This window comes from Phoenix dactylifera, chromosome 4 (genome assembly GCF_051530095.1).
Source record: "Phoenix dactylifera cultivar Ajwa chromosome 4, Ajwa_hap1_PhDact_Kaust_v1.1, whole genome shotgun sequence".
Taxonomy (NCBI): Eukaryota; Viridiplantae; Streptophyta; class Magnoliopsida; order Arecales; family Arecaceae; genus Phoenix; species Phoenix dactylifera.
The window spans coordinates 47,137,549-47,279,119 of NC_143193.1; the positions used below are offsets into that span (position 1 = coordinate 47,137,549).

The window sequence follows — 141,571 nt, forward strand, 5'->3', positions numbered from 1 at the left end:
TAATTGTTGGCCCAAATAGTCTGTTTCGTATTTTTAGAGCATCCAATGTAGTCAATGAAGAGATATAACTCGATTGCTTTGAAAATTTGAAAATTATAATCATTGATCGACTTAACAATATCTTTTCTTATGCTATTTTTATAATGTAGACAAAACATTTATTGTAATTGAATGTAAGCACTTTAAAGTGCAAAATGTGCCATAAATTTCACTTCCATTTATACTCTACATATTTGACAAATATAAACAAGCAATTAAATCATTATTTGATGTATAATATACTTTATTGTTTCTTGTGTTAAAGTGTTATTGCCTATTTTAATAATTAATTGATGATTAGCAATGCTAGAAAGAAGCAGGATGCTTACATGTTGTATGCTGGCATTAAAAATAACCATTAGTTTTTCATGAGTTTGAGTTCTGGAGAGGGCATGATTTCCTTTTAAGTATCTGGGTTTGCATGGTGGTTTAGGTGAAGAGGAGCCCCTTTCTCTCCCTTTTAAATTTTTATATTAATATGCATTTTTTTGAAATATAGAGATATTGGTGGGATCTATCTGAAAAATCACTCTAAAATCTAAATCCCTTTCATTCATAAAAGTTACTCATATCAAGTGGAATATATGTCCCTTTACAGGAAGTAATGAGTTATATGTTATTTATAAGGTTTCTAAACTCATCCTTCTAGGATCTAATTCTAATAGGAGTAATACAAAAAGATACTTGTTTGGTATATACAAAAAGTGTTAAATGGCCCATGGCAGAAGAGCATTAGTGTAACCTTATAAACAAAACTTTTTAATGCAATCTGTGAGAAATTTTTATAAACAAAACTATGAAAGAAATGGTCATGAAATGCATGTTGGGGAAGATTTGGCTCCTGTCTTTGGGAGGATGTCAACAAATTTTATTAGCTAAAAATTATGTACCTCTAGACATTTTGATTGGATAGAAGAACTTGGACATATCATAGAGTTTTTCATATTTTTTTTTAAAAAAAACACTTAAAACCAACTGTCCTAACATATTTGATGTGGGCCCAAGTTGCACAATCAATAATAATTTTCAGATACCTTCATCAAAAAAATTTCAGCTCCAACACCCACCATTATTCCTCATTGCAGGTTCCTGCTTTAAGATGTTAAGTAGTAATTAATCAAGATAAACAGTGAATTTCTAGTACTTTCGAACAAATTAACATCCATTGTCATAGACTGGTTGGTAATGTTTAAAAATTGTTTAATTTAGAATCTAATTAAAATGGTTATGAGCTCTGCACCTACACACCCGTGTATGAGGCGCCGTTGTACTTAAAAAAAATAAAAAAAAGATGGTTATGAGATCAACCCAAAACCGAACTAGAGCTAGAGTTGTCACATGGATCTAACATGATTGGTTTATTCAGATGTATAATTTAACCAATTTTAGAGTATTTGCTCAAGCCTGACTCTAACTTATCAAACTCTCTCTCTTTCCCTTCTACATAGCCAACTCCCAAGTAATTGCACAATTGGACTCACACCCAACCTTTCATGGGTATATACTTCACTTTTGTTTCAAGAAAAAAAAAAAAAAAAACATTATGAAAAAAAAGTACATTTATCAAGTTGTAAATAATAATTAAAAAAATAGACGAGCGGATCACAGCCATCCATCCTTTCTCTCTCATGTTCTTTTAATTTAAGCATTAACTCAAACACTCCCCGAGTCAAATCTAGGCCCCAGCCTTAATAATGAAATTATTTTATTCCAACCCATCTTTAATGTATTGTTATCCCCACCGCGTGAATAACTTTATAGGACTAAACACAGACATGACAGTTGTGCAATATCCCCCCACCCCAATAAAAGCATAGTAACGAGCCAATTCCAACGTCTTTCTTTTAGCGTTATTCTAGGAACAACTCACCGGACCCCACGCCTCCAAATCTAATTTCTTTTGCCGCCCCCTTGACCCCCGCCGCAGAATCCCAGGGCACGGTCCAATTAAATTGTGACGCTACGAGTCCCAAACAAAACTCTAACCACAATTAATTTGGTATCAGAGTTGGGTCCCGAAGTACTCTCTTACATTAAAGAACGCGGAACCCAAATTTCCTATCCCATCAAAATGACCGAATCAAAAGATCTGCCGTCCATCCGGTGGATCCAAGCTCAGACTTGGGCACGGTCCATATTTTCTCACCACTCTCAAAGCAACGAAATTGGCTCTCCGACCGTCCGATTAGTGGAGTCCGCTTGCTGTTCCATGGTGGTAATTTGGAGTCACTTTTTTGAAGGGCATTTTGGGAAGTCGGTTCGGACAATCATTCAGATAGCCGAAATAAATTGCCGTTTGGCATCCGCTGGTATAAAAGAAAGCTAAAAGCGCGAGAGAGAGAAAGAGGGAGAGAGAGAGAGAGAGAGGGAGGGGAAGAGAGTGAGGAGTATAAAAAGGAGAAAGAATTATGGATGGAAAAGGGGAAAGTAGCGAGGAAAGGAAGAAGGGAAAGGGGTTTTAGCGGAGGCGATTCGGAATCTGCATTTCGCGATTTGTGGTGGAAAAATCGCAAAAAAAGAGGTATTTTTTGTGGTTCTCTTTGCTGCAGATTTGTCTGATTTGTTGATTTCTTCTCCTGTTCCTAACCTAAGAACTTGTTGATGAAATGTGGGAGAAAGAGTAGATGTATAGGATGCTTGGTTGTTTTATTGTACCATTTTTGTTCTAAAGTCTGGATTCCTGCATTGCATTATAAAATTCTAGCAGTTATTGAGTTTAAAAAGGGATTTTTTTTTGCAGCTGTTATATGTTTGATCTGCTGATGAGTGTGGATTCTGAGTTACTGTTCGATTGAAGTATGGAGCGTCAGATATTTAGTGGATAACAGTTTTTGTTGTGTTATTTATCTGTTTATCTGTTTCTTTTTAGCTGTCACTTTTATGTGCTTGATGTCTGTTGAAAAGTTTTGGTTTCTCTTTTTTAATTTCACTGTACATGCTATGATTAATTGATAAAGCGGTATCTGTTTAAAAAAGAATGTAGACAGATTTTGAAAGTATATGAGCAGATCAAAAATTGCATCCCTAGATTTGAGAAAACAGGCTTGATCTTTTGCAACACAAGTTTGATGATGATATCCTGAATAGGGCGATCTAATTGAAATGGGATTGTAAGCAGTGTGGGGTGATCTATGAGAAGAACATTGTTTTCTTTTCGTGAATACCTACAACCCTTGCTCATTTATTGTGATTCTTTGTGGAGATTGTTTCCACTTTCAATGCAAAAATGTGGCTGATCTTTAATATTAATGCAGAGATAGTATAGATTGTGAGAAGTGGTTTCATTTGCATCTTTTCTTTTCATAGTCAGCAAACCTGTAACCCAAGTTAGATGAAATCATCCTCATACTAGTAGTAAAGCTAAGTTTGCTATGTCTTTCACTATTCTTGTATGACTCTTTTTGAGTGGAGGTCTAACACATGTAAGATCCTTTAGAAGACTCACTTGGTTGACAGAACTGGGTAGATATTATTTGCTTGTGGCAATGTTTGAAAGTGTGAGGTAGAGGGGTAGCCAGGGGTGCACTCAAAATTACCTAGAGCGCAGAAATTACAGAAATAGGCACAAGATACTTAAAACAAATTTAGCAACAATTAACAATTGAATGTTCGAAATATTGTACCTTATTTTCATGTCTGTTTGACCATGGAGCCGTGAGAAAGCAATTGTTCAAAGTGGTGAAGAATTTCAAGAGAGAAAGTGGATAGAGAGAAGAAGAGTGCGGTTCTTTTTTTTTTTGGGGGGGGGGGGGGGGGTCTAAACAAGCTTTCATCATCTAATCCTTTACCCGGCAAAATGGGGTTGATTATGGATCATAACTCTTAGTTCACTGGTTCTTTGGAAGAGCTGAGCAAATATTTATGATTAGCTTTTGACTATAGATAAACATTTAAAAAATTCACTCTGAATTCCTTTCCAGGGAACTCTAAACACGAGAGGGGCTTGCGAAAGAACCTCGAAGCCAACTGGTTGTAAGAGGCTTTCCTTAGTAGTTGTAGTTTAAGATCACGCAACAGGGAGCAGTCCTCCACTACTTTTCTAAACTCGTGAAAATCCTAGAGGAAGAAGTATGACAAGGTTTAGTCTTTTATAAATGAATGGCCTTCATCTATAAGGCACATTTTATAAGACAGTTAAATTGAATTATAATCTTCTAATAAGTTTTGAAGCTCCAACATGCCTCTTTCTTCACTGTATTGTGCTCTTGGTTTCATCATATATGACGTGGCCATCTTTGTCATTATACCATGTATTATCATCAACCGATATACCAGTCACCAGATCTTATTGTCATGTCAAATCATTTAGCGAACTCGTTCTTGGCTTTGCTTTTCCTAGTTGTACTAGAAATACTCAACATCTTCTACTTTTCTGCCTGGGTTTTTTGCACATACACCCTCTTTATTGCCCAAATCTTTGATGCGTGCAGCATGATTGTGCTTTCTGCAATTCTAAAAATTTTTCTGTAGGGACTCATCTATCTTTAATGATCAGATCTTTCTAGAAGTGCATCTCCACATTATCCATCTTGCTTGATACTGCTTCTTGAGTCATTTTTCCTGTAAATCTGAGACATTAGAAACAATTAGCGATCAAACTGTGGTATATCATGAGAATTAATTTAATTGGAGTCTGTAATGACACATCAAGCTGCCTACACTAGACAATGTGATTAGCTAGGTCACCTTTTGAATGTAAACAATAATTTTATTGCTACCACGGGTAAATAGATTAAAGTATATTATGTTAAGAAGTACTTGCTTCTTAAAATATCTATCATTGAAGTAACCCTTCTGCATTCTCCATCCTGAAGTTTGTAGCTGCAGGTAATCTACAAGGCATTTCACTATATGCTGGAACTATGGTGTGTTGGTGAATAAATAACTGGGTGCCTTGTGGCACTTCTTCTTGCAGGCACCTATGTCATCAAAAGGTTGAGGAGATATGGAGCCTCTTAACGCTGATTTTCACCTTTGCAGTAAGTGGCTAAAAGAAAATCTCAGATTTTTTTCTGAAAATTTTCAAAAACAACATCTTAAAAAATTGTGACTTCATGACTGTCTGCAAGGCACTGCCATTTCCTATCCTTTTTCCCTTGTCATTATTTATGCTTTTGCTATATTTTCTTCATTTGTTTTACCAGTTTATCTATTTAAAGAGAATGTCTGAGTTAAATGGTTTTAATTTCTCTATTTGCTAGGATATAATGACTTTTTCAAAGATATGATAAATTGTTCTGTAGATATTTACTAACCATCGAATGAATAACACTCGAAAGGTTCTGGTCAGATGCATTTTTAACCAAAAATAAAATTGAAGCTGCATTAGAAAAGGCCATTTAACTTTTCCATAAGTATCTGACACGAGAATCTTCTAATAATCTGGCAAAGAGACATGTTTGTGTCTTATAGATATATATGTATATGTAAGTGTGTGTGTGTATATTATATTCGAATATGTATTTTTTTCTTTAAGGAGGGAGCGGGAGAGGGAAGAAGGGAGAGCACTGGGTTAGCATGGCTCACTTCCTGCGGGTTAAAAAGAGATCTTTTTTTGGTCTTGCAGGAGCGGCCCCACAAGCCCTATGCTCTTCCTTTTCCACTCTTCAGCTCCCTTCCTCCCCGACCTTGGCGCTTACTTTCTGGCTATCCCACAGGATCTTGTGTGAAGTGCGCAAATGGGCCCTTAAGGTGATCTAAGTCTCGAGTTTTATCCTTGGAGAGAAACTAGGATAAGAAAATCTTGATGGTCACCTGGTTAAGTGGCTTGAACCTATGACATCTTGCATGTAAGCAAGAGGGTGCTACCACTAAGCTAAGCTCAGTTTACATATTCAAATATGTATCCATGTATGCATATAATGAATAATGAGCTAATCCATGCTACTTAAGTTCATAATGTCTGATCAAATGACTGAGAGTTGCTATGTTAGACTCGGTAACTTTCATAAAGATGTGCCAAAAATAGACATGTAACAATGGTAGCATCATGATTTGATAATATGAAGTGTCAAGCACTGTCATGAAATGTCCCAAGTGTCCAAGTGTCTGACACATCAAAATACCCAAAATTTGAAGTGTCCAGCTAGCACTACATAAAATCATCTACGCGTTAAGCATTCATGAATATAGCAATATGACATTTCATTGGCAACGCTGGCATATTGATCAAGCAATTTATATTTGCAAAAATCCATAAATACAAGAAGGAAAAGGGTGGGATTTTGTAATGTTTATACTGGGTACACATGCCTGTAACATAGTTGAGCATGGGAATTATAAATTTTGCTTGTTAGTGTATTAAGCAATGAATGAGCTCTGTTGAAGTTCAACTGTACATATTTAACATGCAAATAACAAACTCTGACCATGATTATGGATATTACTATCATGGATTCTAAGTCCACCTTTTCAATACATGTCCCCAAGTCTTATGGGAAACCCAAAAATGTCCTTTTCCAACCATGATAGCCCAGCAGTTTGTTCTTCCTTTTTGTAGCCATCATCTCATTAAAAACATGCTTAAATTGGTAGTAGCCTGTAAAGTTATGTATACACATAGCATCACAAAAATGGATGTTAGAACATATTGCCATAAACATGGCTAACGACCTGAAAATATCTTATACTACCTTGTATGTTTGATAACATTGTCAAAAATATGTTATTTTCAAAGGTGTTCTTATATGCATAGGACATATTGGTGAAATGGCAATGCTCCTATTGATACAACTAGAAAGATCTCCTAGTTTTGCAAGGGGATTAACCTGTTTTTCTTTGGACAATCATTGTGAACACATAATTCCATTAGCTATTATCTCAGATCCTGGACAACAAACTTAAATTGGTAAAACATGCATTATTCCACGTAGATGCTAGACATAGCTACCTAAATATGACTATCAGGTTGCATGCTAAATGACCTTATATGAAAGTGATCACATTTAATATATTGCATGCAGAATATGTGTGTGTGTGTGTGTGTATAAATTTTAGACTTATTGGTACATCTTGTGGCTTGGTAATGCGAGGTGGTTTTGGTTCTGCAAAACTTGTTGGCAACAAAATGTCATTGCAGCATACTATCTATACCAGTATATAATGAAAATATGCATGATTAATCAATGCTTCTCACTGGACGTTCAACTGACCATCTCATGTGATGGCATGCGAGATGGAAAACCAGGATTCAACAGTACGTTTGAGAGTCCAACTAAGAGAAGGAAAGATGGGATTAGTGACATCATTGGGGACAGATGGGATTTCTTCTATAATTAGTAGTCTTAAAAAGGGTAAAAAAAGAAAGAAACATCAGGAATTCTAGTTGGACCAGGCTGGGAAGACACAAATGAATTGAGATTCCTGAGAAACCACATGAGCATAGGAGAAATGTGATATTTGAAAGGAAAAAAGTGAGTACTTGATGGCTGGAAGCTTGGGATTCCTGTGACCTTATGATTCACATCTCTCTCTCTCTCTCTCTCTCTCTCTCTGCTGGATAGTGTCTTTATTTAATCACAATCATCTACCCATTTTCATGTGTGGCTGTCTGGTCCACAATGTGTGCGACATGCTTTCCTGTTCCTTGCATGCAAGGTACCATGTCCTCTAATACTAATGATATTGATGCTTATAATTCAATAAATGCTGACTAGAGATATGTTTTATTGCAGGTACATTATATCGTCGATTTCTCATATTTGCAATTTGGTTATGTAGTTTCCAGCAGGTTGTGTCTCAGGAAGTAGTACTTAAACCAAAGCCCAGTGTTCCTGATAAATTTATGCTGTCTGATCCGCCTGCTGGCCTCTTTGATCCAATAGAGATCTCTCCTGCTGTCATTCCACGTAATCCGTATCCTGTAGAACCACTATCACCAATGTACCCGTCGTTTCCCAGCACATATGAGCCAGTTCTGACTGGGAAATGCCCTGTAAATTTTTCTTCAATTTCGGATATTGTGGATAAGACTGCTTCCGATTGTTCTGCACCTTTAGCAGCATTAGTTGGGAAAGTTATTTGTTGTCCCCAGGTTAATAGTTTGATGCACATTTTCCAGGCCACTTACAGCAGTGAATCTGACACGCTAGTTCTGCACCAGGCTGCTGCTAATGATTGTTTTTCAGATGTCATGAGTATATTAGCTAGCAGAGGGGCAAACAATACTATCCCTACACTTTGCTCTGTGAAACCATCAAATCTTACTGGTGGTTCGTGTCCTGTGAAAGATATTACATCATTTGAGAAAACAGTTAACACAAGCAAACTGCTAGATGCATGCAGCACTGTTGACCCACTTAAGGAGTGCTGCAGGCCAGTCTGTCAACCTGCAATCATGGAAGCTGCACTTCGCATCTCTCTAGGAGGAGCAAGTATGCTTGAGATTTCTAATCTACCTGGTGGTGGCACTGCAGTCAATGTTGTCAATGACTGCAAAGGGGTGGTGTATGCTTGGCTTTCTAGGAAGCTCTCACCAGAGGCTGCTAACACTGCTTTTCGGATATTATCTGGCTGCAAAGTTAACAAAGGTCTGTTGTATTATTATCTTGTAGTTTTGCAGCAAGCATTTTCCTTGCTTACAATAATATGACATGCTTTTCTCCTTCACCACCTCTCTCTCTCTATACGTGCATACATGCATACAAACATACATACATATATCCTGAAATCAGGCATTCCCCCCCCCCCCCCTCTTTCAAAAAGTATAATTCCAACATTACAAAATTGCTTGAATATTAGCCAAATATTGCTCCATACTGAAAAGAAAGCTGATGCCAAAGCAATGAGATAAGAAAATTATATGAGAAAAAATAGGAGAAACTACCAGACTGAATGGAAAAGTATGAGACTATATACGTATACTATTATAAATACCCATGCATGCTTCCACTCCTAAATGCTCATTTGCCTGCATGTGTACCTCTGTGCACTGATGCTGCATTAATGCTTTACCTTGCATTCATAGTCCTCTTATTGTATGCTAGCACTTGATGGTGGAACTATGTTCACAACTATAAATGCAATAATCAGGGATTCTGCTTCACACAATGTTGATACAACAACACAAGTTCATGACATGCGACTGACATTTGGTCTATTCTCTCATAGTTTGTCCCCTGACATTTGAAGAGCCTTCATCAGTTATCAAAGCATGCCATGATGCGGCTTCTCCGAGTCCTTCCTGCTGTGCTTCATTAAATACTTATATTGCAGCAATACAAAAACAAATGCTGATAACAAATAGGCAAGCCATCAACTGCGCAACACTCTTTGGGTCAATGCTACAGAAAGGAGGTGTTATGACAAATGTATATGAACTTTGTGATGTTGACTTGAAAGACTTCAGCCTTCAGGGTATATTTATGATTTCAGGCCTGTTTGGATATTTCTACAGGATTGGGCTGAAAATCCTGTAGGAATCGGGCCTTTTGGCCCTTCTAGCTTATATTTTATAAGAGCTTGTCCAAACCCATCCGAGATCCCAGTCTTTGGGCTGTGGGAAGAAAAAAAAGACCTATGGAGGTCTTATTTTTTTTTACTTCCTACAGGGTTGGGCTGGGCCATGTTTGGTTGATACATGGTCATGCTTAAATGAACAGTCCAATCCACGAATCATAAAGAATTTTCAGCCCAGACCTGTAGAAATATCCAAACAGGCTCTTATTAGCACTTTTATTCTCTACTTTAAGCCCTCTGAATTGTGACTGATCTCTAACATTATTTTACTTATGTTGATCTGTGCTATGCAATTGGGGCAGCGTATGGGCAACAAGGTTTGCTATACACTTCTTTCAATATCGAATTCATAGGTACTTTTCGCACAGTACGGCATCTTTACCTATAGAATATTTTTGAATGCAGGTTGTCTGCTTCGGAGTTTACCAGCAGACATTGTACTTGATAATGTTACCGGAGTTAGCTTTACATGTGACTTGAGTGACAATATTGCTGCACCATGGCCTTCCTCATCTTCTCTTTCATCCTTGTCCCTTTGTGCCCCTGGTGAGTAAAATACTGATTTTCTAGCTGGTTGTAATCAGGATTTAGGACAATGTTTCTTGCAATTTTGCTTTTTTGAGACATATCCCAACTTACCCAATATTATTTAAAACAATGCAAGCTTGACGTTTTTCACGATTTGAAACTAATCTTCCAATCTGGTTTCTTGAATTTACAGAGATGTCATTGCCGGCGTTACCAATACCACAGACCTCTAGAAGCTCAGGTACGTTGTATTGAATGATATCAGTATTATTTGCTATGGACATGCTCGTATACATCATGTGCTCCTCAAACTGATATCCTCTATACCAAACTTGTGCTTGCAAGGATTTTCTCTGCTGATATAGTTGCATGTAATGTATTCTATCTCATAGGAATTATTGTTGGAGGCTTTCCGTTGTGTGTGCTTACAGGATGCAGGGATTATGTGGCTAAGTATCTCTCTAAAGTCTGGTCATTTTGAGCAATCATGTTGGATACTGATGTTCTATAAAACTACCTTTCTTTGCACCTAGTATAGTTGCAAAACTTACTAATATATGATGTCAAAAATGTTCTCCTTCAATTATTTCCTGGTGCTCCTTTTCCTGCCCTAGTGTCCAAGTTCCAAATAAGGAAACTTAAAGAAACACAGAATCAGAAACCTCACCACCCATGGTGTTAAGCACAATATTGAAGTAATGACCATCAAGTTGAGATACATGCTTATGCGTAATAATAGGACATTGGCAAAGACGGCCTAGATTTGTGTAGAAAGCTAGAAAAGAAGAACAGGAGATCTGAAAAATCCTATGGTAATGAGGATCAGCCTTTATATAGGGTAGTATGGTGAAGAAGGAAGCATAACCAAACCTAGATAAATGGGTTAAAACTTGTTGGCAATGGTTCTTATCACCTCGATATGCTCTGTAAATGGCCAATGCTATTGAAACTTTTATGGAAAACGACCTCAGAAGGCTATGAACCATTTAGCTGATGCTTGAATTGTATATCATGTTCGTTTATTAGTTTTCTGCTAGGGTGACCACCTCTATAACTTCTACATTGCATGTGGATATTGAAACTTGAGTGATTTTTTTTTTCTACTTAATTGGTAGAAAAATCATAGTTTAATAAGTGCCTTTCGCATGCTAGTTTATTTTAAACTCTGGGTGGTTCGAATGGGGGAGTATTCATCAAAAAGAAAAGTTTTTCTTTTTATTATTTCCAAAGGAAAGACCGTGCCAAATAGTTAGATTCTAACAAATGTAATTCTTCTTTGTCAATCTTGATAACACATTGAACTCTACGAACCATTCTGCTTATGCCAAAAACCTGATTGTTAGTACATCGATGTTGGCAGCCAAGTTTGCTTACCGTGCATCTTTGTGAATAATTATAAACCGACTAATAACAAAATGCACAGCTTCCCCCTTACAGTCAGAGATAATGGAAGATTGTAACGAGCTCAATTGAGGTCGTATGCCTAAATTTGTTTTACTAACTGCAGTTATTTTGTTCTTTCTTTCTTACTTTTTGATTAAGTTTGGGCGCACTGCTTTTTTTTTAGAAAAAAAAATTGTATGTGGCTTTGTTGAAGTAATTGGGACCTATGTCCTCTTTGCAAGAGGAGCAGTGTCATTCAAATATGAGGTGGAAATAAAAGAGTTCAGCTGTTTTTGTAAAACTTAGACGTGTAAGGTATCAGTTTGTAGATGACAAGTTACAGCATGTCTAGGAGTTCAAAGAATCTTATCACTGAGCAGGCTCGCCTTAAGGTGATACTTAAGGTATGCGGTCAAATTCTTTGTTTTTTCTTTATCCTTGAAGTAATAGGCCTTGCTTCACATTATACATTGGAATATTATGTTGTATTATTCAAATAAGGGCAGACAAAGAAATATATTCCAAAGAGGAAAGAACTGGACTGTCTTGACCAGCAAAGAGAGCTCTAGAAGAGAGAATTGTAAACATATAATGAGTTGGATAAAGTGGTGCTATTTTTATGATTTTAAAACCTGAAGCGCTGTTGTTCCCCATGTCCATTAGCTTACCGATCAGGAGTAAAGGTTCATTTTAACTGTTGGATTATATCAAATGTCATCTTTTCTCCCTTTTCAGAAACTCTGATATAATATGAGATCTGATATTTACTTCAGATTCAATCAGAAGATCAAATTTACACAATGTTTTTAATCCAGCAACATATTTATGGGTGATGCATAAATTTGAGAGATCTCCTTCAACATGTGGGCACCTAAGAAGCTTATGAACAAAGATGGTTTTGGTGTAATTGAAGACGCTCCTTCATATCTGTATGCGTGCAAGGAAAGTTGGTTGCTGGTGGAAAAGCCATATGATGATGAGAGGCTCCAGCTGATGAGGAGATGAAAGTTTAGAAGTTGCTGCGATGAACTGAATAGGGGCAGATTCATATGGCACATAAAATAATCATAATTTACCGTTGGATGTGTCACTAAATCAAGTCAAAATTTCTGTGCAAATTATTTATATTATATCAATGGTGCACACCAAGGAGGACTTGAAGCTTCTTGAATAGGATGGTTGAGGTTGATTGTGTGGCATGATTGCTGGCTCAATGATTTTTCAGATGTTTCATATACTGCAAAATAAATGGCACTGGCCACTATGGCATTTCATGGCATCAACAAAGTTTGGATTAAGCGAGGCTGTTTGAAGTATTTTTGAAACTTGGATTAGATTATGGGATCTGAAGTTCTGAACACAGCTTTCTGTCTGGAGATTTTAGTTGTATTTGAGTTTTGCAATTACGTGTTGGACTAATATAGACTCCAGTGGTGTACGAGGAATAACCTTTGTGCTTGAAAGGACTGGCTATAGTAGCATTTGTGCCTGGTAAGGCAAGTATGGGCCATGGTTCCTCATAGATTGTAAGAGAATACTAGAGTTACAATGGACTAGCTGTGATCGGTAGGTCAGTGTAATAAGAGGGACTAATAAACTTAAATTTTCCATATGGATTCTTCCCTTCTCTCGTGAATATTTGAACCTGCAGGATTTTACAATATGCTTCTAAATAGGCAACCTAAGTTTTTGTCATTTTAAAAGCTCATTGTCACTAATTTGTACCCTTTTTTTTCCAAAAAAAAAAACTAGAGGAGAAATTAGTTAAATTTATCAGAGAACACTATATGCTTGCTTTGAAGGTGATTCATGTGTTTTCTTAAGCTATCGGTCACTGATTTTTTTTGTTTATTTATCCTTTTTATCGGCGGGCAATGTTTTTAGAGTTTTTGGATTTGAAGAATAATCAGAAGTCATGCATGCTTGCTATTGATGTTGCAAGTTGGTTCCTCCACGTACGGTTCAATATAGTCTGTGTGAATTGCTTTCTAGTTTAGCACCTAACAATTCCTTATTTTCGCTGAACAGATTTTTTTCAGTTACTTATTTAATTCACATCAAACTCAGGCTCTCTGCTACATGTTTGCTGACAATTTGATGTTCCACCTCTCTCAGGTAGCTATGGCATCGAAGTGAGAACTTCGATTCCCCTTCTGTATTTAGTGTCCAGCTTATTGTTTTGAAGCGCGCTCTTGGGTTTCAAAGTTATATCCAGCAGATATTGCAGAGGCTGGGAGATCCCTTTCCTGGGTGGTCGTTCTGTAAATCGAGCAAGCTGATCCCTTTTTTGATATGCTTTAGAACCAGAATTCTATGTGGGGATATGGCATGAAAGACCCTTCGTAGGGACACCAGTGTTCTTGAAATGAAGAAAACACCCAAATGATCCCAAGGATCTTTGTGAATAGGAAGTAAGCTGAATGGGTGCTTCTCTCCTTTGAGGCCATCTCTGCCATTTCCATTATTTTTGTTCTTCAATGGTAACTTTGCAGCCTTGAAAGCATGCACGGTTGTTGCTGGGCTTGTTGGAGTGGAAATGCTTGGCACTGATGCAGGTTTGCGATTTGCACTCTAATTGTAATATCCTGCCGATGGATTCATCTCTAACGAAACCATTTGGGCCTATCTCGTTTCTCTTACAGTGATTGGTGTGTTAGCTGTATACTGTGGCTTGCTGTTGCTTTTTCTTGGTCCTTATTCTCAAGTAACATAGATTTCCCAAGTGAATTGAGTGCCATTGGGCTGTGGGATTATCCCCTGCTTTGAAAATTGTGGTTTGATACCGGAACTCCGTGTTAAAATTACCACCATATATGATCTTATTAGTAAAAGAAAGGGAGCTTTCACTTATTTTTGTCCCTTTTTTTCCCATTCCGGATCCTAAAATGTTCAATTAGAATAATGTGGAAGCAGCTAAACCTTTCCCCTCCCCCCTTCATTTATCTTTTAGCATGTCTCTCCTCTAAGAGCATTTTAACTTAATATATGCTTGACTGTTAATAAGTTCCATTTCACTGGCCTTGTATCAACCCAAGTGTTGGCATAATTTTAGAGATCATGTAACAATTTGTATTATTCATAATATTTTTTTTATTAGTGTGATCATGAATTAATTTATATTTTTTTTTTATTAACATGATCTTTTTAGAATAATTTTAGAAATTATATGGCAACATGTATCATTTATGCTATTTTTTATTAGCGTGATTATATATCGGTTTATATATCTTTTGTCACGCCCCCACTTTCGCGGAGCACGTGAGGCACCTAGCATCCACGTGGGGGCTACATGAGGAGGGAAACACGGGGTTTTCCTGCCAGATATTGTCCGGTTCCGGAGCTTCACGCAAGCGTCCTTCATCCTTCTCCGGTTTTGTTTTCCATCCAAAACGCGTCTGCAGGATTTGCAGACATCCGCCTCATATGCCCAGGCTCTGGAACGAGTCTTTCCGATGTGGAACTATTGGGCCTCATACCCTTCCCACCATCAGACAAGAGCCGTCTTTGGCTCTGATACCAAATGTCACGCCCTCATCTCCGCGAGGCACGTGAGGCACCCAGTGCCCACGTGAGGGCCACATGAGAGGGGAACACGGGGCTCCTCTGTCAGATATTGTCTGGTTCCGAGGCTTGACGTAAGCGTTCTTCATCCCTCCCCGATTTTGTTTTCCACCCAAAACGCGTCTGCAGGATTTGGAGACACCCGCCTCATATGCCCAGGCTCTGGAACGAGTCTTTTCGATGTGGGACTATTGGACCTTACACCCTTTCCACCATCAGACAAGAGCCGTCCTCGTTCTAGAGATTACATAACAATTTATACCATTCATAATATTTTTTCTATTAGCATGATCATGTATTAACTTATATTACTTTTCTTTTGTCAACATGTTTTTGTTAGAGTAATTTTAAAAGTTACATAGCAACCTGTATCACTCATGCTATTTTTTTATTAGCGTGATTATATATCAAGTTATATTATTTTTTTATATGAAGTCTGTATATGAGTATGTATAATTTTTGAGGTGTACCAGAATAGAAAAATAAAATCAATTTTTTCTCTTTTTTTTGTTTTATCTTTTTTCTGTAAATTTTTTAACACTGAGCTAATGACTTTTTATTTAAATAAAAAAGTTGGTACATGAGGATGACATCATTTCTCAGAGCCACCTGATTCTAAGTGAGCGAGAATGCAATACTATGTGGAGTCAGTGATCATCCTTTCCAGTTTTGATGAGGCAACAATCCCCAGGAATGTTGTCACTGGCCATAAGAGAAAAAAAATCCATAATAGCAGCAAAATGACTGAATTATTGGACATAATTAATCAATGTTCATACAACACGCTGACATCTATGATATAAAAGGTATACCCCTGCTCAAATAATGCAAACTGCGAGATGGGAAGAGCCCAGCCTCGCTTGAACTCACTTCCTAAGAAGAGGACGTCCCTTTTTTTTTTTTTTTTGCTTAAAAGTACGTCCCTCTTTCAACAATGTGCAGCAGAAATGAAATTAACAGTGTCCGAGGAATATAACCAGTCTAATTAATTTAACATATAGGATTCATAAGTAATAAGTTACAAAATTACAAAGATTAAAATATAAATACAGAAAAGACACGCATTAATATGTAAATAAGAGAAATTTAAAAAAATTAATCTAGAAAACTAAAATAAAAGTGCTTAATATTTTTCTCCATAGTTTTACTAATAAATCATGCCTTAACCAAAATTTCAGAGGTTAAAGCTATTTAGAGGAGCGCCATTTCTTATTAGTGTTTTCAAACTCAACTAATAGTGGCGTTTAGTAAAAAATCAGAACGCTGTTTTGGCTTTACTAGAAAGCTAAAAGGTCTATATGGGAAAAGTTCTATTTTGGAGTTTCTTTCCAAAATGCTTTTTGACCAATGTCAGAAAACTATTTTAATTTTAATAAAATTTTTCTGATGACCAAAATGCCCACTAACAAATCTTATGATTACATCTTATGTCATACCGTATCGTAATATTTTATTATACAATAAATATACTATAATATAATAATAGAGTAAAAATATATTATGTTGTAGAAAGCTGAAAAGGTTTATCTCGGAAAAGTTCTTATTGGACCTTCTCCTCAAAAGTGCTTTATGACCAATGTCAGCAAGCTATTTTGATTTTAATAAATTTTTTCTGATAACCAAAATGCCCACCAACAAATTTTATGATTACATCTTATATCATATCATATCATAATATATTATTATACTATAAATATACTATAATATATCATATCATATAATAATATATTATTATACGTAATATATATATATATATATATATATATATTATAATATATATATATAATAGGTACATTTATATGTATATTTATATACATACATGTCCATATATGTATATATAGACATATATATTATTACAATCATAATTTTATATAATAATAATAATAATAATAATAATAATAGTATTATGATAATATATTATATTATTATTATTATATTATAATATATGATTAATAATATAAATGATAATATATTAGATTATATTACATGATATTATATTCTACTATATGATTGTATTATAATATTAGTATAATTATTATTAAGTATATATATAATAAAATTTTAATAAAATATATATATATATATATATATATATATATATTTAATCTATTATTTGATTAGACCCCGGTCATGCTTCTGGTTTCCATTCTTTCTAATTCGTTATATTATATTATATTGCCGTATTATATTACAAGACAATATCATATTATATTACAATTATAATAGTGTAATATTATATTATAGTAATATTGTTCTACTAATAATACATTACTATATCATATTATGTTATATTATTATATTGTAGTAATCAATATTATATTACACTATATTATAATAATATTATACAAAACAATAATATTTTAATATATAATAATATATAATATTATATTGTATTATATTTTACTATGTAATACTATGCAATATTTTTTATTATCATTTTATTATACCAAAAGCATTTTCTTATTTTGATTACCAAACATATATTATAGTTTTATGGTACTTTAGAAACGTAGTTACCAAACTGTAAGTAGCTTTTAATAAAATCTCTACCTTTAAAAATTTATTTCTAAAAGCTCTACTACCAATAGTAATCTCAAATAGGGCCCAAGTGAGCCCTGCAATCTATCTCACCAAGTAGGCTACCAGACGGCTCTGGTCCAAACCTGGCATTACATAAAACCTGGTTGAACCGCCGAACCCAAACGGTTCAAACTGTCAGCGGCTCAATTGACTCGGACCCGAGCCGGTGGCAATATTAGAAGAAAAGAAGGAAGCACTAATAGATTGAAGCCCTGACGAAGGCCTCGTCGGGATTGCGTTCTTCGCCTTCTTCTTCTTCGGCCGGCACCGCCCTCTCCTTCTTATTCTTCTCGATCAGCAGAGCGGTGGGGTGTTCATCGGTAAAACCCAGCGATCCCCGCCAGCCGACGCCGACCAAACGCGAATAAGAGGAGCTGTCGGATCGCGCCGCCCATCTCAGTCTCTCGCCCTGGTATGAAATGCTCCATCCCTTACGAACTTGAAAGAGAGACGCACAAACGCCTTTTTGTTTTTTTTTAAAAAAAAATTTTCTAATCAAATCCCTTTTCTATTTATTTTTTTTACAATCCTCTTAGATTCTTTCCATCTCGTTTTAGATTTCCTTATCACACGTCAAATTGTCTAGTATTTTTTGCGATCTCTCTCGCTTGGTTTCTCTATTTCGGTGTTGGGTTTCATTCAATCTAGTGGCGAGGCATTTTATCTAGTAACACCTTGATGATGTACGTAATTTGTTTTACTTTCTTGCCGTTCGCTCCACTTTTTCTCCCCTAGTTTCTTGATATGTGCTGTTCATTTTTCCGATTCTTAAAAAAAAAACAGATTAAGCGATGGAGGTATCAGTTCAAGATGCTAAAAGGTTATGGTCGCTCCTCTGGAATAAGGATGATCAGCTAGATAAGAAAAGGAGGTTTTTCGAACGCCACTCTCTTTTTTCATTGCATAAAGTTCCATCGCTTTTCCTCTAATTCACTGAAAAATTTGTGCTCTATTTATTTAATTATTTCTGTTTTTGATGATGGATGAGTTCTTTGTGGCTATGCTGAAGGTATGGTTACACTGCGCAAAGAATATGATCTCTAAATTAAACTGAGAAGCCCTAGATTTTTAAGCACTTTGCAGTCAGTAGTACATTCCCTAAAATATTGGGAGCAAAATTGGAAAACAAGAAACAGCTATTGTTGGTTGTTTGTGTTGCCAATCCAAGCTACGAAGCTTGGTAAATGCCAACCTCTTGAAAGGATATACCCCTCATAATAATATGGCATGACTCTATAATAGTGCCATAGCAGAACAATACTTGTCTGCATCATGTTTATTTTAGTCAACCAATATATTTGTTTGTGTGATGATGAATTTTGCAGCATGTTTTGGTTTATTTTTTGATTTTTAGATAGAAGTTCAGTTTACACATGCTTTGCAAACTTGAGTTTGTCGATAAAGAAACATCATATGGCAGTCTATTTTTGTTACATCATATGGCAGTCTATTTTTGTTGTGACCAGTTAGACATTAACCAAAGACACACACACACACACACAAACGTGGCTGTTAAGCATTTCTTACCATATGAGAAATGAAAACAGTGTTTGTGAAATGTTTGCCTCCAACCAATCTAAAATATTATCATCTAGCCAGGTCATTTCTGCCAATTTGTCCAATTTTTGTGCAAGCTCTTTATGATGGAGCGCCCAATGATATTAAATGATACCATATTGCATCTATTTCACAAATCAGATATCACTTAATTCATAGTGTATACCATAGAGACAGAATGAGGAATCAGAGATACAGAAGGAATATGAAATGTAATTGTGAGGAAGCATCTAATCAAAGTTATATAAGTTTTTATATATTGGCATGAATTTGAGTATTTGGGGTTTGTTTTTGAATTTATATATGAAAGATATGTTTGAAGGGTGAAAATGAAAAAAGTAAGTTAATTCAATCAGAAATGGGTTCGTGAAAAACATAGTTTCAATAGAAGAGAGTAGCAGAAGCATCTAGGAATTTGAATGTCTGAAGATTTTAACTATGAAAGAAAGGAGATGAAAATGCTAAATTGGTTGCCGTACCACCCTTGACAGTATGAAATTACAGAGGTCATAAATCTAACCTTATTTATATGTGATTTGCTTGTGGTTTAATGAGTTATCTAGAAGATGTTTTTCGGTTTGTAAAAGTTCAAAATATTTTAAATATTTCATTTAGCTGATAAGAAATAGCATATGGTCCCTGTGCAGGTGGTTGCTGCAACCTGCAATCATGTCTACATCCGAGGGCAGTCAAAAGAAGTCCAAAAGACCAAAGTTTTTGACAGATGCGTAAGTGATCATATTTTTTTCCTTCCAATCTAATAAATAGCATACTATCCTAAAATTTTTTTGATGGTGCCATCAATTTAGCCTGTCAGCCATGTTGAGACTGATTGAGATCCTGCAGCAAAACAATTTGCAGAGATTTGGGTTATAAAGGAAGCTTGTTTATTCTTGTTCAATGGACTTATGTATGATTGTTATGGGGCCTTGTTCCTTCAAACTTATTGAGTAATAGGTTTTGCACCAATATATTAATTGATACCCCTGCATTACATAATGATTTGTCACACAAATGTTGCTCCAAATTTTAGGTGCTGCTGCCTCTACAAAAGAATGCCTACGTATTTACAATTGGTTAAATGAGTTAAACTTATGCACCGCAGGCCTGGCTTTATAAAAAATTTTCTGCTTTGCTAATGGCATTTCCTCAGTGAAATGAGGACCAGCTTGTAATGCATAGAAATCTTTCCGTTCGATGCTTGGTTGTCCATAAGATGAGCTGGCGGCGGCACTTCAGATTTCTTGCCATGCTTAATGGACGGCCTCTGCTGGGTATATAGGTTGTTAAATGGTTGAGGCTGTCTGAACAATTTATGTTATTGATTTAATATTGCAAGATTTGCCTAATTTTTATCTGTAGCTTTTGTGATATATAAATCCTACATTTGATTCATCAGATTTAAATATACCACATGTGGAGAAAATTTCAAGGATGTGTCAGCTGGGTCTAGTCTGACAATCCTTATATTTCGCTGCGATATTAATTTACAGGATATTCAGAGGTTATCCTGTTGGTGCTTTTCACTTTTTATTGGTACTATGATTACAGACCTCTAATATGTAAAAGGAAAAATGGATCTTATGGTATGCAATAAAATTATAAATTGTGCTTTTTTGTCCTCTATTTATTGTATGTTTGAAATTTCATCTAAAATGCACATTTTGGACTAGTTATATCAGGTTTTGAGGATCCAAAATGCAACTAGGTGTTGACATGTAATCCTAGTTTTCCCCCTACTCAACCCAAATATACCAAATATTTCTGCTTCCCCTAAAGTTAATTGAAATCAAACCTACATAACTAACATATGATTTCAGTTTTCTTCTTTGTCATATATGAGGGTAACTACATCTAAATGTCTAGATTTACTGTTGTCTGGATGGAGATTGGAGAGCCCAGGATCTGAGGAGAGCTAGAACTTATATTTTAAAGGCATTCTGCAGACTTTCTTGCCCCTTCAGAACTAGAAACAATTGTTGTACAAATACTACAAATACTACAGGAAGGCCATATGTTGGTGGTACTGTTAGAAGCTTATATACTATATGATTTCGTGAGTTTGACCTTTAGATTGATACCAAATGATGATTTCCTTTTAAAAAATCATCATCATGTTTTTGAAGTTTGGATCTTCAAGTCCTCATAAAAGTAAATTCAGCAGGGAAGAGTTCTAGACTATGTATATAAGAAAAGGCTGTTCAGAATGGTCACCTGCAAGTTAAAATGAGGAGGTGAGATGTCAACCACCTGTATGAAACAATGTATTAATCCTACTCAATTCATACCAAGGTGAGATGCATCAATATTGTAAATATGCATCGGCAGAGGAATGCACACTCAACTGTATTCATTCACTGTGCAGATAATTTATATATGGTGCACTAGGGATGAGAATTTAGATCCTTAAGTCTATGATGCCAATATCTTTTAGAAATTAGATTTCTTCCGTCACTTAAGAGAATGGAACATTTGTTAGGAATGAAGCACAGAAATATTATCCTCTTCCTTACTAGAATTCTTCTGCTTGGTGTTGTTATTAGTATCAGGCATTTGCCATCACATATATGATTGTTAGTTCTCTTAGGATTCTACTGGAATAAAAGAATTCTAAAATCCTGCAAACCAAGTCTTAACCAATTGGGATGGTTTTTATTTGGGATCCATTTAAATTAATCTTTTGATGGATATTTTTGTAAATTGTGCTTCTTTTATGACTTAAAAGTGTGACTTTGGCTCAAATCATAGACATGTTTCATAAATTTGCCTCTTAGTATATTATTTTGTTAGAACTTAGGAACATAGCAAATCCTTTTTGTTTGTTAAATGCTCTAGTAAAACCAATAATAGACACATCCTAATACATAGGACTCTGTAAGGTATTGTACTGGTTCCTGATATGGAGACTCAAATCACGTACGATCATCAATACCAGTTTTTGTAAGCAAAATGGACATGTGATATTCTGGCAAGTTGAATAGAAAGGAGTCGCTTGGAGTTTTTAGGACCAAGGATGGCAAAACAAATACCGACAGGCGTGATGGCTGGTGCCCGGTGCGGTACAATACCAGTTCGTACCATATTGAACTGCAGTGTACCGGAACTATGGGGAGGGAGAGGGAGAGAGCTGGAGAGGAAGACAGAAAGGGAGAGGGGGGAGGAGAAGAAGGAGAGGGAGGGGGAGAGAGAGAGGGTGAGGGACTCACCTGGTTGGTCTCCCAAGTTCGGCGGCCATAGCCGGGGAAGGACGGGGAGCAAGAGAAAGGTCGGATGAAGGAGGAGGAGGGCTTTGGCAGCGGCAATTGGAGGTAGGAGAGATTCAAGGGTTTCGAAGGGCTGCACAGGGGAGTAAGAGGGAAGGGGGGAGGGGGGGTGGAGGAGGAGGTGAAGGGGCTGAGGGGATCTGCGATGGGGCAGTGACGACGGACAAGTAGGGTTTTGAAGAACTCGGGGTGGGAGTTAATCGTAAATCGAGGCTGGGGTGTGACCTATTGAATCAACGTGCTAACTGGGAGGGATTGGGTTTAGCCTGTTTAATGAAAAGGGCTAATCGGGGAGCCTTTTTAATTGGGTTCGGCTTGTTTATAGTGCCGATAGGGTTAATTGTCCTGGTTCTCTGTTGGTTCGGTTCGACACGCCTTGAATCGAATGGTTCGAGGCAGTACAATTAACGATGCTTAGGACCATAAGGATTTGATATCTGAAAGATTGTGTTAGTATATGGTTCTTTTATGATGAAATAATTGATTATTTGTGCTCAGTTCATGTGCAACTATTTCCATATTGATGTTCTAGTTAAGCTTTTATCTATCACCTTCTTACTATATTCCCTTTATGGGTACACTAAGTGGTTAATTAATGTTAGCAAAGCTGTAACTAAGCATCCACTCATACTCTTAGAGTTCTGTATACATGCTTTGTTACTTTGCTTCTCTATGATTTAGCTATTGCATGTAAGATTTGTCTTATGAGGAATATGTAAAAAAGGGAAATTATCAACCATGTATAAACTGTTTATTGAGTCTGGAAAAAGTTGTTATGTAATGTGGTTTATGATACAGAGGCTTTCAGCAACTCTACCTGACGAGTCTTTGATATGTTTGATGCATATCCCTAGGTTCATCTTGCTATTACTTTTCGTGCATGAATTTCTGTCTTGTTTGAGCTTTAGCCTTGATTAGTTTTTGACAAGATGCTTCTTCTCAGTATGAATCTTCAGCCAAAATTATTGTTTTCCGACCTCTAGGCTGGGACATGGATTAGTGTATAAGGGTCCAAAAATGGAGGAACAATGGCAGCATACTGAAACACTGATATTCTGGATGTGAGAATGGTGAACATCCATAATAGATTTAAATGAAACTGATCTGTTTAGAGTTAGCTGAAACTGTGATAGGACACAAGCCTTTTAATATGAAGACCCATATTACAAAATTTTTAAAAAACGGAAGCCCAGCCCACGAGGTTCCCTTCCATTGTAGGGTTTGGGAAGGGTTAGATGTATTATAAAATTTTTATTTAGTAGAACAGCGGTTGTAGGAAATTAATAGGGTTCATGCTCCTTTCTGTGCAGTGCAAAATTGCTCGTTATTGTTGAGTGCTAACAAATCCATTTTATCTTTGATATAGTTGGATTTTTAGTTTATTTTCTTTTGCATCATTACTGTATTTTTGAAGCCAGCCAGAATATTCAATTCCTATCCCAAAATCTTGTAGGCTCAATGAATCAGAACATATTGGACTTGTTTTCAAGATTTCCTCAATGCGTTCCTGATTGGTTGAATCGGTAGCATGGGTATCTTTTCCACCCCATATTTTTTATGTTAATATTTTAGATTTTAAAACAAATTTATCCAAAACTTATACACGCTTTATGTCTTTTGACGGCTTTATATAATATACATCAGTTCTTCTATAACAGGGAGATGATAGAAAAATATTGATCTCTTAAGAAACTGATACAGAATGGTCATCTGCAATTCCAAGATCTTGGATTTTCTCCCTTGGTTTTTGGATCAGAGTTCAAAACTAACTGAACATCTAATGGTTACCCTTTTATTGGCAAAACAGAAGAGTCCAATAGAGAGTTTTGATTACTTTCCATTATTGCTGTTTTTTTTGAGTGATGGTATCTGTTATGATTTGTTCTATCTGTTGCAAGAAGTGAGAGTCTAATCTAGAAAGATATGATAGATATTTGTGGTGTCTGTGCAGGTATTTGCTGGAATCACACATTAGGAGTCATGAGGTTAGTTGCTGACTTACTTTTCATAAATGGCTTAGCTCTAAAAATTTGAGCTCTGATTGGTGCTAATTGTATCATTCATTTGGGAAGGAGTGCAATGACATGTCTTTGTTTGAAATCTTGATGGTTGAAGTATTGATGAATGAGGCTAACAATTGTTTACTCAATTGGTTGGCACCTCTCCCGCAAGGGCTTGACCTTGGAGGAGGTATAGGTTGTAAATCCTAGGTCTTGCTCGAATAGCCACGTGCGGGGCGGGGGTGGGTGTCATGGGGAGAAATTCATGCACTTGTGTTTTAAATGTTACCAAATTTGACTTAAACAAATAACAATAGCATGGTCATTGCCATTCCATGCCTTACCAAATAATAATCTAAAAGACACAAATGTTTCTTCTACAAGAGACTGCAGTCATAGGTGAATTCATTGAGATTGTGATGCTAAGAGTTTGCATAAAATGTATGTATGTTGCATGATTAAATCCCTGATTGCTTCTATATCTATTGCCTTATGGGTGCTTCTTTTTTTGTAACAACAATTATTTAAGTGGACTTTGTTTGTTTTATATGATGAAAATATGAAAGCATGCTTTGAGCATGCAAGTGTGTGCTTTGAAGAGGACATGTTCATGCCAAGCATACCATACCATTCTTGTAGCGAACTGGTACTTTATATACCCCTTGGCGCTGTACTAACACTTGCCAAGCACTAGTTATTACATGACCATCCTTTCCATGATTGTGCTTGAAGTTTAAATGTCCTTACAACACCCAGCAACCACCCCACCCCCAACCCCCCCCCCCCCCCCCCCAAAAAAAAAAAGCTACTGTTCAAGAAAAATCAATCATATAGTATGTGAATATGTGTTATAAATCTTAAATTTTTGTAAGATTCTATAATTGGTGATTTAACAATGGGCTTTCTTTATCCCATAAAGTAAAGTAATTCAAAATGCATTATTGAATAATATTTATGATCTACAATTTAATTTCATTTGATGCTTTATTTCATCGAAGCATGCAAAAAGCGTGTCTGTGCTTGGCTATGCATCTATTCCTTGATTTATGGAGGATTCATGCCAAATGAATACCTCTGGAATTTGCCTTTTGATGCAGCAACTTCAGAAAAGGAAGTGATTGGCTGATCCTGAAGATTTGGATGGCTTGCTTATAAGGATTCTTGTCCAAATCCTTGTGGACAAACTGTCTGTATGCTGACCTTGCGTTGCCTTTTCCTTATTGTTTTCCTATTAATTCTCTCCACTTTCAATAAATACTGATCCTTTTAAGAGGTTGCAAATGGTTTGATGTCATCAGAAAAATTACAGAATCAATCCAAATTGCTACACCAACCTAAACTTGGTATTAGCATTCAAACTGGTGTTTATTCTATTGAGAAGCCCTAAAGATATTTTGAAGGAAGCTTAGGTTCTCATTTCCCACCAAACAAGCTGCATTACCTTCTAAAATCTTAAAGTATCCATGTTATTCAAAGTAACTTCGAAATTTTAGCCCAAATTGTTTGGTTATTGTTATGTTAGATAATTTTTAGCACCTGGTAGCTGACTTTGTTGTTTGTGTTGTTGAATTCTATTAGAGTTTGTGTGTGGGTGTGCTTCGGCTTTGTTTGGACAACTTTTACATATCCTGATATACAAAAAATAGTCTGTCTCAATGTTATCAGCTTATTATTCAAGCGTATGATATGTTTTATTGCTGATAATAGGTAGATTGTAATAAGAATCTGATATCATGATCTTTTAGTTTCAGTTTGTACTTGAATCTGTTTCCACTTGATTATAACTATGAAACTCAACAGGAAGACGGTCCAATGAATTGTAATAAGCAATAAAAGCAATAAGCACTGATCTGGGTTTATTTAAAAGCAATAAGCACTGTCATTATAAGGCATTATAATTAAAAATTTAACTACTGTAATTTTTTGTGATTTGTTTTATGTCAAATAAATGCTGTACATCAAATTTGACCCTTGATAAAGGTCTTGGATGTTTTTACCCATTCAGATGATCAACAATTATGTATTTGTTTTTCTATTTTTATCTCTTATACACCATTTCCTTTGTCAGGTTTCCTCCGAGATTGTAAGAGCTAATGTGGAGAGGTGCTTTGGATCAGATCATGATAGTCAAGGGACACACCATGCGGTTCAGGACTACCTGCAACACTCTGGCATGCATAACATGGAGAGTTACTCTGTAAACCCATCCAACTTAAAGACTTTTTCCTTAATAATCAACAACTTGAACAATGATGCACTCTGTGCTGTGGCTAACATTGTCAGCAACAACAATGTTAGCTTTGAGAAAACCCGTCCCAGGAGGAGAAAGGTCATAAAGAATCTTCTTCGCAGATATTTCACAGAATCAAATTGCAAACGTAACCCAACTGCACTGAAAAAGTTATCAGATATTTTGAGAAATCCATGCAATTTTCAGGAGAAACAATTGATGCTCGCCGCTCCTATCTCTCCACCTCTTCTTTCGACTATTTACAAGGTCTTGGAAAGACTTGGTGAAATGCCTCTTCGGGACCTCATTGCGATGAATAGAAGGCTCAAGGGTCGAGCGGTTGCCCCTCAATTTCCACCTGTCCATTATAGCTCTAAAAAGGACATGCTTTTAAAACGAGTGAGGAAAAGATGTGAAGATTCTCTTTCAGCAGTTAAGGAAGGGGATGACATGCCGGAACGATTAGCTAAGGCACTGTCAGTCATGCTTTTGTCTCTCAAGCTGAAATCAGGAAGTATTGAAATGCTCACATCAACATTTTACCCCTTTTCACCAGATATAGTAAGCTTGCAGCATGGAATTTTAAATGCTATATGGTCACTCCCTAAATTTAAATATGCTGATCTGAAAGCCTTGAAACCTTTAGTGGATCCAGAAGCTAAACTTCCCAAGAGGAGTTTCAGGATAGCTCTTAAAAATTATTTGAAGGAGTATTTGTTTGCATGTGATGAAATAAATATTCCAAAGGAAGTACAAAGTGCTCTTTCTTTTATCAATGAGACGCTGAAGCATCAACCCTGCATGTTTTCCAAAGAGACTAGGGAAGAGGAGGTAGAGGCTGTGTTGTCTGTGAGCAGTCAGTTTAAGCAAATTATATTGGACCTGATTCCAGACCATAGTATTGTTGAAAAATGTGGGGTTGCATGTTCAGGGGGGCTAGGAACTGATGAGAGCAGCGAGAGTGATGATTTTGAATTGTCAGCAAGTGACTATTTCTCTGGTTCTGATGACTGTGAACACAAGCAAACATATGATTCTTGTTCAAATGATGAAGCGGAGACTATTGGGGATTCAAGACCTAAATCTTCCCCTATCACTGCTAGCGGCACAGACTCTTCTCAGCTTGCTGCAGCTGCTAGAAATACAACCGACATTATCCTTAAAAAGACTAAATTGGAGCATAATAAAATGAGTGCTCTCCAGCACGATCCTGAAAAGTTGATAAAACCTAATATTCAAAATTCTTTCCAGAGGACAGCAAGCATGGGTGAAAAAGCAGTTCAGGATATCTGTGACAGGACAGCTGTAGTTTCGCATCGTCTAATTGGCTCTATGCTGGAGAAGTTTCTGCAATTCGAAGGCAGAGATGTGGATGCGATGACAAGATCTTATCTTAGAGGTGGATTATCTCCTGTAGATTCACAAGGTATTTTTAAGATCCCTCGTTAAATATTTTGTTATAATTCTGTCCATAAATATTATATCAAAGTTTATTGAGTAAACAAGTTCTAATGTGTCCTATTCTTGTGATCAGGTGCTGAAGTTCTGTTGAATACTCCAAAGAAGGATTTGAAGGCTCAGGTTCTTGTTCAAGCTGTAGAGGAGCTGCTACCTTCTTTTCCAAAGAGGTATAAATTTAAAGCATAGCTTAAGTCTTCTTATTTTACCTATTTGCATGTGGAACTAGGTTTCCAAAAGATGGTGGTGATAGAATTTCTCTTATTGATGTCACTGTTTCTGCAGTTGTATAGAAAGAGTGAAGAAGTTGATGGAGCTGCCATAACTTGTCGGACTCATAAACTTCAGTTCTTAAGGCATACTTGGGAGGTAGTGTCAATCAGGGATGACAAAATTTGGAAGTTGCCTCCCCAAATGTTGAGAACTAGATTGGCTGTTCTGGATTTTGGATCTAAGACAAGTTTTGGTTGGTATCAACACGCATCGGATAACAGAGAGAGCAGTAATTTCAGCAGAATAACAGGGCCTGGTAGCATCGGTAATGCTAATGAGGATCGCTTGGTGATTCATTCATCTTCCTTCGGGAACCTAATTCTTGAAAGCAGCACAAAGGTGCCATGGGTAGTCATGCAAAATGAAGCATGAATAGCATAATTACCATTTTTCTGGAGCAGCTCCACATTGGAACATGGGTGCAAGAAATAACACACGGTATTAGAAGTGATTAAAGGGGAAGCATCAGCAATGCTGACTAACTACTAAATATTTTCCAGCTGTACCTCGGACATACTCTTCTTACAGGCATTGGTTTGTCGTTCTAACTATCATATCCTACATTTTTTTGGAGGCAGAATTGCGGTGAAATTTATGAGAGCATTTTGTAACAAGAAAGCATGTTCTGAGCATCAACTAGCATAGTATGATAAGATGGTGCTAATTACTCTGCAGAAGAAGGTAGCAGTTGCAAGGTGTTGGGTGTGTTGATTTCCTCTTCTTGGTTGTGTAACCATCGAAGCAGCACATGGTTCCTTACATTGTTGTTGCACTAACAATTCATGTTATATTCCTCCATGGTCTCAAAATTTCCTGTGTCGAGCACATTTCCTGATCCAGCATTAGCACCATTATATTGATCGCTATGTTGTGTGAGTTAGCACCTTGACTTCTCTCCTTTTTTCATCGATGGCTTGCTTAGTTTGGAAGTTTGAATTACAGGGTTCCTAATCCAGAATATGTTTTTATTGATTAACCAGGAAGAGAGCGGAGATATCATTCAAGAGGTGTGAAGTAGTGCTGCAATTTTTGACTGACAAATTGGGCCAAGTTGTGTTCTCTGGGGATGCGATAGCGGAAAGAGATGTTCCAAATAACTCGGCACCCTTTTTGAATTGATGAGAAGCGGCTTCTCCGACTTTTCTGCACAAATGGTCAACGTTCCTCTTCTCCTTTCCTGTGCATCCAAGCAAGAGTTTGCTCTTCTTTTCAGTTCCTTTCTCTATTTCCCCTTACTTTTTTGGTTTCTTCTCCACCACAACGTAGGCAAACAGTGTAAAAGAGTCGGTTACGAAAGACCTTGGTAGTGGTTTTGTTATATAATAAAGGAGGGGTGGCAATCGGCTCGGGTCAGCTCAGAATCAACTATAAGACCAGTGGGAGTACAAGATGGTTAGTTTGTGCTATGTTGCTTATCATATTTGGTTGGGAAATGATAGATTAGTTAAGAACATTGATTAAAGCTCCCAAGTGACTCTGACGAGATTTATACTCCATGCCTCAGAATTTATACTTGCCAGGAAAGAGTCATTGATAACTAGAAAAATCTGAGATCCTAATTTTCTTAAAATCAATTTCGATAATAATATGAAAGATGGAGGACCCAATGCTGGAACGGGGTACTTCGTTTGACATTGTAGCTCATACTTGGTAGCTATAGGAAAGACTCGATTATATGACAACCATACCGAGGGTTGACAATATAATCTTGGAAAGGGATTCAAAAATAGTAATCTCCTTGATCAATAGCCGAGCAAATCGGGACACTCACCCCTTATTTGTGCATACCTAGAGGTTTTCCTCGATTCTTACCTCCTTGGTTGCCATGCATGTTTATAGGAAAGGTTAATAGTGCTGCCTGCTAGAGTCCTTAGAGAGTCCTCATCCGTCATCCCCGCGCACCTCAAGGAAATTTTGGGGAAACAGCCATATTTGCTCCACGGCTCGGCAAAACAACCATCTCGACCAAAAGAAAACGAAAAAAAAGAGAAAAGAACAGAATTTTCTACAAGCAGACTTTGTGTCGAATTTAAATGCTGATGGGCTCGCATAACCTAGACAAATGAGAAATCGGGCAAACTTTACATGAAACCTCTTGCTGTAAAAGAAAATCAGTTGCAAAAACCTATAAAACTGAGTTCTAGGGAAGGAAGGCAGAATACTTGATTAACATTAAAAAAAATAAAAATAAAAAACATATTCTATGATTATCCATTCACCTTAAATCGAAGAACAACCAAACGGTCCAGTAAATCTCCGAATCATGCTTCCAATATCCTTATCCATGTCAAACGTTTATCTATTAACGTAGTTTTTTTTTTATTTAAAAAGAAATACACCGCAGTACAACCTTGTGCAATTGAAATGCCTGGTCTCTAGTTATATAAATTTTCTTACAAATTCCTCGCCTCTGCATTGTTCAAGGAGACAAGGTATCCAAATTCTGCTAGTCATTTACATGTGCCTAGCAGTGACGCAAATACATTTCACGAAGAGAGAGATTTACAGAAACAGAAACAAACACAAAGGAAAGCAACCAAAACACAAACTACTAGTCAATGCAATTTTTTTCCAACAGAGTGGCACCAATCTTTTACGTTTCACAAAAGAGTACTTTCAAAAGCAGTTAAACGACCTAAGAAGGTTTTCATGCTATTAAACAGGCAACTACTAAGTAGGCTTATAAATTCCTTCACAAGTGCTGGAATCACCCGCCAGGGAAATCCAGATAAAAGGAGTTTGTATTCAACTGAACTGAATCTACAGGCACGAAACCACACCGTGACACCAGCCATAGCATACGCATTCAGACCTCAACACTCCATATCTCCCTCCCATCCTGAAATAAAAGTTCAGTATCGATTGTATCGATCATGACGCCTGCAAATAATGAAAAAAATTAGTCAATTAGATAGGTAAGTTTAATAAAGATTATAGGCCAACATCTTTACACCTTAACCCCATCAAACATCTAAAGACCACCAATAATGAGTTGATTCCAAAGACCATTCACTGCATAGTACGATATATTTGCAAATAAAAACTAACAAGAATAACAAAATTCCTCTCTAGCCTGAAATCCTTCTGTTATTTTATTTTCTAATACTTATTACTAACAGTCTTGTACCATTGTAGTTCTGACAACATTTGTCAAAGTTACTGTAGAGAATCATAAAATCTTGGGTACTCCCTAGATTAAGAAGTCCACAAACAAGTTAAAGCAAATCAGGACACGGTAAATACTATTGAAGTCAGAATATTAAAAGAGTACTGCTACATATCACCCATCCAGTCACTCCTCAGTTCACCAATCCTCTGTAGCTGTTGGAGGAACCCTCACGGATGGGATGGGGGCAAGGGTTGGGGGTTCAGTCAGCCAATCACCAACGACCACATAAGATTGGTAAACTGAGCAGATAAGAGAACAAGTGACCATCAGCATTTTCCTTAACAGATATCAAAATTGCTCGGCAATAAGAATTTCTGCATATCATCCCCATTACCATAGGTGCTTCCAAAGAGACAAGATCATAGTCATTAGACCCAGACACAAATTGCTCGGCAATAAAAATTTCTGCATATCATCCCCATTACCATAGGTGCTTCCAAAGAGACAAGATCATAGTCATTAGACCCAGACACAACCTTCAAGGACAAGGACCCGCATCACTAGATTATCAGGTCAATTGGTCCATAGATCGGAGCAAAGGCCAGGTCAGGACAACTTGGGTTCAGGCTAGGCTTGGATCCTATATCAGGACAATTTTTCCCAGCCCAAGACTAGCCCAGCTCAAATTGGGTTGAAAGTCCAGAGCCTAGCCCAGCCTGGATTGGGTCGGAAGTCCATAGCCTGAGCTTGACCTGGCACAAATATTAAAAGCCCGGGCTCGACTACCAGCCTGAGCCAACCTAGGCTTGGTCTCCATCTTGCACACAAGAGAGAGGGGTGGGAAGCAATGGCGTTCTGCATCAAACCAAGGGCAGGGCGGGAGGTGGGGACAGCCTTCACGGAAGGAGGTGGATGGGAGGAAGGCGGGAGAGACGGTGGTAGTGCAGGAGTGACCTTGACAGGAGTAGAGAGAGGCAAGGAGAGGAGGGAGAGCAAGGCTTGGTGGAAGGAAGAGAGGAGGGAGGGAGGGAGGGGGGGGGGGGGGGGGGCAGCCAAAGTCAACCGTCACTCAGAGAGAGAGAGAGAGAGAGAGAGAGAGATGCAAATTAAGGTGGAGATTAAAATGTCCGTATAGATGAAGTGAAGAGAGAGAGAGAGAATTAGGAATTTTGGGTTTGTTTCTTTCCCTTTCCCATTATATTTTCCATTTTAATTTCAAAACAACTTAAAAAATTATAATTATATAATTTATAATATATAATAAATAAAATAAATAAATATAAAATATTTTTGAGTCACGTTGCACCGAGTATAGTAAGTCCAAGCCTGAGAATAGCTCAAACTTAGTCAAGCTTGAAAAATGGAGGCTCGGCCCAGTCCAATGGACCAAAAAACTGGAGCCCAAGCCCAAAAATAAAGTCGAGCTGGGCTGACTTTCCGTAGGTCTGTCAATCAAACAGAGTTCACGTTTAAATATATTTAAAAGTTTAATATTGGATAAATATAAACATACAACTACTAATAAGTTTTCTATTCTAAATACTTGTAAACGACATGCATTTACAATATAAATTCCTCTTTAATTTTAACATAAATGCACCAAAGTTTACGGACCAATCGGCATTGGCGCATTGACCGTACCGTACCAAATCAGTACGTGGTACGAGAGGCATACTGACACTCAGTACACCGAACATGCCTCATATTGAGCATTATATACCAATATTGTATTAGGATGGTGCCAGTACGAGGTCCAGTACTGAGACAACGTATCTTGAATAGAACATAATCATGAATCACAAAAGACAATGTAAAAAAGTATATATAACTCATTGATATTTTAAATTATTATAAATATTATAGTTTTCAAAACAGCCAAAAGAATAAAATGAGGTTCATTTATTTTTTTTATAATCTACTAAAGAGAAATAGAATTCATCAATTTCTGCTGAAACAATTCGACTACTATTTTACAGCATATTTATAGCAGCTTCATCTAATTACATTGACATAATATAAATACAATAATTCATCATAATGATATAATATCAAAAGATGTCTAAGTGGTTGAGAGATCCTTTGTCATAGAAGAGGTCAGGAGTTCAAATCACCACATATGGATTATTATTTCAATTTTCCGTGCACCTGGTTGACCTGGATTTCTGCCTGCCCAGGTCCCAGTTTTGACGAAAACCAGACAATTATACATTTCCGGTCTGATTATTAAACCAGACTGGATGAGGGCTGGTTCACCAGTTTTGTAGTCTGACTGGCCAGTCTGGTCCAGTTTTAAACAACAATGGACATGACAGTCGCATACATTGAGGCATAGATAAAATCTGAAAAAAATTACGAGATCAAAATAGATGACGAAAAGCAAAAAATTTGCATACAGGAGTAATCTCAGATGTCGATAATTCATTAGGAATACATAAACGAGGAGAAAAGGACAAGACACAAGAGGCTCTAAAGACTTGAGAAATAATATGAAACATATTCAAGAAATGGGCAGGGTACCAATTTGAACCTAATTTAAGTGCAAATCAAATAAGAAGTGATTCGGTTAAGCTAAAAGGCCAAGGCATACTTTTTTTGACAAGAAAATAAAGAATGGCCTAGCCAAACAATTGAGCCAGACAACAGCCAATTATGAAAACAAGCATAAACATGAAGAAGTCAGCTTCTGAAATTTCATAAGCTTTCAGAATAAGATCTAAACTCTGAAAACATCCAAGATCTGAACTCAGAAAACATCCAAGATCTGAACTCAGAAAACATCCAAGATAGCTAGATTCATCGGATTTAAACATATCAATGCAAATGCTGTTAAATAATTTTCATGATGCACCAAGAAGTGTCGTGATTACTTATAGGTTGAAGAAATAGTTGTACTAAGCCTACAATTCATCATCTCCAGCTGTCTGTTCTCTTCAAATGAGTGGAGGCGGAACCACTCAAGTAGCCAGAAGGAAGCAAACAGCTTTGGTGGGAGAGATGTTTCAACATGTACCTCGGTACTTGTACAATAGGAGTCAATCAACTAAAAGACATTTCACCATGAGAATTACACAGGCATTGCAGTTGCCAGCACAGTCAATACAGATCAAACATAATGAATACAAATTAAAGTAGGCCATTATTAGTATAATTGCACTAGTACCTGTGCCGATCATAATCTCTAGGGCATTCCATTGAATGAGAACGTGACCTTCGGCGGCTCCTTGAATCATAACTGCGAGACCGATCCGATTCTCTCTCTCGGTCACGATCATATCCTCGATCTCTATCATAATGACGATCATAGTCTCTGCTCCTACGATCATAATCCCTCCCCTTGTCACGACTATCACCTCGGTCCTCTCTATCTCTGTCCCGATCCCTACTTGCTGCTCTATCACGGTCCTGACTTTGTTCTCTTGACCTGAAAATGAATGAGGTGATAAATTTTATCCGTGTGTTTGGAATTGCTTTCCAGAAAAACAAGGAAATAAAGGAGGAGAGGAAGACAGAGTTTGACCCTTAGTGGCACTACCCAAGTTCACAGAAGACCTGGTGAAATAAGTACCTTCTATCATATTCAGATCGCTCCAACTTTCGCCTCTTATTTCTCTCTTCCTGACAAAATAAATGATTAAGTATTTCATACATATAACCTTTGAATTACATAAAAAAGCATTATCCCCAAAGATGACAGAATTCTCAGAACAGAAGATATGAAACATCTAAGCACACTTTGCAACAGAAAATTGACAGCCATAGCTTTTTCTTCTCCATATAACCAACATTAAAATGTGCATATTATTGAATGCCAACAAAGAACAAGAGATTCGTCTGCTTGTTGAATAATTATTTCCAAAATGTTAAATTTGATGCATTTAATATCAAAGGAAAAGATCTTCTTGGGCATGTTCACAATTTATTGGAAGGCAGATAAGATTTATGGTGCAGTATGTACAGTTTTTGAGGAGTAATTTCTGTGCATGTAGGCAAGAAATGAATAATTTATGCTGCTAAAGCATTGCCATCCAACCAACACCTTCCCATCACCAGCGGTGTCATGCCTCCTAAAAACTGAAGGCACATTACCACAAGCTTTTCAGGAACCCCCAGAAAACAGTAATTGTGGTACCATCTTTAAGAACCAGAAATCTAGAAAAGCATTCACAGATAAATCACATGTTCGCATATCATAGCAACCAAGCAAGGAATCCAGCAAAGACATCCTTCTCTTCAACAACACAAATATGAACCCAGAAGTTTGACATGTTTTTCAGATCTCACTAAGGATTAACAACAGCTTCTGGTCAATTAAAGCACCTGCTATAGCATTCTAAAATTGCCTAGATGACCAAACTGTAAAGAAATATCAGACTAGGTAACCACCCCCCCCCCCCCCCCAACAAAAAAAAAGATTCACTGACCAAATTCCATCAATTAATAAAAGATTCAGAAGTAAAAAAAAAATGAAGAAGAATATGACTAGTACTGTTCTGTACAGGTATACTGAGGTGCATAAGTAGGGATTTTTGGCTTAAGGGTTCTAAATACCATAACACCTGAAAATACTATGAGAATGTAAAAGACTAACTGTGGGTCCAAATACAGTGCATGCACTTCCGCAAGGTCGTAACATTCAAATCTGCACTAGATTGTGTATGTGAATGCATGTAAGCTAATATTCATAAATAAACTGGCATATGCAAATCCATGCACAGCCAAACAATCCCATGAAACACCAAACTGTGGAGCAATGAAATAAGCACATAAAGACATACTCAAGCAAGCAAAAGGAGCACAGTCATATAATCCAGCATGATGGAAATCTTGACCATGAGTAAAACCCCTTATAGGAAGGTATTTAATCGATATTCAACTCTTTTAAAAAATACAAGGCCTCTGGTCATGAATTAAGTAGGTGCAACACAGCAGACAGCGGCCAACATGGTGAGGTGCATATCACTACAATCTGAAATTACACTTGATAGAAATGAATTGGCCAGTGAAATATAGAAGTGAGAACATTGTGCTTCAATCATATTTTACTATGTGAAAACTGGAACAGCTCCCATTCTACTTCTCAGAAAAGAGATCATGGACAAGTGTAGAATTTCCTGGGTTAATAACATATACAAAAAACAACATGGAATAAGAAGCAATGGTCACAGAATTCTGTGCCGGTCCCATGCCAGGCTAGCACTGACCTGGTATGTATCATGCTGTGTGGAAGCATTGCACACAACTGGCATCGTAGCAATGCCACATGGTTGTAAGGCACTAGACCAGTAGATGCTGATCCATGACTGCCAGCATGGACAGCACCATAATCTATGATGCGGACAATAAAGTGAATAAACTATGTCATGGAATTTAGCACACTACCAACTCCATTATTTTGCATTTTGTTTTCATCAGTGGCATGAGATGGTCTTATCGTGGTTATCCTGAATTTAGGAAAATGTTGGGAGGGAATAAAACTAAATTGTCTGACAACTTGTTGAGGTTAGAAAACTCACTAATACCAAGCAGAATTACTTCTTTAATAAAAAAAAACAACTTAAGCAATGAGATCTTTGTTGTGATGCAACCTCCATAAAAGTCTTTCCCAATACCTCAGGCCAGATAAATGCCACTGTTTTACATATCCTATTCAATCACCCCACGCCTTCACTCTCAGAAGATTATAAGCCTTAGTAATAACATAACAATCACCAAAATCTATCATCATAGCAGTAATTGTTGATGTCACACGAAGTAGCATTACTATGAACTATGAAAGCAACCACAGTAAGCTCCACCAAGTAAACTTTTCTAATGCAAGGTCCAAATGTACGCCAATTGTTTTTCCACCATATACCACCATTTATCATATAATTTTAGTATAAGCAAGCTTTATATGACATTTTACCCAAGTTTTTTACATTGCATTTTCTATGTACCAGATTAGATTAAATTTAATTATCTAGCAAAACTTTAATTATAGTCTATTCACAAGGCTGGATCTTTTGTCCTAATACCACTCTGATTAAAATTTCAGAAACTGTATAAAGAATGTGAAACATATTACAGCACCTGAGCATGTATAAGAGTTTAAATTTTAAGAAATGTAATGCAACTGATACTAAAACAAATACATCAGGCATAAATAAATAAATCTATAACAATTCAGGGTGCAATTCTTCACATTACACTCTCAGTGTGTACTTGTCTCATGTAAACCATCTGCTGGAGGAATATTTGAATACAACAATAATACATAATCAAAACATAACTATTGACAACAGGAGGAAAAGAATTTGCAAAAACTAACCTGCAGTTCTCCTAACTTCTCACGAATTTGCATATAGCCCAAGTGAAGCTTTCCTCCAAAATGATCAGCCAAACGACGATCACTGCATACCACAGAACCAACAAGATATCACATTCGCTATTAAAAGCATAAGTCTGAAAGCCTCCTACAGATTTGCATAATGTATAGTGACCCCATAACTTCTGACAATTATAACTACAAGCATAATTAATAAAACACGCACATTCTTTAGCTGCAAAAGTAATCCTCGTAAAACTGGGCCCAAAAGCCTGCTGGTGACAAGGAGGTATAATGCGCCCGTCAAAATCTGAATTACTTGAAACCCCAAACACTAGTCTTCTTTTGCCCTCAGAATTGTAGGAACATAGCTGAAATTACAGGGCAAGAGAATAAAAGGATTTACCTGTCATAGACACTCAAGAATGCTCCACATATGTCACATACACGTAACTTCTGATCAGTCTGCAAAATAAATCATAAATGTCAGTCATCATTATGTTTATCAAGATCAACTTTGCATCTCACACATTGCAAATAACAACAGCAATAACACCAATGCTAAAGGGTGTGTACTAGGGAACTGATTAGCCACCACATGCATGAATTAACTAGTAAATAAAGGTCAAATTATTGCATTTGAGCCCTGAATTAGGAATCCAGAGTTTAATTCATTCAAACTATTAAATATACACACACATAAACATAGCAGTTGGGATTTAGGAATTACAAATAACGTGAAAAATTAGGACTCGATATTGAGATTGCACGTCCTGCTTTCATATGACACATACATTGTGGAGCAGTGCCTTTTGCACTTCAAGATGTTGCCCAATTATCCGATCCTGTCCTAAGTCAGATACTACATATAAAACTTCCCAGGTCATGAACGTCAAAGTAATAATAGTGATAATAATAAAATCACACTTTCAAAAAAAATATATATATATTACAGATACACAAATACAGACACATATATCAATGCTATGTTGTGTGTAATCCTGTCCATATGGGTGGACATGTGTAAGGTTGGGTCGAAACTTTTAGACAAAACCTGAGGGTTACTTTTGGTCATCTCCCAAAAATTTCCCTTGCCAATAGAATATGCAATTATAAATTCAGTTACTATAATATCTTTATAGAGGCATATCCCTTAGGTCATCTTTAATGCTCTTTGTACCCATCTATGCTTGTGAGCATACAGCATGATAAAGTATTTTGCCTTTTGGATTAAAGGATCAGACACTATTTGATATCCTATAACTGGACTAAAGATTCAAGAAAAAGTGATTTTTTTTGTTCTTATCAACAACAGGAACAGTGGAAATAACGAATAACTCTTTCTCTGATATGGCAAATTCTAACGTGTATCAAATGGATGGGTGTGGACAAATTTTGAAAAAAAGTAATAAAAAAACATTCAGAGTTACAAATAAGAAAGATATGCACCCATGGATTGAACTCACAATTCGCACATCTGCAGCAGTATACTTTGAAGAATCTAAGACTGGCTCCTGGCGTGCACCCAACTGAAAAATGAAAATGATAAAGTATTAGGTTTCTGGGCAAAAGAGCATGGTAAAACAACAAAAAGTTTAAGAAAAATCATATGGAGGCAAAAATTCAAATCATATACTTTTGGAAGAGTAAAAGATGTCATTGGACTACTCTCCAAGTAAATTGATATGGAGTTTAGACAGATGGATCAAATGATAAACTCATTTGTGTCCGTCCAGAAAGAAAAAAAACCTTTTTCAGAGCTTCTGCCTCTTCCAAAGCTTTCTGAGCTTCGTCTACCATTCCCTTCTCACCTGCCAATAAAAAAGCATCCCAATCAATTTAGAAAATCAAATATCGTCTATTGTGGATGATTAAGCAGCATAAAATGTGCTTAACTTATAATGCTTTAAACAGTTATGCTCAACCTGCCCATCAATCCACTTCATCAGGGTGTACATAAGTAGAACCATTTTTAATGAGTTCTCTTGCATGCAAAAAAAAAAAAAAGAAAAAAGAAAGTTTAACACTCGTAAAAACATCAGACCAGCTGGAACTGCATCATAAACCCATATATTGTCAGCAAGCAAAATGTTTATATCAGGTTAATTAGATAAAGATATATAACAAGAGAATATATATGTTTCCTTTATGAGATAAGAATTCCTATTGTCATCGGGGTTTGTGTAGTAACACAAGAAAATCAGAGCTAAATCAAATACATTAGTGAATAGCTGTAGCATCAGACAGAAACAAAGATGAAAAGCAACTGCATGTTTGATCAACTGCCTTATAATTGACATAATAGAAGAATATCAACTTGGGAAGGGCTGGAAACTAAAGTTACTTGGAGTAAATTACTAATTACTAAAAAAATGCAAAACTGATAAATATTCCAAGGAGTGAATAATTATGGATCACAATTTCCACTAAAAGGTAAAAGTGTATATACCAAGCTCTTCTGCCTTTCTAAGTTTTTCATTGATCATTTCTTGTGTTCGGGGATCTGGAGGAATAGGTACTGGCATTGATGATAATTGAGAGGTATTCTGAAGTGGTTGTGGCAAGGAAGCCCTGTCTTTGTTGAAGGCATCAAGAAGAAGCATCGACTGCAGTGAGAATAACAACAAAATAATGAATTAAATCATAGACTGGAAATGTAGCAATAGACATAGATACAGAAAAAACAATACTAAAAGTTGTGCTCCAAAAATTCATACTTTTCAAGAACATTATACTTCACAAGGATAACAGAATTATGTCAATTGCTTGTATAGCAAAAAGGTACCTGCTTATCAGCTCTTTTTGTTCTAAGCTCTTCAACCTCCTCCATGGTCCGAATTTTACTGTCAGTTTTTCCTTCCAAATCTAAAAAACAATATTTCATAAACACCTAAGTCATTGATTATAATACCCAGAGTTTATGGGAAAAGGATAAACAGGCACAATACATATAATAACCATAGACATGAAACCAAGAAAAAAATGCAATCCACTAAAAGAAAACAATGACCAAAGAACAGAACAGCAGAAAAAAGGCAGAACAGTTGGCAGCAAAAGCTAACATTAAGAACCAACTTCTAAAGCCTAGAGGCACATGGATGTACATGTATATAAATTATGAATATTGAAATTGTGAAGCAATGTATGCATGTGCCTGAACCCCCCCCCCCCCCCCCCCAAAAAAAAAAAAAAAAAAATTAGGAAACATAGTTAACAGCCAAAATGTCATAAGCATCCATTTAACAAACAATCCAGTTCTCAGTGGAACCACCTTACTATGCAATCAGCCAAGGCATGATTAAGCTCACCATAGCCTAAAGAAGGTATGAGGCTAGTGTTACCAGATGCGCAAAAGATACACATGTATTAGAATGTTTTTTAATCAAATGATTAGTTGTCTTACTTTTGCAATTTACTGTCAGAATTTATTAGTAATTTAATATAGATATGTATAAACCTACTACGTATAAGCTTTATTAAAATAATGTCTCGCTAATTTTCACAAAATCTGTTTTGGAAAAACCAACAACATAAAACCCCAAGAATAAATGTGCGGCTATAATAAATGCTAGAAGTCACTGCTCATGCACCTTGTTATATCCTCATAGCAATGCAGTGCTGCTGTGGCATGTCGGATTTGACCAATCTACCAATCCCCCATGAATCCGATCAACCCTCAGAATAGCACAAACCCCACAACAAATAGTTAAAAAATATTTTTAGTAGACAATATTTCATGTGAATGATTATGGGTTTTAAGAATCTACACACAGTCAATAGTAGTGATTATTATGTATGACAATATAGCACCCATATTAACTATGAAAAAAGTATGTTATGATATATACGTACAAAAATTATTAAAAATGGATCCTTTCAGGATTAGAATTAAAAAAAAAAAACCTCAGGCTCCATCCTTTTGGTCTGACAAACAATGTTTGGAGCCCAATTCTTTGGTCTTAGGAACGCTGGATTCTAATAACAAGTGATTGCCCTTCTTTGACCCTTACTATCCAACCGCAAGCGGACAGCTAATGATTCCTTGAGCAGCTCAAAAGAGCCCGGACAGGCTTATGGAAACAGGAAATAAAATCAGATAAGCATCGAATGAATGGATACTCTATGAAAGAACGAGAAAAAAATTGATTACAAATGTGGCACGTTCGTATCAGTAAGTTATGGAACAAACTGTATGGAATCAGAAAATACAGACTAGCATTTGGTGATGGCACATAACATTTTAATAGAAATTACAATTGTTATATTTGACATTTTATGATTATATTAATGACTTGAAATGAATCTATTATTCCCACAAACATGTCAAAAAAGAAAAAAGATTGTTAAATGAAACAGATAAGTAAATTATACTTCACTACTTAAGCATACAGAAGTATTGCACAAAACAAACAGAAAAAAAGAAGCGGAGAAAGAATATAATTAGAAAGAATGGATATGCACCAGAAGAATAACTCAAACTTGTCAGCAGGTGAGTGAGGCTTAGATGACCACATTAATGCAAGGAACATTTGGCAGGGAAGAATATTTATAAAAGATCAAAATGGGCATCTAGAGATGAATGATGGTGAATTTGAGCAAGAGCAAGATGGGTTCCGATCTGGAACTAAGAATTAGGTGGGAAATGTGATACATAATTTTGTACTGACACATAACATAAGGGTCACATTGATTTATAAAAATAAAAATACCATCTTGAGAATTCTAAGAATGTTGCAGTTTCACCAGTAGAACACGGAAATTAAGATCATCAAGGATATGCATGAAGAACAAACTGAGCAACTGAAGTGCTACGAATAGTTAAGGCAACATAGCTTTCAGAGGCGATAGACTGCACCAAGATTTTTCAAAGCACTCAATTTTGCAACTTCTGTTTCCTTTGCCTTGCACATTTTCATTAACAAACAGACCGCAAATAGAGGAGATTTCATGGTGTCAAAGTTGAAGATATATAGTTAACTGATGAGACAATGATAGGATGAACCATGTTGGATCTACAAATGCCTACATGCAACAAGCACCACACAGCAACTCCTTATCTGTATGGGTCCCATATGCCAGGTTAGATGGGTCCCATGTGCCAGGTTAGATGGGTCCCCATATGCCAGGTTAGATGGGTCCCCCATATGCTACACATAAAAACAATATCAGCATAATTTGCCCGCATATTTGTGTAGATTAAGCATGGCTCCATACTAGGACTTTTTTCCAAATTAGCTTATCAAGAAAAGATTTGAAGCATTGCATTCTCACAAGCTCAAAGATTTATCACAAATAATATTAATGTAACACTTACCATAACAAAATTAAAAATTAGGCCTGATCAAATCCAAAAGCCAAGACGGTCCAAGGTTTGATCATTTTCTCCATGCATAATTTGTTATACAGAAAATCAGTAAGGTAAATAAAGATATATCTAATAAAGCTTTACCATGTTTGGATGAAATTGCAAGGACCTATTGTCTGTTGCATAATAGACCCATCCCCTTAGGTTAATGGAAAAAGAATTATAATTTGAAATGAAGACCAACAGAGAACTTAAAGCGTGGCAATAAAGAGGAGAGAGCATTACAACAATCAGCTCAACATAGTACACAACCACATATTTTTAAATTGGTTGACACAAGAACAATAAGGAGCAATGCTTGAGATCTTGCTCATTGTTGATGCAACATAAAAGAGTTAATTTGATTGTTGCAACTTTGCCCAATAAAGAACTCAAATCTATCGCTAACATTTTGTAATTGCATATCCAGCCATATCAGTTTCCAGATAATCTAGCCAATATGCTAACAAATGCGATGATGAACTTCAGAAGTGCACAGGAGTACAAATTAATCATCTTCATTTTTAACATGTGACAATGGTTAAGACTGCAAATGTCCATGTAAGCTCGATCATCTATATGACTGGCTAAGTGAATTACCAAAAGCATCAGCTTCTTTCAATTTCTCCTTGATTTGCTTTGACAACTCCATGGCCTCAGGTGTCTGTATTTCATAATAAACAGTTCCATGGCAAAGTTTTAGTAAGATCATCACCAAATGGAAAGGTACAAGGTCAAAAGGAATGCAGCAAGTACCTGGGTAACTTCTGATACGGATATTGCAATAGCAGCTTTGGCATCCTCTTCCTCTAGACGCTTAAGGGCTCTCTGGATTTTCCTTTCACATTCAACAATTAGCCTTTCTATCATATCCTCCAGTTCTCTATCAAAATCATGAATGCCCTTTGCTTTGGCTTCTTCATACCTATGACGTGTTCAGGAAGAACAACAGAGTACGTTGCTTCAAAAGCACCTCACTAAACAAATAAGGAAATACTATAAACACATGGCATGATGTTTCTCCGAGGCATGGCAAAGAAAGATCAGCAAACAAGGTTAACAGGAACACACTGCAATGATTTTTCACTTAGACAGTGGCTCAGACAAAGCCCATAAATAATGGAAACCTAGAATGAATAACAACGTCCACATGCTAGAATTTACTTAATATTTACATAAAAGATGCAGAAATAACCATAACAAAGGTGACAAGGCCCCATGCCAGCTACAGCAGAACAGCTTCCATGGATAATAATTAATGGTACCCAAGACAAATAATGCATTGTATAAAATATATAACCTCGTCAACATTTTATATTAAAGCTTCATCCCTGAAAGCTTTAAGAATTATTGGCCCACAGTCGCAGTAATTTGAATTATAAATTCAGGAACATAACTTGCTGTATCAACATTGATATATTTAATAACAAAAAGAACGTACAGACTTTTATTGTGGTATTGCAAAGGATACTCTTTCCTCAGCTGTAAAGAATGCACCTTCGGACAAGGACCCATATCCATTTTCTGAGGTAAAACCAAAGACCAGAATCATGATGTCAGTTTAAACAACAAATATTACAAAATACATCAAAGTGATCAAATCCATAGTTAAAATTGCCGTCCCCAAGCCCAACATTTTTACACTTTTTAAACAGGCGCATGAAAATATCCAACTAAAATCCAAATAAGTTGACAATGATCATCGTATAAAAAGTAAACATATGTTAAAAAATGTAACGCCTTTGTAGAAATCTAACAGAATAACCTGAAATTGATAGAGAATTCAAGACAACCAATCAAATACAACAAACACGAGTACAAGTCAATGGTTTTCGTCGATAAAACGAGATAAATAAGCAAACGGCAGTGGAAATAGAATTAACCTCAAACCCCAAAATCGCTACTAGAGTATCAAATCAGAAATCCTAAGATTGAAAACTAATGTGAACCCTATGCCGATTGAGAGAGAGAGAGAGAGAGAGAGAGAGAGAGAGAGAGAGAGAGAGATCGAGTAGGCATCAAATAGGCTCGGGTTTGAGATCGGGACCGTGAGCTGGAAGAGGTCGTGGGGGCAAAGGCCAGCCATGAAGAGACGGCAGACGTCGCGGTCGTAGTACTTGCGTTTCACCTCCATGACGTCGCCGTTCCGGTTAGCCCCCATGAGGACGTCGAGCTGCTTCCTGATCGCGTCCATGGCTGGGGTTAGGTTTACCGTTAGGGTTAGGGTTTTTCCGACAGTCGCTCAGTAGAAAGAGGGGAGAAGAGTAACAGAGAGACCGATCCGAGAGGCAAACGAGGAAGGACACCCGATTAGCGAGATGAGTCGCAATTTATACATGGCCGAGTTCTTTGATTCGGTGTGAGTCTCTTACCGGCACTAAAATTCTGCGGAAGACTTCACCGGTGCTCCCTGTTCTGGGTTAGAATCTCCGCCCTCCAACCGTTCGATGCGGCAACGTACGGCCATGATTGTTTGATGGGAAGGGGGGTTTGGATAACTTTGTTTTTTGGGCACAAGTATTGGAAAAGACCTGTCTGGCGTGCCCAGACCATGTCACGCCAGCATTTGATCCAAAATAGTTGGTGCAAAACTAATATCATTTACGAGCTCCAGGCCAAGCATGCTTTTTATAAAACTAATAAAGATGTGGATTGGATGGCCGCCTATGTGGCTAATCATACGCGTGATACTGTATGGGCTAGAAATGAGAAGCTATTTCGGGTACTCCGAGATGCTTTATTTTTCAATTTTATTAAATATATTCGTACTCGTCAAATATGAATCGTCCGTTCCAGCAAAAAAGAAAAAATATAGTTTCCAGATATGAAGTAACGACAAAATAAAGGACAATTTGAACATATTTGAGAGATAATTTCACTTTTTAATAGCCTATTTTTGGATAATTATGTGCAATCCAATCTTATTTTATAATATTCACAAAAAAATGTTTCTTAATGAGGCAAACTAAATTTTATGAAAAAAAATACTAGTTCTATTTTTCCCGTCACATGAGAATGGACTGAAAAAAATCTAATTGATATGGCCAGACCTCATATTCTATAATATTAGATATAATTTATGCACATAATTTAAAAAATATATGCTGCACTCGCCAAAACTAATATTTATAGAATTTTTGCATGAATATATTTCTAAAAATTTAAATTTACATATTTTTTTAAAATTTATATTTATTTTTATATTTATATAAAATACTATTTTTTATAAATGTTCTCAATATAACTGTTCTTCTAATACCATTAATAAAAATCATATTTATTTTAATTAAAAATAAAATAAAAAATTGAAATTACATTTTTATTCTCATTTGCGGTCGTTTTATTAAATATATACCTATTTAAAGATATTTTAGTTATTTTAATTTAAAATCGTTAATTTTTTAATGGCGTTAGGCGTGAGTACATATACCAAAACAAGGATAAAAAAATAAAATAAAAAATTAAGTATTTTATAAAGATATACATGTAAATATTAATTTTAAAAAATATTTATATAAAATTTGATATTTAAAAAAAATATTTGTGTAAAAAAATTATATTTTCTATTTCTTAAACTAGTCGGGCACTAGTGCATATATAGCCTCATGTCAAAAAATTTATTTTTACAAAAATCTCCTTGGCGCATACAAATTATTCAGAAAATTTCAAAAGATCGGTGAATATTGTAAATTATGTTTTTGAGCTTCTTTTTTTTCTTCCATCTAAACCCATCTATTTAAACACTAATAAATTTATATGTGCACTAGGTTATAAAAGGGACGGCCTGATCGACGAATCCTTCCCGTCTATTGGGTTCGAAGTCATCGATCTCGCCGTCGCCTCTTTACAAGGTTGCTATCGAAGAAGAGACTATCTCTTGCTCTCTTCGCAGTTCTCAGGTCGCCGGAGATGAGGTCTTTCCGCCCCATATCCCTCCTCGGCTTCCTCCTTCCTCTCCTTCTCCTATTATTCTCCTTCTCCTCGGCCTTCCAATCCGACGAGCTCCTCCAAGACGATGAGGAATTCGGCCTGGAAGGAGCCCCTCGCTCCCCCGATCTCGATCACCCAAGCCCTACCCGACCGCCGCCCCGCCGGAGGCCCGATCTGGATCTTTCTTCCTCCGTATCCACCTCGGATTCCAAGTCGGTCCAGTTCTCGCTCGAGCACGCCTTCGGCGACTCCAATTTCTCCCCCGCCGGGACCTTCACCGCTCGGCTCAAGTCCTGGAGCCACGGCGGGCAGGTCGTGTTCGATTTGCCCCTTTTTTTTTGGAAATTTCTGATCTTTTGGCCGCCTCCTGGTTTTAGCTGTGCCAATTCGGCTGATTTTGTTGTGATCTTGTTGGACTTGGTTCCTCTTTTGGTGATCTCTTATGTTTGAACTCCGAAGCTAGTCATGATTTTAATATAGTTCGAGTTAATTGCAAGTTATAGAACCAGTCGCTTATAAAAAAAAAAAACCCTTTTTTTTAGTTTTTTAATTGTTTCTTTGAATTAGTTTTACACACTTGAGATGATTAATTTTTATTATATCTCTACTACTACAACTTTTGTACCTTTGCTAACTTTCTAGATCATATTTTGTAAGTTCTATTTTTTAGTTCAATTTTTATGTTATAGAAAAAATTGCTGCTTAAAGTTCCAAAAAAACCTTTTTTGCCTTTTTTTTTAACACAGTCTATTGGCATTAATTCAGATAATTAGTTTCATGGGTGCTCTATTAATCCAAATTTTGTATCTTTTTAGAACACATTTAAACTCTATTTTTTTTAATTCATCAATTTGGAAAGTATCGAAGAAGCGAAGAAAAAAAAAAAAAAAAAACAAGTACCTAAACATGTATTTCTGGCAGTGAGTTGATTTTCTTTTTGTCGTCTATTTTAATTTTTGACAGACTCTTACCAAGCTTCGCTTTTCAAGGAATGCTCTTACAGAAGCAGAGAAAGCAGCATTTGAAGTATCTTCTCTCCACCTGCTTTTATGCTGTGGGTTGTTATTTCACGCTTATAAGAAAGAGTACCTAACCTGATCGTATTGTTTCTTGCAGAGGCTATTGAAAGATGATGACTATTATAGGATTCGAGTACCCTCTAATGTATTGAGTCCTCCAGGAAAAGATTTTGTTATTTCATCTGTCAGAGCTGTAAGTTGACATGTTTAATTATTCTCATTCCATAGTTTATTGTGCTGATGCTATGCATAACATGGATGAAAGCATCATGCTCATTCATCTTTCTGTTTACTAGTATGCATAGAGGTTGCTGTGTCTCGTATTTCTACGTCATTTGTGGTTGTTTATTCTTTCACACATGTCTAAGCAATAAAATAGATTACTTTTGATTATGGAGTAATTACTTGCAAGTAAGCAAGGCCTGCTTGTTTGTTGTTAATATTCAGAATAGGCATACTTTGTGGTCTTCCACCCTTCTAATAGCATAGAAAGGTCTCAATCTGTTTTCATGCAAGGACTTGTTATGAAGAGGGCATCCAACAAGAGCAGGGAAAATTGGAGAATAAAACATAAAGTCATACTTGATTAGTGAAAATTTTATTTACTGTAAAAAGCTAAGGCTTCCATTGTCTTCATGGCGCTCATCCCTTCACCCAATTTGTACTCATATCTGTATATGGTGAGGAATATAAGCTCTTTTGGTTTGGCTGAGGAGAGGAGGCAGAAGAAGTGAAAGGTTGGATAGAAAAGGCTGAAATTAGGTTGGATCAAAAGGGCTGTTAATCCCACTGGGCAACTATTGAGGTCTCCAGAATTTTTTTATGTTTGCCTCTTAATGTGACATCAATGTTCTATTGGTGTTGAACTAGCGAAGGTAATTATGGACAAGCCAAGGCTTGTGATGACACTTGGAAGACCAATTTATTGGTGGATTCACATGAAACCTAACTTATTCACTACTATGTACACCCAAATTTAACACATGTCCGATCTACTGTTATAATTGGTCAGCAACGATGCATTGACCAAGATTTGTTGAATTATTTATTTATGACAGTCAAAGATATCATAATTGGCCGCTTGTCTCTCTTACAAGAGGCCGTGAGTTGGGTAAATTTTTCTAGAATCAAGTATCATAAAGGAGTTGTTCATGGTGGGGGCAACCACTAAAAGGGAACCCAAGCAACCACCATGAAAAGTGACTAATGGAGAGAATCACCCAAAGAAAGTTAACTTGTTTTGGTAGAAAGATGCCTCTCCTTTCACCATAAGAGGACAAAGAAGGCTTTATTTGCTCTCTCTTTCCAGCATATTCGATAGTAAGATGCTAGTCATCTTTTATCTTAGGTTAGAGATCTCTCAAGAATGGATGATCTACCTTGCTCTAGGGGTTTAGGTTGGGCTAGGTTTAGACATGCCTATAACGAGTATGTTAGCCTACACTAGCCCTGGATGATTTCTAGAGTCAACACATTCCTCGACTATGGATAATCGACCTGCCGTTAGCTCGGTGGCTTAGGTCCTGCAGATGCCATCAATTTCTAGTTTGCTTGTGCATGGGGTAACTAAGGTTTGAGTGACATTCTGAATGTTGGACAACAATTTTATTATCTAGGGAGTGGTTCAAGTCCTGTGGACAGAGTGTATGTCTAGCTTGCTTGTGCATGAAATTTGACTAACATCTTGATCGTGATAGGAGTGGATGTGCAGCTTGTTCGACAACAAGGAGGTTTATTCTAAACTTGTGCTTCTAATCAATATAAATGAAGAATGTTATCTCTGCCTCCTTTGCTTCTTTCTTTTTTCAATTTTTTTTTTGAACTTACATCTTGTTGATGTGCTTTGACAAGAAATAGTGAACTGTTGTTAATTGGGGCATTGACCCCATGTTGACTGAATTCAAGTGACCTTTGTGTTGCTATGTTGACCTCCATACTCATTTAATCGGCTGAGTTGATCTTGTCCAGTGTGCTCCGTAATTAGGCAGACCAAATTCAGGACTTTAAAGTTTTCTCCCAACAAAGCAGTGGGGAAAACAACTACATAATTTTTAACCAGGCTTAAATCCTGGGAGATCCGCTATAAGTGGAGAGTTTAAATGAACAAGCAAACTGCATTTAGGATAATGAATGGGATATATGCTTTTCAATGTATTTAATTCTAACTACAAATACATAACATAAAGTCTCAAGTTCTATATTGTCTAGTTGAATTTGTATAAAAGATGACTTCAGCATTTTTGCCTTTTCTTCTGAAAACAAGATATGCTACGGGCATTGTTATGAATCTTATGATGTATTGAGCAGAATAACATATCAATTGAATGGAGCATATTGTGGTACATGTGATCTTGCATGCCTTTTATAAGATGGAAGCTGTAAATTCAACTATTTTCAATTCTGTCACAAGCATGATATCTATACATTGCCCTAATTGGTGAACTCTTTTCATTTCAGAGGTGTATTCCCCGCGAGACTTTGGATGAGCATTTTGTAATTCACATGGTAATTCCGAACATGTGATTTTTTACCACCTAAATATGTTCAGTGCCATCTTCCACATATGAATTTTTAATTCCTTTAATGTTTTATCGGCTCTTTATGGTACTATTACATTTTCTGGAAAAGACTCATAGATGCATATTTTTCTACTTGATAACTATATCTCATTTTTTCTTGAAAATGTGGTAATTGAACTAAATTACATTAAATCAAAGAGAATATCGCAGACCTAGGTCTACAATTTCGATACCGAGTATTGTATTGATACATTATCAGTTTAGTATGGTATGGTCAGTACGATATAGTATGCACCTCGTACTAAGACAGTTTTCGATATCACAGTACTGCCTAAAACTAGCCAATACAGGTTGGTACTATACATACCCCGATTTTGTGCGAGTGTTGGGCTGTATGGGCTGGTTCCATTTAGTTCGGAGTGATATGGACTAGTTCAACTCATATACTGAATTGAACCTCGGTATTGTACCGATACCTATGTTATGATAGGTACATGTTAGTACGGCATACCTTGATACAGACATTCTAAATGAATGAATCTCCAATTTCATGTTGAAGTTGTCCTTCAAAATCCTAATGGCAATATTGCTCCATTGCCTTGTTTGCTACCCCATTTCGATTATGGTCTCTCTGGTTGCGAGACAAGCTGTTTGGAAAATGTAGTTTCCTTAGAAAGCCTAGCCTTCCATTTGTTTTTTCGACAAAAAAATTGAAAATTCTTTTATAGTCAATTATACATCTCTGAATTTTTTTTCCAATTCATTGGAATTGCCAATTTCCCTTTCCTTTTCCATAGATTTCCTTGCATCCAAACAAACCGTGTTGGATGGCTTTGCAGCCAAACTGGAATTCTGGGTTGATAAATGAAGGTTTTGAAATGAATGGTTGGGGGCCTTAATATGGGAAAAGTGGAAAACTTTTAAAGGCTTCTGGGAAGCATATGAGAAAGGAAGTTTAGCTGGAACTTATGTGTTTTTGAGGAAAATATATAACTCGAACATATTCTTTCTGGCATCTATTTTGGCAGCCAGCACAATTTGATTAAAGAATTCAGTGAGTGACAGTGTAGTTCAGTAGTAGTCCTTTTAGTAGTGCAATCTGTTTTCTGTTGAAAAAGCATTGATCACCAATCACTTTTAACCATTGTTACATAACAGAATTTCTAAACTAAACTGCACATTTTCTGATGTTATTGCTCTCATTAAATTCTTAATATTCGTGTTTCTTTCACAGGATGGTGGGAATATTTTGGCAGTGAACTATGGTTCTGCTGGTGCTTGCCAGTACCCACGCTCACTAAATTATGTAAGTTATGATCAACCCCTCTTAATATATTACACTTTCTAATAGTTGTTAGCATTCACTTAATCCAAACTCTTCTGTAGCTAATTGCTCAAGGGGAAAATTGCTATCTGGGGTTGTCAATGCTGCCATGTTCGGTTAATGGTTGTGACAAGTTTTCAGAGCATGGAGGACTCTAAAGCTCCCTAAACCTTGAAATTTTCTATTAGCCTCTTATTTTTAACGACCAAATCACGATGCTACCGAGAACTAGATTTTCTATTCTCCACGCATTTTCTATCAATCCAGAAAACTAGCTGCATGATTTTCTCTCTGTTTTTTTTGAAAAGAAATGGGCTGAGACCCAAATTTGTTAGGTGTACTGGAGCTCACTGTGATTGTGCAACCTATTGAAAGATTTAAACCTTTCTTTTTTGTAAGAGTAACAGCCACAAAGAAGCTTCTCAGTACAATCACTAAACAATATTGTCCAAGTTTAGTAGGCACCAGTTTAGCTGGACTAGTGTTGAACCTCAGGGGATACTATCTGAAGACCATAATACCTTCAAACTCTAATCCCATTATTACAATTCATGATCTGATCTTGCTCTATGCATCTTTACTCTAGGAATCATCATCGTTTTATGTTACTGGTGTAGTTCTTTAATATCTCATAACTTCTCGTAATATCTGTTCCTTTTTGTACTCTCTATGGAACTCTTCAAATTGATACTTCTGCAGTTCCCAAAGACTTGATCCATGTTCTCAAACTTGCCCTTACCCTAGACCGGGATCCCAATTCCACTTTTTACTGTATGTTACATAAAATCAAATTTTTATATTTTGCTACCCAAACCTTTCAAGTTCATCTAATTTAAACAAATTAGACAGTTTCCTTACAACACCATTACCTGATTCTAGTGAAATCTTTAATTGGTATTGGCCAATTGCTTCTTTCTTCCAAAAAGCTTTAATTGCTGGAGGTCGAGCAGTCCCAAAAATATTTCATCGTCCTAGAAGCTTTATGGTTTTCTTTTGGTGTTTACAATTATAATGGGATTTACATAGTCCATTAAGTATTAAATTTCGGCTATTTTTCCTTTCTTTTCTACAGTTGAAAAGATAGACAGCTAGATTCATGGATAGATATATAATAAGCATAATCCTTGACGTGTTAAGACCTCTGTAAAGGCTCTTATTGGTTATTACAATACTTCGTAAAGATTAAAGAGCAAGTAGATGCAAGCCATTTCATAAGAATAACTTATTTTTACATAAAATAGATGTAGCACTCTTTAATTACATATATCTGATACTTAAACTCATAAATGAGAGAAATGCCAAACTTTAATATTCATTTGAATTCTACTAAATGTGAATAAAAATATTTAAATGCAGAAGGCAAATAACATTTATTCATAATAAAAATTACCAACATATTTAATGAATTTCATTCATATGCAATACTAACTTCAGACTTAAAATGTCAAAACTACACAAGTAAAGAGCCTATATACCTATATTATTTATTTTTTTGAATTCTTTCTTGTTTTTTTTTTGACCAAAACTTTGAGGTTTGGAACAAAACTTTCAAACCTGCTGAGACTACTGAAATTGAAACTTCACATATGTCGTTCAAAGCGAAACTAAGTTTTCGAACCTTGTCAGTTAGACCAGGATGGTATAGGCCCATACCCCCATGAAAGCTTGTGGATGGTTGGATGCTAATGCTTGGATGCATCATGGTTAAGACTTCACTTGTGGTGGTAATTCCTTGGGCTTGTTATTGGTTATACTTGATCTCAGATACATCATGGTTAAGACTTCTCTTATGGTGGTAATTCCTTGGGAATTGTTATTAGTGATGGATGATGGTGGGGACACAGACCACCGTTTCCAGCATGTGTATAGGCGTCGCCGACGTGCATAGCACTTCGGCCACCCTAGTTTTATTTTCTTGTGTATTTTCGTTTATTTATTATGTATTTTCGTCTTTTGTTAGTTGCTGGTTTGTATGACTGTATTTAGCTAGTGTAGTGACCCATGATGTTGTTGGATCATGGGTAGTTACATGATCATTTGTGGGGATCATGGATAGTTGCATAGGGGGGTATATATGGCACCCCCATGTCACCTGTTTTAGTTAGAATATTTTGAAATAAAAACTTTGTCTTGACATCTGGTGGACTCCAGAACTTCCCTCCCCTCCCCTTTCTATTCTCATTTTCTTCCCTAAATCATCTGTCCCGCATCAGTTTGGTATCAGAGCCCCCCCGGTTTTGCCACGATTGCCAAAACCTCTCCCATTCTGGGCTGCAGTGGGACAGAATACACACAAAAAAAACATCATGTTGCTGTCTCCTTGTTCCCGAAAACTCCCACAGAAGTTTCACCCTGTGTATGGCGGAGCAGCGCCGGATTCCTGGATTCAGGTGGGCGCACGAGATCTACGTTGTACCCTGACCACCACGGACGCCGGAGCGTGTTGAAGGACCACGCCCAACTCGTGTGACCAAAAAAAGGAGCCTAGCTTCCCTTTTTTCATCTCTGTCACTCGGTTCCACCGTAGCAGCCGCAGACCCTACTCACAGAGAAGAGATCCGGGGAGAGCAACGGTGCTCAAAGCGGGTGGCCGGCCGCCATCCACCACCGCAGGCCACGGGATCCACTCTGCAGCGGTAGCCACAGAGTTCGGAACCACCTTCCGAAACCGTTAGGAGGTTGAAGGAGCACTGGTTAACGGGTAAGTCCCTCACCCGTTACCCAGTTTATTAGCCCAGATCCACTCCAAAAAAAAAAGAAAAAAAGAAAGCACGTGAGTTGCACGTGCCCCAACCCACGTGAGGCCCACGTGCTTCATCGCACGTGAGTCGCATGAGTTAGTCAAAAAAAAACTGTGTACCTTTCTTCCCCGAGAACTCCATCGCAGAGCTGCCGCCGGCAGGCCGCAGCGCCGCCTCCTTGCCGACGAACAACGCCGCCGAGCTCCTCTGCACGCTGCGCCGCTGTGTCGCAGCTTCACCCCACTCCGCCTCCTTTTCCTCACCGTTGCCTCGGTCACACCACCACCTCCCCTTTCATCTTCTCCGCTGCGTCCACCCTCCACCAACCTTCGAGTCCACCTTGTTCGTCTCCCTCCCGGCTCACTGAGACCTTCTCCCTCCCATACCTCATCCCTAAAAAAAAAACCTAATCCCCTTTCTTCTTCTCCCTTTCATCTCACCGAGATCCCTTCTTCCTCTGTGCCGCCACCTCTGACTTCCGTCGCCAACTCCATCCTCCGCCTCCGCCGACTCCATCGCTCCCCAAAACGAGGGATCCCGCCCTCCGACGTCGCTCTTCTCTTTCACCCCCCCTGTCTCCCTCAAGTCTTCTCCCAAACACATAGAGGGATCTGAAGCCATCTAGAAGCTTCGGGTCCCATCTAGTTCTTCTGATTTCGGGCGAGCGGGCCGACCCCCAGCCTTCGGCCCGTTATCACGTGAGCTCCTTTGGCCCGTTGTCTCGTGGGCCCGGTTTTTCAAACTTCTACAATTGGATCCAGACCCTGCAACGTGTTGGGCTTCCACAACGATACCCGCAGTTGGCCGTCTTCCAGCAGCATCTCCTACAAATCGTCGGGCTCCGGTTTTGCATCCTGCATTCTGACATCCAAACTCTTCCACTGACTCAGATCTGTAAGAAAAGGTCGTATCTTTCCTTCAAATAATTTTTTTCAGCCTTTTCCTACAAACTAGTTTATCTTTAGATTGTTATTGCTTTCACTTTATGTTGTCGGTTTGAGATAGGGTCTTAACTTTATAAGAGCCTGTGCCCCTTGAAAACACATATTGAGCCTTACAAATTATTTTCAAATCCTCAAAAGGCAACTAGGAAATCTTACTTGAATCTGGTGAAACCCTAATCAATTTGAAGGACCCCACTTTCATTAGATTAACCTGCAAAGATTTTGCATGACCCAGACCAAGGTTAGCAGTATCTAAAGTCCTGATATTTAGTTATCACCTGTGCAAATTTTAGAGCATGACAACTCGCAGCGGTACATCCTACTCACATGAGATGTCTACTAACCCAAACCAACAGGTGTTAGATGCCATAGCAGCATTAGAAACCAGATTAGGGGCAAGGATCACTGACCTTGAAACTAGGCTGAACACCCGCTTGACTTTGGCTGAAAATTCAATCACCAATCTCCAAGTTATTCACAACGATGGAGAGTTTGAACTTGGTGAGTTTGAACCGCCCCGCCCCAGAGGCCTTAGGCAACATGGCCAAAGGGACTATCTAAGAGCGCGTGAGACACCAGATGAGCATGTAATGCGCAGTATTAAGATCGATGCACCAAGTTATGATGGTCGTCTCGACCCAAAAGTCTTCATTGACTAGCTCGCTGATATGGACCATTACTTTGAATGGTATAATCTATCTGAAGATCGCAGAGTTCGTTTTGCAAAAATGAAGCTCACTGGTCCCGCGAAGTTGCATTGGAATACCATAGAGAATATGCTTGCTAGAGCTAGGCAACCCCCTGTGGGATGAAATGAAGGAGAAGTTAAAAGAAAAATATCTTCCGACATCCTATAAGAGTCGCCTGTTAGATCAGTGGCAACGACTGATTCAAGGAAACAAACCCGTGTCTGAGTACATCGCTCGCTTTGATGAGTTCTTCATGCTATGCGATGCACGCGAGAGTGTGGAATTGACCCTTTCTAGGTTTAGGTCCGGATTGCGAGATGATTTACAAAAAGAGCTTATTCTACGCGAGATCAATTCATTAGAACATGCCTATCAACTTGTCCAAGACATCGAGTATTATGCTAATAAGACAACTTTTAGGCGATTAGATCTTAAGGAGGCCAATTATAAGTTCACCCACGGTAGTCAAACTAGCACTTGGAGTAAGTATTAGAAATCAAGCGACAGAGTCCCCAAAAATTAATGATCTAAAGAATAAGGAAATTTTAAGTGAACCACCCAAAATTTCTCGAGATCAGTGTTACAAATGTTTTGGTTTTGGGCATAGAGTTAGTCAATGTCCTACTAAGAAAACACTGGTCATCGAAGAAGATAGAAATGATGAAGAGGATGAGTTGGTCTATGAACCAGAGATAGACCCTAAAGAGTCAGATGAAGGTGAGGAACCCGGCTCACTTGAGGGTTCCACTCCTTTAGGTGTAGTTAGGTGTGTTCTTACACAACCTAAGCAAGAAGATGATGACTGGAGGCGTCGATCCATATTTCACACCTATATCAAATGTGACGAGCATAGCTGTAAGGTTATCATCGACAGTGGGAGTAGTGTCAATGTTGTATCCACAAGAACTGTCAAGAAGCTACAGTTAAAAATAGTGCCTCATCCTAACCCTTATAATGTGTCTTGGGTGGATAAAACCGCCATACCAGTCATTGAGCGCTATCTAGTCCAAATCAACTTTTCTGAATATAATGATAAGGTCTGGTGTGATGTTATTCCCATGGACGTTGGACACATCATCCTTGGTAGATCGTGGCTTTATGATTTGGATGTGACCATTTATGGCAAATCCAATTCCTGTTCTTTTGTTCACCAAGGAAAGAAAATTCGACTAAACCCTTTGCCTCCTAGGCCTTCTGTTGCTGGAAAGAAGGATGTAAAGGTTGAAAAGCGCCTTCAAATCATTAGTCCTAAGGAATTTGAGAAAGCAGCAGCCCAAGAATCCATAGTCATTGTGTTAGTGTCCAAAGAAGTTGTTCCTGATTTTCAAATAGATTTTCCGAAGGAAGTTCATCATGTTCTGGAAGAATTTAAGGATCTCTTTCCTGAGGACCTTCCAGATGAGCTTCCCCCTATGCGTGACATTCAGCACGCTATAGACTTGGTTCAAGGGGCGACTCTCCCGAACTTGCCTCATTATAGACTCAATCCGATTGAACACGCTGAATTGAAACGGCAAGTTGATGAACTACTCCAAAAAGGGTTCATCCGAGAGAGTCTTAGTCCATGTGCGGTGCCTGCGCTTCTAACGCCCAAAAAAGACGGCACTTGAAGAATGTGTGTGGATAGCAGGGCAATTAATAAGATAATGGTTAAATATCGATTTCCAATACCACAATTAGATGACATGCTTGATATGATGGCAGGTGCCACTATCTTTTCCAAAATTGACCTTAAGAGTGGTTACCACCAAATCCGTATCCGCCCAGGTGATGAATGGAAAACAGTTTTCAAAACCAAGGATGGGTTATATGAGTGGCTAGTCATGCCCTTTGGGTTAACAAATGCACCTAGCACATTTATGTGAATTATGACCCAAGTGCTAAGAACTTTCATGGAAAAATTTCTTGTAGTCTATCTTGACGATATCTTAATTTATAGCAAAAACAAGGAACAACACCTTGAGCACCTACGTTTGATCTGCAATTCACTAAGAAAAGAAAGCTTATATGCGAATCTTAAGAAGTGTTCATTTATGACTGATTGTGTAATCTTCTTAGGATTCGTTGTTTCTTTTGAGGGTGTTTCTGCAGACCCACAGAAGGTCCAAGCTATTCTTGAATGGCCCGAACCCACTACATTATTTGAGGTGCGAAGCTTCCACGGCTTAGCCACCTTTTATAGGAGGTTCATCAAGAATTTTAGTATGATCACGACACCGATTACGGATTGTATCCGGAAAGGTGAATTTCATTGGACCGTTGCGGCCTCAAAGGCATTCCAAGAGATCAAGACTAGAATGACAGAAGCTCTGATAATGCGCCTCCCAGATTTTACTAAAGTTTTTGAAGTCTCTTGTGATGCATCTGGTATAGGTATAGGTGGTGTCTTAAGCCAAGAAAAACATCATATCGCATACTTCAGTGAGAAGCTGAATGATGCCAAACGGAAATATTCTACCTATGACAAAGAATTTTACGCAGTTGTCCAAGCGCTGCGTCACTGGCGTCACTATTTGTTACCTCAAGAGTTCGTATTATATTCCGATCATGAAGCTTTGAGGTACTTGAATTTCCAGAAACGATTGAGTTCACGACACGAAAAGTGGGTTGAATTTCTTCAAGAATACACCTTCGTGTTATGTCATAAAGCAGGAATTGACAACAAGGCAGCTGATGCCTTAAGCCGCCGTGTAGCATTGCTTTTGTCAGTTAGCGTAAAGGTTACTGGATTTGATCGTACGATTGCCGATTATGCGACTTGTCCAGATTTTGCTAAGATCTATGCTAGTGTGTTAGAAGGTCACACCAGGGACAATAGTGACTACTTTGTGGTTGATGCTTTCCTGTTCCAAGAAAACAAGCTGTGTATCCCTCAAACATCCCATAGAGATTTTCTTGTTTGGGAACTTCATGCAGGAGGAATAGCTGGCCATTTTGGTGGAAATAAGATCATTGATATGGTCGAACAAAGATTTTATTGGCCTAGTTTAAAACGGGATGTTGCAAAAATTGTTAGTCAGTGTCGTACTTGTCATTTATCCAAACAGCGCAAACAAAACACTGGCTTATATACCCCCCTTCCTGTCCCAAATCGTCCTTGGCAGGACATTAGTATGGATTTCGTGCTAGGTTTGCCAAAAACTAGAAGTAAGCATGATTCCATTCTCGTGGTAGTGGATCGGTTCTCTAAGATGGCATATTTTCTGCCCACTTCCAAGACTTCTGATGCCTTCAAAGTTGCGAGGATCATCTTTGATGAGGTCGTTAGGCTCCACAGGCTTCCAAAATCGATAGTGACTGATAGAGATGTCAAATTTGTTAGTTATTTTTGGAAGACCCTCTGGAATTTTATGGGTACCAAGGTTAAATATTCCACAGCCTATCACCCTCAGACAGATGGGCAAACTGAGATGGTCAACCGCAGCCTAGGAAACCTTCTACGATGTTTAGTGGATGACCACCCAAGTAATTGGGATGTTCTCCTATCCACGGCTGAATTCGCTTACAATAGCTCTGTAAACAGGACATCTGGCTTGAGCCCTTTCGAAATTGTCTTAGGCTATGTTCCACGAAAACCTGTTGATCTTATCCCAGTAGCACCTAACAATAGAATCTCTGAGACCGCTGAGTCCTTTGCGCAACACATGCAAAATTTACATAAAGAGATTGATAAGAAAATTAAAATCAATAATGCGAGATATAAAATGGCCGTTGACTTACGTCGACGTTATCAAGAATTTCGAGTGGGTGATGATGTAATGATCAGAATCATACCTGAACGGTTTCCACCAGGAGCCGATAGAAAATTGCATGCCCGAAGTATGAATCCATACAAAATTCTGAAACGGGTTGGATCTAATGTATATGTGGTGGATATTCCAAGTGATTTTAGGATTAATCCAGTTTTTAATGTAGAAGACTTAGTTGCCTACCGAGGTCCGACAACTATTCCTGCAGACCCACTCAATGAGCCTGACACTGACCTCACATCCAATTTTGAGAACATATCTCCTGCTCCTGCATTGCCTCCTGTACCTTTTTCTCCGCAGATCACAGACACAGTGGAACAAATTTGGGACGATCAGATTGTTAGTACACGCAGAACGGTGGTTATCAGCGATATCTGGTCAGATGGCATGGTCGACCTCCGTCAGATGATACCTGGATTAGCAGAGATGAGCTTCAGCGACTTGCTTCAGGCCTGTTGGAGCATTACCAGACATCCGTTTCGCCAGAGGCGAACTCTTCTCCGCTGAGGGGAGTTGGTGGGGACACAAACCACCGTTTCCAGCATGTGTATAGGCGTCGCCGACGTGCATAGCACTTCGGCCACCCTAGTTTTATTTTCTTGTGTATTTTCGTTTATTTATTATGTATTTTCGTCTTTTGTTAGTTACTGGTTTGTATGACTGTATTTAGCTAGTGTAGTGACCCATGATGTTGTTAGATCATGGGTAGTTACATGATCATTTGTGGGGATCATGGATAGTTGCATAGGGGGGTATATATGGCACCCCCATGTCTCCTGTTTTAGTTAGAATATTTTGAAATGAAAACTTTGTCTTGACATCTGGTGGACTCTAGAACTTCCCTCCCCTCCCCTTTCTATTCTCATTTTCTTTCCTAAATCATCTGTCCCACATCATTTGACCTCTTTATGGGGTGTCAAAAGCCCAGATGTCTGCAGATATGTTGCTTTTTGAACTAGTAGGTCTATTTTATTTCACATGGCCTTGTCCTTACGTTATAGATATTGCACAAAGCCTCTGTTGCAACCTGCATGTATTACTCATATTTACACCATATTTAGGCACTACTTTATTCGACTTTCCAACACTTTTATTTTGTGATTTCTTTTAAAAGTCGTGCTAAACCCTAGTAGCATTAAAATCCCAAACACCTAATCATGGGGTGCTTACCTGTGTCACTCTCTTGATCTCGTCTTCACCTTGGTTTTTTGTTTTGTTCTTTGTGTAGATTCTCATCGGGATTGAGGTGCTCTTTCCAAAATGTGAATCTTATGAAAGTTCTAGTTGGACTTAAGAAAAAGGCTTGCTACTCCTAACACATGATCAATTAATACTAGATGCGATGTCAATAGGATCGTTAAGCAATCCAGCAATTTGCCAGAAGAATTTCTCTTTAAGAACTAGGATCAGAGAAATCCTGGCTGAAAATCAAGTGTAGGGTGGGACTCGAACCCAGGTCATTGATACCAACATTCAGTACTTTCACCAACTGATTAGTTGGCACCTTCGTCTGCTAGAAGAATTTCACACTAATCTTATACCAAAATGAGCTTCAGCAAGATTAGTGATTATATCATAGAATGGGCTCATGCACCAATACATGGATTCATATTCTGATTCCCTGCAATTCTGAGTGATCGGCTTCATTGGGATCCATTTGGTAGCATTTATTTATCTGCCTTTGGCACTTAGCCATCCCCTCTATACTCTGTTTTGGGAATTCAGATGTTTTCCTTGTAAGAATTGATACAATCATCACATTCAGGGCTGGCACATTTAAGCACAAAGGTTTGTGCCACGGGCACATTGTCTATGTCAGCTGATTAAACACCAGGCTTAGGTTCTGGAGAGTTGAGATATTTCACCTTCTCCACTAACCCCCATGGCAATGTCCTGTTCTATGTCTCCCTCTTTATAATTGTCTGTCTTTATGACTCACGTTCTCTTTTCACTTGTCGTCATCTTTGTCACTCACATTCTACAGCTTATCATCTTATTAATAGCTTGACTTCAATGTTGCATCATATCCATCATTGACCCTTAGTTGACTGTAGCCTGTTAAGGAGAGTAATTTGATTTGATCTGTGCATCGGTCTCTATCTTTGAAATGCTGATTTTTTTCATGAGAAAAATAATGACCTTAGGTTCTTTATCTAATCGACCCATATTAGTTTTTCTAAAGGTTAATATGGAACTGTTTTGAGGCAATTCTTTTTTTTTTTTTGATTTGTTTTTATTCCTTTTCATCTTTTCTGCGATACCATTTTCCAGCAAAAAAATTTCTAGTATATATTAATTCTTCAGTCCGAGCATTATGTATGAGCGATTGTTTTTCTGAGTTACTCTTTTTATGCTAGATTGCCGGCTTTGGGATGTCCTTCGACTTTTATTTGAAGGCCAAACTTTGGATTTCCATGGCACATGCACGCATGCATGAAAAATAAATTTATTTTTTTCTTGTTTGTTGTGTGATTTTATGATGAAATGGAAGGGATAGCTTGTGAAATTGACTAGTGAGGATATTAGACTAATATGTAAGCTTGGGAAGATGTGGTGTAACTTTTTCTTTTCCATTTTGAAATGTACGATTATGTTGTTATCACTCTTCTCACATTGATTTCAGCCAGCAAAATGGTCATTCAACTCATACACATTTCTGAAGAACAGCGAGCAAGCACCGAGGTAAAAAATAATATTTTTGAATGCAAATTTTGCACATGTTGATAGGATTTCAACCCAGTCATTTGGCTCTTGAATTGACTTATCATACCTTCTGTTTCCAATTATCTTTCTATTTTAATGTAAAAACATTTTTCATATGACGACATCTCAGCAAGTTTATCTGTCTTGCAAAACCATTATCAGCTGTTTCATTTCACTTGTTCCATGTACCAGGAAGATGCAAATTACCTTATTAGAATTTTAACATACTATTGTGTCACACTGGCAGAACTCCAACATTTGCTGAAGAATTGCTTGCAGTGGAGAGTGGACTTGGTGAAGGCGTAAAACCACCTGAAAAGTCATTTTGGGCTAAATATGTGAGTAATCCAACACACATTCTTCTGATAGCAGCTAAACATGTGTGCCTAGGGGGTTGATCATCTTTAGCTAATTATTTCTTCAGTAGAATAGTAGGGTGTTTACCATTTCTACTGATATGTTAAGACCCTAACTGTTTGCATCCTTCATTTTTGTTTTAATTTGCAGTGGATGTATCTAATCCCTCTGGGTCTCATTGTCATGAATGCCATCACGCAAGCCATGAACATGGCTGAGGAACAGACTGCTGGGCAGTCTGCTTCGCAAGGACAGCAAGCGGGTGCACAGCGAGCACCAAATGCTGCTGTGAGAAGAAGATGATAGGTTAGCCCTTTATTTATGCATCATTCATTTAATCTCTATTTAATTTTATTAGATATTGCTTGTCATGACTCACATGATAACCAGAACTTGGGATCAAGTTAGACCAAGATTCAATGCACTTCAGAATGGCCAAAATTTTCTCATAAAACGAGCTCTAACGCGTGATGTTACTTTTTGGGATCCGCAGTTGATACAGAAACCAGAATTTTGCAGTATCATAAGATATTTTGCCTGAGACGTTCCATTTAGTTTCATATGGTCTATCATTATCAAATACTCCCAATGTTCTGAAAAATAGCCAAATTTCTATTGTTAGCTTTCCATTGTTCTGATGGGTCTTTCATTGCATGCTGGAGGCTTCTTTGTTATATACTTACGAACTTAATATTGCAAGGTTTCAGGCTTTGACCAAGGCATGGGTTGCGACCATGTAAGCTCGCAGCAGTTTGTGTTTGGAACAGCAGCTGGATGAAAATTGATTTTTGTCTCGTGTTCACTGTTCCTTAAAAGTAACTTCAGTTTTCTACTTATAAAGTCCTTGACAGGTAACAAGTCCCAAGTGGAGGAGATTGAGAGGTCATTAAGGTTGTAGACTTTCCAAGAAGCTGCCATGCAGTTGAGCATCGAGACATTCTTGTGCTTGAGGGGACGTGTCATATGCCTCTCAATCCATTGGTACTGTTGGATCCTCACGAGCATTTTGATTGATGTTCATACCCTTAGACAATGATTGTACCTTCCAGGAAAATTTGATATCTAATATATCTTTGGAGCTGCTATATTATATAATGGACTCGTTCATTGTTTTTCCTTCTGTCTTCTTTTTTTTCATGCATTCCTTGACATGGCATTAAAAATCTGGGTCTTAAGCTTGGATGGTGACAATATATGTTCTTTTTCCTCGCTTTTTTTCTTTTTTTGTTTTCCACTTTATCTTTGCTTTGAGACTGGCAGGAATGCTATTTGAACCAACTTTCAGTAAATGCTGCAGTAATACTCTTTTGAGCAGGACAAGATCCGATCCACTTGTGTTACCGATTCCTCGTGAGCGACAAAATAACACCGTGGCTGAGCCTTGAGCACTGTCCGAAGCGAATTTTGTTTTGGATTCATACAAGATCAGGACTCAGTAGTGCTCTTAATCTGTCAGGACTCAATGGGATGCTTTCCCATCGATCTAGAATGATGGGGCTCCAACATCCGTAGAAGGAGATCTAGCTACATAATTATGTCAAAACTGATGGATTGCTAGGTATAAAAGTGCAGCTTTACCGGCCATTTGACAAACAACCTGTGGGGATGAGCTAATTTGAACAGCGTTCCGTCTTTGGCTCCAAAATCATCGTCTATTTCATAAATCATGGTTGATTTTAATCAGAAGTGAATCTTTAAATTCAAAAGCTATCCGTCTATATTCATCAAACATCAGCGGCAAAACACTCAAAAGAAGCCAAGTAGCACATGATCTAGCCTAACACAAATTGCCCCCACCGCCACCGGCGCAACCAAAAAGCAAACATTTGAGACATGAAAAACCAGCACCACTACTTCCCTTTTAACATGGCGAGTGAAATTATCGAGCCGATAACCACCAAAGCACCAGAACAAGGAGCAATCAAAGGTACAAACCAACCAGTCCGGCACAACGAATCTGAATGCTCTCACCTCAAAAGAGAATCTGAATGGTGATCAGGCACTCGGTATACTGCAACGAGTTGCAAACAGTGGCTGTAACTCTAGTCACAAAGCATCGAGCTTATGCAATCACCACATTTATTGAATCTAATTCAGCAAGAATTTAAGTGGGGCTATTAACAGTAAGGCATTACCATAAAGATAGCATTGTCTATCTGAAGCGTGACGAAAAAGCAAGCGAATGTGGATTGTTAAAAGATTTTCATCATCCAAGTACTTCCAAGAAAAGCATTTGCAATAGGTACCTGAATATTCAACACCAACTAACCAAACTACTGGATATTCCCTTTGATCAATCATTCCTGCGAAGTGCTGTTATCTGAAGTGCTCTCTCTTTGAGAAGTCATCACTCCTTTCATTTTCAGCTCAGCAGGGGACTGCTGCTGTTGCTGTTGGACTTGAGGCTGGTGCTGTTGCAGATGCATTTGTTGCAGATGCTGCGAATGGATTTGAAGTTGCTGAAGTTGCTGGGCAGCCAAAAGTGACTGCATTGCCGGATTGTGCTGATAGTATTGCTGAGTGGCTCCAAAAGATGGTCCAAAGTTAATCATCTGCCCACTATTAGGAACTGCCTGCCCAGTTGCAATTTTCAATCGCTGAACCTCCTCTCTGAGAGCATCATTTAATGCTACACCAAGCATTTGGAAAAAAAAAGTAGTTCAGCAAATGACATTATCTGTTGTAGGGCATGGAAGCCAAGCCACACATTCCCAGTTTGATAAAATTATTAAACTTTCAACAAATCAGATGAGGTAATGAAGCTGATAAATCATAGAAAGATCTAAATCTTGACAACATTTTTTCTTTTCGTTGTCTTTGCTGCTGCCATCAGATATTGTCTTCGTGGACCATTATAACATATCACGTATAATAGATAAAAAAGCCAACATAGTATGAATATTAAAATTGATGAAAGAACTCTAGTAAGTCATTCAGAAAAAAAAGGAAATCTGGTAAGGAGATAATCTGAAGATATGCACAATGTTTAAGGTCGTAAAGCTGGGAACTTACCATCTTGCAGGTGAACCTGCTGCTCCATGGTCTGAAGACGCAGCTTCAATTCATTATTTTCAGCAGTCAATCCAGTAGTGTCTCTCTGTCATGATTAGCCAACATGACCGATTGAATGAATGACTAGTCAGCCTTTGTAAGCATTCCATGTTCATTTCCCATAGGAAGCTAATAAAAATAGAATGCTACTGAAATATTATTACTAGGGTGAAGGAAATTTGTCAGGAAACCAGATGAAGTCAGATTTACTACTAATACATTCTACTCCAACATCATATGATCACTGTAATAGCTTCATGCTTCTTTTTCTCTTCTGGTGCCTTACTAATACATGATTGACTCCAACATCATATCATCAGTATCATAGCTTTGTCCTTTTTCTTAATCACTATCATACCTTTGTCCTCTTGTGTGTGCGTATGCACGCGCGCGCGTGTTGATTCGGATTTACTACTAATACATGCTTTACTCCAAACATCATATGATCACTATCATAGCTTACTACCTTTTTTTTAATCATTACCATAGCATTGTCTTTTTTTGGTCTTTAGATAGAACTTGGAACATTTGGGGATCCTTACAAGACAGCGCTTAGAGTAAGATGAATTGGAAAAATGTCAAGGACAGTATTTTGCTTATCTCCTAAGTATCTGCATTTTACACTAGCTGTTTCCATATTAGTTTCTCTTATCGCTTTAAAATAATGGTTCCTCAGTGTGAAGAACATATATTTCAATGTGCAAGTTGAGAACCACCACTTAAAAATAGAAAGAAACAAATTCTCGGTAATAACTAGCATCATAGTTTTTCCTGCAAGCTTGATTGCAGGATGGAATACCTAAGTCAAGAATCCATAGGAATTGTTTCAGAAAAAACCCTTTATAACACATAGAAGACAAACTTTAGCTGTTTGTATAGTTATAAATATGAAGTGAATCAAGACATAAGTTTTGTGGAAAAGTTAGTCTGTGACCTGATGTGGGTATGAAGGCTCCAATATGCAGGGGCCTACAAATAAAACATCTTATAAGGTATGCTAACCAACCTTCTTATCATGCATCACTGAAAAGAAAAAAAAGAAGTATAAATATCGCATGTGCACTCACAGAGAGGAACCCTTCTGACTTACTCCCAATTTACATGATTTGTAGGATAAAAATACCTGTAACATGGCCAACTGAGCTGATAATGTTGTAGCTTCTGTCTGCAGGGTTTGCACTTTTCGCTCAAGCTCTGAGATGTAACGCATCTTTCTTTCTTTTGACCTAGCAGCTGACTGCCTATTCGCCCAGATCCTATCATATTCCACCAGAGTACTTGTTATATAAGACCATGTAAAAAAAAAAGAATTGTATAATAATGTCATGAAGATAGAAATGGTTATATCTGAAGATTATATGAGAAACTAACTTGCACAAATAACATATTGTAATCACAAGCCTCATATCTGGATTTATCTTCCATTTCTTTGCTTCTATTTATACAATGAAATTCTCATAAATTGGACTAAGACTATTAAAGTCACCTAGCTCTCTTTGAGCACAAAAAATGCCCAAAACCAAAATTGGAAATGCAAATCATACATCTTTCTAATATTTGGCGTGATGGCAAGCACAAGCCAATCATTAGTGCATATGAAAACTTGTATATATATTCTATAGACTAAATTGCTTCTGCTTAAGAAATGCTGGCTTAAGCAAAAAAAACTCGTCCAAGATTTTACTGAAAACTTGTAACATCAGCATGGAGACTAAGCAAATGCTGGCAGAAAGATTAAATTAAAGGGTCCATTTCTCTGTTAACTTTTTGACATTGCTGGATCTTAGTGCTCCATTTTGTAATTTCCAATAATAATCCAAGTATGAAGGCTCTCACATGACTGCTTTATGAAATCAGGCCTTTTCTGTAAGACATTTTAAATAAACAAGCTGAAAGAAGTGACTGGATGGATATCCTAAGTACTTGGATGTTGTTTACTCTACCGTCAGATTTAGAAGAAATATTGTTAAGATCCAATGGGATTGTCAATATAGGATGCATCAATGGCTCAGTGCAAAATTACAAATAGATAGAGGGCTCGTTTGGTTCGCAGGAAAAGAGGAGGAAAAGTGTGGTCAACGAGAAAGTAAAGAGATGCCTCTTGTTTAGTTGGAGTTTTCAAATGAGAGAGACGCAAAAGTTGTATGCCCGTGGGAATATGATTCCCACGTTTCATGAAAAAGTCTTTTCCATGAGAAACATGGAAAAGTTACTTTCCCGTGATCCGGAAATTGAAACATTTTTATTTTTTTCTAAAAAAATCTTATATAGGAGGGACGGGTTTGTGAATCTAAGCATCAAATCAAGGATTCTTATTTGATCCAAAGTATTAAAGAACTAATTTTTATTAAGGGTATAATAAGAATTATACATAACTTTTCTAGGAAAGTGGATGGTCAACTAAACATAAGCACTCTAGAAATCTGTCATTTTTTCATGGTCAACCAAACATGCCAAAAGTATTTTTTCAGACATCCTCTTCCTAGGAATCATATTCCTATGAGGAAAAATGCTTCCCGCGAACCAAACGAGCCCAGAATGAACATATTGCTGCCAGAATAGAGCCAAACCAAATCTACAATTTTGCAATCCTTCTCAACTTAGTTTCGTGTTTAAAAAACAACTTTGCATGTGATGGCAAAAGGCTTGGGTAAGATATCATCATAACCAAAGAAATACGGTACGTCTTAAGGTTAGTCATATATTTGTCCAAAGAAAGAAATGCATATTCAAGGAAAAGATACTGATAATCACCTCAATCAAAGTCAAGAAAAAGAGAAAATAGTCTTTAAGAAGCAAATAAACTTTTAGGGTACAATATACTTGTTGCATTTCTTCCCGTGTTTTAAAATGCGGTGCATGTGGCTGCATATGCATACTCTTAGCAGAACTACATATGTAACCCAATTAGCATTCTAGGACCAATACAGTCCCTGCAGATGAATCAGGTTCAGATGATGATTGTGTTTGATGTTGATTTCATGTGGGACAGATATAGGTTTATATAATGTTACTAATGTTAATTACATTATAACTATTGCTGTTAGGTATTAATTACTAAGTGGAAGTGGTAACTGTTAGTTGTTATTGCTATTAACATGATTATTGCTTATCAAAAAATTACTTTCATTTTTGCTGTTGTTGTTATATATTTAATATATTTTGTTTTTAAACAATTAAAAAAGAGTAACCGCATATGTACCCATATATGCACTATGCAGTCTCTTGACCGGCTGCATATTGCTGCCACCTTTTAAAACACGAATAGCTTCATCTTAATATTCCACCTAATCCACCTTGCTTAAACTCATTCTATTCAAGCAAGTTATAAGAACTCCAAAATCACATTCCCATAAGCCTTTCTTCCACCTATCAAAGAAAACTGTTTTCACCCAATCAATCCCCCCTTACCCCTAAAAAAATAAAAATAAATAAATCTACATGGTTCATTGAACTTACAAATTATAAGAATAGCGTTTTCTATGTGCTTGCCTTAATAAAAATGCACTTTTGTTCCCAAAAAGTAATGTTTCCAAACTTCATTTGCTTCATCTTGCTAGCACTTAACTCGAGAATTATTTATTTTAATTAACTAATGGACTTATTATCATAAGACCCACAAATTCATTAACTTGGGGATGAGGACAATAAAAAGTAAACTATTCCAAAATAAATTTCTAGAGTGCCCATCATCTCATCTTCCTCAAACATGCCGAAACTTTTGTATGAAAGTAGTGGAACCCATTAGGCTCAGAGCTTTCTGTGCTTCCTTTCAAAAGCTTCTTCTATCATGTCCTCATCTAACTTCCTTCAAAGCACTCTTCCCTCACCATCAATAACCTTGATGTGGGTAAAACTAGAGCTCTTGCTATTACCCCTCATGAAATCTCTAAAAGAAATATTAATTAAGCTAAAACCATTGTGTTATTTTTAGTCTTACTCAGCAAATTTGAAGATATCTGGTCCCTTCCCTCCTATTGTAAGATAAAACTTCATAGACATTAAGGTCAAGGCATTTAAGACCTTGTTGATCTAGTCCAAGACAATCCACCTGCCAGGTAAATGCTCGATCAAGCTGCGCATGAAAGTAATCCTAAATCCCTAATAATACATTGAGTCATGGAAAACCTACAGATTACGTTAATTAAGTATAACGTAATTTTTTCCATTTATTTATCTTTCAGTTGTTAGCTAACAAAACCATAAAATCATAGAAAGTGTTAGCTCAGGTCCCCAGAGAGGAGTTGTCCAAAAATGAGGTCCTATGGAATTAAAGAGAAGTGAAACACAAGGACCTATAATCTTCATACTTGACTTGTTTTGTTCCCGGATGCTTTAGAGATAGAAAAATCATTTTTATAGTTTACTTAATGGATTATGAATCTTAATAAGATAGAATTCAAGTATATAATCCATTATCCTTTTTCTGTTTAGCAACTTCCTAACCTAGGTATAGATCTATCCTGATGTCTAAAATTATTCTTTTCTTTGAGAACTCCATTAAATCTAAAATTATTCTCTTCTCTGAATACTTCAATTCTTCTTCTTGCTATCCTATGCTGAATAAGAATGGCAATCAACTTATTTGCATTGTAAAATCCATAATAATGCATTCTTTCGATGCAATTGACTTTGCAATTCTCAAAGGAAAAATGAAATGACAATGTTTATCCAAGTAAATATTTTAAAGAGAAGTCTTTCTTAAAAACCAAACCTTTTTGCTCGCTTTGGATCAACAAGTGTAAGATCAGCAAGCTTTGCAGCTGACATGGCTTTCTTTGTCTCAGCTAAAGATGGACCTTCTGAGCCCGATGCCAGCATCTCTGGCTTGATCGTTGTAGACCCATCCATAGATTGGCTATGTTGGTGCCTCACCCTTGGCCTCTCTTTGGAAGCTGAGGCCGAATTTTCAGTGCGACAAGGAAAACTAGGTGCAGGCGCTGGTGCAGTCACTGAAGTCTCAATCCCCGGCAAATCCAACCCAGATGTCTCAGAAAACGAGGTGAACTTGTCCATGTCGAGGTACATAGAGAGTGGGTCTTCCTCAGTCTCATCAGACAGCGATGGGCCTTCACCAGACCCTACAACCCCAAGGTCGCTGTCAAAGCTAATATCATCAGGGAGGCTCAAAATCTCAGATTGAGCCCTCCGGTGACCGACATTTCTTGGTGGGTAATCTGGCATTCCGCTTATATCATGACTGAACTGCCCGGCATCCGGCACCGCTGCCCGACTAAAATGGCCAGACTCGGGAGCGGCCCCAGCAATAGAAGAAGAAGATGAGGCCTCGCATTTAACAGGGAAGCTACGGGATGGTGAGGCAAACACAGTATACCGAGACGATGGAGGTGGTAAACCACCACCACCGCCACCAACACCTCCATGGACTGGGGATTTATCCTTCTCCATAACTACAAATCTTCCAACCTCAAGCAGCACAAATATATTAACCCCCGATAGATAAGCAAGACGAACCAGAGCACCCACACTACAAAACCCTAGCAATGGCAGATCTGAGATACCCTAAAACCCTCAAGATCAATGATCAGGGGTTTCTCTCACAGAACACGACCGAGAAAACCGCAAAACCCCTAACAAAAAAACTTCTCAGCTACAAAAAAACACTAATCAAAACAGTAGAAAGACGCGGATTTGTTGAGACTAACCTCCAATCTCCGAAATCCAAGAAGCAAAGAAATGAAGCGGAAATCGGTCAAAACGAGTCTTCTCCGGTCGATGCTGAGCTCCAAAAGTGGAATTTTTCGCAGGGAATGCAGAGAATAGGGCTGAAACCCTAGAAATGCAGAGATCTGGGCTGCCAGAGCACCCAGAAGACCTCCATTTCGGAGGAATCGAGCATTGCGTTGAAGGGTTTTTATCGAATCGGAAAGAAAACGGCGAGTCCTGGAACGCGGAGTTGGCAAGAGGGATTAGAGAAAAGCACGAGGAAGACCCATGCAAGAAGCAACCGCGGGAGAGAGAAGCTTCTGAGGACAGAGAGGGAGATTTATAGCAAGGGGGATTTTAAGAAATTTTAGGTTTTTGAAATGTAGGTCCGAAAGCCAAAAGTAGTGGTAATAATTTTATACGAAAATTTATCCAAAAAAAAATTTATACAAAATTAAAAAAAATAAGTAAATTTTTAATCAAATTTGAACGGATTCAGATAGTAAAATTTTGAATTAATTCATACATAACTAAAATAAATTTTACGAGTATGCTATCCATCGTCATTCCTAATAATTAATAATTTTATACAAAAATGTACCTAAAAAAAATTTATACTAAATTAATAGACTGCAGTATTAGAAGCCCATCCGTTATTTATTCATTATTATTATTATTTAAAAAAAGATTGGATTTGTTGTAATGTTTTAGATGATGTATTATACTGTCAAAAATATATATCAAAATTTTAACCCTATATAACACCCTACACCTCAAAAGCAGCTTTGCAAATATTTTACATTATATTTAAAATAACAAAAAATATTATTTTTCATTTACATTTATGAATTTTTTTGATAAAAATAAATCTTAAAAATAAAATTTTATTTTTGTAAAAGTACAAGACAAAATAGCTATCATTATTAATATTATAATTTTTAATAACATGGTATAGTGGTTTTTTTCTACATTATTATGTATATAATGTAAAAGGAGGATGTAGAAATTATTACAATGATAGTTGTAGTGGTCCTAATACTGTTAGTTTTAAATATAGATTAGTTTTAGTTACCAGATGAGCACATGGTTAGAAGGTTAAGCACATGCTTACCAAGAATTTTATGAACATATAATATATTAAATGGTAATGATGTGTTTCGAGGCATCTTATCCATGAAGTACTTTGTACACTGAGTGTTGTTGTATTTACTATTATAAGGACTATAATAGCTATTAAACCTGGCATTAAAATGATGTTGGTTGTTTGAAGTCTAAAATATTTCTCAAATAATAATTTATTTTGATGTTATAGCAACTAATAATAATAATTTCTATTACAACGGCTATAACATCTATTATAATATAGTATTGAGATGATGTTGTTTATAAGTCTCAAATATTTCATCAAATAGTAGTTTATTATAATGTTATAGCAATTAATAGCAGTTTTATCTCTTGGCTATTAAAAGTCTGTTAGAATGAAATCACTAGTTTATCCATATGGAGATTTAAACACAGTTAGATTGTAATCGGGTCGAACTTGACCGAGCACGGTCCAAGTTTGGCTTGAAATTAATTTTGAACTTGAAATTTGGCATCAAGCTTGGATCTTTATTAATTGATTGATCTTAATCGAGTCTAATTGCTAATCAAAAGAAACACAAAGTTATTTTTGACCAGCTTGATAATCAAATAGAGCCAACATTATCTTAAACTCATACCAAGCTCATTTCAAGATTAGTTCTGCGTAGAATTGTAGCTTGGTTCTAGATTAAATGTAACTTGATTTCAACAATTCAAAAAATATGCTAATTAAATCGTTAAACTTGAATTATATATTCAGAATGTTAGATGTTGGATCTATTTCAACAAACGATGTATTTGTGTTGTTGTTTTGTATCCATTCTATTTCAAGCCTCATGATGTAGGGTTTTCAATCAAGCTCAAGCTTGGCTCATTTAACTTGGGACCATGCTTGATCAAGTTTATATACTAGAGACAACCTGGAGACATAGTCGAGCTACCTGGATTAATTGATTGCCTCATGCCCACCTATGAAGATACTCCATTTATCATATTATGCCGTTTCAGCCTTGCACAAAGTTTTATGTGAAGTATAAGGCATCTTCTCTAGACGTTATAAACCTTTGCTTAGTAACTAGAGATTTTGGATTTGATTCTTGGATGGTTTATTTACAAAAGTTTGAAGCTAGAAAATTAGCGTGGGTAGAACTTCCCCGTCTCTCTCTCTCTCTCTCTGGGTCAAAAAGAAAAAAAATTATGACCTCTTCTCCGGTTTCTCATGCCATTTTGGAGTCAAGCCACCTCTATAGAAATGTTGGTTTAGATTTCAAATAGTTCAGATATGATATTAGAAGTGCTACATTACCCATTCCTACTCAGCTGATTCAGCTGGCTCTGGTGGAAATGCTTTATCATATGCTAGGCACACAAACCTATGATAGCATGGCTGCATAAAAACAGATTAGCTAATTCCTACTCACAGCTTCATGGATTACTTCGAAAAAGCTTTCATGATCAATTGATAGCAACATATTTCCAAGAACAATATCGAAAAGTTTCAGAACATCACCTGCTTTTCAGAATTCTGTGCAGCCTGCTTTAAGTCCAAATGCACAAGATGATTATATACATAAAACCTAGCTTGTTAAATAAAAAACTACCATAAACACTGCAATGCCATGCTGGACTCCTGGCAGTCACATTGTCCCCCATCTGTTTCAATTAATCTCAATTGGACGACCAGGATATACCTCATGCAATTTTCATGTTTCAATTGGTATCTTGCATGAACAACATGATTTGGGTCAAAAAAAAAAGACAATATAGTCAAATAAACAACTCATACTAAAGCGAATACCCCCAAAGAAAAAAGTCATATACTGCAGAGGTCTGCACAGAATAGCAATTATAGACCATGCCTTCACTGATTAGAAGATGTACTTTGGTTCTTCAAGAATGAAAGGTGCCACTTTCACATCAAACTGCTTCCCTTCAGGCTTCCTCAACCTAAAGGCAAAGAAATAGATAATCATTCGAGATGAGGTATTGTTGGCATAACACGAAGATAATAAATTTAAATCGACAATTAAAAATAAAGAATGACCGTGCTCATTGGGATACTCTAAGATGTCCTCCTACAGGACATGGATCGGTAGCTTTAACCATTACATGTAATATTCTTTTTGGGTAACACAAGTAATATGCTCATTTAAGTACCTGCCAGGAACAAATGTAAAAGAGCCCTCAACAGATCCAGGAGCCCCTGGCAAGGGGGTGCAACTTTCATAGACAAACTCTTCCTTATCAGGGAACAGGAGAGGAAACTGCAGCCACAAACAGTGAAAAATGAACATTAATTGATCCTTTGCTTGCTCTCACAACAAAAACTGAAGGTATGCAAACTTAAAATCTTGTCAACTTATGTGCCGTGTCATAGAAGACATCTAAAATAAGGCAAAGCCTACCTTTCCTATTACAGCTTCACCATGCACATCAGATACAACAATATCCCTGCAACGGATAATCCAATGCCGTGAATGGAGCTGGCATGAGGAGAAGTACATGCCACCCAGCATGCATCCCTCAGGAAGGAGAGACATCCGAATTGAGTAAGAATAATAATACTCTTGATCCCCTCCATTAAGATCAGATGCTTCCGGCACAAACACAGCAGATGCACGCACCTTCAGACATCAGGCAAAAATCCATATGGCAACAGATAAAGGTTTCATTATTCCAGGATTATGAAGAATACAGTTCCTTGCAAGAGAACTTAAAATCTAATGAATTAAACAAGTAATAAAGGATTGTGAGGTTTCCTGTGCAAAGGGAATCTAAACAAAGGTAGCTATGAGAGGCATACAAAATGTCAAAACCTGACAACAGGTTATTAGGTGCAGGTCCATGCCAAGCAACTCCAAGTTCTAGGCATGTGGTAACCATTGAGAAACAAGCAAACCACTCCGCACGTCTCTTGGTGCTGACCCATATCAAACTTTCCCAGTTCTGTATGGCTCAACAGTACTCTGTACTGCACCTAAAAGCCACTAACCATCTTTTCTTTTCTTTTTCTTTTTCTTTTTTGGCCAAAATTCAGATCTTGGAACAAGCGTTGAGCTAGGAATGACAAAATTATAATACGGCAAGCGGACAACCTATGACTTGACAAGCAAACAACTGGGAAACAGATCTCACGTGAATATCGTTTAAGGCAAATGCCATTGTAATCATATATTACATTAAGATATTGCAGATAATCAAGGATGCTCTAAGAATATTGCCATAAAAATCACAAATACAGGCTGCGATGAAACAAAATGAGTTTTTCATACCTGAACCCCATTAGTCACTGCAACAGAACATAATGGAGGTAGCTCAGGATATAAGCTGATACTTCGAAATGATCTTTCTCCACGAAGGCAAATTACACCACTATGCAGACGCCTGGAATGCTCTTCCAACCACAACAGCAATGCATCTTGTGGCACATGATTACCAGCATCAAGCATTGGGTTTATCAATTCTTGTGGTACACATGGCAACATTTCTCCATCAGTCATCAGATTCTTCGTGCCAACATAAAGTTGGCCATCAGCACAATTAAGGAAAAAGTACTTCCCTGAATAATATGAAGCTGCCAAGATAATATACTTCGACCTGGTTGGAAAACCTAGCCTTCTGGAAAATATTTTAGTATATGCAACAATCTGCTTTAGAGGTAACAAGTGCACATTTACATAATGGTCATAAAACTCATAGCCTCCTATAATCCCCAAAGAGGCCAGACGTTTTCCCTCAGATGGATCTTCAGACATCGTCTGCTGACCATCACAAAATTGAAACATGACCCTTGTTGGCACAGGTAATTTTACCCCTAGCGATTCCTCTGCCCATTTTATTTCAGCTTCAGATGCACCTTTCCTCAAAGTATCATGGGCTTCTGGATAATTTACAGCCATCCAACTCTTGATTGAAACCCAACATTGTTTGGCTCTCTTTACTAGAGGCAAGGGGTACCTACCAAATGATCGAAACCAAATCTTATATGCAGCCTGCAAAATAGTTATACATTTATAATTATCAGATACTTGCATATGATTGCAAGAGCAAAGAAAGGAAGAAAGATATATCCAGCATTGCAAGTGGAATAAAGAAACCAGACTTTGTTTACATTATCTCTTCAGAAGTGCTATTCAAGCTGCATGTCCTCAGGGCACGAAAGATGTTGGCAAAACAATCAAAAAGTTTTCAGAATTGTAATCAACTCCATAGTTAACAGATGGGTTGAGCTGGATATGGATGGGTAATGCTATGCTGCTCATTGTTGCCTATTGTATATCATGACAACATGCAGCAGGTCTGTGCTCATTTTTTTTTAAGATCTAAGAAATTTAAAACACTCAGGATCACAGCTGTTCTTTTTGGCCGCCAAGTATGTCACAGAACTCTTCACATATATATTTTCCACCCATAAATGCGTGATCAAAAGTGGGGTCATTGGAGAGCATCCTTGATTAGGTTAAGCACAACTATAATTTGAGAAAAGCAAAGCAACTCACTTAAATTTCAAAACTTTATGCAGAAATCAAGAAGTTTAATGTTCAAAATTCCAGCAACTTCGTTTCCTCACCTACGAATATTCAAAATCAATCTGATCCAACTTTCCTTCTTGTTCCTTATAAGTTATAGCTGCATTTTTTTTCTTTTCTTTTTCGCCTCTTCCTGCTAATTCTTGCTCTTTAGAATATTTATCTCTTTATGCATCATTTAGTACCAAATACATAAATAAATATGTAGAATGAGTTCTCAACTTATCTTACACTTTCCCCTTTCTTCCCCCATTTCTAGGATTTGGATCCCATTTCCGAATTATCTCCAAAGGAAAAACCCTTCCTTTTTTCCTTTTCTCCCTTCTCAGCCAAAAACACAAATTTCTCAAAAAAAAAAGATCCCATCTCTCTTAAATTCAAACCCCAAGTCGCTAACTTCCCCCCAGAAAACCCTACCATGCCGTCCCCCCATCATCCCTCTTCATCCCCACCCATTCCCCCTCCCCACCTACTGAAAAGAGAGACATCAGGAGCGATCGACAACACAATCGAGGACCATATAGAGGAATCCGTCGAAACTGAGCTCGGAAAGAAGAGAAGGAGAGGGAGATACCTTGAAGGATGGGCAAGGGTTGCCGTCGGGGTCGAGGGGGGCGTCGAGGCCGAGATCGCGGGTGCAGAAGTGGCGCCAGAGCGCGTCCTCGGAGGCGGCGGCCCTCAGCTTGGTAGAGACGCAGGCGACAGTGGTGACAACTACAGGTTCGAGCTTGGAGAGGATGGTCTCCAAGATCAGACCCTCCAATCCCTCCAGCCCCACCGCCATTTCCCTTCTCCTGTCGAGCTCCACCGATCGATTCCTTCAAATAAATTGGGGCACGATAGCTACGTGTCGTGGATATCCTTGTGGCGTTATCTTGTGTTTGGTGTATCCGATCCAGTGGATACATTGAAATCGTCGTGTTCCATTTGGTGTATCTGATCATTTTATTTATTTATTTATTATTTTTCTTTTTATAATAGATGGAAAGTAAAACAAAATAAATAACAGTAAGAAACGATAAAACATAAAATGGCACGTCACTGCCTTCGCCTAAAAACCAGGAACATAATCTAAACCTATTGCGTCCGCAGAAGATTAAATTCTCAAGGAAGAACTGAGTCCACATGAAGCTCACAACTAACATCATTGCCAAGATACCACAAAATTAGCCTCCTTCGACGCATGTTCAGCAACGGCGGCTCACACCCTACGAGTATGAATACAACCTACAAAATCAGAAAATAGAAGGCTATACAGGAGGTTTGGCGCAGATACGTAGTTCGTCCAAATAAACTTTTCAGAGTGATGAGCAGCGAAAGAGGCAATTCAGTCAGCGACACCGTTTGCCTCTCTATAAACATACATTGTCTGATAGGAGTCACACTCTTCTAGTAGGCTGTGGATGTTGTGGAACAGCGACCTCTCCTTAGCATCGTCTCTCCAACCTCGAACTCACTCGATCACTGTGGTTGAGTCTGTCACGCTCCAGCCTCCGCGGAGCACGTGAGGCATCCAGTACCCACGTGGGGGCCACATGAAGGGAAAACACATGGCTCCCCTACCAGATATTGTACTGTTTTGGGGCTTCACACAAGCATCCTTCACCCCTCCCAGGTTTTGTTTCCCTTCCAAAATGCATCTGCAGGATTTGGAAACACCCGCCTCATATGCCCAGGCTCTGCAACGAATCTTCCGATGTGGGACTATTGGACCTCACACCCTTCCCACCATCGGACAGGAGCCGTCCTCGGCTCTGATACCAAATGTCACGCCCCTCCTGTGCGGAGCACGTGAGGCACTTAGTGCCCACGTGGAGGCCACATGAGGGGGGAACACGGGCTCCTCTGCCAGATATTGTCTGGTTTTGGGGTTTCACGCAAGCGTCCTTCATCCCTCCTCGGTTTTGTTTTCCACCCAAAACGCGTCTGCGGGATTTGAAGACACCCGCCTCATATGCTCAGGCTCTAGAATGAGTCTTTCCGATGTGAAACTATTGGGCCTCACAGAGTCCTCCTCAAGGAAGACACTGTCCGCGCCCAGCACCTGTCTCGCATGGATAACACCCTTAGAAATAAGCCCTTCCCAAATTGTCCTCTAACTCTACCCTAGGACCGAGATATCATGAAGTTTTCTTGAACCGGTTAAAAGCACATGGCCATTGTGGTCTTTAACAACGAAGCTAGCTCCACCTTAATTACCTTGCAGAGGCCATCAAAGTTAATTTTGAGCAACCCATAGGCCGAAGGCACCTAACAAACATGCAAAAGATAAGATGAAGAGAAGCTACTCAAGCTGCAGATGTCCCAGTGCCAGAAGTTACTTGACAGAATATCAAGCTTTTGAAGCCAACCTTATAGCATCTTCGGCAATCAAGAATGGATTAGAAGCATCATTTTGAAACACTAGGCTATTTCCAGCTGACAAAAGCATCCAAGCAGTATAAGTAATAATTGATTGCATCATTGAGTTACCAATAGGAACAATATAATCTAATAGGGCTTGCAATATAATATAATAGCTATAGTACCCAAACTTGTGGGAGATCGCCCTTCATGTGTCCTTTGGAATATGGCAACCAATCAACATTTGCTCAACATCTTCAAGAAGGCCACATACATCACAACTAGCTAAGCATTCATCAGTGAGTCCTGTTTCAGCTGATAAAGATATGCAAGGAAGTCTATGCCACCCAATTGTCCACAAAAAGAGCTCAACTCTAGGGGCTGCAATCACCTTCTAATTAGTAGAAAATTTTCTTACAATAAAAAGTGGAGACAAAGTGGGTTTCTTCTAATAAAAGTATGGGCTATTTACAAAATTTGAAAATAGAAAATAGATTTTCTATTTTCAAATTTTTTATAACAAAAACTATATTTGATTTTTTTTTATTTTTTTTAATAATGAATAGTTGGAAGCATGGAACCGAGCAAGAATTGAGAGAGTGGAAAGTGGGGCAACTGGGGACAATGTAATGGGAGTTGCTCGAACGGTAGCCTAGACCAATAGGTACTCGAAATGAATGAACACCACTATTTCTTAGAGAATGAACAAATGAACGAAAAAATGAACAAAAAGATGGATGGACAATGGCAGAAGATGAATGCTGAGAACGAATGGACAACAAAAATTGGATGGTGGTCATTTTTTCCCATTATATAACAATCATTTTTATAGAAAATGGTCAAATAATGCTTATAATTCTAATACCTCTTATTAATATTCACAAGCTAATGGATCCCACTCCAAGAAAGTGTTGTAACCACCATCATAATATTATCACAGCCATCATTCTAAAACCATTGCATGCATGAGCAGCATCATATGATATCAGACCACCCTACAAAATTCCTTATCTAGGCATATGTCAAAACTAACATGTTACTTGACAAAATTGCTTCAATCTAGCATCGAGTAATAGATATTAGACACTTTTCCACCTTTCAAAACAAAAATAAATGTTAAACATAATTCAACTTTTGCAAGACAAAGATTAACCATGTTTGCGATGATGAAGAGAGATTAAGATACATCTTGCAGCACACAAATCACAATTAACTCTCCTAAAAAGATACATCATCTATATACACTTTCAATGCTTGACCGTTGGTTTCCGCCTACCAAAATAATTATCTTCAAGCCGTCTGAATGGAGTTAATCTAGTAGAAAAAATAAATTTCATGTCAGATTACTATGATTAATACAGAAAGTGAATAAAAAAGATAATAAAATAAATCTTATATTTATTTTTCTAGGGGATAAAGGTAAAACAAATAGCACCGCTATGGTGGTATTTATTTTTCCATGCTAAATTATCAAATAAAGCTAATCTTAAAATATCATTTCTTAATAAAAAATATCTGATATTATATATCAAATAATCAATATTAATTATATTAATATATATTATAATAATATTATATTAATATATTATAAATATATTAATATATTGATGAATAAGAAATATATTTTATAATATATATCTAATTAATTTAAAAATATTTATTAAGTCATAAAAATATATTTTAATCTTTGAAATGGCCTCTATATAAATAGACAATAAATGAACTGAGAAAAATCATATAATCATCTGAACTATTTATCCAAGAGTATTTTTTGAAAATTTGACAACATACTCGTATAAAATTACATTCAACCAAATATAACATTTTTTTATACTATTTTTTAGTATAATTTTTTTACTAATAAATATGATAACATTTATATATCAATTATTCCATAATATGATAACATTTATATATGATAATTAGACGTACCAACCCGGGTTGAAAAAATCACAAACAAATCCTACAGTCCGATCTCCACTTCATCCTCCGTCTCGTGATTCGTGCTCAACCCCCTGATGAGCCTCCATCATCCTCTCCGCCCAGGCCGTTCTCCTCCGCCGCCGAGAGCGACGGCGGCCGACTCCACGTGGGTGAGGAGGTACTCATAGATCTTCTTCCTGAGCCGCTCGATCGTCTCCGGCGGTACGCCGTCTTCGTCGCCGCCTCCGTCGTCCCCCTCCTCCACTCCCCTCTGCCCGACGCCATCCAGCCAATCGTTCACCTTCTTGAGCTGAGACAGCATCCCTGCCACCAGATCCCGATCCCACGGCCCGGAGGCCGCCACGTCGGCGTCCAAGAACCGCTCCACGAACCCTAAGAACCACGTCCTCGAGGATTCCCTCAGCTCCCGCGCCAGCTCCGCCCCCTCCTCCAGCCCTTCTCCCCGGGCCAACTCCCGCGGCGGCTGCGGCGGCGGCGGCGGCGGCGGCAGCGGTACCGCCGCCCCCCGCGGCCTCCGGATCGCCGCCGTGACCGAAGATTTGGAAGAGACCGTCGCCACCGATGACGGACGGGGCTTGATCGGGGAGGCGGCAGGCTTCAAGGCCGCGGTGGATCTGGCCGGGGACTCAAGGACGAGCGCCGCCGCGGGCTTCATCGAGGGGGATTTAGGGCGGTAGAGGGTAAAGGGGGAGAGGTCGGTGGCGAGGGCGGCGTGGACCCAGGAAGCGGCGAGCTTGCGGGTCTCGGAGGAGACCCGGAGGGCTTCTTCCTGGATCGGGTCACCTCCCGCGGACATGTCCGGTGAGGCTACCGTGGCGGGGGAGGCTTTGGAGAGGGCGTCGGAGATGAGACCGGCGTGGGTGAGGGTGGCGTAGAGGTTCAGGAACTGCTCCACCGCAGGCTGAGGGTTATTCTCCTCCGCAGAGGATGTCAACTCCGCATACATACTGGTAAAAAAACATACATATCTTTTCACCAAAAAACATATACTGGTAAAAATAAACAATTCCAAGTTATAAAAAATCACAAGCAAGTGGATTTTGTATTAGTTGCCGGCATACTAAATCATCCTATTTGTTAAAAATTTGTGCAATTGAGCATGAACCTTTTATTTGGTTGATTCATTAATAAATCACTCCAATTGGATGGTGCAAAATATTTACACTCAGTTGTGAAAAATCATGAGTTATTGAGCTGTTTGTTTAATTTAGTTGTTGCAGCAATAAGTAGTTTTCGAAACCTTCAGAAGTTTTCTTCAATGGTGAATAAGCATTTTAACTCGAAAACTTCGAGTACATTAGGAAGTAGTAGGCTTTTTCACAAAAAAAAAAAAAAAAAAAAATCACAAGGAAGCACAGACACACAGAAGCATTGTCCCCACTTCATTGTTTCCATTCCTAAAATCACAAGCTCACACGAGGTCTACAAAGAAACAAATGTTTTAGATTTTATTCTCTGCCAATTTACCTGAATTATCTCCAACCTCTTGGTGCATGCTCAGCAAGTTTCCAATACAACTTATCTATGGCTTGAGGGGCCCATTTTAACAGTTGGCATTTTGGTTCCACTCATTGTCGGTAGTTGTTTATTCAAAGTCATTAATTGAGCTCAAACATGCTTAAATTATGTTGGTATAGAAGGTTATGTATCTAGTGTGAGGTGTCTTTTCCAACAAAAAAAAAAAGTAAAGAGAACATGGGTTGCCATGAGAGGAGGAGAATAAACATTCAGCTCAAAGCTTAGATCTTTTTGCCATAGAAGCATCCACCGGAGGTAGACCTCGCAGGTTCAATAATACGAGCGGGGACCTAGTTTTCATCTTATGGCAGGCAATTTTGTAAGCATGGCTACTTTTCATGAATCTTAATACAATTCATGGTGTCTTCTTGGTCAAAGTGCTCGATTGATACATTGCAAGATGGAACCTTCAATTGATCCATTTATTCCTCCGCGATAGATATATACTCATTGTCAAGAGGATTTCTTCTAGTTGGCATCTACCTAATGACACTATTTAAACATGTGCTCCCATAACTTAGTATTTTAGTTTGCACTGCTCTTTGATTGATTAGAGTCAATGTTGACTTCTAAATGTTCTCCATATCAGCTTCCACCCAACATTAAGATGTACTAATTTTCAAGTCCTCTGACCCCCAATTTGTCTGCTCTCTCCTCTCTTCTAATGCTCTTCTAATGGCATTAGAAGAGCATCTGTCTTTACCTCTTTGGCTCTTAAAGTAGTCCGTCCTGAACTACACCACTACCAGCAGTTAAATGACTCACACCACCTTGGCAAATGACATCTTTCCATGCCGGCCGCATGGCATCCATGTCATGAAATTATGGCCGGCATCCAAACCAATTGCAAATGGAATCCATGATTTGGCAGCATATCAGTGATCTTAGTAATTTGACTTGTATTCACTATAAGAATACCATATATCTTTGAAGGCAACCAAAGTAGAGATATTTTAGATAGGTATTTTTCCAACTCTTTTACAGAATGTGCCTGCTTTCATACACTTTGAATATTATACTACCATCAGTTTCCAAGCTGACTTAGAAAATATATATTCTCTTTCAAGTAACCTCAAAAGGCTTCGAGAGAAACTCCAAATCTGGTCCCTTTCCACAGCCTATCAATACTTAATTCTCTCCAATTCATGACTCTGGAGTTTCTTCTACATTATACCTTCCAAATATTTTAACTAGAAACTACCAAGTTTTTTAACTACTGTTATGCCTTGAAGGATCCACTATGTCTAAGATTATACCCCCATCTTTATGCCACGTATTGTATCTTGACTCTGTTGGTTGCACTCACGCTATACTAACGTGAGCGACCATTTTACCCAAAAAAAAAAAGGACTCTCAGCAAAGATATGTATCAGAAAACTTGCAACATCACTTGAATTTCTACACTTTTAAGTTGGTGGATCATATGATTTATATCGACATCAACTTTCAATCATTAACTTTAATAGCGAAAGAGCAAGGTCTGAATGCTGCCAATGGTTGGACAAAGCATGAAGGCATGTGACAAGAGACTCATTAAAGGAGGCCCATTTAAGATGGACCATCTATTTAGATTTTTTTTCAAAATAAGGGGGATATCATAGATAAGACTTGGGAATGTAGCAGCATCAACGAGTAGAGAATAAAGGAAAACATAACGACCAGAACGACAACCTACTAAATGATTTCATTTTTGGACTGGACTGCTCCTTGATATATTAATTAAGATTTGTAACATAGTTAAAGTTAAAACATATGGCTATTTCTTCTCCAAAAAAAAATGATGGTCGTTTGTCAAAATAAACTCATAATAGAGATTAAACATGTATGCAAAGGAATGAAAAACAGAACTATATTGACTAAAAATCTGTGCTAATAATATGAAAGATGTCATGTAATGTCAAAGTGGAAGAATCATGTGATTTAATTTATAGATGCATTTATTTGCTCCTCAAAAAAAAAAAAGCCTTATATAGATGCATTTACCTAAGGCACCGAATCAAGGTCTCGGCAGAAGCAGCTTCTTGCATGGCCTCAATGGCAGCTTGTTGTGCTGCATCTCTATACTTCAAGACTTCCTAAAACAAAAATTCAATCAATGAACTAAATCAATAAATAAATCAGTGCATCACAAATAATTCAGCTTTGGAGAATCCAAACTAGATGCAAAAAGAAGACCAGGTCCATATATAGGGCCATATAGCTGTTGGATTTGTTTACAAGTACATAATAAGAGCAAAAATAGCACCTAAAGAAGATGAGTCTTAAAAAAAAAGCAGAAATTAGATGGTTTTAAAAATGAGGAAATATGTAGAATGAAATATTTTCAACCCTTCTGTCATGCAGAGAACATATTTTGAGACTGATACGAACCATACCTTTCCAAGTTTTGCTAGAGAAGATGGAAGTGATGCCCAGGAAACACTGCCATCAGTCCATTTTCTGCTACTGGAAACAACCTTGACTAGATTGCCAAAGGATGTATTGTGAGTGGCCTCTGATGTCCTCCTTGTCACAGGAGCCGGTTGTTTATTTAATTTATCAGGATCTTCCAAAGTGGCACTTGCATTGCTTTTCCTTGCAGGAGTTTGCACCTTGTTGTCCTCTTTAGGTAGCAACTTTTCATTTGTGGTTGGTTTTCTTCGAGGAACCTGCAGTTTGTAATATCAGAATACTAAAAATCAACTTCTGATAAAGATGGCAGAAACATCCTAAGTTGCCATAAGATAATTATAATTCTTTCTCTTTATTTTTCCCTTATTAGTGGCGGCGAGAATGAAATTAACTGTAAAATTTAACACAAAAGTAGAAGATGATTTATATAGGTTCATGCACACTAATTTGTTAAAGTCAATAACATCATCAAATTCAGAAAACTTCTTAAGCAATCAGTGAAACATTATATAGATTTTTAGATACGAAGATATACTATTTGATCGGTGACCAACTATTAATAGATCCTTCTTACTTTTTCTTTGGATAAAATAGATCCTTCTTACTTTAACATTCTCTCACATAATAAGAAAGTGGCATTTGTGCCTTGCTACTTCTTGCACTGGAAATTGAAAACATGGCTCAGAATGAAATGCAAATTGAAACAGAGGCTCTTTCTAAATTTCCAACTAACACTAAAATAATGCCCAAATAATAAAAGGAAGTTGAATATCCACCAAAATTTTCTGCTAAAAAAGCAAACTAGAATTTACAAAATCATTTTAAAATCGAGAAGGAAATAATACCAACGATTACAGCATTGATTTTCAGTAATCATAGCCAATTGTCACTATAAAAATCTGACAACTGGCAGCCATAGAACTAGCTATTGACTAATAATATCAGCATGATATTGTAATAGATCACTAAAAGACCATGGAAAGCATAGGAAAAATGCTTTTTAACTTCATCAAAAACAAAAATATACATATACAACTAGAAGATCAATATAATAGTCAATTAATTCAAGTTTAAAAAAAAGAGCCAAAATGTCAAAAGGAACTCACAGAAGTGCTTCGGGCTTCAGGTTTAGTCTCGCTCTTTGCTGCCCTTGGATTATAATTATCCCTCCCTTTCAGCTCCACATTCCCTTCCCAGCTCCTTCTCAAAACCTTAGGCCCTGATTCAACCCCTGGAATCGAATTTCCAATCAAATTTCCAGCAGATGGCTTCTTCTTAGCCGCGGTTGCCTTCAAAGCAGAAGCTGCCCTCTCCAATAAGCCCAACTTTGTAGGAGTGGGTGCTGGTCTCTCTGGCACTTTAACTTTTGTCTGCTGCTTAACTCCCTTGGAGAACTTCTCAAATGATGTGGGTAATGAATAAATGCTTGTCGGAGATGAAGGGATTGACTTTGAACTCAGCGATCTGGATCTTATATGGATAGCCTCCTTCTTCTCCAATACACTGCTTACTGATGGTTTTGAGAGCGAAGAGTATGACCTACCGAGCAATGCCTTCTTTTCCACCTCATCAACTTTAGTAGTTGCTACCGATTTCCTGAGTTTGCTTCTCTGTTTTTCTAATGGTGTGCTAATATTATCTTTAGAGCCATTGGATGCCTGCGGTTTCTCGGCATTGAGGAATGCCAAGGAACGAGCGGCCACAAGATCTTCAGGGCTGCCAACACACGGATGGCGACCAGGGACTGGCTTCACACCCCTCAGAATAGGTACAGGGGAGGCTGCCTCAAGGCGTTCAACATGGATGAATTGGCCCAGTTGGATCTTATCACTCAAGATGAGGTCATCTTGCTCATCAGGCAAGGAAACATAGGTCGCATGGGATGAATCAGAGACCTTGAGGTAGAAGCCCTGATTGGGGTAGAGCTCACCACCAGCAAGAGCAGGAACAATGCTGACAACTTGGAGGAGTACCGAACGATGCTCACCAGCAACTTTGACATCTGTGTTCATATGCTGAAGGAGCTTGAGGAGAGCACCAGGGACCAAGGCAGCCATTTGGTTACGTCTCTATACCACAAATTCTCTGTAAACAAGGATTAAAATTATAAAGAAGTTGTTAGCTAGGTGTTTGCATTTTAATGAATTCAGCATAGAAAACTCAAGTTGTAAGCTTGGAACAGAATGTTATAAGACTCTGTCTAAAACATACTAAAATTTCGATCTTGAGAACAACTAAGATCAAGAAATAATGAAATGCCAACTTTTGTATCATAGGGTGTCAGAAATTGGGGGGGAGGAAAAGGACTTTTTAGGCAAACAACCAGCAACACATAATAAAAATCGCAACTATTAAACTGAAATCCTGGAACAGCATGCAGTCTTCGAGAAGGAATAGCAGAATCACCAATAAGTTTACTGTCCAGTAAAGAACATGCTATAACAAAATTTAAATGTGAAATTTAAGTTTCTGAAATAGAATAGTTGCATAACTACAAAATGAGATCTCAGAATTAATCAAAAGCTTAAAAATTGAATCAGCTCCTGCGAAACCCATTTAAGAAAACGATCAAAAAGAAAATTATGGATCAAAATTTATAAACAGATATTCTGCAAGTACCTTGAATAGCAAAACTTGAGTAAGAAACCGGATAAATGGAAAGGAACAGATGAAGATGACATGTTTTAAAATATTAAAATACCATGCCCAAAAGGAACCTCAGTTCTCCTATAAACATATAAAAGTAAGGTCGGGGCTATTGAGTTTTGTGATGAACGTGGGAGTCTTTATTGACTAGAAGAAAAAGATTAAAAAAGAAAGGACCTAAAGCAAATAAAGAAGGAAAAGAATAAAACATTGACTTTGAGTGGATCAACTCTGTCACAGAATCAAAAGAAAAATAACTCATACGAAAAACCCATGTGCAAGTAGATGGAGATTTTGATGATCATCGAACAATAATGAATTGGAAACACATAAAAATCCCTAAAACTGTAAACCTCGACTTAGACATAGAGGAAAAACTTGAAGTTATTGAATTCTAACAACAATAATCCAAAATTTCTGTAATAAAAACTCCAATAAAAGCTGCAATTACTAAGAAAGAACACGTTTTTATCCAAGCTCAAATGAAAAAAAAAATCGCCCTTTTAAGGGATTCCTCTGCTTCCTCTCCACCCAAAAGAGAGAAAATTCAACTTCCTTAGGATTCCATGGGCTCCAGAGGCATAAATAACACATTATGTACCATAACCAAATCAAAAAACACATGCCAATAGCAAAAAAAATCGCGTTTTTCATCCATTGACCGATCTTAGACTAAAAGAAACAACTAAAAATCCAGGAAAAAAACGAAAAAGGACTGACCTTCCAACATCCAGAGCAAGGAACCTCGCAAGCCCGAGCTCTAGAACTAGATATCAACTACAAATCGAAGCCCGTTCCCTTTTTTTCTAAGGAGACGAATCAACTCTAGTGAGAAGATCGACATAAGAGCAAGAAAATTCGGAGATTGACGGAGTGATGATATATGTTTACCAAAAAAAACGGAGTGGTATATGACAAAAGAGGATTCAGTGGACGAGACTCGGAACTTCTCTGCTCCCCTGGAGACGACGAGCCCTGCGACCAATCACAAGAGAGAGATCCGGAAGTGCAGCTTTGCCACGGTATCATGCGATTTTCCGAGTCTTCTGCGATAATTTTTCTTATACAAGAGTTTCTCTTGTTCTCTTCTCTGTGAAACGCCTTTCTGAACGTTTTCTTTAGGTAACGAGAATAAAAAAACGTTGTGTTTAACGCTTCTCATTGTTTTTTTTTTATTGGATTAAAGATGCCACCGAAAACGGCTATTCCGTTGCAGTGCATCTCCACCGAAACAAAATAAAATAAAATAATTACCTAATAAAAATAATAATTTCTGGAGTGATTCAGATTTTTTTATTGAAGATATATAGAATTTTAATTTTAGAAAATAAATAATATGTGGAGAGACATGTGGTGTCGGCCGCCTCCGAGCTGGCGCGAGGAGGCAACGCGCCGAGGTCTGACCAAGTGGTAACTCCACCTGCGGTGAGGGGATCTCAAACTGATATAAGGAATTCGGTGCGTTGGAGCTTCGCGCCACCGGGAGCGGTTCGCTGGTTTGCCGTGCGGACGACGCATCCGCATGCGACCGCACACAAGGGTGACGGATCAGAGCCGTCGATCGGATGCGTTCCACATTGGATTCGTACTCTCTCCAGCCGATATCTCTGATCGGGTGTCCATCTGATGAGCTTTGATTTCGTTTCATTCAAATCAGATCACTGTGCTCGGAGCGGCATTGACCATCGTATCTGGATACTTTCCTTGGTATACAGTGCATGAGGAGGGGCCATCAAAGGAACGGTCCTGATAAAGTATAAGAGAAAAAACAAAAACCAAAGGAATATCCATCTGCTGTCACGTCCTGATAAATCAAAGGATGTACTGTATGGTTGGTGTTTGGATAGTACCATCATAGCAATAAAATATTTAATAATTATTTGATACATAAAACTAGTTTTTTAACAGTTGATCACATGCAATAAAACCTGGCATATTAGGATGGATTCAGAAGGGGTCTGAGGATGTCGCAGTGGGACCATCTACTACTCGAAGATATTTAGGCCATGAGCAGGGATGGGGAGGCCTTCCTGACTAAGCATGTTTATAGAGAGGCCAATGGGGTCGCGGATTGGATGGTCTCTTACGTAGTTAGTCATTCAAGCGGCACTCTATGGATGCAGGGGGGACAACTGCCTAGAGCTCTCCGCAATATTTTGTTTTCAGACTTTATTGGGTATATCTGTACTCATGTACTGTGAGGCGCCTGTCTAAGCAAAAATTAAAAAAAAATGGCACATGTCTTGCCCGCTCGCAAATCCGCTCATACGATCCACCCACCGCACAGTCCAATTTATAAAGCCTAATTTTGATCCATCTAATCTGTTAACCAAATCTTTCCAAATTTGCTCTTCGAGCCTAATTTGATATTAGGCCTTCGATCTACATGCAATTAATTTAAGATCGAGAACAAAAAAATTGATTCATGCTCAACCCAAGCTGCAAAATTCCTTTGACCTAAACCAGCCCGGATTGGATTGAATCGGGTCGAGTGCTTAAACTAGATCAAATTTCTGCTTAAAAAAGATAAGAGGTGTATTTATCAGAACACTATAACTGGACTCCATTGAATAATCTAATGATAATAAGTTATGGTAGAAGATGTATGATTGCTTTTGGTAGTAGCAATGGTGTTAGGTTGCAATTTTGTTTAGTAGTGAAGATGTACATGTCTCAAGAGTTAGTGAGTAAGACTGCCGACAACTTGACTTGAGACCAGACACCTAATTATTTTCTTTATTTGGTCTTAATGGAAAAGAAAGTATTATATGATATTATTTTAGTTTATGCAAATTTATGCCTAATTTTTTTCTTTTGCCACTAAAAGGACCTTGATTAACCCACACTTCATCCTAGGTCCTTGTCCCAACCTCCAAACCTTGTCCCTTAAACAAAAAGCCAAGAAAAAAGAGAATTGGAAAATTCTTGCAGATGGAGACACTGTACCTCATAATCCCTACTTGCTTCAATAAAAGGTTCACCTATCCCCCAACCCCGCAAGGATAATATAATCATAGGTAATGAGTGGGTATTATTAGGATAATGTCTTGACAATATTTAAGAGGGCTTCTTCAGTCTTCTAAATGAATCGGTCATTACTTGCATTAAAGAATGATCATCATAAACTATTTTTAGCTTTCGATAATTGTCAAGTATCCAAGATATTTAAATTGTCAACTTATGAAACTTATGTACCCCTTTAGTCTCTAGCAATTCCTTGATTCATATAAAAAATGCAATCAACTAACCCCATAAATTTGCTTAACTTTTCAGATTATATTAGAAGTTTTGCAAATTTCTTAATTTGCTTAAGATTGGTTGTGTTCACCAACTCTAGATAGAAAAATACCATGAAATGCATGAAAACTTTAGATATACCAATTGCAAGCCACTTTGCTAGTGGGGATAGCAGAGAAATTAATTCATTTCCAGGCTTTTGATAGCTTTGATAAAAGATCCATTTGGTTACACTATTCTCCTTTTATTTTAAGGTTTTTCTAGTGGGGATAGCAGAGAAATAAATCTATTCCTAGGTTCTTGATAGCTTTGATAAAAGATCCATTTGGTTAAACTATTCTTCTTTTATTTTAAGGTTAGGTTTTGATGCAACAGTAAGAATGCTCTATTATGATATAAATATAATTTAAAATATGAAATCAACATCTCTATACGCAGGTTCAAAGTTGCTTACATCTAACCCTCTCCATATTTTGCAGTGGAGTTCCGTGCGCTAAATCCTCTTATTCGTTTTTTTATTTTCTGGTCCTACTTGAACAAGCTACTCTTAGAGCAACAAGCCCGAGTCAATTCTTCTTAATTTATACATATTCGCTTGCACTTAATCTTTAGCATTTTTTTTTCAATTCCTCAACAATGAAATTGAGCTCGATTTCAATAAAGCATTTGTTATAAATTTCATAAAGAGTGGGAAAATCACATTGTGATATGTATTACCATTTTATAAGAGTCTCTCCTAATTGTAATCATAGGCATTCAAGCAAGTGATGATCTTGATTTGGTAAAATTACCTAACTAAAATTAAGTGCGTGCCCATCTTCACTTTCCTAACCCAAACTCAAATTTGAAATTCTATATCAGTCCTAAAAAAAAAAAGAATCTATGTCAGCGGCAAAATTAGATCCGTGACTGATAGTCAACTTTAAAGACCACGCAATAGCACGTATCTAGTAGGATAGTGATTACGGGTATCGATCCACAGGGATTGGGGTATAGTTGTTTTTCTTAAAAATAAAAATATTTAAAAGGATGAATTTGTGAAGACTATTAAACTAAGCAATTCAATAAAAGAAAATGCAATTAAAAGGATATTAGTTTAAGGGAACCTAGGGCAAGGAATTCACCACTAACATCGGAACAAGGGTTATTTATATTTTATTTCGTTCTTGGATTAACATGCAAATTGGCTACAAGCCTAATAAACATTTAAATAAAAATTCACAAAAGTAATTTGGGCATAATCCATCTTCAGTTGGCATGAAATGTCTACCCTAATCTAAGGTGGCAGCACATCGCATCTTCCCTAAGCATGGACTATCTTATATTTACTTAGTGATCATGAAGAACAGTTGTACGAACATCATACTTAAAATCACAGAAATTAAATATGATTCAAAAGAAGATATCCATTGAAAACAATAAGTTCATACAACCCCAAGAATATAGAATAAAATATAAAACCATGTCCCTGTGTTAGGGCTACATCCAGCCCTGGAGAGGAGATCAGCTTTCCATATAGTTGTGGACGATAGCAGTAGCGTAGAGGACTCCGACTCCCATCATAGCTACCTCCTTCTTCGCTCCGTCTTCTCCCTCTTTCTGACTTCCTTGAAAACTCAGCTTAGGGAGAAGCTTGCTGATCCTTTTTTTCCAAGCATCCCCCTCTGGTTTCCATGAAGAGCCTTTTATAGACTGCATACCTCCTTCTCTCTCCCCTGTTCCAAGTTGAGATAAAGATGGATCAACGGCTGCGGGATAGAGTCGATATCTTTTGATCCTTTGACGATGGGATAAGGATGGAGGCTGAACAGGGGAGTTGATACGGAACGCTGGGACTTGGCTGAGATTTGTTCGGGATGCTATCCTGGCTGGCAGCAGGATGGGTCGAATAAGGATGAGAAGAAATCCTATCCGTGGGAGATAAGCATGGCTGGAGATGAAGATGCTGGGAGATACACTTGAGAAGATCTAATCCGGATGTTGGGAGAAAACTTGGTTTGATTTGTGGACGTGAAGGAATCCGTGGACGAGAAAGTCGGTGAGCTGGGAACTGGAATTCGTTGGCTGAAGTCGGCTTGATCCTTGGAGCTCGGATGGCGAGGACGTGGAGCAGGGATCTCGGACGGCTGCTAGCTTCCAGACGTTGTAAAGATGAGCTGATGAGCTTGGGAGTTTGGATTCGGCTGGATGCTAAGAAAACTTGGTTCCGGGATGCAGGGGATTCATCCGACGCTTCTTCACGTACAGGGGATGCGGAAGAAGATTCTGTGACGTTAGGAGGATCTCGGCTAAGAGATGGAATTCAATCCATGAACCGAGAGGATCTCGGCTGGGAGGAGTGAGTATGTGAACTTGGGATGGATGATGATGAAGCTCACGGCTGGCAGGAAATCCTTCGACGCCGTGTTTGCTGGTCCGTGAGGTTCGGGATTTCTTTATTCCGAAGCAGGGGATGAAGGTGAATTGGTTGTTGAGATGCTCGGACGCGGGCGTTTGAGAGGAAGGTTGATATGAAGTTGGCTGGAATCGAGCTCTGAGGAGATGAGGATGTTGAGAGGATCTCGGCTAGATCGGGATTTGTGGATGAAGGAATTTGAATGGGATGAAGCTGGGAGTTAATCTGGAAGGGGAGATGGGATAATGATGAAACAGGGGAAGCGGAACGGCTGGGAAGTTGAGTTCCTGGAATTCTTTTTGATATGGATGAAGGGAAGAAATGATTCGTGAGCTGGGAGTTTGGTTGGATTTGTGAGGTGCGGGAGATCACAAGTGGTCGCTGGGAACAGGTCCATTTAGCTGGAAATCGGAGATTTTGATGGATGGATGATATGGGAAGCAAGATGAATGGCTGAGATGGGATGAGACTTTGGGATTCGTGCAACTAGGTGATATGCTTTGAGATATGAGAAACAAATAATTGAAGGAATTTTATTAAAATAGGATCATGTGGAAAAAGAGTTGGAATGAGTGAGAAGAAATTTAGGTGAACGTATGAAGAGTCAGGAATTAATGGAAAGCACTGGGTTTTGGAAAAGAGTTATTGGAGTCGATTCTGAAAATATAAAATTGTGAAATGATGTAGTGTCCGTTTAGGCTTTACCTAATTGAGCTTGACTTGACCTGCATGCATTAAACTTAATCAATAAATAATCAAATCAAACTTGAATTACCTTTGATAATTCATTAAAATGCACTGGTGAAGGTAATACATTTTTTAGTTGAATTTACAAAATATGTGAATTAAAATAATGATAAGTGCTATGAATAAAATATTAATTTATGCATTATTTAGCACTTATCACACCCCCCAACCTGCATTTTGCTAGTCCTCGAGCAAAATAAAAACTAACTCACTTTCGCAGGAATCGCGATTGCATTTACCGTATGCAATAAGGCTTTAAACCCCTAGGTGGCCCTAGTGGACGAGTTTTGTCTCGTGAGGGTTTCCGGCTCAGATACCCACAAACTGTTGTCTCTACCTAATGAATTTGTTTTATTGCTTTATAAAATCTAATTTTAAATGCATAAGTGCCAAGAATTTTAAAAGCACATAAAGTTTTAATTACTAAGTCAGCCCAAATCCTAAATCAGTATGCAATTTAAGTTGAAGTCATTAAGTTTCTATTAGAGAGTTGTAAGGCCAATTTATACTTGGGTGCTCGGTGATATCTGGACCATACACAAGCTAAGGCTTTAGATTCCTAAAATACTGCCAAAGCTAGTAGTTTCCAAGAATTGGTCCGATAAGACCTATTCACTGATTCAAAATCATCATATCTTGCAGGATTTCGAGAGTTGTGGATGTTTACTTTAATACCTCATGGGCTTTATCTGTAATATTCCAGTTTACTCGAATTTTTACAACGACGGCTTTCACACTATCGTCTTGTTCAAGGTCAATATTATTTTCTCTTTTTCTCTTTTTTTTATTTTTTTATTATTTTTTATTTTTTTATTATTTTTTTATTTTATATTTATTACGCACTTTTACTCTTGTAATGATTCCTCCATGTAACGAGCATTCAGTCAACACTCCCACACCAGATGGCATAAGGTGTTAGGCATCAAGACTCCCCTACGGACCTATGCTCGGATTCATCATTGCAAGCCCGCTGACCTTTGACAATAGGTAGCCCTTTTCGATGTACCTGACTAAATTCGCTTCTTTTTTTTTTTTTAAAGCGAATTAGATAGGTATGATTCATCAGGACTCAAGGTTGCTACCAGACTTAACAACATCATGTTAAACCTAACCCTTAGAAGTGCAGGCCATACGTGTTGTGAAATTTCAAAGTAAAAATTATCTTACAACTTGCTAAAAGAATTTTTAATGAAAAGAACTCAAATTGATTTATTCCTGACTAATCATTGGGCTTTTTAGATTTTATATACTTTGTGTGATTATCATTTCAGCACTAAGGCATAGAAATTAGGTTTTTTTTCCGAAAAACTTATTTAATAATGCGAAAATGCAAAAAAATTTCTTATAAAATTCGAATCTTATACCCCCCAACCTAGATCAGACATTGTCCTCAATGTTTTTTTTTTGAATATTATATTATTATTTTTATTGTTTTATATATTTCTTATTTTGGACGAAAATATGATTTATATGGAGGATAGAAGCATTTTACCGTAGTTGCATCAGTAATATGAGGGATCCTATTAAGAAAATAAAAAAATGCGACAAGAAAATATGCAAAAATAACCTACGAGAATTGGGTTGCCTCCCAACAAGCGCTAAGTTTAACGTCTTCAGCCAGACGCAGTGCATCCTTATCAAATCATACCGGGTTCATGCGGGGTTCTCCAAGGAAGAAAATTTGTGGAAGACTGATTGTTGGGCAGGAAGTTGACTGCTTCTATGGCCTTGTCTATATCAAAGTCAAAATGGGCCAAGTATGTTTTCAGAGGGTTAGTTGCCAAAATATAGGGAAGGGTTTCTTCTACAAGATCGTCCATTTTGTCTATTAGGAAGCACTCAACTTTCTTTGCAGGTTGATCAGAGGCACGAAATATATTTAACTTGACCTTCATATTCCCAAAGGATATATTCATCACCCCAGTTCTACAATTTATACTCGCATTGGCTGTAGCTAAAAAGGGACGCCCAAGGATCACGGGGATTTGTTTCTTAGGATTAGGCTCATGTTCCATATCAAGAACGATAAAATCTACTGGAAAATAGAATTTGTCTACCTTGACAAGAACATCTTCAATTATCCCACGTGGTATTTTTACAGATCGATCAGCCAATTGAAGGGATACTGAGGTTGGTTTTAACTCACCTAACCCAAGTTTCTCATAAACTGAGTAAGGTAAAAGGTTGACACTTGCCCCTAGATCTAATAGTGCTCGATCAATGAAATTATTTCCTAAGACACAGGAGATGGTGGGAGCACCAGGATCTTTGAATTTCGGAGGGTTGTTGTGTTGGAGAATAGAACTCACTTGCTCAGTTAGGAAGATCTTTTTAGGCACATGTGTCCTAGATTTTCGCTTTTGGGTACAAAGATCTTTGAGAAATTTGGCATAGGAGGGAACTTGTCGAATAGCATCAAGAAGCGGAAGGTTAATTTTTACTTGTTTGAAAATTTCCATCATCTCCTCTAGTGAAGTTCCTTTCTTGCCAAAGGGAGTGGGTGCATTAAGTGCTTCAAGAAATGGGGCCTTTGGAATGTGAGTGTTGGCAGAAGGTGAACTAGCTGAAGAAGAAGAAGGTTTTGGATTATCATGTGATACATTTCTCTCCTCCTCTTTACCTTCCTTATTGTTACCCTCCCCAATCTTATTGTTTACTACACGTCCACTCCTTAGGGTAGTCAAAGCATTGGCTTGTTCATGATGAATTGTATTTAGTTGATTTTCTTGAGCCATGTATTGTCCCCTAGGATTACTCACTGGTTGGCTTGGAAGCTTTCCTTCCTCTCGCTTGTTCAGTGCATTAGCTAGTTGCCCCATTTGGGATTCTAGCTTGGCGATAGATTGCGTGTGAGAGTGCACCAATTGTGTAATGGTTTCCAAACCTTGAAGGGAGGTCAACACTTTCTCCTCAAAGGCTGTGTTTCTTTGGGGTGCTGGAGGAGGGACATGTTGAAATTGTGAATAGTGAGTAGGAGGACGGTTTGGATGAACACTCTGGAACGGTTGAAAGTTTTGGGAATAAGGCTGGGAGGTATTGGAAGTCTGCTGCTTCCAAGAGAAATTTGGATGGTTGCGCCACCCCGGGTTATAAGTGTTAGAATACGGATCATTACCCGGTCGGGACTGTGCTTGGGCAGCATTTACTTGTTCTTGCACAAATTCAGGAAATTATGCTGCCGAAGGGCACTCAAAAATAGTATGAGACGGACTAGAACAGAGAGCACACACTTGTGCTTGGGAAAAGTTTGGAAGCTGTTCTCTAGACATTAGCTGGTCCAACTTACGGGATAGTGCATCTACTTTGTCAGATAGACCTATGGACTGGCTAACTTCATATATGGTTCCTTTTCTTTGATAACTCGGAGGTGCTTGACGAGCGGAGGAGGCATGGTGGAGGGAATTTTCATTAAGGTTCTCAAACAATTGCCATGCCTCATGGTCACTTTTAAGCATAAAAGTTCCCCCGCATGCGGCATCGATCATCTGACGGTTTCGTTCAGTCAATCCGTCATAGAAACATTGCACTAGCTGCCATTTAGGTATTTGATGATGCGGGCATTTTCGGAATAAGTCTCTAAATTTTTCCCAAGTTTCATGAAATTCTTCCCCGTCAGATTGGGAGAAGCTCGTGATAGCACGCCGAAATTGGTTTGTTCTTCCTATAGGAAAATATTTCTTTAGAAATTCATGTTGCATTTGAGCCCATGAGAGAATGGAATTGGCTTCTAATGAATGGAGCCATTGTTTAGCTCTATCCTTAAGGGAAAAAGGAAACAGCCTGAGTTTCAGAGCATCATCAGTGAAGTTCTGAATTTTGACAGTAGTGTAGATCTCAAGGAACTCATCTAAATGTTTGTATGGGTCTTCATTGTTAAGTCCATAAAAAGAGGGAAGCATTTGGATGACACTAGACTTAATTTCAAACTGCACAGCAGCAGTGGTATCAGGTAGTCGGATACAAGATGGAGAGGTATAAATGGAAGGAGTGAAGTACTCCTTTAACAGCTTGGGTTGTTCTTCAGCCATCTTGATAGGTGAAGCAGATCCTAGGGTTCTATAAGTGCGGATTTCGGCTCGAAGGGCCCTAAGAGAACGCTTTATTTCAGAGTCAAACGGTACTAATTCAAGAGATCTAGAACGACACCCTAGCATACACTAAGACTCCTCTCATCAGTACAGTCAAGCATGCACTAAAAAGAAAAACACAATTCCTTATGTTCACCCTAAAATCACTAGACAGCTCCTAACTGGTTTGAAGAGGGCACCTAAGCCTCCAATCCGGTCTAATGACTGAGCTAACCAGGTAAGCTCCCAGGTAAGTGGGGGGGTCACGATGCGTTTGCAAAGGTCCCACTTAAAAACCACTTGCCTCGAACAGGTGAACTGTCTCCCTTGGGACAAAGCTTGCCTAGACATCAACTGAGCCACAGAGCGAAATTGGTGCAACTTTCGGTGATCTTCGTCCTATTGAGCTCGAATGTCCCTAGGGGCCAACGTCTAATTGATTTTAATTAACGTGATGGCTATGTGAGAATTGATTCACCTAACTTGGGCAAGAATCTGGTGACGAAATCCAGTTCTTATCCTGTTGGGGTGATCGCCCCTACTATGTGCGGATTAATTGGTATATGTGTATCAAGCATGCATTCACACTTTTACTGAAATTAAAATCAAACAATCACCACAAAATTTCAAGCAAACTGGGAATCAATTTAAATAAGAAAGGTTTAGAGATTACCAAAGGGAATTTCCCCAGCAATTTTTAAAGCAAACCTTTACCGTATTCCTTTTCCAATAGTTCCTTTTTTGATCGCCCCAGATTTTCTCTTCGATTCCTGATTAAATAATACCAAAATAAAAATCAAAAATTAGTAAGAAAGAAGAAAGGGGATAATTAAAGTAACAAAAATAGAAAATACTTTTATTTTATTTTAGAGATATATATTTTTATTATTATTATTATTATTATTATTTTTTGAAAGTTTTTTTTTAATATTTTATGAAAAGAAAACAACTATGCTAGCAATCCCCGGCAACGGCGCCAAAAATTGATAGTCAACTTTAAAGACCACGCAATAGCACGTATCTAGTAGGATAGTGATTACGGGTATCGATCCACAGGGATTGGGGTATAGTTGTTTTTCTTAAAAATAAAAATATTTAAAAGGATGAATTTGTGAAGACTATTAAACTAAGCAATTCAATAAAAGAAAATGCAATTAAAAGGATATTAGTTTAAGGGAACCTAGGGCAAGGAATTCACCACTAACATCGGAACAAGGGTTATTTATATTTTATTTCGTTCTTGGATTAACATGCAAATTGGCTACAAGCCTAATAAACATTTAAATAAAAATTCACAAAAGTAATTTGGGCATAATCCATCTTCAGTTGGCATGAAATGTCTACCCTAATCTAAGGTGGCAGCACATCGCATCTTCCCTAAGCATGGACTATCTTATATTTACTTAGTGATCATGAAGAACAGTTGTACGAACATCATACTTAAAATCACAGAAATTAAATATGATTCAAAAGAAGATATCCATTGAAAACAATAAGTTCATACAACCCCAAGAATATAGAATAAAATATAAAACCCATGTCCCTATGTTAGGGCTACATCCAGCCCTGGAGAGGAGATCAGCTTTCCATATAGTTGTGGACGATAGCAGTAGCGCAGAGGACTCCGACTCCCATCATAGCTACCTCCTTCTTCGCTCCGTCTTCTCCCTCTTTCTGACTTCCTTGAAAACTCGGCTATAGGGAGAAGCTTGCTGATCCTTTTTTTCCAAGCATCCCCCTCTGGTTTCCATGAAGAGCCTTTTATAGACTGCATACCTCCTTCTCTCTCCCCTGTTCCAAGTTGAGATAAAGATGGATCAACGGCTGCGGGATAGAGTCGATATCTTTTGATCCTTTGACGATGGGATAAGGATGGAGGCTGAACAGGGGAGTTGATACGGAACGCTGGGACTTGGCTGAGATTTGTTCGGGATGCTATCCTGGCTGGCAGCAGGATGGGTCGAATAAGGATGAGAAGAAATTCTATCCGTGGGAGATAAGCATGGCTGGAGATGAAGATGCTGGGAGATACACTTGAGAAGATCTAATCCGGATGTTGGGAGAAAACTTGGTTTGATTCGTGGACGTGAAGGAATCCGTGGACGAGAAAGTCGGTGAGCTGGGAACTGGAATTCGTTGGCTGAAGTCGGCTTGATCCTTGGAGCTCGGATGGCGAGGACGTGGAGCAGGGATCTCGGACGGCTGCTAGCTTCCAGACGTTGTGAAGATGAGCTGATGAGCTTGGGAGTTTGGATTCGGCTGGATGCTAAGAAAACTTGGTTCCGGGATGCAGGGGATTCATCCGACGCTTCTTCACGTACAGGGGATGCGGAAGAAGATTCTGTGACGTTAGGAGGATCTCGGCTAAGAGATGGAATTCAATCCATGAACCAAGAGGATCTCGGCTGGGAGGAGTGAGTATGTGAACTTGGGATGGATGATGATGAAGCTCACGGCTGGCAGGAAATCCTTCGACGCCGTGTTTGCTGGTCCGTGAGGTTCGGGATTTCTTTATTCCGAAGCAGGGGATGAAGGTGAATTGGTTGTTGAGATGCTCGGACGCGGGCGTTTGAGAGGAAGGTTGATATGAAGTTGGCTGGAATCGAGCTCTGAGGAGATGAGGATGTTGAGAGGATCTCGGCTAGATCGGGATTTGTGGATGAAGGAATTTGAATGGGATGAAGCTGGGAGTTAATCCGGAAGGGGAGATGGGATAATGATGAAACAGGGGAAGCGGAACGGCTGGGAAGTTGAGTTCCTGGGATTCTTTTTGATATGGATGAAGGGAAGAAATGATTCGTGAGCTGGGAGTTTGGTTGGATTTGTGAGGTGCGGGAGATCACAAGTGGTCGCTGGGAACAGGTCCATTTAGCTGGAAATCGGAGATTTGATGGATGGATGATATGGGAAGCAAGATGAATGGCTGAGATGGGATGAGACTTTGGGATTCGTGCAACTAGGTGATATGCTTTGAGATATGAGAAACAAATAATTGAAGGAATTTTATTAAAATAGGATCACGTGGAAAAAGAGTTGGAATGAGTAAGGAGAAATTTAGGTGAACGTATGAAGAGTCAAAAATTAATGGGAAGCACTGGGTTTTGGAAAAGAGTTATTGGAGTCGATTCTGAAAATATAAAATTATGAAATGATGTAGTGTCCGTTTAGATTTTACCTAATTGAGCTTGACTTGACCTGCATGCATTAAACTTAATCAATAAATAATCAAATCAAACTTGAATTATCTTTGATAATTCATTAAAATGCATTGGTGAAGGTAATACATTTTTTAGTTGAATTTACAAAATATATGAATTAAAATAATGATAAGTGCTATGAATAAGGTATTAATTTATGCATTATTTAGCACTTATCAGTGACACGCCTTAAGATTCGTATTTCATCATGATGATTGGAGGAGTAGTTCTCTGATAAGATCGTACTCGTATCAACTGTTACCGGTTTTATGACCCGCCCTCCCTCTTCCTCTTTTTTTCTCATTTCTAGGTTTTCCAGCCATTCTCTCTCTCTCTCTCTCTCTCTCTCTGTGTGCTGGCCACGCTTGATCTCCTTCTCCTTTACCTACGTGTGGAATTCTAAACCCTAACGCAATCTCTTCCTTCTTCTACTTGTTTTCCTCTTTTCTTTTTTCTTTTTACCTGATTTGATGCCTTTCCTCAATCTTGGTTTCGATGACCAGCTCGGGAAGCAAGAATCAGGAAGGTAGATCTTGGAGTTCTCGAGTCATGCGTAGCTATTGGGCATAAAGGAGGTAACTATTGCGAGAATTATTACTCGTTTTTTTCATAAGATTTTGTTGCTGCAATGTTAGAAACAGAAATTAAAAAAAAAAAATTTTCTTCACATTCACATGATAGAACTTTGGGTTCCATGAAAACTCCCACTTATGCACAGGAAAAATCGAGAAATAGATGAGAGAGAGGGAAAAATACTATTCTTGATCGACAAAATTGTTGATGTGGTTGTGAGATTATCAGAATAGCAATAAACAAACAAGGAAGATAAACAGTGAGAGGAAATGAGAAGAAAGAAAATGAGAGAAAGATTCGTCGCAAGCATGAATTCTCCTTTTTATTCAGAATTTCATCAATTTTTCACATATGATTTGGTAAAGGATATCAATCAGATGCTTTTATATAACAAGAGAATTTATCAGTTATTAACGTGATGAACCTTGAATTTGAGTTTTCTTATTCCTTCAAGCTTGTAGGGAGCTACTAAAAATTCAACCTAAACCTAGAAATAATTTTTATTACAGCTTAGCTGAGAGTTTTGGTTCTTGTTATTATCATTGTTTCACTAATTGTGCCATAGTATCTGTTTATTTTTTGCATACCATTATTACCATATGTAAGTTCATTGATTTGTAGGCTCTAATTAGAAGGTGCCATGGATCTTCCAGTATCAGATACGGGGCCAGTAAAGGAAGGTGGCTCATTACTTTCTTGCAACCAATTTGATATCGAATTAGTGCACCAAATAGCAAAACTCCTGCTTCCTGGATTGGCCACAGCTTGCGTGGATAACACCACTGGCCTCTTTAAGGGTCCAGCTTCTGTAGCTGTTGAAATGAGAAAGGAGATGGTGGATTATCTCACACAAAGAAGTGAAACATATCTTGCAGAGTCTGCAGTCCGAGGAGATGGTAATCTGGATCCAATGGAAGAAACTTCTAAAGATCCGACTGAAATCATATCTAACTTCATTAATGATTTTACAAATTCAAAAAGGAATATGTTCAGCCGTGTTTCAGGTTGGTTGATGAGCGAAAGCCGAGAGGATAAAATCGATGACTTTGTCCAAGAGATGGATAAGAATGGATTCTGGTTAATGGATAGAAGGAAAGCCATCGCAGAGACTCTTCTCAGGAATCTAGATTTTAGAAACATGTTTCACTGTCCAATCAAATTTGACACTGCCCAACAGCTTGCTGAGCATAGAAGCCAGTGTTGTTTCAGACCTGTAAATTGCACAAATGTGGGATGCAAAGCTACATTTTCAGCTATTCATACAGAGAAGCATGACTCAGTTTGCCCATTCAAGGTCCTCCCATGTGAGCAGAATTGCCCAGAGAACATAGTGAGACGCGAGATGGATAGGCATTGTGTAACTGTATGCCCGATGAAGCTTGTAAACTGCCCTTTCTATCAAGTTGGCTGTCAATCTGCTATCCCACAGTGTACTCTTGAACAGCACTGTTCAGAGTTCATTCATTCACACCTGCTTTATGTTCTCCAAATGGTTCACAAGCAAGAGATTTCAGTGGAGGAGGTAAAACAACGTGTGCAACTGCTGGAAAAGGTCAGCATTAATTTCTTGCGTTGCTTCTTCTGTTAACCATTAGCATGCTGATTATGCTGTAAATTTCAATTGGCATCACATTATGGAACATGCACGGTGGTGGATAATGTCTCTATCATTACTGTTTTAAGCTCATCAAAATTGAGGCTTATCATATTTATTGTCTCTTTTCTGCTCCATGCAAGTGCAGTCATGATCCACTCAAGAACGGCATGACCAATATCTTATTTCTGACTTCTAGTTTAAAATTATTACGTGACCTGATGATATACTATATACTCGACCTAAAGCAAATTGTTGATTTCTAGGTAATCTTATCATATTTTTTGTTAAAAGATTTTCATGTTTTAAATGGAAGGTAATCTTACGTACTATTTTGTTATTTTTCAATTTCTTTATTCAGCATCTAACCCTTATTATCTAGGGTTGCTAATAAGCTTGAGAGAGCGCTGGCACGCCTCCCTCAAGCTGAGCTAGCTACAAGCCAAGGCTAGGTGAAGGTAAAATGGATATTGGGCTCAGGTTGGGCCTTAAGGGGGCTAATATGATTTTGGGCTGGGCTTGATAGACCTTGGCCTTCTTAGGCTTGGCCTAAGCCCCAAATTAATGTATTATTATGGACACTCATTAAATATAATTAGATTATTTGACAGCAGACCATCCTTTAGACGGATTGCCTAAACCAAAAGTAGTCATACTTGTTGTTACCCTCTCCAATCTTTGATCCCTTGACCTCTCTCATCTCTCATTTTGTTCCTCTTCTTTCCTCCAATGCCTCCACTGCAGTTGCTTGCTAGCCATCAAAAACATCCTTGCTTTTGGCTTCTGTACATTTTTTAGATAAATTATCAATTGTATGAAAATTAATGACTTGAAATGGAAGGATGCCTTTGTTATCATTCTTGTATTCATGGTCTGTGCTTAGAATGTTTGGAGATGGTCATCATTATGTGGATGAGAAGTATGAGAAGATACAATAAAGTTTGCAAGACAGTATTTAGCCCTTCATAAGAATGAAGGTAATGTGGTTTTGAAGGTCAAGCCTGAAAAATTTAAATCAGGCTTGTTGATTATGGTTTTGTATGTAGATGTAACTGAATGAAAACAATGGAATCTCAGATATGGTAATAAAGACTGAAGCATGAGAAAAATGAAGCATCTGAGATAACGTAGCAACTCGGGACCTCTCTCAAAAAGGCTACCTATAAGTTATTATTTGGAGTCGTTAGCCTTGGTTAAGTACCCAAGCTCCCTAATACATACTTGATGTGGGATTTAATGCATGCAGTATGGATCCTCACATGCTCTCCCCTTTTAAAGGTTGGCATCTTGTCAAGGAAAGGGCCAGTTACAGACATCTTGACTAGCTCATGGTTAGCTCTAAAAATGCTTGTATTGCCAAGTCCCCTAGCCACGCGAGCCTTGGGTCGAGTCGCTTTGATACCATTTGAAACGACCGATGACTTTATCCACATAGGCTAGCCAAAATTTATTACGGCCTTGATTAAGCACCCAAGATCTCTCCAATGCGCACCTAGTGTGGGACTAATGCATGCCTTTGTGGATCCTCACAAATAAACTGGTCAAGATGAAACACTATAGTATTTGTTATGGTTCCTATTAAATCTTTCTGCAGCAAAGTTGGAGTTTGTTCTTATTTGCAAGGTATAATTTCTATCATCTATTTGATTCTTGGATGCTTAATATCCCAAATTGTACTAAATTTTTTATTCTATTTTGTTCTGGCAGTCCCAATCTCTGAGTGAATTCTCGGAAACTTTGGATGTTCGATCTCTAACCCTGGCACTTAAGGAGCAAGAAGCAAAGATAAAGAAACTTGAAAGTGAACTCAGTAAGGTCAGGAAGAAGAAAAGCTGTTTATTCTTATTTGCAACATATAGTTTCTAGCATCTATTAGATTCTTGGAAACTTTATTAATCTTTTTTTCCCATTTCAGCACCAGTCTCTAGGGATTGATGCTAGAGATTGAATGCTGCTAAACTTTACGTTTTTTTTTTGTTGCAGTCTCAGTCTGCAATTAAGGGGGAGGAAGCAAAGATGAAGAAACTTGAAAGTCAACTCAGCAAAGTCAGGCAGAGCACAAGTCCTGCCTAGATATATTGACAGCGGAAAGAGTCATGTAATGGATGTATCTTGGCACGAAGATCAGAGTATAGATACTTGCTTCTTTTCTTTGCAAAATTGAGAGTGATCGGTTCTTTCCAATTAAGAAAATTGTGGCCCCCTTCTATTCTGTAAATTTAATGGGTCTGTATAGCAATTCATACAGGCATTTTTATTGTATTTTTTGCTGATAGTCAGAATTTAAGAGTTGAATTGAAGTATGGCTTGCACCTGAAACATCAAGCTCTCTATTGTTTTTCCTCGAGGAAAATGTCACTAAACAACTAGGTTAGTGAATCTCGTTGGTGTGTCAAAGACCATTTTTGCGTCGTCTTTGTTATAATCTTTAACAAAAAATATGGGCAAATGAAGTTATGTTCTCAGGGTCAGCAATTGTGCAGCAGGCATCCTTTCCATATGGTCTAAAACTATATTATTTGGTTTGTGTAATATTTGACTCCATAATGCTACTTGTGTGCACCTTCTGAATTCTGGTGATGAATGGGAAATTTGTTCTGCATTTATAATGTCATATTGTTTTACTATCTGTAGCTGATTTTACTTGACAGAAGAAAACGAAAAATATCTGTATGACTGCAAGCAGAAAAGTCACGTTGTATTTTTTTGATATAAACCTTTTTTGTGATTATTGTAAATATATCCATATAATTGGTTTTTAATGAAAGAAAGTATTATCAAATGTATTAGGAATCCTTGTATCTTAAAATCATCATTCAGAGCTTATATTTAATACAAGCATGATTCATGATGTTATATTGACTGTGCTAGGTACCTGCAAACACAGGCATCTTCAACTTGTTTGACTGAATGGTCATGCATGGAAGGAGCGATTACTTGATTTAATACAATTAAGTTGGTGTTTAATGGACCAAGACTTTGAAGTTTCAAACATCTCAAGAGCCAACCATCAAGTCGACTTGTTTGACAAATAATCATGCATGGAAGAAGACGGTCACTTGATTTCATACAGTACGGTTGGTGTTTAATGGACCAAGACTTTCAACTTTCAAACATCTCAAGAACCAACCATCAAGTTCTGCATGCGCCAAATCTGACCTACTTATTGGGTCAAGAAACTAACGCAGAACCTGACTTTCCTATCAAATAGATAATCCCAGCCGACCTATGCAACTCATTTACTAAATAGGTCAAATGGATTTGGAAGGAGGATTTAGTCAAAGTTGCAGTAAGCTTGGTGGAATGGTAATGAGGGATCTCTTTGGTCCTGTATGCCCTGCCCATCCCCTTTCCTAGCAATCCCTTGTATGGTGTTGGGTAGCTGGATTCACCACTCTTGTGCCTTCTCTTCTTTGTTTCCTTTTCTTCAGAGGACTCTTTGATCTAATTTTACATCAGAAAAAACAAAAGTGAAGTCAGTCAAGTATGTGATAACAGGTTGAACAGGTCTTAGTAGTGAACCTGTGGAGTAGGTGAATTTGGTCACAATTGCCGTCTCCAATACGTGGAACTAAAATTACTAGACATGTGGCCTCTGAATTCTGATCATTGGCATCCGTTTCAATTTTCAGCGGAGCTAATTAATCAGCAAACCGTCCAAGCCAATAACGGCTATCCAAGGACCTGGAGAGCTTTGACCAGCCATAGTCAATTTCGGACTTCAAAGGAAGAAGGTGGAAACACCACAAGGAGGGCTCTCGTCCCCCATGGGGGAATGCTATATCAATGCTCTTTCCATTCTTGCTCCAAAGACTCCTCTATTCTTTTCAAACTCCAAAGAGAAAGAAGAAGAACAGGAGGAGGAGCTTCACACTTGACAGGCCTCCAGACTCCAATCTAAAGGAAGTAAAATATGCTGATCCTCATCCTGGTTTCCCTCGCCTTGGCTGCTCTCCTTGCCTTCCTTGTGAAGTTTGCAAATGCAGATGGTATAAAGAAGAATTTTTTTGACATTTTTTTAGCTTATTATAATTGTTGTTGCTGTTGTTGTTATTTTTCTGGTGCAATACCAATTTGATTTCATTTCTTTGATTATTTTGGCTTTTTAGGGGATTTCACATTGCTTTCAAAAGGGCCTGCAAAGCATGAAAAAATTGAAGGCAAGGTGAGATTCGGTGTGGTTGTCTGAGCACATGCATGATTTGAGAAGTTTCTTTTTATTATGTCCTATAAATTCTTTTAATTCTGTGTTCTGGCCACTGAGTTGAGTTGTATATATTTTTAATTATATTTGTTCAATTGTTGGTGTTGAGCAGGTTGTATGGATTACAGGTGCAAGCCGGGGAATTGGTAAGAGTTTTTGGGGGTTTTTTTCAAGGCTAACATGATAAATTGTTTCGTGCTTGTTGCAATTTAAAATCACTTACTTATAATTTAAAAAAATTGCTAGCTATCAGATTCATATGTCGGTCAGGATAAGCTATTGTGCTTGTAAGCATTAAATCAAATGCTTACATAATAGTTGTTACCTTGAAACATGGATCATGGATTATTATAGCACATAAGCAGATTTTCTTTTGATCTTCTCTGTTAGCTAACCACTAGATCCAAAAAACATTAAAAGGAGGGCTCAACAATATATGTTAAGGTTTAACACCCCTTTGGACAGTGCATGCGATTGCATAAACTGATAAGGACTCAAAGATAATAATTGGGAACAAGTCAAGAGAAGAAAAGATTTAAGGTGATAAATAGGTGAATTAAATTTTTAAAAAAAGACTTATAGGGGAATTAAATTCTTGACTTTCAACTCATGTATCCCACTCTACCCCAAAAGCTTAAGATAATAGGGAGGAACAACAATGTATATCAGGCCGTATTGTTCCTTTCTTTTCAGACATTAGGTCTTCAATTTCTTCCTCCTCTTTTCTTTTCTCTGATGAGTGGGTTAGATTTGATCACATGTACGGAAGAAGAGAAAGAATGATGAAAGCTGCTATTATGTCAGTCCTTATAAAGCAATCATTTGGTGGGATATGGGAAACTTATCATTGATTTTAGCAGTATGACATTTATAAAAATATTTATTGAATTTCCAGGCGAGGTTCTTGCTACACAATTTGCAAGTCTAGGAGCCAAGCTGATACTTTCTGCGCGAAATGCAGTTGAGCTGGAACGAGTCAAAGCTAGGTTTGCTGGTAAGCAGCCTCCAGAGCTATATGAGCACACCTTTTTACTGTAATTTAGAGCAGTGATATTTGAGTAGAATTGTGCATAGAAAATGTTTTTTTACATTTTAATATTTAGACATTAATTTGTTTTTGGCTGCTTTGAGCACAGGAAAACAAGTAGAAATTCTGCCCCTGGACTTGGCATCTGGGGAGGAGTCTCTTAGAGAAGCTGTTCAGAAGGCCGAATCCTTTTTCTCTGCTGCTGGTGTTGATTTTATGGTCCATAATGCAGCCTACGATCATCCTGTATGTACTTTTTTTCCTCACAAATGATTTCACCTATCTAGAACTACTGTTTAAATTTTAATCTTATTATCTTATTTTGATCCATGCTGCCTGGTCCTACCAGCGCTCTCCTAGAATATTTGTTATCAGATTTGACTAATACCATTGGAGGCTCTTAATAAGTGTTATCAACTTATCGTAATATCACATTCACTTGCAGCCGACAACAGCTTTGGCAATAACCGAGGAAACCCTACTGGTACTACATTATTTCCTTGTTTTTCTTAGAACATATGATTTTTCTTTAGAGAAAACATTGTATTATTTTTCTCATTTGGCAGACTACTTTCAAAACAAATGTTCTGGGTACAATTTCTCTCACTCGGCTTCTAGCACCATATATGTTGAAAAGAGGGCATGGTCACTTTATTGTGGTGCGTCGAACGTTGATCTCATCATTTGAAAATCATAATTTATTGTTTAAAGTAGTCTCTGTGTGTTGGTTTTCATTCTTTCTGATATCTAGGTGACTGTTGCATGTAGATGAATAGTGCTGCAGGAAAGTGTCCTGCACCAGGTCAAGCTGCATATTCTGCTTCAAAATTTGCCTTAAATGGATACTTCCACACATTGAGTTCAGAGGTAATCATCAAGTATATTAGATAACTTGAAGGGCTTTAGCATCTATTCCTTAATTTTTATCAACACTGCAGAACACTCAAAGAGGCAGTCAGAGAGCATAGACATGGATGTGAGAATCTGACTTAGACACATATCCAAGTCTCTGACTTGGCAAAAGAAAATTAAAGGAGATACTATCATGGAGATATAATATATAATTTTAACTAGTTATGTATATGTGAGTTCTTGCAATATTTTAGTGGAGAGAATGTAAAAAGATATTATTTGTTAAGATGTTTCAGATATGTTTTGATCGTCCGAACTCCCAAAGAAACTCAAGAATACAAGAAATACGATATTTTGCGCAGTTATTTAAATATCTACATCCTTGACCAATTCCTTGAGATGATTAAGGCCTACTTCTGATGTTATTATGGTAGGTCACACCTAATAATAGAAAACCCAACTCTTTATTGATCTCTAAGACATTTGACCAAAGAAATTAATGTTTATCTAAATTCTGATGCATATCTGGAACTTGATTGAGGCAAGGAAAAGTCCTTGGAGTGAGAGTAAAAGGGAAATAGAAAGGTTCCATGACACCTTTACCAGATAGTTGAAGCATGATTCAGACAAATGTGATTCAAATTGAATATGTGTTACATGAAATCAGGGAGTGTAAGCACTGAAATAGCGATTGCTCTTACCTGGATACTACTGTAAATTTGCTCATTCCAGAATAATGTCTTTTGGTGAGAGAGAAATATCATACATAGTGTCTACAATTGCAGCTGAATCAGAAAGGCATTAAAGTGACTGTTGTTTGTCCTGGACCAGTGGACACATCAAAAGAATCTGGAGCTCATGCATCTGGACACAACGATTCTGAGGTACGTCTTTACACCTACTTTGCTACAATCTAGATCTAACTGTGCAAGAAACATGTCATAGGCAATGTTTAATTCAAAACATATTTGATGCATGAATATTTCAAATACAATTGCTTTGGTGCTCCAGTAGTATTGCTGATCATATTTTACTTGAATGAATTAGTCAAGAGTAGCAGCTGTTTTCTTTTGATGTATAGGCTGATTAGACATCTTTTCTGATTAAATTATACAAGCGAAAAAATAAAAGATGTTGGCCCAATGAAAATCCCTGTTGATAGACAAAATAATACACATTGTTATATGTGGGATACTGCTACTTTGAGAACTATTGCCACCTCTGATTTATTCATGCTCCTATATAATGGAATAGGATAAATTAAAAGCTTACTTGCTCATGAAACCTAAATTCTATTAATTATTGCTGCTAAAGAAGTGCACTTGTTAACCACACAGAGATTCCTTACTGCTCTAGCAAAATATTTATTTTTAAGGATCAAATGATCGGCTTGCAAGATCGGGCATTGCTTTATCAGGGATGATTTTCCTTTGAGAAAGATTAGCAATAAAATCAGAGAAAAATTTTATAATTTGAACAATATGTTTAACATTTTATATTAAGCAATTTGTGGTTATGAGGTGACTAAGGGTCTTTTTCATATTCCAAAGACTTCTTCACGTAATGTCTTTCTTATTTGGTTTTAAGATCCATAATTTTCATTGTTTCAGACTAGTCATAGATTTCTTTAAAAAAAAAAAGGAGATGCCGAGACCTTCTTCAATACTATAAAATCTCACCAATTGATCTAGTTATTAGTGGGTTAACAGGTTCAAAATGATCCAGTCTATCGTTAATACTCGAGCACTCCTACTGTCATTTTCTTTATCTCATTATTATTGGCTAAGACAATTGTTCTGGCTCCAAACTTAAGCCCTGTGAACATAATAAATCTCACCATACAACTTCCCTTTGGAGGTGGAACTGTTTCAGAAGCCACTCATGTTACATATTGAATTCTGCTTCTCAATTTACTTCTTAAAGATCACACAGAAATAGGATATAATTCATCTGATTCAGCCCTTTGTGGATGATCATTTGAAGCCATAAGGATTACTTGTAGTTCAGAAACTGCTATTTTGGCATGAGAGCTTTACAAATGCACTTTCACATTCTTTTTCCATTTTTTCAGAAACCTGTGCCAGTAGAAAGATGTGCACAACTAATCATCAGAGCAGCAACCCATGGATTGAAAGAAGTTTGGATATCAAATCAGGTCATTCTCTTGAAATGAAGTATCTTTCTGATTGCATTATTTAGGCAGCATATGCAATAGCAAGAGCGCTTATACAATTTGAGTTAGAAAAAAGCAAATAGACGTCAAAGAAAAGTAGTCAAAACTGAAAAAAAGATCTCATGCCGTCCCATATAGATTCCTTTTCATCTGTTTTTTCCACTTCTATCTGCATTGCAAAAAGATACCTCTTTTTAAAAAGGGGAAATAATCTAGCTTCATAAATTTACTAAACTTTGTGCTCTTTCTTGCAGCCTGTACTGTTAGTTATGTACCTGGTGCAGTACATGCCGACCCTTGGCTATTGGTTCATGGACAAGGTCTGGTATCATACTGAAGTTTCATATGATGCTTCTAAATTCTGTCGAATATATATATATATATATATATTTCCTTTGCCGTTATGTTTGCCAATTTTTCCCCCAAACTTTATATAATATATGTAAAAAATTAATTCAGCTGATTCTAATAACATCTAGATGATGGTCGCAATTCTGTTTATAAAAGTTCGTTGACATAGATTTGAGAGCTTACCAAGTTATGAACTAGTCAACTTGCGATGATCTTTTACCATTTTTGCAGTCATCTTGCTTGTTTTCATCATGAGAATGTTTTACTCTCGTCTTACGTATGCTATCCAGTTATCCTATTTTGATACCATTAAAGGTCTCAAGACAATCTACTTTTCTCTTTCTCTATCACCCTTTTGATTGATAGTTACATTCAAAAGAAAAATAAGGGAAGTCGAGCATTCCCAGTTCAGTCACACTTAATGCTGATTATGTAGTTACGTAATGATTTAGGAATCTGTTAGTTAAATATTTTATTGCTTAAGATATAGCGGAAAATAAAGCATTTGCTTTAAATGCAGTTACTAAGGGAACTGAGATTCCAAAATTGAGCCATATATTCTCACACAAAAAAATGCATATATTACTGATCCTTTAAATAATCATTTCTTCTTCTGCTGGCCTCTCCTTTGTAATCATCTACAAAAACTTCTCAGGTCCTTGAAAACACATACCCGTTACAGAAAACAATCGAAGTTTTAATTTCACTTGATGATGATATCTGTTTCATTAGTTGAAGGCTATGTCAGTGCTTGAAAGCCTCCATTTACATGATCTTTTAACATAGTTGCAACTCTTTTTCTCCACTGAGTACTGTGATTAATTTTGATTTTCTTTTTTCACTCAATTATCTTCCATAGATTGGGAGCAATCGGGTGGATGCTTCAGCAAGTGAGTGCAACACTTCTGTTATGGAAATGCTCTTTGGCCAGAAGAAGAAAACAACTTGAGAGCTGCTCTGGATGGCAGAGGCAGCTAAGGCACAATGAAATGATACTACTTGATCCGTATGACAATTTACTCTCCGTATGCTGATTTCCTTAGTTTTGGTTGGTAAAAAAATGTAACCATTGGAGAGCTTGTAGGAAGAAGATTTACACTACCTGGCATGTTATGGAAAAATTTGCTATGTTTTCAATGAATAAATCAGATTTCACTTTTGCATGGCCCCTTCAAGAATTTTGCTCCAAAATAGGAACTAACACCTAAAATACTGCACAATTAATCCCACCATCTCTCCTAAAACTCTGGGATTTGATCTTTATTTAATCTCTAATCCATATAAGGAAGATTTCAAGAACCTTCTCTTCTCTTTAGCTAAATAAGTTTTCAGATTAAAATCTGCGTGCAATTTCGCAATGATAGCTTATGGTTCTTTAATAGCACAAGTGATTCTGAAGTAAAATTAGAAATATGTTTATCAAAACAAGCTTAAGTAATTATGAATATAATGCGTATCATATTATCTAAGCATTAAAAAGTCTGAAAGAGAGCCAGCCTCATGTGATCTCTCCTGCCTCATGATCAGTCGCTTAAATATTAAGAAATAAAAGCTTTACAATAATGTCCCATCCCTTAAACAAAGGGCAAAACGCCTCCAAAATCTCCTGTCATAGCCTAAGGGTTGAGAATGCCAAAGCCTTGAACTAGTGCTTCTGTTCCCATTTTCTTGTAGGAATGAAGAGAAGAATTTTTGATTGTAAATATTGAAAAAGAGAATTTTACTATAAAACTAACTTGTAGATGATTTCTATTACAATAAATAATGATGAGCACAATTTCAATAAACTTGCTACATGTTCTTAGCAATAAGAGTTTATTATTTTTAAGGAAAATTTATCATGTTCTCTTACAAATTTTAATATTCAATATATAAATAAATATATGTATGTATGTATGTATGTATGTATGTATGAGCGAAGGGGACTCAAGACCACAACATTAGCAACCTACAACAAAGCTATGGACTAAGTGTATGGAGGCAGAGCTTTTGGTGCTTTTATTGCATCGAGAACTTGAGGTGGCTCCACAATCATGCTCCATAAATTAAATATTCAACAAGTGAAAATTGCTCAATATTGAAAGGTAGAAAGCCTGTTTATCTCTGAGCAGCTACAATCTTACAATGATCAACGGGTAATGGGTGTTGAGATATCTAGAGAAGAAGAGGAAAACAAAAAAAAAAAAGGGAGAAAAAAGATTTTATACCTCTATTTTATTATATTTGCTATATCTCAGGGGTTATATATACTCATATACAAGCTCCATATAAGAAAAATAATATAGGCTGATATATGATCACACTAACAAAGAAAAATATTATGGATGATACAGATTGTTATGTAATATCTAAAATTATCTTAACAAGATCATGTAAACAAAGAAAAATAATATAGGTTGATACAAGATTACACTAATAAAAGAAAAATTATAGATGATACAGATTGTTACGTGATCCCTAAAATTATACTAACATCTCTTCTCAAACTTAAGATGGTAATGTAGGTGCCAACTTGAGTTTGGAAACTAGATTACGAATGTACCTAGAAATTGATGTACTAAATCAAGAGCTGAAGTAGCAATTCAGAAGCTGACATAATAGACTAGGAGATGACATAGCAGCTTAGATCAGGAGCTGACGTGGCAGCACAGAGACTGGTGTGACAGAATACAAGCTGTTATAGCTACTCAAAAATTGATGTAGCGGATTAGAAGTTAACATAAGAACTCAAAAGTCGATATGGTAGATTGATGTGTCAAGCTGTGTAATAATATAAAATTTGATATGTTAGAACAGAAGCTGACATAGCAGCTTAAAAACTGATATGACAAACCAGGAAGCTAACGCAACAAACTAATGCCTTTGGTAATGCTGACGTAGCTAATTGATGCGGTAGACTAATGCGTCTACTGATATGACTGACTAACATAGCAAACTGGTATTTGTCAATGTGTTTGACTAACGTGACAAACTGACGTGTCTGCCGATGTGGCTGATTGACTTGTCAACAATGTGGCAGCGAGAAGACGAATAGAAAATGACAGTAGTAGCTAAAATAGAGGACAGAGAGAAAGCAACCAAAGGTTGGCGATCCTCGTAAATGGAGGCACCATGGAAGAGGTGCAAGAGATCTCGAACTATATGGTGAAGGAGTCGGAGACAGTAAATAAAATCGGAGATAGAGAGAAAGAGGCTGAGCGACGGTGAAGAGAGACGACCGAAGATCTGAAGCTGGAGAGAAAAGCGGTGAAGAGGAGCTGCAGTTCAATAGAAAATAAAGGATCTTCGATATTAATCTACCAGAAATAGAGGATATGTAGATATACTAAGAAATATGAGATCTTCGAATGATGATTCACTAAAAAATAGAGGATCTTTGAATATTGATTCACCCGGAAATAAAGATCGATAGATAAGCAATGGAGATCTTCAAAGCTTTTAGACATGGCAACAACCACCCAAACAATAATGAAAGAGATGGTGGCGGCAAATTAGGTGATCGGTGGCTCTAATACCATGTTGAAATATTTACAAAAGAATAGAAAAACAAAAAAAGAGAGGGATAAAAAGGATTTTATATCTTTATTTTATCACAGTTGGTACATCTCAGGAGTCATATATACTCGTGTACAGACTTCATATGAGAAAAATAATATAGGCCGATATATGATCACGCTAATAAAGAAAAATATTATAAATAATACAGGTTGTTATGTAATTCCTAAAATCACTTTAACTAGTTCATGCTAACAAAAAAAAAAATAGGTTGATACTATATTCGCTAATAAAAAAAATTATTATGAATGAGGTAGATTGTTACATGGTCCCTAAAATAATGCTAACAACGGTTTTCCTTTGTTAGGATATTACCCTAGCTATGGAACACATTGGTTAAACTTTATTGGATCAGAAGCTGGTCAATATTTTTTTTGATCACAGAAACATGCTGTATTGTAAAAGTTTCTGCTGCCACATCTGTTTTGCCTCCATATGTCTGTGATGATTGGTTTCAATTCTAAAGAAGTTGGTGAGCCATTCAGGTTGTGTTTGCACAGAGGTGCCACATTTAAGGCACATAAATTCCTTTGTAATAAATAACATTCACAAGCATAGCGGAGTGTATGATAAAAAGTTTATTATCCAAAACAATATATTTGTCTATGATCGTTATCTATTTAATATATCAAGTGCTATAATAAAAGCTTCTAGTGATTAAACTGAAGTCTAATGCCCGAGATTAGAATAGCATATCATTTATAAAAGCCTGGTGGCAAAACAACATGCATCACTAGGTTTGTGTTGCTTGGTATTGATCCATTGCACATGAGAAATGTTTCATTATGGCATGATAGGGTATGGCTCAACAAGGATAATCAATAACCAAGAATAATTAAATAAATAACTAAATTTTAGATCTGCACTCATGATCCTAGACAAACCTGAGTAATTATACCATGTTAACTAGCCAATTTATCCCCAAAGCTTAAGCTTATAAAAAATGGGTAATATTAGACATAATAGATATATCATAATATTTGCCACATTGATGGATATATGCATGCCAGCAATATTTAGATATTTGCATGGAATGTTTTATGCTCTCGAACGTGCATATATAAATTCTTCATGAAGATTTGAAAGTCCAACTCAAATCATGATTAATTGTCACTGTACTTGTCCAAAGGTGGATCAATCAAATTCTTGCCCACCAATCCAAAACCCTGTAGCGCCATGCTACCTCAAAGTTTTGGTCGAAGGCAAGGTTTGATTAACGACATTATTCCATTACATTAGATCTCCGTTGAAGCCACATGTGACCTTTATAATAGTTATAATTATTATCATTTGGGCCATCCAATTTGATTTAAATTATTTAATATTAACATAATAAATTTTATAACACTATTAGAATACAAAATAATGCACATTAATAGTGGAATAACAAGCTTATTGTCCGATAATTATTTTTCTCATTGCAAGTCCGACTCTAATATTTACACGATAAAGCATTACGAACTTTTTTGAAAAAAAAAATTGATTTTAATATTTCAATTTTACATCAAGTATTTTTTTAATATAGAAAAATAGTATCAAAACAACATACTATTTTTATAATAACAACATAATGGTGAAATATTGCCTCATATTTCAGAATAATTGTTTATTTATAATACAATGACCCTCTCAGCCATTACTTGTCTCAAAATAGCATTTCAAACTTTCAATATTTGAATAATAATTATTTTAACGAAAATTATAATGAAAATAACGGACAATAACATTCCCTTCTGTTTCCATTGAATAATAAAATTATTTTTGAACATAATTTAATAAAAATTTAATACAAAAGTTTGATTTTTTAAAAATAATATTTTATTTGACTAAAGAGACCATTACGAAATAAAAAATTATAATAACGATTAGCTTTTTAGCCCTATATATAAACTAGGAATTTTTTGCAAGGATATCCTCCTAAAAATTTAAATTTACATAATATGCTCTTAAAATTTATATTTATATTTATATCTTTATAAAATGATGTTTTTTTGACAGATGTGATTCTTCTAACACTGTTAATAAAAAATCATATGTATTTTAATTAAAAATAAAATTAAAATTTGAAATTATTTTTTTGTCCTCCATCGTGATTATCTTATAAATGCTTATTTTTTGCCCATCTATTCATTAAGGATATTTTAGTTATTTTAATTTAAAATTGTTAATTTTTTAACGGCGTTTGATGATGTGGAGACATATGCAAAAATAAGGATAAAAAGATAGGATAATAAAATAAATGTTTTACAAGATTATATGTACAAATATCAATTTTGAAAGGTTATCTATACAAAATTTAATATTTAGAAAGTTGTTAATAAAAAAAAAAATCTATAAAATCACCAAAGGCGGTTGAAACCTCTGTAACGGCCGTGACATGAGTCCGTTAGTGTAAACGGCTGCACCTCATCGGACGGTTCAACTTTTTTTTTTTTTTTTTTTTTTTTTTTTTTTTTTTTTTTTTTTTTAACTCCCTAGTGATGCACGCCGCCGGCCAAGTCTCAACGATATTATCGGTGCAATCGATTGCAAAGCTCCCTTCTTTACAATTCCCGACCAAAGTCTTCAGCCGAGTGAGAGGAGAAGATGTTGGCCCTGGTCCTGGGCGGCCTCCTCTTCGCCGTGACCGCAGCTCTCCTCTTTAAATTCGCCACCGCCGATGGTGAGTGGAGAATTCCCCAAGCCCTAACTCCATTCTTCCACTCCTCCTCCCTTCTTTCTATCATTCCATGTTTCAAGAATCGGAATTGATCCGGTTTCTGTGCAATAAAAAATTTGAATCTTTGGATGTAATTTCGGCGCTGTAGGCGATTTCACTCTGATATCAAGAGGCCCGGCGAAACGAGAAGAAGTGGAGGGCAAGGTAATCGCGTCCTTAGTGACTGGTTTCCTTGGTTGCTAGTTTAGTCCACAATTTTCCACTGGATTTAGAATATTTCATTTCTGTTTCTGAGTAGAACTATTGTTGATGGTGTTTAGGTTGTTTGGATTACGGGCGCAAGCCGTGGAATTGGTGAGCAGCTTGTCTCCTAAGTTTGTTTCGTTATAAGTCTATGCTTTGTATTGATCCTCTTTCATATATTTGGAATCTGCTATTACTTGTATTAATCATATTAGATTCCCTGTCATGACTTTTATTAAAATGCATGTCTCTTTTAAGAATGTTCTTGCTTCTATCTGTGATTGTGACAGCTGTTGTTTGTAATTGTTGAATTGTTTCAGACAGCTACAAAACTTATATATTTAAGTACATCTGTATTCTGTACTTGTATTGTTATTGTAATTGCACTTTTGAATTCCAGTTTAATGACTCTGTCGATCGTAAAACTACATGTAGATTTAGCACTTGTATAGTTATTTTAATGGCCTTCTCTGTGATGCCGTTATAGAAATTTATTTGATTTTTGCAAATTGGAATCCATTCTCTTCTGCTGATGCAAACCTTGCAGGAAAGGAAAAACAAAAAGTAATGAGTCATATAACTTTGTTTTCAATTTATTTTAGAAGAGGCATTGTGTTATTCCCAGAAGGTCTTCTTAGTTGCATACTTACTAATTAGAAACCAGTTAGCTTCTTCTTTGGATGTATCAATACAGCATAAGTTCATACATGTCAACAGAATGATTCTATTGAACTAACAAATTGAGCACGAGTGTCCATTTTCGTGAAGGGGCTACTTTTTATATTTCATCATTATAGAATCTGACTTCTTTCTTTTCCAACTTTGCTACATTTGTAATTCGATATATGTGTCTAGGCAACTAAACTTTTCAAGGGATGCTTCTTAGTCCTTATCATTTATGAAATTATAGAAAACTTCATTTAGATACTCCTGAACTAGGGACCACCGATACTTTAAATTGCATATAATATCGCATATTGGACAATTTTAGGATATCAGATACTGATAGTCATTGGATACTTTTGGATCTTTGTCCGTTGCTTATGGTACAAATCACAAATCCTATTTTTGAAAATGACAAAGTTGCTTTTGCTATTTATTAGATATGCTCGAGCTACTTCCCCGTTACCTTCAGAAATGAGGGAGAGGACTTTTCTTTCTAATTCTTTCGTTTAAATACGTCTTTAACTTTTTAACAATGATTGGCTAACTTTGGAATCTACACTGTTCACATTACAGTATCTAGAATATAAATGATGACTAAAAGATGAGTTTATGGAAGTTGATAATGTCACGCAAAGTATGGACGATGCTATTTAGATAATGCGTCATACTTTATGGATCCTCTTTTAGACATAAATGTATAAAAATACATGTAGGTTAATCATCTTATCCTGGCTCTATCATATCCTACTTTTGCAAATTTTGCTGCATTGACATATCCACATCATGTCACATCTTTAGCTCGCATCCATGTCTGTGCTTCATAACTCCCTGAAAAAAATCAAGAATTTCTTGGTGAATCATGCACATTACAGTCTAGCATCCTTTAAGGTTAGATGATGAAACCTTCTCAAACATTCTGCCATAATTCATATTTTGAGAACAATCTGCCATAATTCAGTTCAAATAGATGTTATTCTCAGACAATGCACTTTATGATCTATTTCTATGTCACTTTGGCATATGATAGTGGTGGAGCAAATTTAAATACATCCATTTATGATATTGGCCTTGGTTTGAGAAACATAATTTCATCTTCAATAAAGTGCCAAGCAATTTGACGTTTGAACACCTGAAGACTTTGACCCGATCACCGCCATGAGAATCATTTGTCTTTGTTTTATAACTCTTCAGCATTGGTACAAATGACTCGGAGGAAGATATAAAAATTGATTAAGAGCTGCAGGACAAATGACTTACTGGAAATTGAAAAGGCCATGTAAAATAGGTGCACCCATCTAGAAGCGACAAACGCTATTCCAGATTTATTTTGTTTCAAGAGAGAGTAAATAAAATGCAAGAACTTTGCATAATAAAACCACATAGGAAGATAGTGGGGTTCAGTATGTGGTTGCAGTGGGGATCGATATATGATTTTATAGGACCAAATTGTAATTAAAATTTATACAATATTACCTTTTGGGGGTTCAGGTACCAATGGAACCCTCATAACTCATTCTAACCACCTTGCTATAGAGCTAAAATAATCTTTAGCCTGCTTATTGTTGCGTCCTTATGTTTTGTATATTGTATGGATGACAACTAAAATTCTCTAGGGGAATTTGTTGTATAAGTTTGGCGTGGGTGGTGTTTGGGTGGATTACTAGTGGCTATACGTAAAGTTCTAGGTTACAATGCTTGGAGACATCATTAGCATCAGTATTGTGTAAAAGTTCAGGGACTTTACATATACGAGCTTATAAAATCATGGGTCAATGTTAATACTTACACTAGTGGGTTTTTTAAGAGTTCTGATGAAATATTTGAACCATGAAGTGACCTTTTTTGGTTCCATCTCGATAAATGAGGCATGTCTCTTGCATTTTCAGGGGAGATTCTTGCAAGGCAATTTGTGAGTTTAGGAGCAAAGGTTATCCTTTCTGCTCGCAATACTGTGGAACTTGAACGGGTCAAAAATGAACTTATCAGTAAGTTTCTTTGAAAGAAATCAAAGGTTATCACCTTGCTATTCTAGTTAAAGGATCACCGTGCAAACATGAGTTTAAGAAGTATCACCATGATCAGGGGCTTAAATTTATCCTTGTGTTCTTTCTGTTTTGCATGTTTGGAAAAGGTAAATATTCACCTGGTAGAGTTGAAGTTTTGCCTTTGGATTTGTCATCTGGCGAAGAGTCCCTCAAAGAAGCAGTACAGAAGGCAGAATCCTTATTTTCTGGTGCTGGTGTAGATTATATGGTTCACAATGCAGCCTTTGAACGCCCTGTAAGTATAGGTTTCTTTATCTTTCTATTTTTAATTTTTTCAAAAATTTTATATTACTGTCACAAATTTTCCTTGGTCAAGCACACGGTGGATCATTTTGTATATATAAAATAGAAGATTTAATCTGTCAAATTTTAGTAGATGGTGTCCACTTCCAGTAATGCCATAAGATGCACATTTAACAGTTCAAGAGAATTATCACATTCTAATTCTCTTTATCTGGTTTACTTATCTGGTTGTAGAAGAGAAAAGCTGTTGAAGAAACTGAGAAAGGTCTTCAGGTATATCAGTACTGCTTTATATTCTTAAGTTTTCTGTGTTCTCTGGAACGTAATATTTTTGCGTATATATTTCTGCAGGCCACTTTTAATATAAATGTCTTGGGAACAATAACTCTTACTGGCCTTCTTGCACCTTCTATGTTGAAAAGAGGGAGAGGTCATTTTATTGTGGTACGATGAAAGATGAATCTCATAATCTGGACCTTGCAGTGACTTTTAATATTAAGTCCCTTTCGGTTGCTAATTACATTTTAGTTGCAGCTGAGCAGTGCAGCTGGAAAGTGTCCTGCACCAGGTCAGGCCATCTACTCTGCTTCTAAGCATGCTCTAAATGGATATTTTCATACTCTGCGTTCCGAGGTATTGTTCCTACAGGTTAATTGTTTGGTTAGATCTAACACCTGTGAGGCTGTGACCTTAGTTTTTCTTTTTTTTCTCTCATAATTTCGATTCAACATGTTATAGAAAGTAAAGTTGCACCTGTTTTTATTTCAGCTTGGATGTGTGCCTTTTGTTCCAGTCTGCTGTTTCCTTCCAATATATGAGCATCTACCTTTCTAAATTGATTTACAACATGAGTTATGTTACTGGAATATCTGGATTTATATTTAACTATGTCTCACTTAAGTTCTTTACCCCCTCAAGTTGTTTGAATTTCATTTATGCCATGCTTATTTTATGGATTTTTTCTTGGTAGTTCTGTTACAAGCTTATTTATCTGCACCTCTTATGATTTTTCTTGATTATAGCTATTTCAGAACGGCATCAAGGTCACTGTTGTTTGTCCTGGACCCGTAGAAACATCAAAAGTTTCTGGAGCAAGCTCATCTGGCCAAAGTGATTCTTCTGAGGTTAGTTCCTTAAGTCCTTGTTTTTCTATTTTAATTTTATTGAAGAATGTCTGAACTCTGAAGAATATTAAACTAGAGCCGGGTCTCTCTTTTTACCATTTTGAATCAGAGGAACTGCATGCTTGTATAGTTGTATTCATTCATGCCATGATTGTTGCCAGGATTTTAAAGCTTCATCTATATGCCAATTTGAAACCATAAAGAATCCACTGGCATGTTAAGTGAGATAAATTCATGTTTCAGCCTAAACCAATCGGTTATTCTTAGTGATTGGGAAAGAGGTCATTCTAGGAAAGCTATGGGAAATGAGAGTACAATCATTTAAGCAGGTAGTTACCTCAAATCCTGCTAGGACCACTGAAGAAGTAATTCACTCAAGAAAAAGGCCACTGCAAATGTCGCTCACATTGCAGAAGCTTGATCCATCTCACTTCTGAGGACCTCAACTGCTCTGAACAGCTACAGTTTTCTAAAGCTCTATTTTGCATTTCATAATAACCTTTATTTTAAATCCATAGTTCTCTCTGTTCATGTAGATCACTTAAGATTTTGCATTAAGTTCTTTTTGCTGTCCAAAAACTAGGAAGATTAGGATCTTACTTTTGATTGTGATTTCAATATTTTATCTTATTCTAAGCTTAGACTTTCTCTGAGCAAATTAAAGAAAACCCTAAGCTTAAACTTCCAATTTCACCAGACCTTCTTTGAACCTAAACTCTCACCTTCTTACACTCTAAAACATCCAAAGATTGACTGGGCCAAGGGCAGAAACTCCAACTGGGACTTATTGTTCCACTGGGGGTAGCTCCGGCCATCATCAAGCCAGTGGATCCTTGCAGTGGGAATTAGATGGGATGACCATGAATGTGTTTTTAACCGGTCTCAGGTCGAGATGATGGTGATCTCGAAGAGATGAGGGGTATCTCCATCTCTTTTTGATGTTGAGCAGCAGGAGGGGAAAAAAAAGAGGAAGTGAAAGAATTTCCTTGGCAAAATATGGTTTTTATCTGTTAGAGAAATAATTGTTATAATCTTGTCTTTCCTTATTTGAATTTAGCATTCCTAATTTGAGATCAGTCTGAAAGATAATTGCACAACTCTACCAATTCTCTTCTCTTTTGAAAATCTGCATCTAGTTAGCTTGTCAAGTTCGAATCCTCTCACACTATATTCAATCCTTTAGGTTAAATAGCTCGCATCTGTTCAAGAAGGTCCCATGTTTTGTTAAATCATTTTCCTTTGATTAAGTAAAAAATCATTTACTTAGTAGGGGAGTAGGGAGTGAGAGAATTGAGGAGGGGGGGGGGGGGGGGGGGAGAGGGGGGGTGACACTCAAGCCTGATGGTTGAGGATTGGGGACATGGGTGGTGTCATTACTAAAGTTTTCTATCTTATCTAATGGTAATTGTGGAGGGACATCAATTTTTTTATTAGCCTTTACTAAGTAGCCCTTTTTTTGGCCTAGTCCTGTCCAATATGGATCTTGTACTCCAACAGTCTATAGAATCGCTTGAAAGATGGATGTAATTTGATTTAGAAATGAATACCTTGAGGAACAGAAAGGAATATCTACATATATGTACATCATAACCTTCACTTCACTTGGCTGCATTCTTAGGTTTTCCATCTCTCAAAGTGATTGATGAAGACTTGGGTTTCTTCTCTTTCGAAGATTTCTTCTTTCTCCTCTCCTCCTATGTTTGTTCTTCTCTCCGGAACTAGCCATGGCTTCCTTAGATGATGGCTAAAAGAAGACGATGATGTTGAGGAACTTGGTCATGGTTGGTTGTCAAATGAGTGAGCCATTCATGAGCAACTAATGTTGAGCCCACAATTTGTGGGCTTGCTTGATTAGTAAATGAGAAAGCCTGAGCTGGGTGTTGCTTGCACAAGCTAGCCTCAATTAAGCTGAAAATATAGATAAAACAATCATGAATGTATTGTATACATAATTAGTTATTAATTATCAATAAAAATCTATTTCATTTTATTTTTTTATAGACTAACATAATTTACATAAAAAGAGGATAATTTAACTGCATGACTTGAGATATGACCTTCAGAATTATTTGAAACATAAAGGACATGGCTCCAAATCTCTTAAACAAGCTGTTCATAAACAGCTGGAGTTTGGCTTGTAATTAAATGAGCTGGTTCGGGGTCAGCTCCATTAGAAAACAAGTTTAGGCCAGGCTACAGCTGGACCTGGCTCATTTGAGCTTAGCTTGTTTTACATGCCTAGTCGTGGTGATATGGTCCTGGATCATCAAGAATGCTATTGAGAATGAGTGTGACCTTTCCTCAATGGCATCAGCCTGATCCTTGCCAAGGTCGGGTACTTCTGGGAGAACAAATCCATGACCTTTATGGCAGTGGAGGACCTCTTCCCTAACAAGGAGCTCAAGTCTTGGTACGCTGAGTTTGTGATGGTGGAAAAGAATACCCTTTTTCGATCTCATCATGATGGCAAACTATCAAGACAGAAGGATTGCTAGACCTCTCATTGAGAAACATGGAGGACATGATGCAAGGGAAGAATGTTGACGATATTTGAAAGATTTTCACATCGATAATGACTACATGCTGGAAGAGGCAGAAATGCAGAGGGAGAACTTGTGACCCTTTGATGGATGAAGCCTGGAAAATCCATCAGCAGTTTTCCTCCATAGGATTTAGATTCTAAGAGTTATGCCTCCCTTGAAGTGAGTTGAGTGTAGGAATTGTAGTTGCTTTAACAAAGATATATCCAACATCTGATTCTTGTGCTTTTGATGGATGTAATCTTGAGATCAATTGAAATTGTTATATGTAATAATAGTATAGGGGGAAGGAGCAGACATTAGTGTATGATAAGTCTTCTATTTGTATTCTATGCTTCAGTCAAACTTCTTGTATGAAGGCCTTGCTGTTTGGTTATATACTGATTGGGATCATCCTGGAACAAATGCATGACAAATTTCACTGTCAAATATCTTGCTGTTTTCTGCACATTTTATGTTATTAGGATTGGCTAATTTTTTGAAATTGATAGTTCATGCCCTCTATTTTGTCCATGAGCTTATTCCATTTTCCACCGTTTAAGTACTCTGTTTTTGACAGAAGCGTGTGTCATCAGAAAGATGTGCTGAGCTAACAATTGTTGCAGCAACTCATGGGCTAAAAGAGGCTTGGATATCGTATCAGGTTATTTTCTTGCAGAAGTGTTTGCTTTGAATCCCATATACTAGGATTTTTCCATGCTTCTAGTGCTAGCTTTGTCTATTAGACATCCATTAAAACTGTGGAAATAGCAGTCACTATACTGAGGAATCAAATCAATTTTTTCATCTCTCTTTTTTTTGAACTGGAGGTGTTCCGTTTTTTCCCCTAATGTCACAAAAATTTAATGAATTGTTGTGCTTTGACTTGCAGCCTGTACTGCTAGTTATGTACTTGATGCAGTACATGCCAACCATTGGTTACTGGTTCATGGATAAGGTATCTGTCATTCTCATCTAAGTTATAAACGATTGTTTCCAATTCACCGTAATTTTTGTAATCATCTTTCAGTTCTCAAATCTCCCAAATGCTTTTGAATATCTCCTAATTATTTGCTTGCTCTCAGTCCTTTAAATTTCACTATGGCCATTTTTTGTTATCATTTACCTTACCAATCTATATAGCTCGCAAATAGGTGGATTTCAGAATTTTTGAAACCCCAGCAAACACTGTGATTTGATTATCCACTCACTTTCAAAAGCCAATTTAAACCCTTGAACCCTGAACCATAGGTTAAAATCTAGATATTCATCACCATTTTTTTTAACAAATTTGATGTTGCTGGTTCACTTTTATTAAAAATATAGGTCTGAACCTGAAATTCCGGCAAAAAGAACCATGAATGTCTGAAACCCCATCAGCCCTTATGGACCCATATCTCTGTGCTATACTATATTAGCTCGTGTAATTTGCATGCTGTACTATAACATATTAATTAGGGGCCATTGCATGATGGTGTGGATTCGAGATCTGGGGAAGCCACTTTGCGCCAAAAAAAAAAAGAGTCAAATGTTAGGTTTTTTGTCCCCAGCCTGCCCCTCCCAGGACCTTGGATAGTCAGGGTCATAATTGGGTATTGGCTCTTTTTTATTAAACATGCTGTGGCTCAGTAACTACCACGGCCTGCCTCAAATTGTTTTGGTCCATTATGATGTTAAAAGATATCAGAAACAAAAAAACAGCTTTACCATGATAGTGTGAAATAACAATTGTCACAACCATTGTGTGATGTTATATAAAAGTTGTCAGACACATAATGAGTATTTATATGTTGTCAAACTGTAACATTATGGAGGCATCCTGAGGCTGTTATTAGAGCTGTTGTCTAAAGCTTAATTAGATTACATGCTAAATATTATTTGTAGGACCACAAAAACCTCACCCTGCAACAGATTAGAATCATGGATCCAATTCAATTATTGAGGTTGTAGACAACCTTATCACAATTTTTTTAGTTTATTATTTTGAACCCATCTGACTGTTTGATAGCTTTCCCTGAAAAACATTTCTTGAGCTTGCCATATTGTCAGATATTTTCTGTTAACCATTTCCTACTGAAGACATGGTTTCAGTGCCCTCTCTGTCTTGTACTTCTATTTTTAAACATTACTTAAAGATATTCATCTGATGTAAACAATGACATTTATTTACTCGTGTACACACTCGTTTTGATTTCATCTAACCAATGAATCTCCATTGACTATATTATACCAACACATAAATTTATGATAGTAACTAATAGATTAGACAATGTATTTAATTGCTGCAGTTCACTAATTGGAAAAGTTGATTCCTTTCTTTCCTAGTTTATTAGACAAGAAAGTAAAACAAAGTGGGATTTCTATCAATTTTTATGTCCATATAGACTATGCTAAAATAGTCTCAAGAACTCAATTGTCCACAAGCTAGTAATTTAGAAAGCAAAACAAAGTGGGATTTCTCTCAATTTTTATGTCCTATAGAATATGCTGAAATAGTCTCAAGAACTCAATTGCCAACAAGATAGTAATTTAGATGAATATTCCTACTGAAAAGATCATTGCATATTATGTGGTTTTAGCTCCCCTGTGGTGATAATGATTATGGTAATTGATAGATGAGTGGCAGTCTAATTTGCATTGATTAAAGCTCAGCTTTGAGAGAAGAAAAAAGAGGCCAAGGAAAAAACTGGTCTTTACTGCTATTTGGGATTCCTGCATAAATTTCATTTGCTTCTCCAAGAGTTGCTATAAGTTACAATTTTTTTTTCTTTTTTACTCTATTTTTAAAATTGTGTTTCTGCATGCGCATGTGCCAAGAACTTAAATTTTTTCTTTTGTTCCACCCCATTCTGTACAACATCTTACTCCTTGTTCTCTTGATCTTGTAGATTGGTGCAAATCGGCTGGATGCTGCAGAACGGAAGGGCAACACTTACAGTTGGAAGTTGTTCTTTGGTCAAAAGAAGAAATCAGCATGATTGTTTGTTGCATTTGGCAAGTCGACATGAAGCACAGCCGCCGAATACTCTGCATCTGATCATCTTTTACATCTGGCTGTGCTTTCTTCTTGCATCTGTTCTTAAGCTAAACAATCTGCCACCATGAAATATGAACGTTAATTTTGTAAGGGTCCAGATCACAGATTTTGTTCTACACATTCATCATTCAAAGGTCTATGTATCATGCAGCAGACCTTGTTGTGCAATGATACCAAAAGTTTTGGGAATCCTAGCCTCAAAGGTTATCCACCATACTGTGGGCCTCTGAAGTCCTCAAGTTGACATTGGTTCTAGTATGGGACCTGAATCAGAGATAGGTAAAAGAAATTATAATTGCAAGCTGATTAGATGTTTCGGATTGCTTCCATTGTGGTTGATGTGCTGATTAGCTGATTACCACCATTTGGGTGGCTTAAGTGGCATTGACTTGGTCTGCAGAAAGATTGACAGGAGTTCAACTCACCATGAATTTTTAACCTCTTTTCCGTCATAAGGATGTTTGGTTTTCACTGCTGCTGTCCCATACCATTATTGTTAGCCGATTGTAATTCTCATGCATTTGTATGTACTGGCATAAAGTTATAGAAAAAAAAATACTGACCACAGAGCTCGGCTTTGTTAATTTGGATTTATTATGCAAAAGACCACATAGAACTGCCTGAACCGCCCGAATCATGAAATCCAGCAATAGACTCAAACTGTCCGGATAAATCTAGTAGTTTAAGTTACAGAGTGGCTCTAGCATTCTTGCTCATCAGGAAAACTTACCCTTGGAAAGATTTGGGAACCGCACATTACACCGACGGCCTGACAAGCAAATGAACCACTGCTCTTCTCTCCTTTTCTATGATAAGTGGAGAATATTTGATTGGAAATTTCAAATTAAGTTTGGGAAAAGTTGATCACCTATTAAATCAGACGATACACATCAGTTAAAACAAACCAGTTCCCATAATATCCAGTCCAAATATCCAACAAAATTGTGTAAATATCTAGATGTTTCTTCACGAGTTTTTCAAGCACTCTGAAAAATAGCAAAAGGTATAATCTGACATTCGGAACAATATTCAATAGGCAACGATGGAAATAACTTGAATCTGCATCCTAGGTATAGCAACATCAGTCTCGTGATGAGATTTGCCTGATAAGCTGCAGGACCAGCTTTATCTTCAGATTTCTTGGACGCTCAAACCTGCAAAAACAAAATAAAGTCATGCTAAGAACCTACAATAACCATGCAGCCCAAATGACAACACATCTGACGGTCAATAGAGCAACTCATTGAGCAATAATCATATGGTAATGAGCCAACAAAATAAACTTTGTAGATGTCTAAACTCTGAAAGTGCATTCTAGCAATATCTACCATCTCAAAGATTCTGAAAGAAATCAATTTGCTATAACTTATTTCCAATCATACAAAATCAAAGGATATATGTGTTAGTACCTGGAAAACATCAGGTTCTGGCGAAGACAATAACCAGACAGAATGAAACATCTAGAAGTTGTTGACCATGAAGCACCATATAGAGTGAAAATTTTTGGCTAGTCTAGTCCATACAGTTTGAACCATTTCTCTCTAAACCTTGCTTGACCTTCAATTGCTATCTATATAAAAACGACATCACAATAGTTTCTCTTTTCTCCAGCTGTTAAACTTCTTTTTTCTTTTCTGTAACATACAGGCTAAGCCTAAATAAATAATAATTCCAAAAGAAAGCACAGTCAAAATTGTTAGCATTTACACGATAGGAGAGCTATGGAAGTAGAGTATTTTCACTCTAAAGCATTAATTCAGCAGCTCCATGGCCAGCCAACCAGTGTGCTCGTTGGTTGCCTTCTGAGTATATGATAGGCATGAAAGCTGTGGAGAACGCCGTTAATTGTCCAAATATCCTTCAGTAGAAGGTGAACTACATAAGCATCCTCATCCAAGAGAGAGCTCTTAGGAACTTTCTTTAAAGAATCACTTGGTTTTGGGTTCTATAAGTGCATAGTAGTGGTCAATCTACTCTTTACTACCTAAGAACTTGTGAGAAACAGCAAGAATGGCAAGGTGCTTTTCGGTTTTAGCTGCATTGGTTTGTGACATCTAAACTCCGCCTTTAGAACTGCAAGTAGCTTTATAAATTGGGTCCACATATGCAATTAGGTAGCAAGGGCAAAAATGCCAAAGGTAGAATAAAATTTCATACATATTATTGGAAGGACACTCAATCCTCCAGTTGTCAATGGAAGTTTCCAAAGAACATTGGTAGAAGAAAAAACAATGCATAGAAAGTGCCTCAATGTGGGTGACCTTCGTAAAGTTCGGGTGGCCACCTGCTACTTTTATCTAATGAATAAGGCTTTTCAATATGGTCTTTCATGTCGTAAATGCCACCATGTTTAGGTCGCACATCATAAAACAAAGACAATTAAGAAATTATCAAATTATGTGCCTGAAACCCATGATGTTCATTGCTCAAATGGCAACATACCACTGCATGGATCCAGGCACCTGTATTGCCACCATGAGTAACAAATGATTGCCCCATGAAAATGCCACCATTGCAACACTTAACAACATGGCAAAGAAACAGTGTCCTTGTCACTAGCCATCCATTGGACAAAAAATGGTGGAAATAATGGCAGCCTAGATATCTACAAAAAATTGCGGCAATAAGGGCAGTCTAGATATCTTGAGATTCTAGGTGCCATGAACCTAACCTCTGCCTATCAAACCCATGCTTTCACCATGCACACAATATTAACTTAATCACGATGACCTTGGGTTTCCACATGATATATCATAACTTAACCAATTTCATATATTTTTTTTAAAGGGAGGCATTCACCAAGCAAGATAACATCTGCATGCTGACTGATACTCACACACATATATATCATGTAAGTATATTGAATTCACGTCTGTGGATATCGCCAATATATAATAAATGGATCTGTTTTCTATAAACAACTTTAAAAAGCATATACCTAGAGCAAACTTAATCATATTTAAGCAGGGTGATTACTAATAAAGTTATTAAAATCAACAACAAAAATGAAAGAGTTACATGAACTTGTATGTAGAGCATTATAGGATATATAGTATAATAAGTAAACCTTTTGCATAGGATTTGGTGCTTTGGTCATGTCCAAATCTAAACAAAAGATCAATGGATTACTCACTTTTAATCTGTTGAAAGAGTATGGTCTTTGGTAGGTGTAGCAAAAGACTTGGAATCAAATCCCTCCTTCACCAAGAGTCAGGGGATTAGGGGTGTTGGGGAAGGCCACACTCTGTTGTGTTGCTTATCGCTGTCTAAGAAAAAAATAGAGATATGGATCTCTGTCCCTTCTGTTATGTGGTAACTTGCCACTGGGTTGGGTCACAAGGAGTGTAGGTCAGGTTGCTTGGATTTGGGATAATATGCAGTAAAGTTATGGATAATCAGATTGGATCGAGTCATCGGAGTCAAACTTTGGTTTGCTATGGTCGAAAACTTTCAGGCCCATGTGAAGTTAGGTTTCAGTAAAGGTTGCATGTGTTATTATCCTAAGTTTGACCCAACTTAAATTTGACATGTCTCGACCTCTTGCCACCCTGGTACATGCTCATCTATTGGGTTGCCTAATATAAACTATCAACTATTACAAATATAGTATTTCTGAATATGTAAATGAGATTGATAGGCTTAGAATTGATTTGTGTACCATATAATAAGAGAAATCATGTGAGCCTCGAATTGTATCTCACTACTGAGATCAACACAAGAAAGGCCTCTATATGACAATGATGTCTGCATGTCCTCAGCATTTATATGGGAACTCTCTAATATACTTACATAAATTGGCAGTATTAGGAGTTGGAGATTGAAAGTGCATTTGTTGCCAAAATTGTAAAAACAAATACGTTTATTATTATTGATAAATTTACTTAAACTTCACTTCATTCATCTGCACAATTTTATGAAAGCTTTCAGAAAGAATTTTAAGCGGTCTTCTTATAATTGAGAGGGCCGAAAGTGCAAGCATATATTACAAAACCTGTAATGCATATTCACATGATCATCCATCGAGTAAAAACAATCGTTCTATTCTATATGATGAATAGGGGAAAATATAAGTTGTGATGATAGTTGTTCATGTTAGACAAATCGTGCCATTGTTATCACACATCTCTTCAGTTAGTTAGGTACATGAAATGCACTAAAAATCATATCCTTTTTTTAAATTACTTCCACCATGTTGCGGGGTCTTTTCTTGTTACAGGTTATATAGATCTACTTTAGAAATCCTTTCAAATGCCGTTAACGTATTAATGCAGAAATTCAAATGTTGTTACTAAAACCAGCAAAGAAATGAGAGCATTGTACAGATCAGTAAGTAGAGCATTATATGCCATATAGACCTAATTTAAAAATCGGTTCAATCTTGTTTGCATATCACCCACAAAACTCCCTACTCAATTATAAATTTAGGTACAACCATGCAGGTAATGCATGAAATCAATGCACTTGAATGGATAAGCATGCATGCATTTGAAAGCCAAAAGGACTTCAGAAGAACCTAACAACGTGTTCATGCCAAAAAAAATGGGAGAATCGAGATATGTGACCACCAACCAGGAGGAAGAGATTGCTTCAACTTATCAGCTTTCTCAGAGTCGAATACACAAAGTGTGTAGAGGTACTTGGAGCAACGAACTTTGAACTTAACAACATCTTTGCTCCTCTTGATCTTCACAGAGAGTGCATCCTTCCTTCTAGCTGTAAGAAGGAAATCCTTGATCTCATGAATCTGCTTGGGCTGTAAACAACAACAAATAAACATAGGTACAATAAGCACTTGTACAGTCATAATAATATGAAATAATTTAAAAGGCCATGCCTTACAACAGTCTATGCAACCAAAACTATACACTGAGAAAGGATGGCTTGAGGTATAACTGGAAAAAGGTTCACTAGCAAGCTTATCCCATACCACGCTCTTATTTCGAAGCTATTGAAGATCATCTTCAGAGCCTCATACAACTAAACACTTCAAAAAAGATTCATATTTCTGCAATATGATAAATTTTATGTTCAATACCATTAAATTCTTCAGGTACATTTCTTATAAATTTTATACACATACGCCTCTTAAGAGGAAATGCAACATAGATAACCTCATCACTCCAAATGGTTCGGCAAATGCAACTTCAATGCCATGAAGCATCAGCATTTCCAGAACTAGTTAAGAAACTAAAAATTATAAAATGCATAATATTTCCAAGAAATCAAGCGATATATCCCACAGAAAATAATTTAAGCAACTACAAAACCCTAAAGGATACAAATTTCATGCTTGATTTGATATAACAACAGCCAAGTTCCAAGACTAAAATTTTAAAACTACAAAACATATGCCAGCTTAAAATCGATCAGAAGTTTAGTATCCAAATCCAGTATAAGGATTCGAATAGCAGCTCATATTATAGCAAAAAAACTCGAAAAAAGTCATCTTTTTGAATAATTGATGCATTCCATTAATCAAGTTTCATATGACTAGCGAAATCCCTGCGTTCTTATAACCCCGAATCGCAGGATTTTCAGATTAGTCCTGATGGGAAAAGAAGAAGAAGCAGAAGCTAGGTTTTAAGAAAGAATAATTACAAGCACAGCAATCGGAAAAATAAGAGAAATCGGAGAGAAATTACCATTTTGTTGAAATTTACAAATGGAACGTGCTTCGATTTGATTTCCTCGGCCCAACAAAACCCTAACGGGTGAAGAATTTGACGATATTATAGGGCGTGATGACCCCCAATTTTCATTTACGAAAATGCCCCTGATTATAGCGGTATGTCACTGGTCGAATGTACGGTAGAGATGGCATGTTCCGAACATTGGACGGTGGATTTGGATCTCCGGCTGCCACCTAATAAGAGTATGATGAGATAAATTTGCCCGCTGAGAAAGTACGGCGTAAATCAGGCTCCAACTCCGTATGCGCCTATGAAATCCTTTACATAATTTTTTTTAAAAAAAATATTAGGGAAAAAAATGAAAAACCTAATTGCTTTCTTTCATGATAAATATAATATTAATTATTGAGTTCTGCAATTAAGGGCTGGGATTGGTGCAGTACATGAAACTGGAAATAGCTATATATCAAGGTTTTGACTTCCATGTAGGAGTGGGTGGGTACTCTGAGTCAATATTAGTTAAATATCAGCTATATATATAAGTTGATATTTTCAAAAATTATTATTTACTGATTATTATTTATTTTTAAAATAGAAATTTAACTAATAAATTTTGACATCAAAGTTTAAGTATGTTTGGCGGTCATGGATTTCAAAATCTTTTAGTTTCAAAATATTACTTGAGATCAAGAAAATTTTAATTCTCTCCAAATTTACTTTTGATGCTTGTCTAGATAAACCAAGATCTCGTCACTCACCATGATCTCTCGTGATTTAAAAACCTTGCTTAAAATCTAAATATTATCAAAATTCTAAAGACATGACAATAATAATTATTACAAAGCAGTTAAAATAGACTATAAATTTTATATTCCATCATTCTTACTACATGTCTAAGAAATGCAATTAGTGTTAGCATTTGAATATAGATGTTATAATTTATATCATTCTTATTGCAAATATGAGACATGCAACTAGCGTTAGCATTTGAATGTACATGTTATAGAAGATATAGTTTTTCTCCTATTTTTAAAAAATATATCATATTTCAAAATTCAGGTGTAAAAGAAAGAATAATGCTCATAGGTTAATGTTATGTGAAAAATAAGAATCGATCTAATCTTTACATATAATATAAGATGAGGAACCAGAGGAAGTCAAAATATTTTTGTTTTTTCATAAAAAAATATCATATAGAAAAAATCAGCTACAAAAGAAAGAATAATGTTAATTATGTTAGTCTTATGTGAAAAAAAAAATTATGGATCTAATTTTTGCTTGCAATATAAAATATGGCATCGAAGGAAGTTAAGAATATTTTTGTTTATACTAGTTATGATGATTTATATGATTATACTAATTGTATGATTAAACAATACCCACTTCCACTAATGAATAAATTTTCAAATAATTTGTATCTAACATAACAAATAGTCACATATTTTTGATACTTTTTCTAATTAAGTAGTAGATTGATAATTATATAAGAATCCCTTAAGCTAAAAGTCATTTGTGAATAACCACCACATTCTTATAAAAGAAAGGAAAAATGATTGCGAAGCCAAATCCAATCTACTTGAGCAATTCATTGTCTTAACCAAAATAAAGGATTCAATTAGGCTATTTTCGGTTAACCCAACTCAAGTTGTATCTCTAGATCTTGTTGGTTTTATAGGGTTTTTTGAAGTAGAAATATTATCTAAACACATAAAGCGAGTGTTAAGTGTCCATGTGACCACGAGTGATGGACATACCTGATACCCATATCATATAAAAAATATATTATAAATTTGTCTTTATAATGCTAGCTTTGAGATCCGTGCAGGTGGACAACAGAATGATTTTGGGGGGTGCTTTGAGATTTGTGCGAGTTATGGTCCAATGGACGATGCTGCAAAAGAAGATCAATTATTCTTTCGTAAGAAAGATACAAGCCAAACCCAATAAGGGCTGGGGTTGTGTCTTTTGCACAAAAGAAGGAATCACCTTCCTTTGCGCGAATCCATCATTAGACCGCCAAATGCTCTTTTTGAGATTGGTGCAAACATATGGCTGAATGATTTCAAGATTCTTTGAGATCTGTGCAAAATCTTCTATGTAACCCCCCAATCCCCCTTTTCTCTATCTACCCTCCATCCCCACCAATTATTTACTCCCAAGTCTCAATACCCCCTTGTAAAACCTAACAATGGCCCTGAAGCCATGGATAAAACCTAACAATGGTTGGCAGAAGCTATTAACTTGAGGAAGTCGTAAGAAGGACTTTTTGAGCTTTACAATAAAATCTTCAAGGCTTAAGAGGACCAAGATCTCCATTTCTAGTCTTGCTAAAACCTAACAGGATGCACTAAATCATTTGTGACACCTACCATATCATAGCCCTAAGCCAGGAGGAAGAACGGGGGAGAAAAGGAAGAGATAATTGCCCAAAAGAAAAGCGACGGGGAAGATGAAGCTATGTAAAGGTATTAATTATTTACTCCCAAGTCTCAATACTTGTGAAAGAGTGGAGATGATGGCAAGCTAAAATAAAACCAAACAATAGTCTTAGATGTCACGATCCAGGATCTTACCCAAAATAGTTAGTCGAAAGGTATTATTTGGATTTCTTGATCCTATATAAGTATACAAAATCTATCCAGCGAATAACCGATATGGAACTAAACACACACCCGCACAGTTCTCACATTGGAGATTAGTTAACACTTGACAAAAACCCTAGTTTGAGGAAGGAGCAAGAAGCGCTTTTGAGTTTTTAAAAAAAGAAATAATTCGAATACATGCTGTGTTAGACTTGTTACATCTCTGCCAATAGGGATATGCCAGGCTCTACAACGTTGGAGCACTGGATGAAAAGATCACAAAGGCCATGAAAACAATTTCATACTTGAAAGACACTGCTACTTTGGACTAGACAAGCCATCTAGTTATTGCTTTCTGTTTCCAGGGAGGATAGGTGATAAAATAAAGAAAATTACATAGAATTTTAAGTTTCATGAGTTGCCTTGAAATAGTGCAAAAATGAAATTGTTTAACCATATATTTCCAGGCTCGGGCTCGCTTGGCACAGCCCGGCTCGGGCTTGAGCTCGTAAAGCTCATTTGCTCAAGCCCGAGCCCGAGCGCGAGCCCGAGCCCGCCCCATCCCCATCTCCGTCGGAGAGAAGAACGAGCAACCGAGCTCGGTTTGTCGTCATCTCCGTCGGAGAGAAGAATGAGCAGCCGAGCTTGGTTTGTCGTCATCCCCGTCGGAGAGAAGAATGAGCAGCTGAGCTCGGTTCGTGGTCATCCCCATCGGAGAGAAGAACGAGCAGCCGAGCTTGGTTCGTCGTCGAGAGAAGAACGAAGGAAAGAAAGAAAGAAAGAAAGAAAGAAAAGAAGAAGAAGAGAAGAAAGAAGAAAAGAAAGAAAGAAAGAAAAAAAAAAAGAAGAATGGACTCACCTCGTCGCATGCGGCAGCCGCCGGCTTCGGCCGCGAACATTGCCGGCACGAGCGTCGATCGCAGGCACTGCCGCTCCTCGATTCCTCCCCTGATTCGCCAGTGGAGGAGGGCTTCTCCTCCCGTGCGAGGGACTCCTCGGCTCCTTCCCTGATTCATCGGTGGAGGAGGGCTTCTCCTCCTATGCGTGGGACTCCTCGGCTCCTCCCCTGGTTCACCGGTGGAGGAGGGCTTCTCCTCCCCTCCTCTGTCGTAGTGTCGCCGGTGGAGGTCCGAAGGAGTCGGCAAAGTGAGGAAAAGGGAGGGGGAGAAATGGAGAAGAAAGAGGGGAAGGGGCCTCACTGAGTCGCTGGTGCTGGAATCTTCTGGAGAAACCGAGAAGAAAGAAGAAGATAAAAAAAAAAAAAAGAGGAGGTGGAGGGAAGGGTTAACGGAATGGGTTCGGGTTAACGGGCTGAGTCCGAACTCGAACCAATCCAATTCGATTTAAAGAAATTAAATGGATTTGGATTAGCTCGGGTTGAGTCTGATTTAAGTCCAACTAGGTTCAATTAGATTGGGATTTAAATTGATTAAGCCAAACAAAATTTAATTGGGTTGAGTCCAAGTTTAATTGGGACCCAATTAAATTATTAATTGGACTGAGCCCTCATTTGGGCTCGTTTGGGCTCGCGAGCTGCTCGGGCTGGGATTCGGATTTAAACGGGCCTCATTTTGGGCTCGGGCTCGGGCTCGTTTGACTAACGAGCCGAGCTCGAGCCGGGCTTTTATCAAGCCGAGCCCTAGTAGCTCGGCCCGTTGACAGCCCTATTTAACCATGTGTTTATTTACTCTTGGAATACGCTCAAGGTCGAATGTTAATCATAATGCAAAGAACAAAAGTCATTGTTCAAGTGTTTATGGTGCAAGAGATCCTTTTCTGAATCGGCCCAATCTATCATCCTTGTGCTCTTCACAACTATGACTTGGGTATGCGGGAAGGAACAGAATGCTATAGAATCTTCCTCAGTAAACAGGCTTCAATCACGGCCAGTGCATTGAAGGGACTTGGCTTCTTTAACAATTGGTTCTCCTTGTCAATCAGAAGCAGATGTCTGACTTTGGAAAACTTTGGGTAAGTATAAAGAATATATCATGACTTGTTGAAGAATGGCTAAGAAGCAGAATGTCAAAGGATAAAGAATATATAACCACACTGACTTTTCATCACTGTTGAAAAATCTGTTGTTTTGTGGGCCGAGTATGTTATTTTATTTGGTAGGATTAGAGTTTTTTCCTGTTGGATAGAATTTGTTCTGGGGAAGATATAGGTACTATGCTATAACATTCGCAAATCCTTTCCTCTTTTCTGTAATTATGTAAATATTTTTTTTTGGGTGGCTTTTTGTCTTCCTCGCCTCTCGAAAAAAAAATATAAATTTATGGTGCAAGAAAAGGATGAAAGTGAGTAATTCTTTCACTTTTCTCTCTTCAGAACGCTTAAATTTTCCGTAGGAAAGATTCTGGACATGAATAGTATTAAGAAAACACAAATAAGAGAGGGATGGAAAGGGAGAAACTATCTGATAGTTTCATTTTCCTCTGTTCTCTCATTCGAATATTATATGTTTTTAGTCGGACTAGCCCATCCTCAAAAAACCAACAATAGGAAATGCATGCTTCCTTCTATGTAGACTGGTATTCTGGTAGATGCCAACACACTACTATTTGGCATGCAAAGGTGCCGTACGTGCACAACCGGCCGTGGAATTAAGGCCCTCGGCTATTTGGAGATGAACTTGGTCCCAGAGCAAGGTTGGAAGAAAGAATTTGCACTAATGGGGACACTTTAATCCCATTATATCTGCCTCCCAGGAGTTGTTCTCCACTACAATATATGTGGACCAGCACAGGCCTACCTCCATGTCTGCTTAAAAACAGAGAAGCCATTGCTTAGTGTCAGCTTAGTGGGACTAATTATTGGACTGGAATTGAGTGGACACTGCATGGCCCATTTCCTTGTGTCAGCTTAGTGAGACTAATTATTGGACTGGAACTGTTCTTTTGTCTAATGGCACATTGCCATGGTGTAGGTATTATAATTAAAGAAGCTAGTTCATGGGATCCTAGGGATCGCATGAGCCTGTGATTTATGGGATATGATCCACATAGAAGTTAGAGGTTTCCAAAACCTCTATGTTGAGATTCTTAGCAAGGTTGGGTCATGAAGTGGAAGTCGAAGCCTTCCTGGAGAGCCAGATTCTTCCTATCTCAGCTACCATATACATACCATGACTAGATATATGTTTTTTAACCTAGCTTTCTGGTAGTAGGAATCTGCATCCCAATAAAATCACTTTCAGATGCACAACCAATCTAGAATTGCAAAACTTGGTGAGGATTACAAAAGCTGCAAGAGAGAACATCAACTGTAAGCAAAACATGAGGGAAAAAAAGCTTGATAGCTACGGTTTAAGAAATGAGAATGTTATCCAAGCTTAATTCTAGAGTTTCTTGGGTTTCCAAGCTGATGCCCATACCACTGGTTCATCCTTCCATGTCAAGTAGAGGCCTGAGGCATCACCCTCTGCAGGCAGGAGCGACCATCTTGACTGATACCTCTTCAACAATGCCTTAACATCATCGATTGCATCGTCGCTAAAGCTCATAGGCGAGAAGTCTTCCATTAGCCTTGCACACCATTGGCTCCCCTTCTCCCCCCTCTCGCAGTGTCCACCACCATTTTCATCACAAGCGAGGACACTAAGAATACTCCTTGAGCACTCCCTCTCCAACATCAACCTCTCATTGCTGGTGGGAGAAAAGCTTTCCTCCAGCATCCTAAAGAAGACGCCGTAAAACCTCAAGCACTCCTCAAAGCACTTGACAAACTCGCTCCTAGAGCTCGTGAAGTCAACCTCCTCTTCCACCACGGTGACCACCTTTGGCCGGATGTTGCAAAGCATGCGTAGGAAATCATTCCTCTCTTCCACGCTGACCCGTCGCAACGCCCCGATGCAATTCACAGCGACTGCTTCATCCTCTTGGACTCCCAAGTCCTCTTCCTTGAGCTCCCCTAACCGTGCCGCCACCCTCACCACTTGGAACTCAAACGGCACACCCATCAATCTCGCAAACTTTTCAATCCTATGCCCGATGTCCTTCATCACCGATCCCCCCATGCCGACGGTCGACACCACCGCCGTAAGCCTTAAGTTTGGTGCGTCATCATTTCGGGTTGCCAAGGCTTCCAGTAAAGCTGGCCATTGGGTGCAGTAGGTGTTGCTGATGTCGATAATATGAAGCTTGGCCTCTCCTTTCATGGCTTCCAAGATCGCACCATTGGATGCTACATGGCCAAATGTGGTCCAAGGACTCACCTCCTGAAACTTGAGGATTACCTTCTTTGCAGACTCAAAAGAGTGGCTTCTCTCTACGATCGATACTAAATTCTTGTAGCAGCGCTCTCCTGATTCGGTTGCTCTAGAGAAGAGAGCTTGCAGGAAATAGGATGCCAACTTTTGGTCACAATCTCCATAGGGGGATGCAAGCTCATTCAACATCCATAGGAGGTGATGGATCTTCTTGGAGTCCTTCTCTGAGATGGCCTTTGCGCACTCTTGGAGGAGCTTTGCAACCCATTTCTCGGTTGTACCAGTGCCGTTAGGCTCCGTGTTTGTTGACATGGGGCGGTGGTGCTGGTTTGGATTTTGCATGCTATGCTTGATCATGAGATAATTTGCTGAAGGAGATAAAGTAAGGAGGCTTTGGAAGGTGGGGTGT

General features: G+C 37.5%; 11 protein-coding genes and 1 pseudogene across 45 annotated transcripts in view; 6 read left to right on the forward strand and 6 right to left on the reverse strand.

Moving 5' to 3' along the window:
* Positions 1-2,335: 2,335 nt before the first annotated feature.
* LOC103714763 (putative GPI-anchored protein At1g61900) lies at positions 2,336-14,128 on the forward strand. Of its 15 annotated transcripts, XM_039133685.3 has the most exons (10): positions 2,357-2,560; positions 2,780-2,835; positions 4,854-4,866; positions 4,955-5,018; positions 7,713-8,567; positions 9,148-9,393; positions 9,798-9,812; positions 9,901-10,041; positions 10,217-10,264; positions 13,522-14,128. In XM_039133685.3, exons 4-10 carry the CDS (start codon positions 4,985-4,987, stop codon positions 13,587-13,589), a joined length of 1,407 nt encoding a protein of 468 aa, XP_038989613.1. In that variant the 5' UTR covers positions 2,357-2,560; positions 2,780-2,835; positions 4,854-4,866; positions 4,955-4,984; the 3' UTR covers positions 13,590-14,128. The 15 variants fall into 15 exon arrangements, 8 of the variants coding, with proteins under 8 accessions (XP_038989613.1, XP_088576297.1, XP_008800412.1 ...); XR_015977259.2 differs by lacking the exons at positions 4,854-4,866; positions 9,798-9,812 and adding an exon at positions 7,226-7,635 and having other exon boundaries at positions 9,884-10,041; XM_088720171.2 differs by lacking the exon at positions 4,854-4,866 and having other exon boundaries at positions 4,867-5,018.
* A 3,620-nt stretch (positions 14,129-17,748) lies between these two features.
* On the forward strand, positions 17,749-29,693 carry LOC103714816 (DNA double-strand break repair protein). Of its 5 annotated transcripts, none has more exons than XM_008802236.6 (8): positions 17,749-17,959; positions 18,331-18,418; positions 19,752-19,832; positions 24,319-24,352; positions 26,436-28,023; positions 28,132-28,225; positions 28,341-29,200; positions 29,309-29,693. In XM_008802236.6, the coding sequence occupies exons 2-7, from the start codon at positions 18,339-18,341 to the stop codon at positions 28,378-28,380; spliced, it is 1,917 nt and encodes a 638-aa protein (XP_008800458.2). In that variant the 5' UTR covers positions 17,749-17,959; positions 18,331-18,338; the 3' UTR covers positions 28,381-29,200; positions 29,309-29,693. The 5 variants fall into 5 exon arrangements, with proteins under 5 accessions (XP_008800458.2, XP_088576301.2, XP_088576299.2 ...); XM_088720173.2 differs by having other exon boundaries at positions 17,754-18,230; XM_088720175.2 differs by lacking the exon at positions 24,319-24,352.
* Positions 29,694-30,877: 1,184 nt separating this feature from the next.
* LOC103714835 (U1 snRNP-associated protein usp106-like) lies at positions 30,878-45,427 on the reverse strand. Its single transcript, XM_008802265.5, has 13 exons — positions 45,133-45,427; positions 44,557-44,609; positions 43,842-44,010; positions 43,686-43,749; positions 40,527-40,606; positions 40,191-40,347; positions 39,491-39,552; positions 39,208-39,270; positions 38,148-38,206; positions 37,745-37,826; positions 35,003-35,052; positions 34,598-34,858; positions 30,878-31,208 (listed from the first exon to the last, which is right to left on the reverse strand). Exons 1-13 carry the CDS (start codon positions 45,277-45,279, stop codon positions 31,181-31,183), a joined length of 1,275 nt encoding a protein of 424 aa, XP_008800487.3. The 5' UTR covers positions 45,280-45,427; the 3' UTR covers positions 30,878-31,180.
* A 1,423-nt stretch (positions 45,428-46,850) lies between these two features.
* LOC103714843 (ER membrane protein complex subunit-like protein) lies at positions 46,851-64,176 on the forward strand. Of its 2 annotated transcripts, none has more exons than XM_039133677.3 (9): positions 46,851-47,327; positions 47,979-48,041; positions 48,132-48,227; positions 50,492-50,539; positions 51,788-51,859; positions 62,624-62,682; positions 62,951-63,041; positions 63,211-63,366; positions 63,768-64,176. In XM_039133677.3, the coding sequence occupies exons 1-8, from the start codon at positions 46,995-46,997 to the stop codon at positions 63,361-63,363; spliced, it is 915 nt and encodes a 304-aa protein (XP_038989605.1). In that variant the 5' UTR covers positions 46,851-46,994; the 3' UTR covers positions 63,364-63,366; positions 63,768-64,176. The 2 variants fall into 2 exon arrangements, with proteins under 2 accessions (XP_038989605.1, XP_038989606.1); XM_039133678.3 differs by having other exon boundaries at positions 46,877-47,327; positions 63,761-64,176.
* Positions 64,177-65,122: 946 nt separating this feature from the next.
* LOC103698388 (putative transcription factor PosF21) lies at positions 65,123-72,168 on the reverse strand. The gene is made up of 5 exons (XM_008780386.6): positions 71,778-72,168; positions 70,826-71,702; positions 67,235-67,367; positions 66,073-66,157; positions 65,123-65,689 (listed from the first exon to the last, which is right to left on the reverse strand). The coding sequence occupies exons 2-5, from the start codon at positions 71,518-71,520 to the stop codon at positions 65,358-65,360; spliced, it is 1,245 nt and encodes a 414-aa protein (XP_008778608.2). The 5' UTR covers positions 71,521-71,702; positions 71,778-72,168; the 3' UTR covers positions 65,123-65,357.
* A 2,189-nt stretch (positions 72,169-74,357) lies between these two features.
* On the reverse strand, positions 74,358-78,268 carry SKIP16 (SKP1/ASK-interacting protein 16). The gene is made up of 5 exons (XM_008780385.6): positions 77,965-78,268; positions 76,134-76,853; positions 75,267-75,485; positions 75,019-75,125; positions 74,358-74,808 (listed from the first exon to the last, which is right to left on the reverse strand). Exons 1-5 carry the CDS (start codon positions 78,172-78,174, stop codon positions 74,730-74,732), a joined length of 1,335 nt encoding a protein of 444 aa, XP_008778607.3. The 5' UTR covers positions 78,175-78,268; the 3' UTR covers positions 74,358-74,729.
* Positions 78,269-80,849: 2,581 nt separating this feature from the next.
* LOC103714852 (protein CORTICAL MICROTUBULE DISORDERING 2-like) lies at positions 80,850-89,264 on the reverse strand. 3 transcript variants are annotated; one of them, XM_017844535.5, is made up of 7 exons: positions 89,124-89,263; positions 88,953-89,038; positions 86,693-87,671; positions 85,571-85,843; positions 85,179-85,270; positions 81,666-82,624; positions 80,850-81,047 (listed from the first exon to the last, which is right to left on the reverse strand). In XM_017844535.5, exons 3-6 carry the CDS (start codon positions 87,641-87,643, stop codon positions 81,763-81,765), a joined length of 2,178 nt encoding a protein of 725 aa, XP_017700024.4. In that variant the 5' UTR covers positions 87,644-87,671; positions 88,953-89,038; positions 89,124-89,263; the 3' UTR covers positions 80,850-81,047; positions 81,666-81,762. The 3 variants fall into 3 exon arrangements, with proteins under 3 accessions (XP_017700024.4, XP_017700027.4, XP_089786335.1); XM_017844538.5 differs by lacking the exon at positions 88,953-89,038 and having other exon boundaries at positions 89,124-89,264; XM_089930209.1 differs by having other exon boundaries at positions 88,953-89,143.
* A 12,873-nt stretch (positions 89,265-102,137) lies between these two features.
* On the forward strand, positions 102,138-106,513 carry LOC103714866 (uncharacterized). 3 transcript variants are annotated; one of them, XM_088720178.2, is made up of 5 exons: positions 102,138-102,264; positions 102,379-102,450; positions 103,070-104,000; positions 105,750-105,857; positions 106,026-106,513. In XM_088720178.2, exons 3-5 carry the CDS (start codon positions 103,089-103,091, stop codon positions 106,113-106,115), a joined length of 1,110 nt encoding a protein of 369 aa, XP_088576304.1. In that variant the 5' UTR covers positions 102,138-102,264; positions 102,379-102,450; positions 103,070-103,088; the 3' UTR covers positions 106,116-106,513. The 3 variants fall into 3 exon arrangements, with proteins under 3 accessions (XP_088576304.1, XP_008800542.1, XP_088576303.1); XM_008802320.5 differs by having other exon boundaries at positions 102,145-102,450; positions 103,070-103,344; positions 103,453-104,000; XM_088720177.2 differs by having other exon boundaries at positions 102,145-102,450.
* A 149-nt stretch (positions 106,514-106,662) lies between these two features.
* On the forward strand, positions 106,663-113,808 carry LOC103714885 (uncharacterized). 4 transcript variants are annotated; one of them, XM_008802332.6, is made up of 12 exons: positions 106,663-108,031; positions 108,152-108,207; positions 108,359-108,392; positions 109,142-109,240; positions 109,383-109,519; positions 109,719-109,757; positions 109,840-109,932; positions 110,042-110,140; positions 110,911-111,009; positions 112,197-112,280; positions 112,553-112,618; positions 113,509-113,808. In XM_008802332.6, the coding sequence occupies exons 1-12, from the start codon at positions 107,956-107,958 to the stop codon at positions 113,596-113,598; spliced, it is 972 nt and encodes a 323-aa protein (XP_008800554.1). In that variant the 5' UTR covers positions 106,663-107,955; the 3' UTR covers positions 113,599-113,808. The 4 variants fall into 4 exon arrangements, with proteins under 4 accessions (XP_008800554.1, XP_088576305.1, XP_088576306.1 ...); XM_088720179.2 differs by lacking the exon at positions 112,553-112,618; XM_088720180.2 differs by lacking the exons at positions 112,197-112,280; positions 112,553-112,618.
* Positions 113,809-118,705: 4,897 nt separating this feature from the next.
* On the forward strand, positions 118,706-129,069 carry LOC103714904 (NAD(P)-binding Rossmann-fold superfamily protein). 8 transcript variants are annotated; one of them, XR_015977269.1, is made up of 12 exons: positions 118,706-118,866; positions 119,012-119,067; positions 119,184-119,217; positions 121,659-121,757; positions 121,904-122,052; positions 122,295-122,333; positions 122,412-122,504; positions 122,589-122,693; positions 123,083-123,184; positions 126,267-126,367; positions 126,596-126,661; positions 128,592-128,664. XR_015977269.1 is itself a non-coding variant. In XM_088720182.1 (12 exons), exons 1-12 carry the CDS (start codon positions 118,791-118,793, stop codon positions 128,679-128,681), a joined length of 993 nt encoding a protein of 330 aa, XP_088576308.1. In that variant the 5' UTR covers positions 118,706-118,790; the 3' UTR covers positions 128,682-129,069. The 8 variants fall into 8 exon arrangements, 5 of the variants coding, with proteins under 5 accessions (XP_088576308.1, XP_008800591.2, XP_008800597.2 ...); XR_015977271.1 differs by having other exon boundaries at positions 123,092-123,184; XM_088720182.1 differs by having other exon boundaries at positions 126,284-126,367; positions 128,592-129,069.
* Positions 129,070-129,584: 515 nt separating this feature from the next.
* LOC103714918 (large ribosomal subunit protein eL38z/eL38y-like) lies at positions 129,585-134,490 on the reverse strand. The gene is made up of 3 exons (XM_008802387.4): positions 134,383-134,490; positions 133,310-133,493; positions 129,585-129,894 (listed from the first exon to the last, which is right to left on the reverse strand). Exons 1-3 carry the CDS (start codon positions 134,383-134,385, stop codon positions 129,872-129,874), a joined length of 210 nt encoding a protein of 69 aa, XP_008800609.1. The 5' UTR covers positions 134,386-134,490; the 3' UTR covers positions 129,585-129,871.
* A 5,661-nt stretch (positions 134,491-140,151) lies between these two features.
* Positions 140,152-141,571, reverse strand: part of LOC103715985 (protein SHORT-ROOT pseudogene) — a 1,492-nt pseudogene continuing 72 nt past the window's right edge. The window contains exon 1 of the transcript XR_015977268.1: positions 140,152-141,571. This exon is cut by the window's right edge and continues 72 nt beyond it. The product of XR_015977268.1 is annotated as a protein SHORT-ROOT pseudogene (transcript).

Coding starts and splice junctions, on each gene's coding strand:
- LOC103714866 (XM_088720178.2), top strand. CDS start 103,089: ATGGATCTTCCAGTATCAGATACGGGGCCAGTAAAGGAAGGTGGCTCA. Junction 104,001..105,749: donor GTGTGCAACTGCTGGAAAAG/GTCAGCATTAAT, acceptor TTGTTCTGGCAG/TCCCAATCTCTGAGTGAATT. Junction 105,858..106,025: donor TTGAAAGTGAACTCAGTAAG/GTCAGGAAGAAG, acceptor TTTTTGTTGCAG/TCTCAGTCTGCAATTAAGGG.
- LOC103714835 (XM_008802265.5), bottom strand. CDS start 45,279: ATGGACGCGATCAGGAAGCAGCTCGACGTCCTCATGGGGGCTAACCGG. Junction 44,610..45,132: donor ACGACCTCTTCCAGCTCACG/GTCCCGATCTCA, acceptor GTTTTACCTCAG/AAAATGGATATGGGTCCTTG. Junction 37,827..38,147: donor TTCTTGAGTGTCTATGACAG/GTAAATCCTTTT, acceptor TGTGGTATGCAG/TGATCGTCGTTTGGCTGATC.
- LOC103714763 (XM_088720168.2), top strand. CDS start 7,599: ATGTGTGCGACATGCTTTCCTGTTCCTTGCATGCAAG. Junction 10,042..10,216: donor CTTGTCCCTTTGTGCCCCTG/GTGAGTAAAATA, acceptor TTGAATTTACAG/AGATGTCATTGCCGGCGTTA. Junction 10,265..13,521: donor ACAGACCTCTAGAAGCTCAG/GTACGTTGTATT, acceptor CACCTCTCTCAG/GTAGCTATGGCATCGAAGTG.
- LOC103714843 (XM_039133677.3), top strand. CDS start 46,995: ATGAGGTCTTTCCGCCCCATATCCCTCCTCGGCTTCCTCCTTCCTCTC. Junction 50,540..51,787: donor AGCATTTTGTAATTCACATG/GTAATTCCGAAC, acceptor TTTCTTTCACAG/GATGGTGGGAATATTTTGGC. Junction 51,860..62,623: donor ACCCACGCTCACTAAATTAT/GTAAGTTATGAT, acceptor CATTGATTTCAG/CCAGCAAAATGGTCATTCAA.
- LOC103714918 (XM_008802387.4), bottom strand. Junction 129,895..133,309: donor GAAGCAATCTCTTCCTCCTG/GTTGGTGGTCAC, acceptor TTGTTTTTGCAG/GTTTGAGCGTCCAAGAAATC.
- LOC103714904 (XM_088720182.1), top strand. CDS start 118,791: ATGTTGGCCCTGGTCCTGGGCGGCCTCCTCTTCGCCGTGACCGCAGCT. Junction 121,758..121,903: donor GGTCAAAAATGAACTTATCA/GTAAGTTTCTTT, acceptor TGTTTGGAAAAG/GTAAATATTCACCTGGTAGA. Junction 123,185..126,283: donor GCCAAAGTGATTCTTCTGAG/GTTAGTTCCTTA, acceptor TGTTTTTGACAG/AAGCGTGTGTCATCAGAAAG.
- LOC103714852 (XM_017844538.5), bottom strand. CDS start 87,643: ATGGCTGCCTTGGTCCCTGGTGCTCTCCTCAAGCTCCTTCAGCATATG. Junction 85,844..86,692: donor CTGAAGCCCGAAGCACTTCT/GTGAGTTCCTTT, acceptor TACAAACTGCAG/GTTCCTCGAAGAAAACCAAC. Junction 82,625..85,178: donor ACCTTGATTCGGTGCCTTAG/GTAAATGCATCT, acceptor TTTTTTTACCAG/TATGTATGCGGAGTTGACAT.
- LOC103714816 (XM_008802236.6), top strand. CDS start 18,339: ATGGAGGTATCAGTTCAAGATGCTAAAAGGTTATGGTCGCTCCTCTGG. Junction 18,419..19,751: donor CAGCTAGATAAGAAAAGGAG/GTTTTTCGAACG, acceptor GTCCCTGTGCAG/GTGGTTGCTGCAACCTGCAA. Junction 28,226..28,340: donor CTACCTTCTTTTCCAAAGAG/GTATAAATTTAA, acceptor CTGTTTCTGCAG/TTGTATAGAAAGAGTGAAGA.
- LOC103698388 (XM_008780386.6), bottom strand. CDS start 71,520: ATGGAGAAGGATAAATCCCCAGTCCATGGAGGTGTTGGTGGCGGTGGT. Junction 66,158..67,234: donor CTCAGTTGGCCATGTTACAG/GTATTTTTATCC, acceptor TAATCATGACAG/AGAGACACTACTGGATTGAC. Junction 65,690..66,072: donor GCAGGTTCACCTGCAAGATG/GTAAGTTCCCAG, acceptor TGCTTGGTGTAG/CATTAAATGATGCTCTCAGA.
- SKIP16 (XM_008780385.6), bottom strand. CDS start 78,174: ATGGCGGTGGGGCTGGAGGGATTGGAGGGTCTGATCTTGGAGACCATC. Junction 76,854..77,964: donor ACCCTTGCCCATCCTTCAAG/GTATCTCCCTCT, acceptor ACTATTTTGCAG/GCTGCATATAAGATTTGGTT. Junction 74,809..75,018: donor TTTACATTTGTTCCTGGCAG/GTACTTAAATGA, acceptor CTTTGCCTTTAG/GTTGAGGAAGCCTGAAGGGA.
- LOC103714885 (XM_008802332.6), top strand. CDS start 107,956: ATGCTGATCCTCATCCTGGTTTCCCTCGCCTTGGCTGCTCTCCTTGCC. Junction 108,208..108,358: donor ATGAAAAAATTGAAGGCAAG/GTGAGATTCGGT, acceptor GGTGTTGAGCAG/GTTGTATGGATTACAGGTGC. Junction 110,141..110,910: donor TCCACACATTGAGTTCAGAG/GTAATCATCAAG, acceptor CTACAATTGCAG/CTGAATCAGAAAGGCATTAA.